The sequence below is a fragment of the Neovison vison genome, chromosome 3, assembly GCF_020171115.1.
Source record: "Neovison vison isolate M4711 chromosome 3, ASM_NN_V1, whole genome shotgun sequence".
NCBI lineage: Eukaryota > Metazoa > Chordata > Mammalia > Carnivora > Mustelidae > Neogale > Neogale vison.
Window position 1 is genome coordinate 202862400 of NC_058093.1, and position 138609 is coordinate 203001008.

At 56.3% G+C, this 138609-nt stretch overlaps 3 protein-coding genes and 1 long non-coding RNA gene across 5 annotated transcripts; 3 read left to right on the top strand and 1 right to left on the bottom strand.

Annotated features, from left to right (window-relative positions):
- Positions 1-13638: 13638 nt before the first annotated feature.
- On the top strand, positions 13639-18331 carry LOC122901984. The gene is made up of 3 exons (XR_006383721.1): positions 13639-13763; positions 14773-14893; positions 18261-18331. It is a non-coding gene; the product is annotated as an uncharacterized LOC122901984 (long non-coding RNA).
- Positions 18332-27568: 9237 nt separating this feature from the next.
- On the top strand, positions 27569-96701 carry LOC122903103 (splicing factor SWAP). Of its 2 annotated transcripts, XM_044243558.1 has the most exons (18): positions 27569-27931; positions 30512-30681; positions 31264-31395; positions 35573-35658; positions 41530-41755; positions 42680-42786; positions 43181-43313; positions 57487-57724; positions 58717-58848; positions 59836-59929; positions 60906-61074; positions 67590-67820; positions 68846-69036; positions 77422-77687; positions 84450-84575; positions 94947-95111; positions 96084-96156; positions 96367-96701. In XM_044243558.1, exons 1-18 carry the CDS (start codon positions 27714-27716, stop codon positions 96430-96432), a joined length of 2823 nt encoding a protein of 940 aa, XP_044099493.1. In that variant the 5' UTR covers positions 27569-27713; the 3' UTR covers positions 96433-96701. The 2 variants fall into 2 exon arrangements, with proteins under 2 accessions (XP_044099493.1, XP_044099494.1); XM_044243559.1 differs by lacking the exon at positions 27569-27931 and having other exon boundaries at positions 27938-30634.
- Positions 96702-99438: 2737 nt separating this feature from the next.
- Positions 99439-99892, bottom strand: LOC122901985 (guanine nucleotide-binding protein G(I)/G(S)/G(O) subunit gamma-5). The gene has a single exon (XM_044241026.1). It carries the CDS (start codon positions 99858-99860, stop codon positions 99654-99656), a length of 207 nt encoding a protein of 68 aa, XP_044096961.1. The 5' UTR covers positions 99861-99892; the 3' UTR covers positions 99439-99653.
- Positions 99893-116507: 16615 nt separating this feature from the next.
- MMP17 (matrix metallopeptidase 17) lies at positions 116508-126856 on the top strand. Its single transcript, XM_044241027.1, has 9 exons — positions 116508-116649; positions 117458-117587; positions 118031-118314; positions 118975-119151; positions 120511-120610; positions 121428-121510; positions 121629-121781; positions 125562-125819; positions 126341-126856. Exons 1-9 carry the CDS (start codon positions 116610-116612, stop codon positions 126664-126666), a joined length of 1551 nt encoding a protein of 516 aa, XP_044096962.1. The 5' UTR covers positions 116508-116609; the 3' UTR covers positions 126667-126856.
- Positions 126857-138609: the final 11753 nt, after the last annotated feature.

Below are 138609 nucleotides of genomic sequence, written 5' to 3' on the forward strand. Positions count from 1 at the left end.
GGGGCTGCTAAGCCCCTTCCCTCTAGAGGCTGTCCTTCTCCTCTTGGCTGCACAGGGGCCTCAGTCAATCTTGTCCAGGTTTGGGTATGTGAAAAGCACGAACCACCTCAGGGAACACTGTGTAGGGTTAATTATTTCATTTTACTCATAATACCTGGTACTTCTATCAATGCTCTCCGTGGTTCACACTCCTTACCTCCTTCCGCACTGCCTTGGGAAGAACCATGGTCCTGACAGGTGTGTGCCCCATCTCCAAATCTCACAGACCACAATCGTTGGCCAAACTGTCTCACATGTCTTGAGACTCAGGGACCTCTTCTGCTCAGTGACATCATAACACCAGCTCTCGGGGCTGAGACGAGGGTCAGAGAGGGTGTCAGCTGATCCGTGGTGGGCGGATTTGCCTTGCATTGCTCTTCCCTGTGGCTCTGGCCTGAGCACTGCCAGGGCTGTGGAAGAGCTTCTCCCCTCTTAGCTTCCCGCAGTCATCCAGGGCTTCTCCCCTCTTAGCTTCCCGCAGAGGTGAGCTGTTCTTCACTTGCCCAGAGTTAGGAACGTAGGTGGGATGCTTGGGCAGTGGCTCTGGTTGACTTTAACAACATCCTTTCAATCTGCTCAGGAATGGGATGTATCATTTTTCAAACCTTTCGAAACCTTGACCAGGAACCAAGGTCTTAGTAAATCTGCAACATTTGGACAACTTATAGAAGCTCATTTTTTGTCATAGTCGTGAGAAGGATCAGAAGTGTCCCTCTGGGGGCACCTGGGTGACTCACTCAGTTAAGTGTCTGGCTCAGGTCATGACCACAGGGTCATAAGATTGAGCCCTACATGGGGCTCCAGCTTCAGCACATAATCTGCTTGAGATTCTCTCCCTTACCTCCCTCTTCCTTCTCTTCTGTGCACACGTACACAGCTCTCTCTCTCTGTCTCTCTCTCCCCCTCTGAAATAAATAGGTAAATAAATAAATAAATAAATAAAATACTTCTTTTAAAAAAAAAAAAGCATGGGGCACCTGGGTGGCTCAGTTGTTAAGCCTCTGCCTTCGGCTCAGGTCATCATCCCGGGGTCCTGGGATCAAGCTCCCCATCGGGTTCCCTGCTCAGCGGGAGACCTGCTTCTCCCTCTCCCACTCCTCCTGCTTGTGTTCCCTCTCTTGCTGTGTCTCTCTGTCAAATAAATAAATATAATCTTAAAAAATAAAAAATAAATAAAATAAATTTTAAAAAAAGAAGCTGTTCCACTGAAGTCAAGCAGCTAGTAAACAGGTCTGATATCCCTATTACAAAGGATATTGGATGGAGATTGTGGAAAACACAGGAGACAAGGAAAAATGTGTAGTTGTTGAAAAAACAGACATAATCATTCGTATTTGCAGAATGTGATTATGTACACAGAAAAGGCAATTACTCAACATCACAAATCATTAGGACTTAGAGGAAAATTCAAAATACAAAAATAAAAGCTGTCTTCATGATGATCAATAACTAGAAGATTCCACAGAAAAATTAAGTTTCCCCAAACTGAGGGTTGCTGGAGGGGAGGAGAGTGGGCGTGATGGGGTGGCTGGTGATGGACATGGGGGAGGGTATGTGCTACGGTGGGTGCTGTGAATTGTCTAAGACGGATGATTCACAGACCTGTACCCCTGAAGCAGATAATACATGACATGTTAATATAAAAAAAATAAAAATAAAAATAAGGGGCGCCTGGGTGGCTCAGTGGGTTAAGCCGCTGCCTTCGACTCAGGTCATGATCTCAGGGTCCTGGGATCGAGCCCTCCATCGGGCTCTGTGCTCGGCAGGGAGCCTGCTTCCTCCTCCCTCTCTCTCTCTCTCTGCCTGCCTCTCCACTTACTTGTGATCTCCGTCTGTTGAATAAATAAATAAATAAAAATTAAAAAAAAAGTAAATTTCTCTTTATTATAGCAGCAAGACCTTTAACATAAGTGAGCAAGTCTGGTGAAAATGGGAGATTTTTACAAAGGTGCCTATAAAACAGCCCTGAAAAAAGGAAGCGAACATTTGCTGTGTTTGTAAACAGAAAGCCTCAAAATCGTATTGCTGACATTCTTCCCGTTTTAATGCATGTCTCCACTGCTATACCAATCAAAGCCTCAGTGCAAAGTTTCGAGGACATTGACAAATCAATTCTAAATTCATTTCAAAAACATGCAAGAACTGTAAAGACAAGAAGGAAAGTGGCAATTCTCTCCCAGCATTATGTATATAACAAATGCATTGCATATAAAGTAGGCACAGACATATCAATAGACAGGCAGATCAATAGAATATCAAGAAAAGTCCAGAAGCAGAGACATTAACCTACATGAGTTTAACAGACCAGAAAGGAAGTACTTTGAATCCATAGGGGAGTGATGGCAATAAACCATGTTGTCATAGTTGTCTATTACTGTGGGAAAATAAAATTAATCTTCAACCTCACCTCATTTCCCAAAGTAATTTAAAATGGATTTAAGACCTAAATATAAAACAAAACTATACAAACAATTGGGCAAAAGTATAAGAAAATGCAACCTGGAGTGACAAAAGACCTTGAACAACAGCAACAACAAAAATGTAGAAAGAGACTCTTAACTCTAGGAAACAAACTGAGGGTTGCTGGAGGGGTGTGGGGTGGGGGGCTGGGTAGCTGGTGATGGACATTAAGGGGAGCACGTGATGGAGTGAGCGCTGGGTGTGATATGCAACGGAAGAACCACTGAACTCTACCTCTGAAACTAATAATACACTTAATGTCAATTACATTGAAATTAAATTTAAAAAAATTTTTAAATGCAGCAAGGTAAAATAAAGAACACGTAAGCTTGACGACACCAACTTTTCTGACTTCTACATGACTGAAGATACAGCTGGGCGATTACCCACAAATTGGGAGAAAACATTCACACAACTTGTAACGAGGGGTTCACGTGTACGACGTGTAGTCGCCTTCACACGGTAATCCGAGAAAGATAAGCAGCGCACAGAAACTCAGAGGATAGAAGCACACAATTCACAGGACGGAGATTACAGACAGCCAGGAAACATTCAAAGTGGTTGTCTGGCTGCGAATGTGGAACCAGGGTTCTTGTATGGCGGTGGTGAGAACGTCAAGGTTGAATAACCTTTGGTGGAGAGCCATCCGGGCGTACCTATTAGAACAGAAACCACAGACGCCCTGTGGCTCACCAATTCCTCTTCTCAGAATCGACCCGGGGGAATGTTCACACGGTGGCGGGGGGGGGGGGGGATGGTGCAGAGACAGTGAGATGTAGGGAACCCACAACAATGTTGACAGAACTAACGATAGCCTGGAGGAAAAACATGGAATTAAATATCTCCAGGGATTAAGTGCAAGATTTGGTTAAATGATGACCTGTCTGGGTAGTTCTGGTTCACCCTACAGGACTGGATGGTCCTGACGGCTGTGGGTTGACCCCACCACGTGTGGAACAGTGTGGTCATAGGAGGAGGGGCACGGCGGGAGCTGCCCCACCTCACTGGGATGCCTAGAAGCTGGATCCGGGTCAGTGAGTCCTTCCAAGCAGTTACTGCCATGTGTGGACGGCTGACGCCCAGGAAAGTATTACACATCCTCCCCTGGCTGGGCCCAAGCAACGCAGCGACTTGACATCATTGTGTTTGCAGAGCCCTGAGTCCTGTGGAATTAACACTTAGGGTGCTCTGTCACACTCCACTGGGGAGTGACCAACATCTGGGCATGCACGGAGAAAGGCGGGGCATCCCATTCAATGTGGTCTCGTCCTTCCCGGTACCATCTGCACCCTGAAGGCATACGAGTCTCTGCCCACAGTGCTACAGGGGTCCTCTGCCCTCATGCAGGGGCTCCACATTTTCACATGCCCCTGCTGGAACCCAGATTCTTGCCCCTCTGAAGTTTGAGGCAGAGATTGGGGAGGATTATGGGTTCCCCTCTCTGAGCACATTTGAAATTATAATGAGCAGGCTTGGTGATGCATGGTGTGTGTTTGATAACAACAGGAGAAATTACCCCTTTCTAAGCCAGCTCTCTGCTTTCATAACACACATCGAATCAATGTCTGGAAAACAAACAGTCACCAGGTGACTCGGCAACCGTGTAGGGGTGGAGGGCACCATGGGAAGTGCTACAGTAATTAGCTGAAGGAACTGTGCAGCTCTGTCCTCAGGGGTTAACCGAAAGCTCTTCATCGTGGCCCCTGGATGCTGATGAGTCACAGGATCAAAAAGGAACCTCCCACGCGAGCCTCAGCTGGTGCCCCCCACAGGGAAAGAACACAGGAATGTCTGAGCCCCTAAAGTTTTGCATGTGAGCCTGGGGTCTGTGGACCAGCAGCATGAGCTCACAAGGAACTTAGAAATGCAGGCTCCAGGCTCTTTCCTCAACATCTTCCCCTTCTAGGTATTAGAAGCCCACCAGGATCAGGGCACCTGGTTGACCAGAAGAAAGACTTCATTTCCCAACTGAACTTCATTGCTAGTGACCAAGTGACCAGTCCTGGCCAATGCACTGTAAGCAGAGGTCATGGGAGGAACTTACGGGTCATGGCCTAAAAAGATGGAGGTGAACCCTCCCTCCCATTCCTCCTCCCTGCTGCTGGCCACATGAGGCTGGGTCAGTCTAGGGTCACCACTGCTCATGTTGGTCCAGGAAAACCAAAGGGAAAGGGGGATTTTGTGAGCTTTGGAGCAATTTAATTGCTTTATCATGTGGTGATCACTGAGCTCCCTGTGACTGGGCTTCTTCAGCTGTGACATAGGAATGATGATGGTGATGATGGTGACGGTGATGATGGTGACGATGGTGGTGATCATGGTGGTGATGATGGTGACGATGGTTGTGATGATGGTCGTGATGGTGGTGATGATGGTGATGATGGTGATGATGATGGTGACGATGATGGTGACAATGATGGTGGTGGCAATGATGGTGCTAGTGATCATGATGGGGATGATGGGATCTCTTGACAGGGAGAGGAGGAGATATGATGGAGTCACGGGAGGGCATGGAGCATAAGGTGTGCCTACTATTACTACCATAATTATTATTATCTCACACTCTTGCTGATGTGGAGCTTTCCCTCACCCAGCAGCTGTCCCTCTTGTCCTGGACACCTCTATATAAGACAGGAGCTGAGCCCCACCTCTTTTCCCAGAATCTCCTTAACAGAAGTCCACCACAGGGAGCATGAACATCCCTGGGACAAGGTGGGGACACTGGTGGGTCCCTTGACCCAGAACTGAGAACCCAACAGGCCCAGCATCCTGAGAAGACTCACTGATCTACAATCTCTGTTTCCTGGAATAGATGATGATCAGTGTATCCACAGCATTCTTGGATAAGAGCAGTCAGGAATAGACATTAGAAGAGAGGTGTTGGATCACTTTGAAATAAGCCACTGATGTGCTCACCTCCTAGGACATTTCTGTGGGGGTCGCAGGAGTTGCCACTGCCCAGGGAGGCAAAAGGACTTGAGGATGGGGTCACTGAGAACTCTTGGGACATGGGTTAGGGACATCTGGACCCTTCCAGGACCCACTCTGTGTCAAGGCCTTTGTGGGGCCCCAGGACTACAGGCCACAAACAGGGTTCCTGGAGGAGGCTGAGGAGGCTCTAGGAGTCCCCTGACCAGGCTGTCCCACCCTCTGCTAACTACTCCTCGTCCCCAACAGCCCTTTAAGTCACGGGCAATGCTGAGCCCAGGTCTGTGGATGCAGGCAAGCAGAGCAGCTGGGAGTCTCTCTGTCCAGGATGGCCCCTTCCTGCCCCATGCTCTGTCCTGGCTCTCCTGTCCCCACCATGGCCCCTCAAGGACAAATCGGAATCATCCCCAAGGCTATTCTCAGGAAAGGGCACCCTCCTCCATATTCATGGTAATCACATACGTTTTTGAAAACATCCATGAGTTAAAACATTTTGACAACCTGGAGTAATGCACATGGTGCCTAGAGAATTAAAAGAGAAACAAGAAAAATGGATGCCTTATTTCATTCTGTGTCACAAAAATGAATTTGCTGTTCAGGCTCATAAATTTGGGGAACGAATTTTTGTGGAAATATTGCGAGCTTCAGAAACGTTCTCTGCCCACACAGCTGGACACAAAATCCCAGCCCTCCTCAGACCCAGACATGCCCACTCGGTCCCCAGACGCAGGGATCTGCACCCTGTGCACTGAGTGTCCCAATGGTCCAGGTGCTGGGACACATGGAATCTGAGAGGTTTCCTGGAATCCCATGATGCCAGGAAGAGCTCGTCCCTTCTGGGAGAAGCCAGAGCAGAAAAGGTATGAAGGGTTATTCATGGATGACAGAGAGGTATCACGTTTCAGAGGAGCTGTCCAGAGAGGGACGAAGGTGGGGGCCGAGCCAGTCTTCCTTGTGAGTCCTTCCCACCCACACACACATTCCAGGCCATCCCCTGATTGGGTGAGGCCCACCCACCACAGAGGCAACCTGCTTTACTGATTCTCACTGATGTCACAACCAACCTCATCCAGAAACGCCCTCACAGAAACATTGACCACATACCTGGGACCCACAGCCCAGCTGGGCTGACATGCCAATTACTCACCAAGACCCACACTGGGGGTTGCATAAAGTACCATGTCCCATCTCTCTGCTGGGGAGCTCACTCCTCATGTGAAGCACAGGAACGCGAGTCCGGAGGATACAAGGGGCAGAGCTGTTCCTGGCTCAGGGCGTGGGCAAAGCAAGGTCCTGGCAGAGTCCTGTTCATGGGTGTCCAGGGGAGGGGCAGAGGTGAAACCACACCCTTGGGACCTCCACCCAGTGTAGACACAGGCTGGAGCTCTTGGTGGGGAGCCATGTGGATGTCTGCTCCTCCAACACCCCAGCAAGGGGTCCCTGTCCCAGTGCTGTTCTCAGCTCAGGGTGGGCTTGGGTCCTTTGTGTCCATGTAAGCCCATGGGGCTCAGGTGTGAGCCGTCGGGGGGGCTCATCCTCCTGCCACCAGGGTGGCTTCTGGCATGGCCATGTGGCCCAGCAGAGCCCATTGGACTCAGGCACTCTCCACATGGACCTGGGGCCCCTGGCCAGGTCTTGTCCCCGCCCAGGTACCTGGGAGGCTGTGGGCATCACTGCCGGCCACCACCTCCTCACCTCCAGGATTTCCCAAACTCACGACTTTAGGAAAAGTCAATTCTGCTTTCTTTTATCATGAGAATAAATATGAACTCGTTAAAGCCCATTACTAGGGTGTAGACACAATGCCCCGTTGTGGGGGGAAAGATGACAGCTGAGCATTTCTAGAATAAGCAAGCTTGTGTACAAGCAAACATCACTGTGATTTACACATCACAACATACAGAGACCATTTCCCGCTCTTGCTGTTCACAGAACAGGGAAAATGCCCCCGAAACCGGCTGTGGACGGGACCCCTACAGACTCTGCCTGAGAATTTACAATGTCATTATCACAACGGCTACCCCACACCGTGGTGCACACCGCGTGAGAATGACAGCCCTGATGCCGCCCTCATTCCGTGCGATGTGCCCACGAAATATAATCAGCTAGCTCAGCATTGCTCGCCTCGGAGAAAGTTTAATCATGTTTAAGTAGGTGTAATTAGGAAGAAATGAGAAATCCCTTCTACCCATTCCCCCTTGCCCTGATTCAGCCCCACAGCAGCACTGATCCTAACAATTAAGTCAGTAGCTCCCAGATACACTGAGAATAAAATCCAAACTCCTCCCCGTGACCTGTGGGCCAGGACACGCCTCCTCTCCCAGCTGCGGACATCCTCCTCCTCCATCCCTCCCACCACACTGGCCACTTGTGTCCCTGAGACACCGGTCTCCCTGCCTCGGGACCTTTACACAAGCTGTTCCCTCCCCCTGGAGTTCTCTTCCTGTGTGAGGACTGAGGACATTGAGTTGATGGCTCATCCTGAGCCCGCTGGGGGCTGGAACATGCGGTGCCATGATAGAAGCTGCCTGAGGCCGCATAGGTGCCTGGAAGTGACATTCCCAACTCTGTGTCATCCTGACAGGACCCCCACTCCTCCCACCTCTGTGAGCCCAGGACATGGCTCTGGGCAAAGTACAAGTAGGCCCTTCCTCAGACACATTACTGCCATCTGCCGGGAAACTGCCCTGTGAGGGCATAACTCCAGAATGACTGATGGGAACTGTACTGGCAGACTTGGGCAGTGCACAACCTGGCCAACAGCACCTGGCAGCCCTGCCTCCTCCTCCTCCTCTGCACTCCCTGACTCTTCCCTCTGACTCAGACCTCTAGTTGCCAGCAGACACTGTGTGTTCTGTGAAATAAATGTCGATCTCACCTCTTGACTAGAACGTCTAGGAGGGCTGGGGTTTGGTTGTTTTATTCAAGGCTGTGCTTCCAGGGCAGGAAACAGCGCCTGGTACAAGGTAGGGACTCAACCAACACCTGTTGAAGAAACAAATGAATGCCTGAAGGAATGAGTTCTCCTTCCTCCCTTCCCCTGTGCCCGTCCCTGGGTGGGGTCCCTGGATTGTGAGCTGCCCCCACCAGACCCAGGGACCTTGGGCACCGACCAGGGGAGCCGCTGGGCAGGCTCTCCGGTTGGCTGCTCTGTGCACTGGGAGCCGCGTCTGGGCTGGGCCGGGCCGCCAGGTGCCCAGGGTCCTCAAGCGCAGCCCGGAGGAAAGGAGCCGGATTCTCTCATTACGGAAGAATTTGAACAACCGCACAGGCGCGGAGCAGCCGCCAGTGAAAACGCAAGCTCAGAAAAACAGCGGCGGCTTCTGCAAATGAGAGGTTTGTGTTGTGCCCTGGACTTCTGAGCAGGCGTGGCTGGCAAGGGCGGTGGGGTCGCAGGCCAGTTCTCTGGGAGCCGCAAGGGCATGGGTCCCACGTGCCGGGAGCAGGTCCTGAGCTGGATCCGCACCGGCTCCCCTGGTGACTCAGAGCCTCTGGGAGCCGCACGAGAACGTCCTAGTAAAGTTTGTGCCACCGCCAGTCAGGCCGGAGCCCCAGAAGAGCAAAGGAAGGGACTGAGGCCCCAGGATCGCAGGGCCATTGGACTGGCAGGTGCAGGGGGGAGGGGTGCCGCCTCCAGTCTGCGGGCCCACGGGGTGCACAGGGTACCTCTGCTGGTATGTCCCCCTGTCCCATTCTCTCTGCCCTCCTGTGCTGTCTTTAGGGAGGTGACCTTCCCCTCCCGGTGCAAATGTCCACTCCCGTCCAGGACGCACCTGCCCTCCTCGCCTTCCTTTCCAAGTCCCAGATCCTGGAATCTCATCTGCCAGGCCTACTTGGGTGGGTCCCCATCCTGAGCCCATCCTGTGACCAGGACATGGAGCTCAGGGACTTCCCGGGTATGGGGTCCCCTCGGATCCTGGCTGCGGGCCTAGGGGTGCAGAGTTTACGTCCTGCCCACAAGCCTGAAATTGGGGGTGGGGGGTCTTCTCCCAGGGACAAAAGTGGAGGTGTGTGAGGGGGTTGGGGGAAGGAGAGGGTCAGCAAATCAGGGGATGCCTCCTGCCCCCAGCCCCAGGAGAGCAAACAGGACTCTGCATGGGGACTGAGCTGCTCCCGGCCCCATGGCTGGCAGAAAGCCTAGTAAGTGTTCACCAGGGCTGTCTGTCTGCCTATCTGTCTGCAGGGTCCCTGTCCACACCTCCTGGCTGTGTGGGCAGCAGCTGCTTCCTGTGGGGGCATTGAGGTCCTGCTTACTGACATGGAGGTGAAAATCATGTACCACTGTGTGTGCCTCTGATGGTGAGAACATCACAGAGTAAGGAGGAGCCACGGTCAGCTGCTCAGAGACAGTGACTCAACCTCTGGCCCCGGGGGAGTGGACGCATGGTGCCTGGGATGTTGTAGGGACGGCGGGGGCCCGACCCTCTGTCCCAGCTGGGCCCCCACCCCATCCTCTGGGGAGCATGTCTCTGAGGGGGTGAAGGGTAATGGTCAGCTCATTCCCACCAACCAGATGCAGGAAGCTGGGCTAGAGCAGCATCACCTGCCCTTCCCCCTATGCTTCCAGTCCAGGAAGGACCAGGAGAAAGCAGGGGCATGGGCAGGGGCAGAGGCAAGGGCAGTGCCTCGGGGCACAGAAGCTCAGGAAAGCGGGTGCACGAAGAGGATGAGGTCTCTCTACTTTCTGTGACCACCCTAGACACCCTCTGTGGGGCGATGAGGGGCATGAGCAGGTCCCCATGGGGACAGACACAGAAGTGAGCTCCCACGTCCCGGGGGGAGGGAGCGAGTAGGATGTGACCTTGCCGTGGGCAGGGAGGAGGTTAGGAGCCTGGATGCCCCAGGACGGGGATCAAGGACAGACGTAGCCAGAGTCCAGCTCTGCTGACGTCCCTCCAGGGGCACCTCACGTTCAGTTGCTGGGCGCCGGCTCCATGGGAACAGAGCCTTAGCAACCCCCCCCCATACATGTCCCCGTGGCACAGGTGGCATTCAGGAATTCAGTTTAATTTAGGAAAGGAGTCTCCTGGAGAGTCAGAGTCTAAAGCCACGTTGGACGCTGGGGCCTGAGGGTCCAGAATGGGTCATGACAGAGCAAAGTGGGTGAAATCGTGTGTGGGATGGGCAAGGAGCACAGGCCCTGAGCTCCGGCCTCCCCTGTGTGGTCATGGTGGCCTCTGTGGCGGTGCGCAGCGGCCAGGACAGAGGCGCCCTGAGCCGTGATGCGGGTTACACTCACACAGTCCCAGACCCCGGCTGCATGGGGGCCTGGGGCTCAGCACGGCGGGACCGCAGGGGCTCCTCCCACCCACAGGTCAGGGTCCTCAGTGCATGCCTCTCTCCCCCTGGCTTATTTGTGCTGTAGCCCGGCCTTCCTCCTAGACACATGGCCTGTCGTGGACAGTGTGTTGCCCGCTTTCATGATGACCCCGGGGCCTGAGGCCTTCTGGGATGGACTCACCACGTGTAAGTTGTGCTTCTGAGCCTTCGCTGCTGTACGCGAGTCACGTGCACTGCACTATCATCTCTTCTACGAGGTTGTTGGCTTATCTGGCTGAGACCAGCGCTTCTACAAACACGTGGGTTCTAGAGACCATTGAGTGGACGTGTTGGCTCTCTGACCACCTGTCCTCAGTCCAGGGTCCAGTAAGATGAACGGCAGTGCTCAAATGGGGTTGCTCTCGCTCAGCTGCGGGTGCACACGCGCGCGCACGCACACACACACACACACACTCACACTCATGCGCACATATGCACACTGTCCATGGCTGGATTCCACCAAAAAGCAAGATAGAATGACAGAAGATGAGGCCTCACCTGTGCCATGGCTCTGATCTGTTTCAGGCCCCTCTAGGACGCGGGTCCCAGACCTGTGCAGCCTCGCCCTCTGGGCCAAAGCAGGCGCAGGCTCTGGGGTCTGCTGGGGGCATGCCAGGAAGGAGGGGCTAGGGAGGGGCCTCTAGCCTGGACCAGAGTGCTCAGGCCCACAGGTGTGACAATGTCACTACCTGAGCTGTGCCCTTCGGGGGGACCTGAGGGTTCCAGGGAGACATATTGGCACCCATCACCCCACAGGGACTCAGGGTGAGCTGTGAACCTCAGAGCATGGCCACAGACACATTCCCGCCAGGCTGGAGAGCCCAGCTGGACGATCCCACACCCTCTAAGAACCCTCTTGCTCTGTGAGGCAAACCCACAGATCCAAACGCATGGCTCCAGAAAGAAGCCAGCCCCCAGCTGTATCTTCCAACACCCCTGTCTTCTGACACTCCTATTCCAGCTCTAGGAGGCAGGTCCTTCCCCCGCGCCCCAGTAGGAGCAGAGGGGAGATGGGGCTGGTGGGTATGCTCTCTGCCCCCAGGATTCACAACGCCGCAGGGGCTGTCTGGGTGTGACCCAATGCTGGGTATATTGCTGGGCGGGGCTGTCCTGTGTCCTTACTGGCGTGTGCCCTCCACTTCAGCCATCCTGGCACATAGCACACACTCAGTAAACTTGTGTCAGGGACAAGCCAAGTGTGACTCCCTCCACTTAGGGTGTGCAAAGCCCAGGGTCTCTGCCTTCTTCCAGTACCTGCCCTTGATGGCTGCAGTGCCGGGGCTCACTAGATAGACTCTCCTGAGGAGCCAGAGAGCTGGTGCAGGGACGGGGCGCAGCCGCGGGCACTGAGCACCAGGCGGCCTTCAGTAAAGGTCACTCTCCAAAGTTGGCACCTGCGGTTTTCCTTTCCCTGGGGGCTGACCCTCTGCCTCCAGTGGCTCTGGTGTATATAGGGCCCTTGCCTTTTCCTACACGTGAATGCTGTGACGTAGGTCACCCAACAATGCCCAGCGTCCCTGGCCACTGCGTTATTTGGGGTTTGGGCATGCAACCTGATGCGGACCAATCAGAGTCCCATTCGGGCAGTTGCAGGAGCTATTGGACGAGTCGGGGGTCTTTCTGGAGAGCATGCGAGGTTGGAGGGCCTGCAAGGCTGGTGAGGTCACAGCGGGAGGGGACCTTGGGCTGTCGGGGACCCATGCGGGGCCTGAGGTTGAGGCCCAAGGTGACAAGAGGGAGGGAGGGAAAGCTTCCTGATGGCGCACGGCGGGCCGGCCGCAACACGCAGTCCTTCCTTCTGCGCCGCAAATGCCCCTCACACGCCCACGGGGAGCCAGCCGGGCTGCCCCCCAAGCTCAGACCCTCAGCCTCCCGATGACTCCGGCCGTGCTTCCCGCCCCCACGAGGCGCCGCGGGAGTGGGGTCACCGAGCGCAACTCCCCCGGCATGCGTCGTGTGTCAAAAACCCAAAACCTTGGCGACTGGTAAGTAAGTAATGGTTGGGGAGACCCCACTTGGGTCCGAGCAGTGGGCGGAGCCCGGTCCGTGTGGGCGCGGCTCCGCAGACGCCCCGCCCCTTCCCGGCCCCGCCCACCCGTCGGAGGCGGTCCTGCCCCACCCCCACGCCCCCGGGAAAGGGCGGGCCAAGCTCTGGGCGGGGCTGTAAGTGACAAGTTTCTGTCCTGAAGGGGGTGGGGAGGGTCTTCCCTGGGAGGGTCCGGTGCCGCCTCGGTCCTGCTGGTGCTGACGAGAACCGAGCCCTCCGCCGCGCGCTCCCCGGGGGGAAGGGCGGTGACGACCTCGCGACACGCATTGGGGACTGGGGTCCCGCGCCCTCCCTGCAGGTGGATGCTCGCTTGCTCGAGTGGGCCGTGCCGGGTTCTGGGGCTCCCCCGCGAGGAGCCGGGACCCGCGCACCCGGGCTTCGCCATCGGGCGCCGAGCAGCGTGGACCGCCGGAGGGTCGCTGCGTGAGAACGCCAGCAGCAGCCGGAGTCCTCTGGTTTAGCCAAACGCGGCGAGCCCCTGCCCTTGAAGACGGGCATCCGGAAGGGGGTCTCCTGGCTCCTGGAAGGGAGCACTGGAACGGGGGCGCCCTCCAGGTCCTTGCTGCCTGGTGAGCGCCGAAGCCACGTTCACCTCCAGCGCACTTCAAATTGAAATGTCCCCAATTGGGGAAATATTTATTCGCAAATGATCAAGGAAATGTCACAGAAAAATCTGTTCAGTTGCGGAAAATGGCCCGGTCCTTGGCGCTGACCCCAGAAGGCAGGAGGAGAGCCGGCCCTGAGCAACGAAGCTGTTGGAGTCTCCATCCTGCCCGCTGAACCGGCAGCACTTCCTCCCCTGCCTCTCAAGTCCTGTCCTCTGGGGGGCTTCCTCCGGGCTTCCGGGAGTCCCTGCCAAGTGATGGCAAAGAGATGTGGTTTTGGAAGACGGGCCGCCGCGCTGCTGTGTCCTGTCCTGCCTCAGGAGACAGACCACAGACTAGACGGTGTTCTCGGAGGGACCTGCCAGGTTAGGGTGAAGGGGGGATCTGGGGACAGGCAGGGGATTTGGGGATGGGGGAGAGACACACCTCTAGCTGTCTCCCTCTGCCTGTGCCCAGAGAAGTACCCAGTGAGGAAACGGCCCTAGGTCCTTCCCAAGACAGCTCCTCTCTGGACATGCTGGTGACACCCAGGGCCTGCTTTTTGCCCGTGAAGTTGTCCACCCTCATGGTGAGCTAGCCCATCCCAGGCCCTGTGTCTAGGGACCATGAGGCAGCTCTGGTTAGGAGCCCACAGTTAGAGGAGGCCCCTGCGGGAGGAGTGGGGACTGCACATCTCCCAGGACCCCAGGGTGGCCCCGGGGGGCTGACAGAACCAGAGGGCATAAAGGAAAGGTGGGAGGTAGAGCCGGGACCCAGGAGGGGACCGGCAGGGAAGCCAAACCAGCCGTGTAGGGAGCTCCCGGGAGGGAAAGGTCCCAGCCCCAAATTCAGAGTGTGAGACCTAAGGCACATTGCATCTTCCATAAACTGATCTTCTACTTCACCCCATGCAGCACGCGGTATCCATGGGCTAGAGTCCTCTGTGACCCATCCTCCCCCACATTGTCATGGGGCCTTACCCCCACAAACGGCTCTCTGATCCTAATAGCACTGATGTGCCGCTTCCCTTGAACGACAGGAAGGAGGGACTCCCTGGGCATGTGTGTCCATCATTCCAGGAGGAAGAGCTAATTCCAGGGCTGGGGCAGGAAAAGGGTGAGTGGGGAGGATCCCGTGGGGCCAGAGAGGGATCCCCCATCCTGGCAGGGCTGGACGCATCCCCAAACTGACAAGATGCCCTCCCCCCATTATTTTTGCATATTAGGGTATGTTTTGTTTACTTCCTCCCCAAATTAAGTCCCATGGTTAAATAGAATGCCAGGGGGACCCAGGGCAGGGACGTGAGCCAGAGTGAGCTGCTGGCCTCAGCAGCGAAAGTCTGAGCACAAACGCGCTTACACACCTACATCTGTAACCGCACATCTTTTTCTACAGATGGTAGCACGCCTCTGGACATTTCAGATACATCTTGAGGATCTGTCCGCGTCCTGAGGCTGCAGCGCCCTCACCATGAGGAGACAGCAGAGCCCCGCTGCGCAGACGCCTCACAGTTCAGGTGGGTCCCTAACAACAGACGTTTACTTCAGCCTTTTGTTCTGACAAATAAGCCCACAATGCATGTCCTTGCACAGACATCCTTGTGCACATTAGAGCATTATTTGTAATGCATGCTTGGAATGCTCAGAGAATATTGCACAATAATTTACTTTTTTTTTTTTTTTGCACAATAATTTACTTAATGGAGCCCTATTTTTAAACATTTAGATTGTCTCCAATTTTTCCACCATTATAAACAACACTGCTATGATCATAAATCTTGGCACACACTCCTGATTACTTCCCTGGGATGAATTTCTAGAAGGAAGGCCTGGAGTGCTTTCAACCTTCAAGCTGCTTCAAGCCCATTTTGCAAGGGCTGAGTCAGGGCCGCCCAGGCTGGTGGAGCAGGCTGTGCACTGCTCAGGATGACCAGGAGGGGGCACAAGGGGGCTGAGGAGGAGCCTATGGTGCATGGGCCAGGTAGCTAGGTGTCCCCTGAAGCAGGGCCTTTTCCTTGTCTGCACAAGGGTGCTGTGGTGCCAGCAGGGCCCTGGCCGAGCTGTCAGAGGCAGAGTCTGGGTCACAGAAGCCCTGACTGAACCACCCACCTCAGGCACCAGACAGTCAGGATGTGGAGTCAGCTCCAAGGACTGTCCAGTCTCATTCATCGTCCCCGGTGAGAGGCTGTGTCATCGCTCCTGTCATACCTCATTCAGGTGACCCTGCATCGTCCCTGATGAGAGACTGTGTCATCGCTCCTGTCATGGTCCCCTGGGACTGTTCACCACCTGCAGGAACAGAGTCGCCCACCCGTCACCAGCTGACCGATGCCCGTCTGGTCCTCAGTGGATACTGTCCCCTAGATGCTCTGGTCCCTGGGCTCGGGAGCAGCCCTGTCCCTCGGGAGCCAGGCCCAGGCTTGTGCAGAGAGCCCCCCCCCCACCCTGGCTGACCTCATGGCTCAGGTGCCTCTGCCCCGGGAGTGGGCAAGCCAGCCACATGGCCTGGGGTCCCCGCACTTCACCATTTCACTGCGAAGCTGGCCCTCAGTAGTGACTGTGGTCATCGCAGAGCAGGGCCTGGCAGATGGAGACGGGCTTTGGGCAGGGTATCTTCGCAGACGATGCTCCACACCCAGGGGCTGCCCAGTCAGTAGAGACAGAGAGATAGAGACAGACGGAGAGACATAGACTGAGGGATAGAGAGAGAAATACACACAGGGACAGAGAGAGAGGAAAGGAGGGACAGAGACCGAGAGAGACACATAGACAGAGAGGGAGGGACAGAGAGAGAGACAGAGAGAAAGACAGGGAGAGAGAGGGATAGAGACAGAAACAGAAACACAGATGGAGAGACAGAAATTGACAAAAATAGAGAGACAGAGACAGAGACACAGAAATGGTGACATGAAGCCCTCGGACCATGTGAGGGCATCAGACCCTCTGAGAGGCCAGAATGAGAAGAGGGGGCCAGGGCGGGGTGGGGGGGAGGTGTCAGTGCTGGGGATGCAGTTGTGTGCTTGGGATGCAGTCTGCTGCCTGCCCCCAACACCCAACCCCTGACTCCCCGTCCAGCTTCCCAGGAGGCTTTGAGCTGCCACAGTGGCTGGAGTGGGTAGAGACCTGTGCCTCCAGCAGGTGATGACCAGGCACTGCCCCACACTCCCAGAAGACCTTGCAGCTGACCTCTCCCAGGCTACCCACAGACCCCTCAGGAGCAGTGCTAAGGAGGGGAAGGGGGAGGACTGTGTCCACGGGGACAGCTGCCCCTTGGCCCAGAACAGTGTCTGTAGGCCAGAGCCCTGGCCCAAAAGTCTAGGTAATTCTATTCTTTGAGATGAGTTTCCAAATATTTATATATTGCTTTGGATTAAAAAAAAAATCCTCTGTGGACTTTGACCCATCCCCAGCTGAACACAAAATTCAAGGAGAGAATTTACAGGTAGACATCTGTACCCCAAAACCCACCTGTGTCCGGGCCCACAAACTGGCACACCCAGCTCAGGCCTGTCAGATCCCTGAGTCCACTAATCCTCACTTCCATACTCTCCCTAAGCGTGAGGCACCAGGGGTGGGGGTGGGGGTCTTGGTGGGCTGGGTGGAGCCTGGGCATTCGGGGACATTGACCAGGGTGTGTTGGGGTGGGTTTTGTCCCAGGGTCGCCCAGCCAACCCGAAGGACCCTATGGCAGGGCCCTCAGAGAGATGAGCAGAGCCCCCCCAGCCAGCCAGCATTTCTATGCTGATCAGCCTTGGGGCTCGCGCCTGGACCGCCCCTTGCTCTTCTGCGTCTGGTTCCAGTAAACCCCGCAGGCCCTCACCAGTTGAATTTTCCGGATGCAGCCCACCCCACACCGCCCCCGCAGGCGCCCCGGCTGAGTGCCATCACCCCGCCTCTCCATCCCTTCAGCGGGAGGACAGTGGTCCTCAGTCACATCGGCCGTGGGTGGGCCACCCCTCTTCCAGGGGAGTGCATCCCGGCGAGGGTGCCCTTCTCAGTGCAGGCCCAGGGACAGGGAGAAGGACTGGGGCGCTCAGGCTCTCCCTGGGGTCTCTCCACCGGAGCCTCCACTTTGAAACGCTGTTGTGCAGGTTCAACCCCCTCAAAAGCATTCAGAATGGAGACTGCAAAGTGCTGGCCCGAGGGAAAGTGCTTTATTGGGTCTGCTTTTTCCGACTTAAAAAGGGGAGGGCACATAAAGACCAGACATTCAGCTTCCCCCAGAGCCCCTGGGCATGGGGGCAAGTGTCCTCAATTCTAGAGAGAGGTGCTCCCAATTCCCCCTTCTAGCACTGAGTGACCTCCTGAGCATCACATCTGGCCCCTGTAAGCACCTGAGTTTAATACCCGTGGTTGAGAGGAAAAGATCATTTTCAGGACTCAAAACACTCAGGTTGCCTCAGGAAGATGGAAGGACAAGGAACTGGTCCACAGCTGGGTTGCCAAAACCGTATCTGCCCCTGGTGGAAGCAAATCATGAAGTGTTGGGCTCAGTGTTTCGGGGAAAGACAGCGTGTCACTACTTTGCTTCCGTCCCTGATCTGGAGAAGAGGTTTGGCTGTGGTGTGGGCTCGGCTGAGGATGTCCCTGAAAGAGCCCTTTGAGGCCACCATTGCCACCTGGCCCTTTGCAGGTTCACTTGACAGAGAGCAAAGGTAACCTGGCAACAGCGAGAACACCTCAGTGCTGTCTACCAGTTACAGGCGGAGTCCCCCCGCCGGCGCCCCAACCCACCAGGGAAATGGTCGTGGCTCTAAATAAATTCCCCGGCCACAGCTGAGGCCATGTGCTTTCTGCGGTGGTGTGGAGCAGAGCCCCGAGCAGACATTCGCCAAGTCATCTGCACGCCGGCAGACCCTCGGTCTCACCCTATCCCCCATCCAGGTTTCCAACCTCGACACTCGCCTGTGCCACAACAACTAAAGGATGACCGTGGCGGCTGCCCTGATCGGAAACAGGGTCACCTGGGAAATGCCCGATGACATTCGATGACACTGAACCCCCTGGTCCAATCCCTGCCGTGGGCAAATGCCAGGGTAACTGCTCCCCGAAAGGCAGGCATGAGCAGGCTCACAGCAGCGCCGTCTGTAAGACCCCCCAAATGCACACCGCTCCGATGCCGGGAAACAGCACAGCAGTTAAATGAATGATGCTGTTACCACGACCGGATGCTATCCAGCAGTGAGACGGAAGAACCCGGAGAAGAACCCGATAGGAATGACTCGCAGACATTATCAGGACCAAGACGCCAGACACTACAGCATTCCGTTTATCTGCAGTGTAAAGACGGGCAAAACTCAGCTACCGTGATATAACACAGGGGACTAGTTCATTTCAAGAAGGAAGCCAATCAGTATATCCTGATATATGGAAAAATACTGTAATTTTTAAGAGATTTGAGGGGATACTTCACCAGAGAATAGACCTGCGTGGCTGACAAGTACATGGGAAGATGTTCAGGGGCCGGTCGGTGAAGCATCTGCCTTCGGCTCAGGTCATGATCCCAGGGTCCCAGCTCGAAAACCCATGTCCACTCTCTGCTCAGCAGGGAGTCTGCTTCTCCGTCTGTCCCTCGCCCTACTCGCTCTCTCTCCTGCTCTCAAGTAAATAAATAAAATTTTTTAAAAAATAGATGCTCAACCTCATTAGTCACTAGGGAAGTACAAATCCAAACCACAGCGGGGTTCACACCTGCTAAAATGGCTGACGGACAGGACGGACCACACCACGGGCTGTAGGCATGCACGTGGTACAGCATATGTGCAAGACTTTGGCGGTTCCTCGAACAGTTACATATGGGGCTACCACCATATGTGTTGATTTCCTGAGGCTGCTGTCACGAACGACCACATAGTCAGTGGCTTTAACGCAACATAAATTTATCATCTTGTAGTTCTGGAGACTGGAAGTCCAGAATAAGCCTTCAAGGGGCTCCAATCCGGGTGTGGGCGGGGCTGGTTCTGTGGGAGCCCTGGAGCAGGGTGGAATATTTTCTGCTGCTCCCTTCTAGAGGTCGCCACAGCGCCCAGCCTGCTTACGTTTTCCCGTGGTCTGCTCCCCCAATGTGCCCATGGCCACCTCCTGGTTATAAAGACCCCAGCAATCACATTGCGTGTCCCCCTGATAATCCAGGCTCTCCATCTCTAGACCTTCAACTTCATCACGCCTGCAAAGCCCCTTGGCCATCTGAGGCCTCTTCACGGTGCACGTGCATGGGCTGCTGCCCTCCGTGTCTAACCGAACAACTTGGCAGGAGTTCAAGGCAATGGAAGACACGGGACAGCTGCGATCAGGGATCCATGGACCACACGAAGGTAACCACACTTCTGTTTCTGAAGTCCCCCGGGGCACCCCAGGCCCGGGTAATGTCTGACCCAAATTTAGCCTGATGGCTCAACTGAAATGCCAGTTCGGGAATGGTGCCCGGAGTCCAGCCCGAATACCATGCCAACCGGTGAGTTAAAGTATGACCGGGAAGAATTTGGTGAGGAGTAAAACACAGTCTCCTATCTAGTCAGCGAATCGGTGCGATCGGTAAATGAAGGTGACCGAAGCCTGGAGCGTGACACAGCAGAGCTGCACGAGGCTGGCCAGCCTCGGAGTTGAGCACACGCCCCAGTGGGAACAAAGATGCTTCCCAAAGGGCTGCCCCACGACGGCCCGGAGACTCTCACACCGAAGGGACAGATTGGGGATGACATGGGCCAGAGCAGGGGGGTCAGACGGGGCTGCTTATTTAGGGGGTTGTCTTGTGGCAGTTTCTGACCCTAGCAAACAGCATGGGCCGGGGTGGGGGGTAGATCTGTGCATTTGGAGTTCACTGTATTGTTACTGCCCTCGTTTTGAAAGAGTGCTTTTTTCTTCCCAAGCTTTCGAAGCTTCTGGAAATGACACGGTGGGAAGACAGAGAAATGGTCACTAAGGGCAGAGCATGTGGTCTTTACCATCAAACCTCCCCAGCCGATGCACAGGCTACCGTCTTCGGCACAACCCGGCTTCATCTTCAGACTCGGGGGTTACAACGCCGGCTTGAGGGGTGCCTGGGGGCTCAGTCAGTTAAGCACCTGCCTTCGGCTCAGGTCATGACTCCAGGGTTCTGGGATCGAGCTCCACATTGGGCTCCCTACTTGTTGGAGAGCCTGATTCTCCCTTTCCCACTCCCCCTCCTTGTGTTCCCTCTCTCGCTGTTTCCGTCAAATAAACAAAACCAAAAACACACCGGCTTGAAGGAGGTGAGTCTGGGTTACACGGTACCCGAGACGCCGGCTATCACGGACACGATGGCAGAGCTGGGCAGACAGAGACTGAATGAGAAAACATCTTGGGACGCCTGAGTGGCTCGGTTGGTTGGACGACTGCCTTTGGCTTGGGTCATGATCCCGGAGTCCCAGGATCGAGTCCCGCATCAGGCTCCCAGCTCCATGGGGAGTCTGCTTCTCTCTCTGACCCTCTCCTCGCTCATGCTCTCTCTCACTGCCTCTCTCTCAATAAATAAATAAAAATCTTTAAAAAAATAATTAAAAAAGAAAAGAAAAGAAAACATCCTAAGAAAACCCTCCCTCTGCTGTGTCCCAGCTGCGCAGGCGTTTCAGATGTGCGCTCCCAGCTCTGAGCCTCTCAGCGACAGGGGCTGTGAGCGCCTCGCGGCCAGCGCAGAGCGCCGCCTCCACCGCGGGCAGGAGCGCAGGCTCCGGGAGGCCCCTGCCTGTCCGCAGCCTTGGACGGGCCCACGAGCTCTGCACGGCGCCTTCTTCAGGAAGAGGCTGTGAGAAAACAAAATTCAACTCGCCAAACCGTAAAGGTCTTTCTGACTTGATTCAACGGTTTGAGACTTGGGCGGCATCCAGCCAGCAGAGAGACCGGAGCTCCGAGGAGCTGAGCGACTTTCACAGGCAAATGGAGCAGGAACACGGCCATCACCGCACAGATCAGTGGGTTTCTTAGGGCACCCAGGAGACTCAGCCAGTAAAGCGTCCAACTCTCGGCTTCTGCTCAGGTCATGATCTCAGGGTCACGGGGTCGAGCCCCACGTAGGGCTCTGTGCTCCAGGCTGAGTCGGCTTGGGATCCTCTCTCTCTCTCTCTCTCCAAAATAAAAATAAACAAAAATAAAAGCAGTCTGGTTATGGCGACGTTACTCCCTTTTGGGGAAAGGCAGGGATCTAACAGGACCCGACCAGCGCTGACCAGGCGGTCCTGACGGACCGGCTGAAGAGTCCGTTTCTGGGAGGTCTGAAACTGTCATTGTCCTGGTTTGGGGACGTGAGGCTCGGCACACATGACTCCCCCCAAGGCCCACTGCTTCTTTGTAGCACAGCCTCGTGGGGACTGAGTGGGTGACACAGGTGCTCCGGGGTGAGGCAGCCACCAGTCTCTCAAACACTGCCTTGGGCCCAGTGTCCCAGGGGGCTCAGCCCCCACTTCCGCCTGGCTCCAGCCAATGGTGGCACCGCGTGGCTGTCGGAGGGCAGGAGGAGGGGGGCAGGCTGTGGGCTTTCTCCATCATCAGGTGCAGTTTCTTCCTCAGTTCCTGCCTCCAGCTCCCGCAGGGGCCCAGTCTGGGCTCCAGTGGGGGTCACTGCTGACCTACTCCTCCCTCGGAGTGTGGCGGGGGCTTGGGGCTGCCCAGCCCGGCTGTGTGCTGCTCTCCCTGGGACTTTACTATGTGCTCACTAACTTCCCTCCGTGGAACCGCCTGTTTTCCAGACCGAAACCTGACTGACAAAGCGCTGGGCGACATGCGCTCCTGTTTTCCAGCCAAGCACTTGCAGATTCACAGACCGGACGCCCCTCTGCAGTAATTATATGTTTACATGGCTTCCCCCTCCCACTTGATTACACATTGAGCGGGAATAATGTAAAACGCAGCTGCTGGGGCTGGCTGGGCCGCCCAGCACCCATTCTTTGTTAGCAAGAGAATCTTCCTTTTATTCAAGGAGACAAAGCACCTCGCTAGAAACACAGCTCTCCGCTCCATCCGGCTCCTGGAGGCCGCCGTGTCATTTGTCACGAAACAAAATTCCCAACCAAGGAGGAGTCATGGATTTTTGTTGTCATTGGGATACAAATCCGTGTTTTCTGACACACAGTGGGTATGCGGGCAAGGTGGCGTGACTGGTTCGCTTTTCATCACCCTGAACCCAAACTGGGACCCAGGGCCCATCACTCTGACTCACCGCCTTCCTCACAGGAGCCCTTCCACATGTATAAAGATCAGACCCCATTCAGCTGAACAGAGCGTAAATGCAAGACAACGGACTGTCACGAAAATCTAGACATATGGACCCATTTCCTGTGACTGTTGACTTCCAGCCTCTGCCTGTCACCGTGCATGATCTTAGGACAGGCATTCCCTCTGCCTCCCCCAGACCAGCCATGACTAGTTAGCATGCAGGGGGGGACCCCGGCCCGCTAGGTTCTTAGTCCCACAGATGAGGAACCTCCGCAGGGAGGGAAGGAGCTGCCGTCCTGCCCAAAACCCACCCTCCCTGTGAGACACCGGCTGCGTCCCCCGACACGCACTCCCCTGTGGGAACGAAAATCACATAAGCTGGTGACAACGCCCCATCACAGAACAGGAAGGCGCCTTCCAGAGAACACAAGCAGCTTCCAAGTGTTTACAGCAAGCCCCCGTAAGAAGTACGGTTGTATGTGCGTGGGTGCAGCTGAGATTAAAATATAGAAAGTAGTAACAACTTACAGCCGGGATGTCCTTTTTCCTTTTTAAAGGCGTTAGAGAAAACAGCACTTGACAGTTTTGATCACCCACACAGTGACCCCCCAGTTCGGCAACGCAAACGGGCATCTTAGGGTGACCAGGTATCCTAGGGTGACCGTCTGCCTCCCCCTCCCCCGCTGTAACGCCTGTAACTCCACTTTGCTTCTTTTTAACCTCACCAGCCACATACACACCCCTAAACACTACAGGGGGATTCCGCCTGTTTGCCTTTTATGCATGGACTCGTGCGTGTACTTCAACACTGTCTGCACTTTCCTGTCTTGCCTCCTTCATTCAAAATCATTTGCAGGGCCCATTAACGCGCGTGCCAACGGCAGCAGCCCGTCTCCCTGCGTCATACCCCATCACGTATCTCCACACCCGCAATTTACTCATCCCTTCTACTCCTGATGGACACGGGCTCTTCCCAGTGTGTGGCCACTCAATGAACGGCACCAGAAACATCTGTGTCCAGGTCTCCTGCTGTGGCTGTAGCAATAAACAAACTAAGGAAACAAATAAACAGAATAAAAATTGAATAAACCAAACAGAGGTTTTATCCACTTACACCCACGAGGGGCAGATGAAGGTGCGCATGGCCGCCTGTCCCTACCCACTCTTACTCACGTTGGGGCTTACATTTCTGGGGTCCAAATGGTATCCCATTTGCATTTCCCTGACAGAGATTAAGTTCCTTTCCATATGTTTATTGTCATTTACATGTCCTTTTTTAAAAAAGCCTCTGTTAATCTTTCACCATTATTATTATTATTATTATTATTATTTAGAGAAACACTGCACACACCAGTGCGCAGGAGGCAGAGGGAGAGACGGCATCTCAGGGAGATGCCCCGCCGAGCATGGAGCCCAGTGCAGGGCTCAATCTCATGACCCTGAAATCATGACCTGAGCTGAAACCAAGACTCGGATGCTTAACAAACTGAGCCACCCAGGTGCCCTCACCCATTTTTTAATTATTTTTCTTACTGATTCATACAAGCTCCTTACATATTCTGCACTTCTGTCAACTGTAGGTCTTCTCCCCTCTCAACAACAAAAAGTCCTAAACAAAACATTGGCAAATCAAACCCAGCAATGTATATATAGAATAAAATATCATGACCAAGTTGAGATGATCTGAAAAATTCAAGGTTACTTTAACATTAGAAAATCAATGCAGGGCGCCCGGGTGGCTCAGTGGGTTGGGCCTCTGCCTTCGGCTCAGGTCATGGTCTCAGGGTCCTGGGATTGGGCCCCACATTGGGCTCTCTGCTCTGCGGGGAGCCTGTTTCCTCTTCTCTCTGCCTGCCTCTCTGCCTACTTGTGATCCCTGGCTGTCAAATAAATAAGTAAATAAAATATTTTTTTAAAAAAAGAAAATCAACGTAATTCACTTATTAGATTAAAAGAGAAAAATCAAATAATCATCTCACTACAAAAAGGGCATTTGATAAAATTCTACCATCTTTCATTAAAATACACACACACACACACACACACACACACACCCTAATGAACTAGGAATACAAGGGAATGTTCTTCTGATAAAGGGTGGTCTCCAACAACCCCCACCCTGAGCCACACTCAACAGTAGAGGTGGTAAAACCTCCACACTGAGATCAGGAGCAGCTGAGCATGTGCGCGAAGTCCATGTGCCCTCCGTCAGAGCAGAGGCGCGCGTGCTACAAGGGGGGTTGGGTGGAGAGAGAATGGAGGAATGACTGGACGACAAAGGGTGGGGCCGGGAAGAAGCAAAGTGGGCATCAGTCACAGACCATGTGATTGTCCAGGTCAGGAATCCAAACCAAGCTACAGATAAAGAATAAGAAATAATGAAGCTGGACAAGGCAGCCAAACACACAGTGTTTTAAGACCGTCCTCTCTGCAACAAGCTATTTGCAAGTGGGACTTAAAAGGGATCGCGAGTTTGCGGAGTAAACACTAACAGAATTTTCAGCAGATGCATGCCTAGTAGATTGCAGGAGCAAACATCAAGGTGTCAGCCCTCCCCGGGCAGTCCCAGCAGCAACACGTGGAGGCTTCTGGGAAGAACTGGGCAAGCTAATTCTAAGATTCACTTGGAAATGCAGAGAACCAACGTAGGGACTTTTTCTTCGTGTTTTCATGCTGGTTATGAGCCTCTAAATGGATTCCATAGGCAGCAACGGACTGCGACCCACAGTTCAAACACCACTGAACCGGTTCAACAGCTAACCTCCTACGTCCCCCAACACACACATGCTTCAGCGTTTTTGTTTGAAAACACACTTGGGGCAGAATGGACATCCCCAGCTATCAGCGCTAAGACCTCCAGCAGCTTTCCGAAGGACAGAGTCCTGTCCTGTCCCCTCTTTACAGAGAATAGAGGCTCAGAAAGAATGGAACTCAAAATTCTAGTGGAACTGAAATCAGGGTTAGGAGTGCAACCCAGGTCTTCAAAATCCCATGCCAGGCTGGAAAAGCTACCTGCACAGGTCTGAAGGCTTCCAGAATCCCTACAGGTCAAAGGACCATAGAACTTTGGCTGGGAGCGTTGGGCCTCACCCAGCTCCCTGAACTCCAGGAAAAGCTCAAAGCAGAGCCAACATCCCACCAGACCTGCAGGCGCCTAGGGCATCCGGTGGGACTTACCGAGCAGCTGAGAAAGCTACGATATGCCCCCTCGGTGGTAGCAAGGCAGCCTTGTAGAGCCAGACAGGACCATGGCTCTGTCACGTTCATTCTCCAGCTAGAAATCCATGCTTGGCCAACTGTGTGCCAAGCCCTAGCCCAGGAACTGGGGATGCTCAGCAAAACCCACAAGACTCCTGCTCTCCTGGAGTGAATACTGGGAGGAGCTATATGTAGGATGTAATGTGAGACGGTGGTTGGTGCTCCAAGGGCAGATCAGCCCCAAGAAGGGAGGACCAGTGCAGGAAATTCTACTTAGTGTGCACACCTACAGCCAGGCTGAAAAGGGGACAGAGTTGGGACCTGGATGGGAAGCCTGGCCCAGAAAAAGCCAGAAGAGTGACACAGCCAAAAAAATCACAAGAGTAAAGGCCTGAGATAGAAACTGCTCGTGGCTCAATTTTTAAAAGCCTATTACCGTTTATATGCATTACCTTATCTCAACCTTATTAGCAGAAAGAGCTGTATTTCACCGACAAGAGATGTGGGCTGGCGGAAAGAACATCTACTTCACTGCCAGTTGAGGCACAGCTCAGAGAGTGCTCGGGGCCCCAAGAAGTGCTTCTGCACTCCAGCCGCTGGGCAGTCTGCCCTGAAGGTCTAGACTGGACTGGAAGGTGCCACTCTCCTTCAGAATACACAGGTGGGAAAACCGAGGCCCAGGAGGAACGCACTCGAGTAGCAGTCACTCCACATCCAGGTGGCTGGTCTCCTAGAACCAGGCCCTCTGTACCAATCTCCACTACTTTTTTCCCACATGAGTCCCCAGACCCTGAAGCCAGGTTACCGGGAGGGCCTTCACGGCTTGCTAAGCCCTTCAGTTTCTGCTACGGAAACATTCCCAGATGGACAGGATAAGGGTCCCGATCCCCAGGACCCAGAAGTTACCAAGGCCTCAGAAACCTGGAGTGACTGCCCTGGACAGGGCAGGGCCTGCCCCCAACCCCGGGTCTCCCCAGCCCCCAGCCTCAGAGCTCCCTGTCCCTCCAGCCTCTACTCAGAGATTCTCAGTCCCCCGACCCCAGCCCCCAGCCTCGGAGCTATCCAGCCCCCAGCCACCAGTCTCAGAGCTCCCTGGTCCCCCAGCCTCTAACCTCAGAGCTCCCCATCCCCTGAACCCCAGCCCCCAATCTCAGAGCTACCCAGCCCCCTGGCCCCCAGCCTCAGAGCTCCCCGGTCCCCCGACCCCCAGCCCCCAGGCTCAGAGCTCCCTGGCTCCCATGCCCTTGGCCTCAGGGCTCCCCGCTCCCCCCCAGCCTCTAGCCTCAGAGCTCCCCGGGCTCCCCCAGCCCCCAGCCTCTACCTTCAGAGCTCCACGGTCCCCCAGCCCCAGAGCTCCCCGAGCTTCCTAACCCTCGGGCCCTGGGCCCCCAGCCCTCCAGCCCAAGAGCTCCCCAGCCCCAGAATCTCCCGGTCCGCCAGGGCCCAGCCCTCGGGCCCAACCCATGCCCCAGCAGCAGGCACCAGGAGACCTCGCCCCGGCGCAGGGAGGGGCCGCCCCAGAGAGCCGCGCACTCGGCCTGCGCAGCCCCCGCCCTCCTTCCGCCCAGCGCCCGGCAGGCCCGATGCGGGTAGCGCGTAATCCGGCGCCGCGCTTTCGCCACTGCTCTGGACAACGGTCTGAGAAAACGAACACCACACACGCGCTATCCTTTGATCACATCAGCTCCTACCGTGGCGACGCCTCCGAATGCAAAAGGCTAGAACCAAAACACTTCCTGGCGCCTCGAACGGCCCCAAGGAGTAGCGAATCTGCGGAATCTGCTCGCCGGAAGTAGGGCTGCCCTCGCCGGAAGTTGCGCTTCCTCCATTTTGTTGCCCGCTATGGCGGCGGTGTTGAGTTTGGGGCCGGGATGCGGCGCTTTTGACTGAGGGGGTAGGCCAGGCGGAGGCATTGGGGACATCCGCGCGGCGCAGAAGAGGACCAGCCTGGACGCCGGAGACGCTGTCATGTACGGCGCGAGCGGAGGCCGTGCCAAAACCGAGAGGAAAAGCGGCGCGAAGGAGGAGGCCGGACCCGGCGGTGCCGGCGGTGGGGGGAACCGAGTGGAGCTGCTGGTCTTCGGCTATGCCTGCAAGCTGTTCCGGGATGACGAGCGGGCGCTGGCCCAGGAGCAGGGACAGCACCTCATCCCCTGGATGGGGGACCACAAGATCCTCATCGACAGGTCGGTTCCTCCCCCCATCCGCCGGTCCTCCCCTTCCCTCGCCCGCTTGATTTCGTCTGATGTTGACTTGATGGCCAGGACTAAAAAGGGGCTTTGTGGAGCCAGCGGGGATCTGGGGGACCCCCTCCTCTGTTCTAACATCCCCCAGGTTTTGGAGGGAGGGGGACGGTGAAACCTGCCCTAAGACACTGGCTGGATGGAGTTGCGCGCCGCGTGTGTCGCCGGAGGGATCGTCTCTGCTCCTGCAGCCCCTCGCGACCCCTCACCCCAGTCGCTGGTTCCGGTTGGCCACTCCGCGCGGTGGAAGCGGCCCGTGCGCTGGCCTCTCCCGATCGGCGTTCTCGTGGGGGTAGTGCGCTGCCTCCCTACTCGCGGCTCTCCCGCAGCTCCGTGTGGTGGCAGGGCAACCCCGAAATGCGCACGCGGAGGCCGCGCGGTTAGAAAACCTTTTGGATCCCGAGAGTTAGCCTTGAACCTCGTGTGCCGCCTGCGCCCTCCTTGTGCGGCGCCGGCATTTTGCCGGCATGACATTTGACTCCGCCAGCCCCCTCCTCCCCACTGGGACAGTCTGGCGGAGCTGACTTGGTTCAGACCGAGGGTGAAGGTGCCAGTCAGTTGGAAGCCGGTTGACTTGGGGCAGACACTGGCTTTGTTGTTAGAGATAGTGTTCTTAGGGCTGGTTTCACGGTCTCCTAAAACCGAAGGGTGGAACTGGGACGCAGATGTGTTTCTTTTCAAATCAAACCTGCTTTAGGTAATCGCCCTGGAGGATGTTTAGCCACTTTGGGCAGAGGGGTCCCGGGACTGGGGATTTCTAAAGATGTTTGGTTTGAAAAGGATGGCATTACATGGTGTAGGTTGTTTGCTCCCCGCCCCCCTGCCCCATATTTTCAGTCCCACTTTCCTTCTCCTCCTTGGAGTTTTGGCTTGTTGGTTTGGTTTTTTGCCGGTTTGGCAACTCTACGCCTGGGGCCCGGACTGAAAAGCTAACGATGACCAGCCATTTAACTGTGGAATAGTGTCTCCGAGTGAAGGAAGCCCGTCGTTTGATTAAAGCTGGATTCTGCAAAGCCCTGGGACATGACTGTAGGGATGACCTGTGAGCTGGCCAGAATGGACACATTCATGACCAAATAGGCCTTTTTCCATCCCTGACATTGCCGTTTGGAGTTAGATCTAGACAACAGTGACTCTGGAAGGGAGGGTTGCCGGAGCAGGTCTGGACCTGATGCTCCATGCTCTGCTCAAACATGCTGTGCCTTTAAACCTTAGTTTCTGTGATCAGTGTTGCCTGAGTTGTCAGGCAGCTTGCTTTTCCAAAGTGTTACAAAGTGTTACTTGTGATATTTATTATTAAAGCTTGGTAAGCAATGAAGTCTGAGCTCCTTATGCAGTTTTCGGTATCATTCTGTACATGATTGGAGTGAGGTCTTCCAAAACTAATGGGGAGCAAACGCTACACATGTACATGTATAATATTTTCAAATAATGATCTACATTTGTAAGTTAAGGAGGTTTACAGCAAAGTAAAAATAATTTTGAAATTTAATAAAGTGCAATACCTTGGCTACTCTGGAATTTTGGCCTTTTTTTCTTGTAAATGTCTTTTTTTTTAAATACTTTTTGGTCCGCATTACAAAAGTCAGCATTAAAAAATCAGGCAGACTTTTGTTTGTCTCTCTATGTTTGTTTTTGCAAGCCTAAATCTGAGTGTTTCTAACTCACTCGTTTATTATCTGATACTGCACATCAACAGCAGCTTCCCTGAATCTTTATGTTAAAAGCATAACAAAAAATGCCCTTCTTATTCCTAATTTGGCTACAGTGCCTGTTGGTCCATGCACATAAACATGGATGCGTCTTAACGTATGCGATTCCCTGGGGGTGTAAAGTTTAGAAGAAGATATTTATACTGCACCTGCTAATAGTTTTGCTCTGTTTCCAGTGAACCTCCTTAAACTGCACGTATATGTCACTGTTCCTATGTATGTGTGTCTCTCTATCACGTAACCCAGCACTTATTTCCTCAGCCAAGTGGCTAGGGGGCGAGCCTAGCCAAGATTTTACCTCCAATGGACGCAAGTTTCTTTGGTGAAGATCTCTCCTGAGAGTTCGGGACTAGCAGAAAGAAGCGAGGAAATTTCGACCGTTGGGTTCTTACGGATAGGTATTTATGTATTCGGTTTGTGTGAATGTAAGCTATGATATTTGACTTCTCAGAAAAAAAAATTTTCTAGTTTTTATTTTTTTGCAAATGGCATTGAATGGTTGACCAAACCATAAACGGTAAGCGCTGCCAGTGAAGTGGGCACCATTTATGCTGTTAAAGGATTGTTTACCTTTAATTATAAGCCTTATCATATTATACAAAGGAATTTAGACTTTGTTAAGATAACTTGAGTTTTAAAAGTAGGTGAGATGTGACTAGCCAAATTAAATATAAATCCAACAAAATTTTTTTATGTTTGTTTTAATATTTTTATTTCTTTGTTTTAATTGGTAAGTATATATGTGAAACATCCCACACGAATCAACCTAGACATTAACTTCTTCCCAGTGACCAGTGTGTTCATATTACAGATATGATGGGCGCGGTCACCTGCATGACCTTTCTGAGTACGATGCTGAGTATTCCACGTGGAACCGCGATTACCAGCTCTCTGAAGAGGAGGCACGAATAGATGCCCTGTGTGATGAGGAGAGGTATTTAGCCTTGCATACGGACTTGCTTGAGGAGGAGGCAAGGCAAGGTACTGCTCAAGAAAAACTTACTTAAGCAACAAACTTTTTAAAATTTTTTAAGTATTTAAAATTTACTCCCATTCATTTTTTTATACTCACTCTTTCTGATATTATCTTGACAGTACCCAGTGGATTGGAAAAACAGGAGTCTTTGCGTTCTGAGAGGACCTCAGGATAGTTTATATATAGAGAGCCACAAAGAATTTTCCCAGCTTTTGAGGGCAGACTGGGATTTGAAAAAACAAAAACCAAACTCTTTAACTGTTCTTCTTTAACAGTATCGTATAAACTAAAATTGATGTTCTTGTCTTTGCCTTAACAATCTTTAATACAGTTCTTAATCCCCAAATTTCTCAGCAGGAAGAAATTTTCCACAAAAGACGTGTATTCTGCTATCTGTGGTAAACGTGTACTGGCAAAAGTACATATTAATAGATGTGAGGTGTGAATTTGTAAAAACATTTTTGCCTCCAAAAGAGGCTGAAAAAAGTGTGTTGTATGCTTTACTGATAGCCACAACTTTAGAAATATGTATAATTTTTCTCAGTAAGTTTCCATTTTTGTTAATAAAATTCTCATTTTTATTCAAGAGGAAGAATACAAGCGATTGAGTGAAGCCCTGGCAGAGGATGGGGGCTATAACGCAGTGGGCTTCACCTACGGTAGTGACTACTATGACCCGTCCGAGCCCACAGAAGAGGAGGAACCTTCTAAACAGAGAGGTGAGGGGAGAACACTGTGCCGGGTGACGTAGCGTTGGTGGCTACGGCATACACAGTGGGAAAGTCTTCCAGGTACGGGTGAGGCCGCTGAGTACTTGTCACCTCACGGTGACGCAGGCACCATTAGCAGACTCCTTCTTGGGGTAGAACAGAGCTAGAAGCCAGAAAATTAAGTGTTCTTAGAGGTGGAAACTGATTGCAGGCTCATGTCTGCATTAGACCTCATTGCCTTTCGCAGATTTCGCTTGGACTCCGGTAACTGGAAATGACTTACTCTGGAGTCTTTGTTCCTTAACATATGAGACCCGGTGATTTGCCCTCAGGGTGTTGAGAGAGTAGAGTAGGCGGTAACTGCCCTCGAGTGAACCCCATTCCCTGTGCCCTCCACACCTGAAGTGACAGCCGGGCTCAGCAGAAGGCTGGCTGTGGAGTCGCTTGCTGCTCAGCGGGGAAGAGCCGGAAGACCCACCCCCCTGCCAGTTGGACTCAGTAGGACCTGCAGCACGTGCGCCCGTGTGGTGGTACGCAGTCATAGTGATGTGAAATGGGACACTTTAAAATCCTACTCTGCTGCTTTAACTCTAGGAACTTTGGATATTAAAAAAGAGTGCCCCAAAGTAGCTGGACTGTGAGCGCAGGAACATATACCCTGCTGCTTCGGTAGACTCTGAGAGCACCATTGTCACAGCCTTGTGCAACGATCAGACACTAACATCGATAATGACAACGTGAGCCGGAAACTGTAAGGCTGGGTCACTGTGTGCAGGACCCTGTTTAAGGGGAAGGAGAACTGTGTGGGGCACCGGCTGGCTCTGTCCATAGGGCACGTGACTGACTCTTCATCTCAGGGCCAAAAGTTCCAGCTCCACGTGGGGTATGGAGCTTAAAATAAACATAAAAACGTTAAAGGGAAGGAGAACTTTAACTTTTTGAATGTTTAACTTTATTTGAATATGTAAAATAATGAACTAGAATCACATCAACCAGGGCTTTCCTTTTAGGGCTAACACTTGGTTGTTTGGGACTTAATTGGTTTCTCCTTCAGTTGCAAACCTCCTCACAGGTCTAAAGTGGTTACGACCGCTCCATGATGCACCATGGTCTGCCCAGCCTGGTGCAGCCGCCTGGGGGCTCCTGCAGCCTTCAGTGGATGGGCCGGAGGGCGGTCTTGCATGGGTGCTTCCTTTTTGCCCTCCCCCTCCTCCTGCTCTCTGCGTTGTGTGCAGCGGTCACGGCTGTGTGGCTGTGTCCTAGGAGCTTGTGTTAAGACTTTACAGCTGTCATTGGGACTGTGATCAGTTAAAGCCTTGTTAAGGCATTTCACGCCTTCAGAAGTTAGGACGCAGTGGGAATGTTCTTACAGGTCCAGAAGTAAGCGCTCGCTCCTTTGTCCACACTTACCTCTGCTAGAGTTCCGGATAGTAGATTACGTTTTGTTGCCGAGTTGTGTGCATTACATCTGCTTTAAACACATAGTGTTTTTGATCAGAAGGAAGGAACATGCACTATATAACGTTGTACCTGAAAAATGGAAATTTATAAAAGCCAAATGTCATTTGCAAGGTCAAGTGACAATTTTTGGAACAATCCATAATACTAATTTCTTAACCTTCTCTATTAGAGCTGTGCACACTGCCACCATCGCCCCAGCCGGCAGGTTTTGTCAGAGAAGTGTCATGGGGTCACGGGCCACACTGGTTTGTTCACGCAGCGTCTGGGCAGCCTCTGTGTCTCAACTGCAGAGTCGAGTAGTTGGCCCACAGGGTGTGTGTGGCCGGAAGTGAGCTTACCGTTCGGCATTGTCCCGAAAGTTGCCAACCCCTGTTACACATGTCGGATATAGTCTCAGTATAGTTAAACTTCTCTATAATTACTGAAATTTAAGAATTTCAGTGTTATTTAGTTTGCCCTCGAAGTTACAGTATGCTTTCTCTTAAACATAAAGTTCTCTTTAGTGTTTTAAAATTTGTTTTCCTTTCTGTAGTCATACTCAGGATTTTGCCTTATATGCTGATTAAATTTTTTTGAAGATAGATTTATTTGAGAGAGAGCAGTACAGAGCATGTGCCTGAGCGGGGCGTGGTTGGGGGGGCATGGGGAGAAGGAGAATCTGGAGCCGACTCCGCCGAGTGCAGAGCCCAGCCGAGTGCAGAGCCCAGCACGGGGCCAGATCCCAGGAGCCGAGATCTGGCCTAAGCCAAAATGAAGAGCCAGCGCTCAGCGGACAGAGCCACTCAGGCGCCCTGCTGATCAGTTTTTCCAGTGAAAGTCGGGCCCATGTGAAACTTACCTCTTGGCCTTTTGTGCTTCGCTTATGCTAATGCAGGAGAACGCCGCACGTACCTGCACACAGTAGAATTCAGGTTGGTGCCCAGTGCCACTGACAAGTTCTACTTCAGTGCTGCATTATTTAAAAAAAAAAAAAAAAAAGTTGGTTTTGGTTTTGGTTTTGGTTTTGGTTTTTGGGGTTTTTCGGTGCCATCAGCAGGTCTCAATATTCCTTAATTTTCAAAGTTACTCTGTCGTGCTGGCATTCTGGGGACACTTAAAGCTTCATGCTGTAAGCCGGCGGCAGCGGCTTTGTGTCTGTGCACCATCCCCTCTTCCTCCCGCATGGCAGATTCTCCTTTTCCTGTTTTTTTCCTATCATTATCAAAGATCTTTTTTGTGAAAAAAGGGGATTTGAATTTGAATCTGAGTATTGCAACAGCTGTGTTTTGTTCTGTGCTACTGAAGCCATTTTTCTGTAAATTAAGGTGTGTGTAAGGACAGAGCAGCCCCGTGTAACCTTGTGTCCCACACAGCTCTTGATTCAGGCTCCGCTACTCCGGGAGCAGCAGCTCCAGACTCAGGGAGACTGTGAGATTTGAAGTTGCTCCTTGACATGTTGCAAACCAGGGTGTCCGGTGTCCTGCAAACACACTGGGCCATTTGGGCCCTGCTGCCGGGCTGCGGGGCTGCTGATCGCACGAAGCGATCAGGTCTGAGTGTGTCTCTAGTTCTTAGGGGAGAAGAAGGCTGCCTAAGCAGAAACCCAACGGGACGGACGGTGTTCATCCGCCCGTATCTCATCAGACTAGAATTCCCAGGTTTTTAGGTACAGTGAAGCCTGCTTATAAGCCCTCCTTGGCTTCGTAGAAGAATTAGATTTTATAGGAAACCTTCAAAATTGTTCATCTCATCAAGAAACCACATGTGGTGGAAACGTTGATTTTTTTTTTGTTTTGTTTTAAGATTATTTATTTATTTATTTATTTGCGAGAGAGGCACAGTGAGAGAAGGTCACAGGGAGAAGCAGACTCCCCATGGAGCTGGGAGCCTGATGCAAGACTCGATGCCGGGATTCTGGGACCGTGACCTGAGCTGAAGGCAGTTGCTTAACCAAATGAGCCACCCAGGCACCCTGGAAACATTGATTTTGATGAAGATTGCATGTTCAATGGTTTTTGGGGGGGAGGCAGGAAAACCTAAGTGTGTCATGAAATCCTTTATAATGTTAGCTCTGATAAGTTTTCTCTTAGGTTTTTGTACATTTCACTATGTCCTTTCAGTAGTGATCTCCTGAGAGATTGTGAGATATGCAGGTCCCCTCTGATTTAGGAGGCTCTGACAAGCAGTGTCCCGTGTGACCCACAGCGGATAGAGCTATTTGTAGATGGAAATGGGAAAGAAGCGTCTGGTTATTGATGGTAGGGAGGTGGTTTGCGTGTGTCGAGAAGTCTTGCCTGTTACTCTTAAGGGCCTTACGGCTTGATGGTGAAATCAGCCTACCATCTGGAGGTCGGGCACCTGTGCTGTGCTGTCTCCCTGTGGATCCCGCAGAAACAACTCAGAGGAGGTCTTAGTGCCAGTTAAACACACACACAGATCACAGAGCTGGGAGTGGGGAGAGCTGACCGCAGGCTGAGCGCCCGCTAAGCAGGGCGCATTATGGGGAGATGCCTGGAGCTGGGTCTCCGGGAGAGCTCCATGCCTCAGCGGCCTCATCCGGAGGGGGTTTGTGACGCCCAACGGGCACATGCGGGGCGGGAGAGGAGACGCGAGTGTCTCTAGAGGTGATGATGCGAAGGTGAGAACCAGGGAGCGCCACTCACTCGGGTCCCTCTGTTGCTTACTGTTGGTGGCTGCCTTCCTTCCTGGTCGTTGTTCTGAAGTTTTATATTTTCTTTTTATACAGAAAAAAATGAGGCTGAAAACATAGAGGAAAACGAGGAGCCTTTCGTTGCCCCCGTGGGGCTGAATGTGCCGCCTGACGTGGAGCTGGTACGTGTGCCTCCTGGCCCGGTGCTGCCTGTCGTTCCCGCTGTGGGTCAGGAGCGCTGGGCACATGGAGCCCGGCCGCAGCCCTGACGGCTCTGTAAGGTCGTGGTGCTGTCAGATCTGTGAGTCACGGACACCAGACCACACCCTGCCTCCGACCACACCCTGTCCTCCTCCGAAGAGAAAGGGAGGAATTCTAGCCCAGAGCATCAGGGACTCAAGGAGCTGGCCCTCCGCGGCCGTAGGGCTAAGCCCGCACATTTACCAGAGTGGAGGAAGCGAGTCAGGGTGAGCGGCGAGGAAGCCATCAGCCACATTCAGGCCGCAGAACTGTCTCGATCACGGCAGTGTGGCTTGTGGGGAAGTGGCTTTGTCCTGACTTTTGCCAGGGTGGCTTTGGCGGGGTCTTAAGGGAAATGCCTTTACCTTACCTTGCTGCTCTTGTGCCCAGGCTTCCTGTCCCTGGGGACGAAGGCCCAGTGGCATCTCCAGGCCACCTGGCACTCCGGAGGAAGCCTGGGCGGAACTCGTCTTGGCCTGAGTGCTCTGCAGCTTGAGCCTGGCCAAGCGGCACGGTTCACGCTCCCCTCACGCCGCTCTTCCATCTGCGTCCTGAGGGGTTCAGGCTGGGTTACGGTGGGCGCCCCTGGGGGTTTCCTACACTCCCAGCCCTGCACTGGCTGCTTTGTATCTTCTGTGTCATGTAATGCTAACGGCCCATACGCTAGCTGCTGTGCCTGGCCCCCTTCCGCAGGAGAGGACCATGGCGTGCGGGTGGAGGGCCGGGAGTGTTGCCTGGGCGCACTTCACAGAGGCGAGACGGGGGGGATGATGTAGGTGTTCCGGGTGGTTTTTCCCGTGACATTTTTGTGACTGAATTTCTAGTGGCATGGATGCAGGCCTGCCATGGTTCTGAGCCTCTGGGTGCATGGGGGGCCGAACTCTTGGTGGAAGGTTCTAGCCCCTGTTTTCACGTGTTGATGGCAAGTGGCAGAGCCTCCATCCCGGTTCCTTCCTTCATTTACACACTCATACCCTCTCCCTCCTTCGCTTTCTTAGTCTTTGTGCAAATAGGAGTGAAAATGTCTGTGGATTTTTTTTTTTTTTAAGATTTTATTTATTTGTTTGACAGAGAGAGATCACAAGTAGGCAGGCAGGCAGAGAGAGAGAGAGAGAGGAGGAAGCAGGCTCCCTGCTGAGCAGAGAGCCCATGCAGGACTCGATCCCAGGACCCTGAGATCATGACCTGAGCCGAAGGCAGCAGCTTAACCCGCTGAGCCACCCAGGCGCCCGATTTTTTTTTTTTTTTAAAGATTTTATTTATTGGGGCTCCTGAGTGGCTCAGTGGGTTAAGCCTCTGCCTTTGGCTCAGGTCATGATCTTAGGGTGCTGGAATCGAGCCCCACAGGACTCTGCTCTGCGGGGAGCCTCCTTCCCCCTCTCTCTGCCTGTCTTGCTGCCTCTTTGTGATCTCTCTCTCTGTTTCAAATAAATAAAATCTTTTAAAAAAAAATAAAAGATTTTATTTATTTATTTGACAGACAGATCACAAGTAGGCAGAGAGGCAGGCAGAGAGAGGGGGAAGCAGGCTCCCTGCTGAGCAGAGAGCCCGTTGCAGGACTCGATCCCAGGACCCTGGGATCATGACCTGAGCCGAAGGCAGAGGCTTTAACCCACTGAGCCACCCAGGCGCCCCATGTCTGTGGATTTTGCTGGCTGGAATTATCGTATTTGTTTCCCCATTTCCAGCGTTCAGTTAAAGCTGAATGTGCCAGTTGAATGTCGGCTCTCCTGAGACTTATGTTACTGGGCTTCCTGTGTGTGGTTCTGGGTTATATTCCTTCTTGTTCTGGAGTGTGCTATTTATTTTACATGAGAGACCCATTAAAAACAAGTTGCTCCCTTAGCTATATTTAATGCTGAAAGCTTTTATTTAAGGTTGACTATATGGAATTTTATTTATTTTTATGTGAAAGTTTATTTTTAAACTTTTATGCAGATTTAAACGTGGAAGTATAATAGATTTTATTGCGTTGTTTACTTTCTATTAAAGTATTTAATGGCTCTGCATTCTCAGCCAGAGTAAGCGTCCCTGAGCTGTTTAATGGTCTCCTGGAGCTAAAAATAGTCGCTACCCTTTGGAGACCAGAATAGTAATTTGCCTTCTTGAGGTTAAAGAGTTTCTTGTGATAGTATCGCAGAGCGGCCTCTCAAGTGGGACATTGTTTGATTCTGTGGAAACCACGTCTGAGCACTGTCGGGGCACTGCTGGACAGGGTCATTCCCTTCGTACTGGCGTCAGGGCTTGGGGGCAGCGGTTGGTGGTCTGTGACTCACACTGTGATGTTCGGGGGGGCGGTGTGGAAACGGGGTGCTTGCAGTGGGAGCTTCTGGCCTGTAGGAGGGGGAGAGCGGTGCTGCCTCTGTGCGTGGGGGCCCCTCTCTCGGTAAAGAAAGCAGGCACTTGAGTATTTTTGATGTTGAAACTGGGCTTTTGGAGGAGAGCCTAATGACGGGATCCGTGGGGATGTGTGAAGAGTGAGTAGTTAGAAATCGTGGCACTCAGGAGACAGATGTCGGTGGGTGTTCGAGACAGGCCGCGGCTGGTGTTGTCCTCCACGAAACCCCAGCAGCCCTCCCATCTCCACATCCCACCAGGCCCCTATAGTGACCTCACAGCTTTGTTTTAGCTTTTCCGAGCGAGTCTGTGTGTGTTTTCTTGTGTTTCTCCCTTGGTATATAGCCTGGTGTCGTTTGTCCCAGGGTTGTGTTTTCAGCCTCTGCCCCCTTCTCAGGGACCCGGATGCCCATCTTGGTCACCTCCTGAGCTCTCTGTGTGCCTGGTCCTGATTCAGGGTGTACACTGCTCCCACCTGCTCGTGCTGAGTTGTGTGCCCCCATACCTGGCGCACACCTAGAGCTCCTCTGGGAGTGGGGAGGGAAGGTTGCTCTGGTCAGCCACAGGGGCTGGAAGTGCTGCTGCCCCACAGATCCGGTCAGAAGTTCCTTCTGGGGGAAACATGCTCATCTGAACACACTTTATGAACCAGAGGAAGAACAGGGCAGGATTCAGTGTGTAATTGCCATCATGCTCAACATTTCCCCCTCTGGGGTTAAGGCCGTGCGGTGACAGTTGCCGACCGCGTGCTCTGTGCTGTGCTCCTGTCCTTAGTCCACGCAGCACAGGCACCTGGGGAGTAGATGCGCTTGGCCGCCGCGCACCGGAGACATGTTGAGGTCTAGAGGGCTCAGAGCTCTGGCCGATGGGTGTTGAGATTAGAGTGTTGTTGTCATCATAATTCAGCAGTTCTGTCACCCCAGGATAGGGGCGGGAAGCATCCTGTGGAGTTCTTGCCTTTTCTTTGGGATCTGTAAGGACTGTTCACGTGTGATGAGTGTGCCCCGAGTGCTCCGTGCCTGTGTGTTCTCCGAGCACCTTGTCTCCAACATCTATCTCCTCGCAGAATGTAGATGTGTTTGTGGAGTCACACACACCGCTAGGTCCCATTGTAGCCCCAGGATTTTGAATTTTGTTCTGGAAGTCCCTTCCCACTCCTAAGATTTTAAAAATATTTTCCTGTTTCCTGCTGTTGGCATTTATAGTTTTGTGCGGTTTTTTAAACAATTGAATTGTGACTTGATGTAGTATTTCTTTTGGGCTATGAATGAAGTGGGCATTTGATTCTTCCTTCCCTGATCACAGCAGAGGAGAGGGCCAGCCCAGCCGCTCCAGGGGCCTGTCACTGTTCACCCTGCCTTCCCTTCCCTTGCCACCCCATCCTGGTCCCTCTGCTTTTCCGGAGCTGTTAGGAGACCTGACACTGGCGTGGGCTTTCTCACCTTCTTCCATTTCCCACCGCCTACCCCACAGTTTTTAGAGCTCTGTCTGTAATCTGGGAGGAGTGAGGAGGCATGAGCCTATCTTCTTGGGCTCGGGCACCTTCTTAAACCACAGGCCTCCCTGTATAAGACAAGCATTTCCCCCTTTATCATTAGTTTTTGTAACATACCATATACGCGTGTATGTCCTTGAAATCCCACTCTGTGGAAAGGAAACTCGTGGTATAAATAGGAAAAGACCTGCGTAAGGATAATGTGACGAGGAGAGCAGACTCTTCCCACCAGGTGCGGGCACGTTACCCACTTGCTCTGGGAGCAGGCCCAGAAGTGCGCTCAGCACGGCTCTCTCTGTAGTCACCGGCGCTGTGGCCGCCTCTTTTCCCCATGCTGTTGTGTCATGAATAGGCCTCCTTTCAGGGATTTTAAACCAGCAGCTTAGTGTGGTTGGCGGAGAGCGCCTCTCCACAGAGGCCATTGTGGTTTCCTTTCAAGGTCACTGTTCTGAGTTCACTGTTAATGATCGACGTGTGCGTGGAACACAGATCCGAAGATTAATCCTGCTGTTAGCACGAGCGGTTGAAAGTCTGCCTCGGGATCCGTACTCCAGGCACAGTGGGCCTGTGACGTGGAGTCTAGTTTATTTTGGGAACAGTAAATAACTTTAATTGTAGGTACTTATCCTATTTAAGTGTGAAGGACTGTATCACTTCAGGCATTAAATTTGAGAATTAAGGCGTTTAAATTTTATGAAGGATGTGGTTCTGGAATTACGGAAAGCATCTTGAATACCTAACTGCCCATTTTTAATGAATAATTTCCCACTTTATTTGCATGTAATTTCTAAGTGTTAATCTTTTCGTTATTATTAAAAGTATTTTTGGAGTGTGGCTTTCAGCGTCTGGTCTGACGAGCTCCGTTGGTGGGTGGGAAGTGCCAAGCGTGTCATGTGGTGGAAGGAACTTCGCAGCTTGGGCAGGAAACGGGTTGGCAGGGTCTGATTCCTGGTAGTGACCTCACTTGGAGGCAGCAAGGTGGTGCCCTCTTTTCCCGCGGGTGAGACAGACGCTCCCTGTTGTGGCCAGACCGTGCCCACGTGGTGGGGTAAGTGAGGTGCAGGAGCAGTGATCACATGGGGCTTTCCTCATATGCCCAAGAGGGCTGCTTCCCAAGCTAGGAAATCTAGTCCCAGCTCAGAAGGCAAGAGGAGTGTTGTGTAGAGCCTTGAGAAACTGGGTGAATATGTACACCCTCCCTAGAAACATGCACATGCCCGTAATTTGCATACAGCTTCTGAGGGTTCACAGCCTCCAACCCCATTGCGGAACCTGTTGAATGTGGAGGTACAGTGAGTTGGTATAAAAAAGGTTGCCTCGAGGGGTACCTAGGTAGCTCAGTGAGTTAAACCTCTGCCTTTGGCTCAGGTCATGATCTCAGGGTCCTGGAATTGAGCCCCACATTGGGCTCTCTTCTCAGCGGGGAGCCTGCTTCCTTCTCTCTCTCTGCCTGCCTCTCTGCGTACTTGGGATCTCTGTCTGTCAAATAAATAAATAAAATCTTTTAAAAAAAAAGGTTGCCTCGAGTCAGTTCTGCTCAAAGCTGGAGTGGCCTGACTTGGTCTGTGAGTTTTCTCCCTGTGAGATACTGCAGAATCCAGAAACAGACCAAAGTGTCGTGGAACCATCCAGGGGCTGTTCAAATGGGGCTCTTCTGACCGAAATGGGTCTCTCTCTCTTTTTTTAATTTAAAGATTTTATTTTTCTGAGAGAAAATGCAAGTTAGGGGAGGAGCAGAAGGGGAGGAATGAGCAAACTCCCCGCTGAGTTCAGAGCCTTCCATGGGGCTCGATCCTAGGACCCTGAGATCGTAACCTGAGCTGAAGTCAAGAGTCGGCCACTTAACTGAGCCATCCGAGTGCCCCTTGAAATGTTTCTTCATGTATTTGACAGTAAAACGAGGTTTTTCTTCTGTTTTAAGTCATGTGGCCAGTGAAAAAGAGGAAAAATTGATCATGTGAATATGTATGTTTTTCCATAGCCACCAACAGCCAAGATGCACGCTATCATTGAGCGCACAGCGAATTTCGTGTGTAAACAGGGAGCACAGTTTGAAATAATGCTGAAAGCCAAGCAGGCCCGAAACTCTCAATTCGACTTTCTACGCTTTGATCACTACCTCAACCCCTACTACAAATTCATTCAGAAAGCCATGAAAGAAGGACGCTATACGGTGCCGGCAGAAAACAGAACCGAAGAGAAAAAGAGTATGTGAGACTGCGTGTCCTGTGTGGACGTGGGGCCTGTGCTGGGGATAAGCCCGCGCTGCAGGGCTTCCAGAATGTTCATGCGGCCCACCACTGTGGCGTTCATCAGACCTGCTGCTGGGGTTTAGGGTGGGGTGAAGCTCTCTTTGAGGAAATCTTAACAACGCACTAGATTCTCAATTATTTCCAGGGACAGTGAAATATAATTAAATATTGGTGCTATCAGAACACAATCATCTGGGTTGGAAATTTTTCCTCTCATTTTGGCTGTTTGACGTTTCCCAGAGAAAAGAGGAAATCTGCCTCCTGGGATGGTTCCCGCCATACACGCACACGCGGCTTTAGGCCTGAGGTTAAGTTACATGTGCACAAAAATGGAAGTTAGTTCTACTCTCCCTTTTTTATTCGTGTCTACCTTAAGCTGTTGTTTTTATCAGATATCTAAATTGGGATTTCTTACCACAAAGGCCAAGTAACTTTTGCATAATGTTTAGGGACAGCAGTCTATCTGTACATGTCTGCCGACGAAGCGGGATTTTCAGATTCATTTGTACAAACCTTGGTTACAGATCCCATTTTCTCACATCTGTTAGTTTTCTAAAGTATCTGTTGCCTTGTTCTACCTTTCATCCATCAGCACGTTTTGCCATTTTTCTAAAAAGTTAAAACACAGACTAGGGGACGTTGGACAGCTATGCTGAGTGGGCCCATGGCGCACGCCTGTCTTCGTCCCCCGCTTTCCACAGAGTGCGTCGGGCGGTCATGCAGCAGGGGCTGCTCCCCAGCGGTGCTTTCCGGGTGGAGAACTGCCACACGGTTGCCTGCAGCCCCCCACCCCCGTCTGCTTCTGAGTGTTCCTGTCGTGTATCTGTGCCCTGTCTCCCCCCACACACCAGAATCTTGAAACACGCTTTTGCTTTCCAGAGTCGGGGGTCAGCTCTGATGATGACGATGATGAAGGAGATGGGAGTTACCTGCACCCGTCTCTCTTCGCTTCCAAGAAGTGTAACCGCCTGGAGGAGCTGATGAAGGTTTCGATCTTCTGTGTTTTTTATGCCATAACAGAACTGGTGTTAGTCTAGTTTTGGGAAATCACGAAGCGGCCATTTTTTTGGTATCTTACTTTATCATCATCAAAGTCTGTTTTGCATTTTTGTTGTTTGCTTGGTGGCTCGCACTTTTATGGGTAGAGCCGTAGAAGTTTACTAGAAGGTGGAAGCCATGTGTTCCCTCGCTTCCCCTGGGACTCAGAGCAGCCACACAGAGCATGGCCACGGTCATTCGGGCTCTCTGCGTGTCCTGAAGCGCGTCCACCATGCTCCGAAACACTGTTCTGGGGTTGAGTTGAGCCTTCTTGGCCACAAAAGGGTTCCCCCTGACTCCGGGTACGGGAATGATGTGACCACACATCCTCTCTGTCTGCAGCCTTTGAAAGTGGTGGATCCGGATCACCCCCTTGCTGCGCTGGTCCGTAAAGCCCAGGCCGACAGCCCCGCTCCCACCCCCCCCTCGGCAGACGGCAGTGCGCAGCCCTCCCAGGCGGAGTACGCCGCTGACTGTGAGTACCTCGCTGTGCGCCTCCCGGCCCGTGGCCCACTGCACAGCCAACCCAGCTGGGCCGCATGACAGCCGTGCATGCAGCGCGGGGCTGGTGGAGGTGCTGGGAGCACTCGGTCCCTTGGGTCTTCGTGGGTAGCCATCCTCGGTATGTGGCCTCATCTTATCGCGCGTCCCCTAATGGTGACAGATGGCTGCTCTGTGTCCAGTGTCAGCCGTGCCTTCCAGGAAGGGTGAAGAAGAAGGGCGAGGGCAAAAAGCAGGTGTTTGGGAACTTTGCCCTTCTTTGAAGGGCGCCCTGCCCCTCCCATCCAAGAAGCCATGCCTGGTGCCTCCCTTTGACCCTCACAGACAGGATAGTGTCGTGTGGTCTCCCGGCCTGCAGTGGGGGCTGGAGTTCAACATGCCACGGCCCTAACTGAAGTCAAAAACTCTGTTATGAAGCCCAAGGAGCGTGGACACTGGTGGGCTGCGGCGCTGTCCACATGGCTGCTTTTCCTGCAAAAGACAGAGCTCGAGCTAGTGTGCGATGTACGCCTCAGCGTTCTGGCTCGTACGTTCCCTCCTGTCCAGCCTGCTTGCTGGCCTTTTGTCTTCTTAATGACCAGAAGATTATTAATGGAAGGCAAATCTTGAGGTTCTATTCAAGTAATCATTTGAAAGTATTAGAGCTCGGTCTCTCTATCCAGTCTTTTTAAAGTTACTCAGAAGTTAACAATGAACGAGGGCAGAGGCTTCAGGATGGCTGTGGGGGTTTGTGGTCTTGCACCGACAGATCCGATTGGGTGATCTATCTGTAAAGCTCGTCACAGTCAGAGGGCAAGAGGTCATCCAGAGAGTAATTCTCTTTTAAGACATGGGCTGCTCATTATTTGAGTGTCTGTCCGAAAGAGTAGCCAGAGCCCCCTGTGCCCCGTCCTGGCGCGGCCCACGGCTGTGTGTGACTGATGGGCTGAAGTGACATTTGCAGGCTTTACAGGTCAGTGACTTGAGGGAACTTAATGCGCGTATCCTGAAAGAGCCTTGTGAAGGACTGGGGGTTTTCAGTGCTCACGGCGGGGAGTGCTGTGTGGACGACAGGGCCCCATAGGTGAGTGGGAGCCAGGAGTGACCGTAGAAGTTGGCTGAGTTTAACATCCCTCGGCTTCTGCGTTCTGTTTCACAATCGTTGAACTTGTGCAAGTGAAACCCCTTGTCCGTGTGCATGCACTAGGTCTGTGGAGCTGCTGTCGAAGTGTCTGGCATGGAAGAGAGGAAATTCGGGGGCAGGGTGACCATCACCAGCTCGTCACTCTGTGTCGTGGAGCACGTGCTGTTCAGTCACGAGGGTGGTGGTGGGCAGCATGTCTGCTGCCCCCATGGCATTGGGTTGGGGGACCCCGCCATACAGCTGGCCCAGTGGCTGCTCTGTGACTTAGGCTCCCTGTGGGCTCGCAGAGCCCCACTGATGCCAGTCCCTCCTCAGACAAACAGCAGGCGCATCAGGTGCGACTCCCTGCCGGGACCCCAGCCACCCCCCGGAAGTGCTCCAGCAGGGGGCGCCAGTTAGCACCCGCCTCCTCATGCAGCGCAGCGTGAGAGGTGGGTGCCGGCAGGGTGTCTGGGACTCTGGCCGGTGCTCAGCCTCACAGCTCAGGTGTCTAACCCAAGAGCTAAACGAACAGCGTTGACAGGACCGTGGCAGCTCACAAGTGGATCGCAGCTGTGCCAGTCAGGGACCGGGTGCCAGAGTTTGCAGAGAGGCAAGACATCTAAAACGTTCAGGTGAACTTTCTGGATTTGCAGGTGTCAGCAATGAGATCATATTTTGTAAAAATGCAAGGCAGACCAAGAAAACACGTGACCCAGTGGGTGCTGCTTGTAGACATCCCCTCTTGGGCGGCAGGCGCGAGGGCAACAGGCTGTCCCAGAGCTGCTCTAGAGCCTGTGCTCAGCAGAGGTCAGGGCTGCCTAGAGGCTAGGGAGGCAGACTGAGGTGTCCGCACTGCAGGCAGCACCTTGTTACTGAAGTGAGAGCCATCCCGTCGACGTGGGGAGGCCAAAAGCTGGACAGCAGACAGTGTAGAACTGCATGCCTGAGCGCGGGCGCTCTGAAGCTGGGTTATCCCCTAGTGGGGACAACGAGAGCATCAGCCCCAGGGTCACCGCAGTGGCCATGGTCCAGGGTCCAGTGCTCGTGGGGTGAGGCAGGAGGCCTGGAAGGCTGGACACACTGATCCAGTTTCCAGGAAGAGCCCTGGCACAAGTACGTGTGAGCACCTGTACTCAAGTTTTCAAAGATGTTTGTTTTCGTCTGTAGATTCTATGATTATTTAAAAAAAAAAAAAAACATGAATATGAAAGGTTTGAGAAGGAGGTGCAGTGAAGGGATATGAGTCCGGTCAGGTAGTTCGTGAAATGTTACAGGGAAGACCTCTTGGGGCCTGACGAGGTGGTGGTTCAAACCAGCTCTGTGCTAAGAACCGGTCTAGAAGTGCTTCCTGCAGACCTGAACCATCTCGTGATGAGGACACAAGCTGGGCCATTGGCTAATCGCCTGGGACGGTGTGCCGAGCTGCCCCCCTCCGCGCTGGACGCCATGTGGTGAGGGGCGCCGGCACCCAGAGCAGAGTTTGGGTGGCGTCTGTGATATGACGGCTCGCACGCCCTGTTCTCTTCCCTGGTTCTGCACAGTCTTGTGAGCAGTTGTCCTTCCATCCATTTGCATAAATTTTAATTAAATAGTCATCACGGTAGCTTCTGTGGAAGAAATCACTTCACAGGAGAGCTCTGTTGGGCAAACAGGCCCGGACTGCCGGAGAGGAGCCTCCCGGCCCTAGGGTGCAGCGTGTCCCGTTACCGGCTTGCCCCGCACATAAACCAGGGGCGCCTTCTGAGTGTTCGTGAGCCAGAGCCCTGAGACCCACGCTCAGAAGTGGATGGGGAAGGAGATGCAGGCAGCCTGGAAGAAGGGGGTCCCCGGGGAAGAGGCCGCCTTCTACCCAGCAGCCTGGCGGCTTCCAGGCGGAGGTGCTGCATGGACAGCTCTCCGCAAAGTCAGGAGACTTCAACCAGTGAAGGATTCTGTTCTTAAAGCCAACAGATGACTAGATTCTACTAAGAGAAAAAAACTGATTGAGGAAGCAGAAGGGTCTAACACAACAACAGCTTTTATAGTCAAATGGGAGAGAAAAATGTGCAGCAGAAACACAGGCTGCCGTGTGAGTAATTCAGGGAGGTAACATGGCCACCCAGTTTTTTCCAAGGTTTCCCCTCGGCTCCCCCGAATGGCATCGTTCCTGCTGGCTCTAGAGCCCGGCCCGCGGGGAGTGCGAGCCAGGGTCGCTGTCACACCAGACCGCAGCGCACGTGTGCAGGATGCCAGACGGTCGTGGGCCCTGGGCGGCACGCACAAACACGAGAAGTGTAAGCCTTGGGGTCTAGTAAGGGTTTCTGTGCCGTTGAAAGTGTTATTTGACATTCGTGAGCTTGAAGTCCTTCGTGATGGCAGAAGTCACAGAGAAGCCATGCTGGGGGGACCTGCGCCGCGGTGGGAGCGAGTGCTGGTGAGCTGGCGGCCTCTGTCTGCCTGGGACACGCACGGGAGGAAGGGGCTACGGGAGTGTCCTCGCAAGCCAGATTTCTAGTGCTGGTGGGAGACTGACATGCCCCGTGTGCCCTTGGGAGAGGATGTCCTCTGGAGAGGACGGAGGGGACCCAGTCCATGCACAGGGGCGGGGCCGGGGGTGGAGCAGGTGTAGAAGGAGAGAAGCGCCTCCAGCAGGTCAGCTGACCTGTAGGAGTGGGGCTCCGTGGAGACCTGCTGCATCACCAGCTGGGCTGTGCCTCTGGGACTGTGTTGGTGACTGTCCCCTTCCCAGAAAAAGCACAAGGATGGGTGGGATGATTCTGTGAGACTACCCCAGCACCCCGAGGGGCTCTTGCAGGCCTGTGTTGTTAACATGAAGTCTGAGCACTGTCTGTCAGCTCTTCCCGCAGGAGCCTGGGGCCCACGGGGCCCATCAGAGCAGAAGTCACCAAGCTTTTCCCATTCTTCCTATTAGCCCATGATTAAGAATCCCCTCAGGCCATTACTTGGGATTGACTTCTTTCCAGCGAGAGATGTTCCTGGTTAGAGGCATCCTTGGAAGAAAATCGTCTGTTTTTATTTGGAAAGAATTTTTTTAAAAAGATCCTTAAATAGAGACGTGTAAAACTAACAATTCGCTTGTATTAGCTTGACAGTCATTCTCTGTTATTTGGTTCTCTCCTGCTATTTAGCTGTAAATCTTTGCTGAAGAGGGTCGTAAATACAGTTAATTATGCAGGAAACAGGGATACTGAAATATTGCCCACTGGTGTTGCATGCAGTTTTTTAAAAATAAAATGCCAACCCAGTTTTTTTCATGTTTCATTCTATAAATAGTTGAAGTGAAATGAAACCGTGTTGTGTGGCTAGACTAGATATTTTCTTGTTTCTGCTGTTTTTTTAAAGTGTGATTTTGCTGGGGTTGTTCATAGCATTTCTTTTTTCCTGCAAAATCATGACCTTGAAGTGCTTTGTTTACCTTCGAAACCCTTTTTTTAAAAAAATGCCTATATTGTAAGTGAAGGGAAATGGAAGGAAGAAAGTAAAGATCTTACCCAGGATTCCACCACCCAGAAATAGACATTTTTACCATGAGGGAGCGTCCCTGACGCAGTGGGAGACACTGATGTGGGAGGGGGAAGCCCCCAGCCGGGGCGCCAAGATGAGCTCCGTGCCAAGCAGGGATTAGAAGTTTGGACGTCCAGAGAGAAATACCTGTGTTAAAGTGGAAGTGAGCTTCTTAAATTTTACTCGAATTTAGCAGAAGACCCTATAGTCAAAAATCAGAGGGAAGTGGTTGCTGAAGATAAAAGCTTCTTCCGTACATCAAGAATTTTGTTCTGGGGCACCTGGGTGGCTCAGTGGGTTAAGCCGCTGCCTTCGGCTCAGGTCATGATTTCAGGGTCCTGGGATCAAGTCCCGCATCGGGCTCTCTGCTCTTCAGGGAGCCTGCTTCCTCCTCTCTCTCTCTCTGCCTGCCTCTCTGCCTACTTGTGATCTCTCTCTGTCAAATAAATAAATAAAATCTTTAATAAAAAAAAAAAGTTTAAAGAATTTTGTTCTGGAGATTACAGGAACATTTAAAGAGACTGAGTTTGTAGATTTTTTTAAAAGCTCTGTTTTTATCTTAGATGTCCTTAATTAACTGTGAAACTGGAGGGAATTAAAATACTCCTAAATCCCTTCCCTTTCCACCCCCAGCTCCGGATTTTCAGGGAGTGGTGTTTGTGTTCTGCTGTGAGAGCGGGAACCATGCCGCTGCTCGCTCTGCAGCCCTTTCCCTGGCCGGCTGGCCTCCCTCCTGAGGGCTGGGCTTCCGCCGGGGTGTCTCTGCACATTCAGGCCTCGCGGGCCCATGTCGTGAGGGTGTTGTTCATGTGTTCTCACGTGCCCAAGAAGTGCCCCTGCCCTGGTGCAGACAGGAAAGCTGGTCGGGGTGTACAGTTCTCAGGGAGCGTCTCCCTTCCCCACTTTGTAAGCTAGCATCCAGCCTGGTCTTTCCTGGCCCAGCCGGCTGCCGCCACCGACCAGTCATGTGGAGTTGTTAGCTGCTTGGCTGTCACGCGTTGCCCCCGGCCGCCATTCTCGGAGCTTGATCACGTTGCTGAGCGCCGTGGCGGAGAGAACCGTACGCAGTCCCATTGCCTGGAGCCCAGGAGCGCTGCCAAGAGGGGCTCTGGACTTGGACGTTGCTGGGAAGAGGAAGGGGCCGGCCGCTCCCCCACCTCGCCGCCAGGGGCCTAGCATGCTCTGGCTGGATGCCTGGTGACCTGGCGCACACTTCCCCATTGTCCTGGAGAGAGATTTGGAGATTCGGTTCTGGGTCCTGGAGGCTGTTTTCCATTGAGTCTCTTTGATGGGTCCGTCCATCTCTGTCCGTCTCCTTCCATGTCGGTGACCAGTTTTCTTGCTCACACCTCTTCTGTCCATTGCAGTTTAAATGTGTTGGTTCTGGAAAGGTGTGGTTTGGGGCCTCCCATTATCGCAGTGCAACAGTTCGGTCTGCAGACTTGCTGGGAGGGTCCCCATGTCACGTTTTGGGTCCTGCGGGTCCCCAGTCTCTGTGGGCCGAGCACTGGCAGGAGGGCGAGGGGACGTGGCTGGGCTGCAGCAGACCGGGGTCATGGGTGCCCGGACTTAAATTCCAGAGAACGTTTGTGTCTTGAAACATTCTGTTTTGTTTTCAGCGGCTGAAATGCAGAACCATCGTGCGTTCTCCTGGGCTGCGCGGAAGCAGGCTGCAAGCCCAGTTACCCAGCCCCACCCGGGCCCTGTCTGGCTCGGGCGGCTCGCTTCCCTTTCCTTTGTGCTCTGTGGAATTCTCTCTCACCAGATTCATCTGCGGCTCCAAAAACTCCGAGCTTGCTTGCGTGCTGTTTTCGTCCAGACTGGTGGTCACTGCCGGGCTATTGGGGCCACACAGCTCTGCACCCATTCCTGGTTGAGTCCTGCCCACGCCAGCAGCTCTGTCTGAGCCTTTTACCTGACGCTGTGGCGCTTCCTTGACACCGTTCCCGCCGCCTCCGAGACCCCTTGTCTTCCTTTCCAAGTGCAGCCTTCTCCGGAAAGCCTGTCTTGCCCCCAAGCGGGTGTGGAGCAGCTGAGCCCCAAGTCGGCAGGCCATCCCCACAGGTCTGTAGGCGCCTCTGCCTGCGGTTCAGGTCCCGCGCTTGGGCTGCTCCTTCTCTTCGCCCAGAACGCTCTAGAGCCTGTTTCGATGTAACAGGCTGCAAACCCAATACAGTATTGAAAACTCAAAACTTGCTGTATGAGGGTCCCTGATGAAGGCTTCATGTAGTGGGTGGAGACAAGAAGCTTTCTAGAAGAAGGTGTTATTTGCCAGAAAGAGAGTGATTACTTTCAAGCACTGGCGGAACATCCCTGAGTCCTGTATTCATAGGGCGAAACTGACGGGTTTGGGTGGTTTTCCAGCTGAACAGACGACATTCTTTGTCATTGCAGCAGCCGTTCAGATTTTCAGTCTAAGGCTTTGGTGACTGAGACAAGTCTCCTTTTGTTTTGTTTTTTTTAAAAAACATTTTATTTATTTGACAGAACACAAGCAGGCAGAGAGAGTGAGGGAAAAGCAGGCTCCCCGCTGAGCCAGGAGCCTCGTGGAGGACTCGATCCCAGGACCCGGGGATCTTGACCTGAGCCAAAGGCAGACACTTAACCCACTGAGCCGCCCAGGCACCTGTTAAAGATTTTTTTTTTTTTTTTTTTTTTTAGATTTTATTTATTTATTTATTTATTTGACAGAGATCCCAAGTAGGCAGAGAGAGAGGAGGAAGCAGACTCCCCACTGAGCAGAGAGCCCGATAAGGGACTCAATCCCAGGACCTTGGGATCATGACCTGAGCCGAAGGCAGAGGCTTTAACCCACTGAGCCACCCAGGCGCCCTAAGAAGAGGTAGTGTTGTAGAGTTTTATGTTACATGGTGAGATCACCATGAAAATTACTTACTCTGATCCTGGTCTGTCAGCTCTTAACTACCAGGGAGGGCCAGGGAGGGTCGTGATCCTGCTGTGCCCACCCCCAGGGCCTGTGCAGTCACTTCTGTTACCCAGTGGCTCCCCCTCACCTCCCTGCCCTGCGCCCTGAAGTCTGGCTTTAGCTTGAATGTGAAGTAGGGTAAAGGCACCTCATTTGTGATCTGGGAAATTGTCTGCAGTGTTGCACGTTTGTGTGTTTACAGGATGACTGTGAACCCAACTTGGAGATCAGACCCCCGAGTGTTTGCGAATATGCCTCCCATCCTTCCCCAGAATCCACCCATGTCTCAGGAACCCCTGAACGTGTGGTCACAGAAGGGAAGGGAATACAGAGAAACCCAGATAACGGCGGGCCTGAGGACAGTTGTTACTCCTGTGTCTTTTTCCCATATGTTTGAATATACTTTTGAGGTTATTAACCGCTGAGGTTAGAAGATTCCAAAAGTGTGACTTTTGGAAAACAGAAACAAATATTCCAGTTTGTGGAGGGGAGGGAGGTGTAGCTAGCGTGAACGAAGCTGCCAGGTGGGAGGCCTGCAGGCCGGGTCCGGCACTGCCTGGGCATGTGCGACCAATCTTTTCAGCCTGCTTTGAACCCCAGTTAAGTGAAATGTCATTCTTTGCGAAAAGACTGTCATTCTTCCCATTTGTACACCTGTATGCCCCCAAAAACCACTCAGGTATTTTTATTATATTTGGAATTTCATCAATTAAAAGATGTGTGGGACTTTTTTTTATTCTCTGAGTATATCATGCCCCCAGTTTTGCCTCTTGGTCCACAAGGAATAATATATTTACTGTCTGGCTCTTTGTAGGAAACATTTGCCAACTCCTGCTCTATCCCAGAATTAGTGAGAGACCTTACTTGAATATAAATGTCTTCATTTTATTGACTTCTTTTTATATGAAAATCCTACACAGCAAAGACCAGTTTTGGCAAAATTCAGCTCTCAAGTATGTTGTTTGTATTCTTGGGAAACATTCTCACATCCTGTTGATACAGATCTGTGTCTGTAGCCCCCGCTTTCTGTCTTTTTGCCGTCGCCCCTGGGCTGGGCAGCAGACATCTTGAATCCACAGCTTCCGTAGCAGGACCCCCGACTTGCCCTCACACCCCCACTTTAGGCCAGAGCAGTGGGCACCTGCGAGTCTTCTAGTCCCTCACACCCACGTGTAATCACATTATATGCCCTTGGGGACCTCCTTCAGGATCTTCCCCCCCAAGTCTGGCGCTCCTCACCAGGTCCACTCATGGTCTCAGCCACTGTCAGCAGCCTCATCTGCCGCAGCCCCCGGTCCTCGTGCTGCCTTCCTACAGCCCACGCAGCCAGTGTGATCCTGAAGGTGAACCCCGTGTCATTATCTCTTTACTGAGAACCTCCTTGTGATTTCCCATCCCAATTAGATTCCAGAAACTCCCCTCCACTGCCCCCCCAGTCTGCTCTTCCTGATCCTGAAATGTGCCTTTGACCACAAATCTGACCACAGGGCCTTTGCACGGGCTCCTCCTTGGCCTGAAACACTGTCCTCTCAGGTCAGACCTCCCCTGGCTGTGCTGACAGTCTTCCCCAATTCACGTCCTCACAGGGTTTCATGTTGTCTTGGCCATTCTCAGAGTCTGAGCTTACTTTGTTTCTCATCTGATTTCCTTTATAGCCTCACTTGAAGCAGCAGGAGGGCAGGACTGGTCTGTCGTGGATATTGCGGGGCCTCCAGCCCCTAGACTCCTCCCTCCTGCGAGGACGTATTTAGTAATGGTGGCTGGGTGGACACACACAGTAATACCTTGAAGAGGAGTAGGAATAAGGCTGTTTCTGGGCCTCCTCCCTGGAGTTCAGGGGGCGGCGGAAAGTCAGAAGCTCGTTATCTCTCTGATTGTAATTAAGATATTTTTAAAATTATTTGAGTCCAAGTAATACACTTTGAAGTCATGTAACAAATGCTTTTTATGAGAACTATTTGTCGAACCCCCACCCTTGTTTCACAGTATTTACTTTCAGCCATTTGTCTTTGCGTTCTTAGTGGTTACCCTGTGCCCCTCAGTCACGGGTCCGTACTGCTGGTTAGATTTTCTCTGTTATCTTCCTGCTGGTACGGGTGGTAATTGAGTTCATTTGTGCTCCGCTCACTCCCCAGATTTTACTTACCTTAAGTGTTTCGTTTCTGGTTACTTGTGACTTGAACTGATAGATTAAATCGCTACTTTATAATTGAAATTCACAGAAGGATTCAGAAATGGCTTACTCATCAGTCTCCTCCCCTGACTCCTCTGTAAGTTTGGGGCCTGTCTTTATGGCCCCAGCTGTCAGGTGCTGGAAGCCGTTCGCCCAGACAGAGCTGCTGTGACTGCCCGGCCCGGCATCCGCGGGGCCGCCGGGTGGTGGGCTGCCTCTCCCGGCACATCGTCATTTCAGACGCAGCGGGTGACCTGCAGGCGCTCTTGGAGTGGTGTGCGCTCCGGTCTGTTGCGGGTCGTGCTTGGCGTTCCGGGGACACCCACGGCTGTTTGCTGAGCCCCTTTGCCCCCGCGCCCATGTGAAGGGTCTGTGCTTGCAGCCTGCAGCCTGCTGTTCTCTGGTTTCTCGCCGATGGCCCGGGTCACTGTCTGAGCTTCCTGGGGTGCGGGAATGCCTTACTCCTGCACTCTTGGAGCTCGTGCTCCAGTGGTGTACACGGGAAGGGGTACGTGGGAGCAGAGATATTTTAGTCCTCAAGTGTGTGAAGGTGCCCTCATTTTGCTCTCGCATGTGGTAGTTTGAACAGGCCTAGAACCGTGGTTGGATACTGTCCCTCCAGCTTTGGAAGATTTAGGCCTCCGTGTCGTAGGGGCCTTTGGTGCTGCCGAGAAGCCTCCCGCCATCCCACGTCTCATCCTTGTGCACGTAACTCATGGTCACTGAGCAGATGGGCACTGTGCTTGCGCCCTGCTGGGATTGGCAGTGAACAAGGTTCTTCTACCATGGAAAATCGTGGAGGCGGAGTGCCCGAGAGCAAGTCACCGTGCTGGTGGATGTCGTTGGGGAGGCTCTCCAAGCCAGAGGCCTGGGGAGAGTGGAATGGAAGAGCAGTGGGACAGGAGGCAGGGAATGTGGCTTAGGCCCGGGTGGGAGAGAGGGGAGGGTTTCGGGGTTGGGGGGTGCCGCTTTGTCTGGTGCAGGCAGTGCTCCTGGAGCTTTAGAGCAGGGGCCTGGGGGGGCAGGGAGCAAGTGGTGCAGCTGACCCTCCAGCAGGAGGCACTGCCTGAGAGAGTGGCTGTGCCGGGAGGAGGCAGGGATCCAGATCTGGACCTGAGTGAATTGTTTATCAGACGTCCCAGTGGGGGTGTGGAGTGGGCGGTTAATGTTCAAGGCAGCCCAGAGCTAGAGGTAGGAATTCTGGAATCCTCAAGCACACAGAGGGTTTAAAGCCACCGAACTCACCAGGAAGGTCCCCAGGGTGCATGGGGAGGACCGTCTACAGGACCTGGACTTTGACGGGTGAGACAGTTCAGTCCAGGCCCTGGGGCCGCTGGGCACGCTCCAGCCTCCCAGCTTCTGTGTGAGTCGGGTGGGTTGGTTCCACGGCACTCGGTGAAGCCGTTTCCGTGCTCAGGGCACACGCATGCTGTTGGTCTTCCCTGGACTGGCTCTCAGACTGATTCATGTGGAAGGGCTTGCTCACCAGCCCTGCCCCCCGAGCCCTTTCAACGCCAGGGTTCTCTTCTGGGTGTCAAATGAATATGAGATGAAGAGCACATAAAGTATCAGAAAATTGACTCTGATTTTTGCGGGAAGCCAGTTGACTAGAAGAGCTTTGGAAGGGAATTAGGTGTGTTGCTCTGCCCCCCGCCCCGCGTTAGGATGCCCCGTCCATCTCCGAGCAGCCGCGGTCTGGGAAGGAGGGGCTCCCGAATGTGCCTTACGCTCTGAAGCAGCTGGATTTGTTTTCTGGCAGCTGTGTCTGCCCTTAGGAGATGTAGGTGCCCATGCAAACTTCTCTCTTGGATTCATTTGGAGTAGGCATTTGTGGCACCCCGGATGCTGATCAGGCCATCCGCATCCAACTTCCTGTAAAGCCCACCCACCTCCCGGAAATTCGATGTAGAGTGTGGAGAGCAGCGAGCCTGGGGAGGTGTGTGATGTCCCTGAAGCCCGGTGCAGGAGAGCACGGCTGCGGCTGTTCGGAACTCCACACCCCACCATGACGACATGACGGGGAGCCTAAGGGAGCGTGGTGTTGGAGCACCAGGCCTCTGGCTGCCCTGCCTGTGGTGTGGTCCAGCAATTCTCAAAACTGGGTGTTGGTGACCGTCTCTGAGTTGGGGGGGAAGGCCTGTGTACAAAAAAACCACGTGCTCTGACGGCCGTTTTCAGGGGTCTGTAGCGTCGTCGAGCCCTGGTCTTCCAAAAGCCTCTGTATCATCTAGTGAGGCCGCGTGTGCACATAAACAGAGCATCTGGGAAGGCTCCCAGCGTGGCTGTCCGCTGGCTGTGCTCACGAAATGCTGGGCGAGTGCCTGCCGTGTTCCGGGGCTGTGCCTGCTGCCTGCCGCTACCTTGCAGTGCCCCCTGGAGTCAGCCTGGGGAGGCAGGAGGGGCCGTGTCCCGTGGAGGACACTGTAGGATGTCCCGGTCTCAGAGGGGAGGGAGCAAGGCACTCTTCTCGGGAGTGGGATCCAGTGGTGGTAGGACAGGGGAGGCTCGTGTGTCGGGCTGTGGGTCACCATCACCGTCACACCCAGGCCCCAGAGCTGGGGGGAAAGGACAGAAAGGACCCTCTCCCTGAGGCGTTTCGTCCCTGACAATCCTCAAAGTGAGGATCCAGCTGAAAGGGGACCCGTTACACCCGTGTGGCACCTGCATCCCGCGCCAGAAGGCCTGCTGGCCAGCGAGCCACCCCGCGTCTCACTAGGCAGCGGTGCGGGCTGGCTGGTAGCATTATTTTTAGGTAAACGGAGATCGTCAAGCTCCTGTCTGCCTTTGCCGTGATGGAGACTCTGCTGGAAGGCTCACTGCATGGCTCTCGAGAGGGTAGAGACTGGCTGCACAGGTGGCTGGGGACACCGGCTCAGCGGGACCCCCTGTTGTGGTCCTCTGCGGACCAGGCCAGGACGCAGCAGGTTTGGGCGTGCTCTCATCTTCCCGCCTCTTCGTAAGCTCCAAGGTGCTCTGAGAGCTTCCGCTCTATCTCAGCCAGCATCTCCCCGGGTTCTGAGCATGGGTCCCTGAGCAAGTCTGCCGGCCTGCCAGGAGCAGTTTTTAACCCTGGTTAAATCTGACATGGTGGAGGGTTCAAGAAAGTCCTCTGGACTGATGGCTAGCCTGCGTGTAAGTACTGCCAGAGGCATGAGGCTGTTTTGAAAACCATTTGCTGATTTCTGTGAACACGAAGAATGCCTCACCTACACTGGTAGTCAAAACTTGTAAACTGCTGTTGCCCGGCAGAGCACCCGTCACTGGGAATGGGGGTCGAAGTGTCTGCTGTTGATAAATGCTCTTATTAAAAGTGAATTCATTGGGCGCCTGGGAGGCTCAGTTGGTTGAGCGACTGCCTTCAGCTCAGGTCATGATCCCGGATTTCCAGGATCTAGTCCCGAGTCGGGCTCCCAGCTCCTTGGGGAGTCTGCTTCTCCCTCTGACCTTCTCTCTCATGCTCTTTGTCACTCATTTTCTCTCAATAAAAAATAAAAATCTTTAAAAAAAAAAAACCGAATTCATTGAAAATCAAAATAAAATTATTTTTAAGGTTTTGGGTTTTTTTTTGTTTTGTTTTTTTGTTTGTTTGTTTGTTTTGGAGAGGGATTGAGAGTACAAGAGAACACAAGCATGGGGAGCGGCAGGCAGAGGGAGAAGCAGACTTGCCACTGAGCAGGGAGCCCAATGTGAGACTTGATCTCAGGACCCTGGGATCATGACCTGAACCGAAGGCAGACGTTAAACAACTGAGCCACCCGGGCGCCCTCAAAATGAAATCTCTAATTGGAAAGATCTTTTCCCCGTTCTGCAATGAAAAGGAAATTAAATCTTGGTGTAGTTGGAACCATTTGCGTATCTGTAACAGGATTAGAAATAAAATTCTTAATTAGATCATTGAATCTTCTGTGATTTAGCTCGTTTTCCAAAAAAATTTTTCCAAAAAGTGAATAAGCTGATAGGACTTTTAATTATTGAAACAGTTGGCTGCTTCCCTACAGATAATTGCACATGGGCCCAAAATACGTAGGAAACTGCCATGCGTCACTGTCTGCGATGGCAGGGTGCCCAGCGACCTGTGTCCGTGGGGTGTGGTAGGCCCACTGCTGTGTATCTGGGGGGTGGGGCGGGTATGGTCATGAGCACAGACGGCGCCACAGACATGGGAGAGAAGCGCAGCTCCCCCGGAATAACCAAGAAAGGAGCCCAGCGCTCAGCCGCATGAGCTCATCGGCCTGGTCGGCACCTGCTGCTGGAGGGGGGCTTCTCATCGGCACGTTCACTGCCCCTTCGCTGTCTCGTGTCCCCAGGCATGTGTCCTAGCATTCCCTGCTTCCTCCAAATCGCGTGTCCCCTGGACTGCCTGCCTTGCATTAGAGAAACCTCTAGAACACGGTGCGGTTGCTGACGGCCGGAGTGACGTTGCACCTGTCTTCCCACAGCGACCGTGGCCGCCATGTACTACAGCTACTACATGCTGCCCGACGGCACTTACTGCCTGGCGCCACCCCCGCCGGGGGTCGACGTGGCCACTTACTACAGCACCCTGCCTGCCGGCGTGGCCGTGCCCAGCTCCACCGGGGTGACGACCACCGCCCCGCCGCCCCCCGGGACCACACCCCCACCCCCCCCAACCACAGCAGAGACGAGTAGCGGCGTGACCTCCACCATCACCACAAGGTAGGCCCATTTCTGCCCGTCGCCTGGCACTTCTGGGCTCTTGGTTTGGGGTCTTCAATCTGGGTCTCTTGTAGGGTCTCTGTCGCCTGAGGGTTTAAGTGTCCAAATACCAGAGTTACGGAGTTAATAGTGCAGCGGAAATCAGCATGACGTAAACACTTAGAAAATTGACTCCTAGTGACCCCACATCACCCCCAACTCTCACATCCTCAGCACCCCACCGCCCCCCATAACTTCTGGGTCCTTAACACCCATGCTGCTCTGAACCCCCCGCAGCTGGCCTTTCTGATGTTACCATCTCAGCTGGGCAGAACTTCATAAAGTCAGGCGGAAGGGACACTGCGGTTATGTGCGGGAAATAAAGTTGACAGAAGTGACTCCCACAAGCCGTAGGCAGGTGGGTGCTGGCGGCCGGGCCAGCTGGGCATTGAACACAAGCAGAGCAGACCGGGGCCTGGGACCCTGCACCTGTCTCATGCCGCGTCCAGGGTCTGCAGAATGGGGGAGTGCACTGTGGGCGCTGTGTCAGGGCCTGGGTGCCTGTGGTTGAAATTGGACCGAACACTCGGGTGTTTCTGCAAGGACTTCCCTTCTGATCGTGCTGAGAAAGGGGGCATGAACGGGCGTGTTGAAGTGCATGTCCTCTGTTTTAACGTGAGAAAGACTCCGCGCGTGACTTATTCTTGGTTGCTTCTAAGAGTTGGCTTATCACTGCAGGGAAACGTTAGGGGCAAAAATGAACCTGTTTTCGTGGTTTTAAATCTTATTTTCCACAAAACCCCACTTTTATCATTGGCAAATGATACTTTGGTCTCTTTTCAAGGAACTGACTTTGTGGTTGAAGTTGTGCTCAGAGCCTCTGTTGTGTGTACGTGTGTGTGCGCGTGCGCATGTGTCCCTGGACGCTGAGAGCCCCCCACACCGCACTGGTTGGCCAGCTGGTGGTCTCGGGGGGTCCCTGTGCATGAGTGTGACGAAGCTCTTCTCCGCAGTGCACTTGCCCCCGTGGCGGCCATCATCCCCCCGCCCCCCGACATTCAGCCCGTGATCGACAAGCTGGCAGAGTACGTGGCTCGCAACGGCCTCAAGTTCGAGACCAGCGTTCGTGCCAAGAACGACCAGAGGTGAGGGGCGGAGCGCAGGGGCGGATGCGGGCACACAGCGCCTTACGTAGCTTGTTTTTAGTCTAGCTACGTGAATCCTTTCTTTAATGTTTTAATCCTCACGTGTTTACATAAATACGTCTTAAAATCACCTTGCTGAATTACTTATAGCTGTGTGGTGGGTTTTTGGTTGTTTTGTCTTGTTTTTTAAATAAGAATGTTGGGGGCGCCTGGGTGGCTCAGTGGGTTAAAGCCTCTGCCTTCGGCTCAGGTCATGATCCCAGGGTCCTGGGATCGAGCCCCGCATCGGGCTCTCTGCTCCGTGGGGAGCCTGCTTCCTCCTCTCTCTGCCTGCCTCTCTGCTTACCTGTGATTTCTCTCTGTCAAATAAGTAAATAAAATCTTTAAAAAAAAAAAAAAAAGAATGTTGAAGCTACCTAAAACAGGCTGGAGTTCCTGCTTTTCGAGAATCTGCCATTTAGGGGGTGGGGACTGGTGAAGTAGGTGTCGGGGAGGAAGGAGGGCACCTGTGGTGATGAGCGCCGGGTAGGTATGGAGGTGTTCGGTCACTACTCCCGGCACCTGAAACAAACGTCACACTGTACGGTAACCAAGTGAAGGAAAATAAAAACTGAAAAAGTACATATACAAGGTAGAAAAATGCCAGGTTAAAAAAAGACGCGATTTATAAAGAAACACAAAACCAAGAACCAGGGAAAAGAGTCTGCCATTTAATCAAACAACATTCCATGCCTTGGGTGGAAGCCGTCAGCACAGGGTTGCACTTACATGTCATCCCGTGACCACAGACAAGCATCGGACCTCCTGTACGTCTGTCTCCCATGTCCAAGAAGTGGGTAGGATCTGGCCATCCTACTGTGCACGGCTGTTGCCATAACTGGCTCGAGTTAGTCGTTGGAGAGTATGTGACGGCATCTGCTCACAGTGAGCCATTGGTAGGTGCCCTGCGTGTCCACATGGCTGACTTGTCCTTGTCTTTGTTCCTAGGTTCGAGTTCCTGCAGCCGTGGCACCAGTATAACGCCTACTACGAGTTCAAGAAGCAGTTCTTCCTCCAGAAGGAAGGGGGCGACAGCGCACAGGTACCCGTCTGCCGGGGTAGGGGGGTGGTGCAGGTTCCCATCTGCGGGGGCCGGGAAGGCCAGGGGCGCGCAGGTTCCCGTCTGAAGGGGCCGGGGAGACCGGAAGCCTCTGTGTCGCTGCTGCACAGATGCGGGAATAGTTTGTACTTATTCTCAGGATGTAGCGAAGGGCTCTCTGGCCGCACTCTGTCTGGGAGGGTCGTGCTCAGCATGTGCAGTCTCTAGCTTTTCCTGCCTCTCAGAATGGAAGCCTGTGTTTGGCATCCCTAGAAAACTTTGACCCCGGGCAGTCTATGGATGATCAGCGTGTTCTAAACAAAGAATCCTGGCTCTTGAAGCATGTAATGTTTTGGTTGGCTGTTATTTTTAACAGCTCTTGGTGGAGGCCATGTTCCCTATTTCTTTTGCGTTAAGCGACCGTCCATAGGTAAACTATAAGCATGTGGGCTCCTGGCCGAGTGCTGTGCGGCACTGTCCATGGTGGGGCCTTTATCCTTGGGGGCAGCTGGCCGTGCCGCTGCGTCCCCCTGTGGGACCCTGAGGCCCGCTGGATGCCGCTCCCCCTGTCCTTGTGTGCTCTGCTCCCCCAGTTCCATGGACGCCCTGGCATTTTGCTCAGACCTGTTTGGGTACCTGATGTAGGCCTTGCTTCTTGTCAGTGGCTTTCTTCAAGCTTTTCTCTGTAATTGCTCCGACTGAGCAAAAACGACTCATGTGTAGCCGATGTGCACTGCCTGGGGTCTGAAAGCCTTCTCGGACACCTGTCTCCAAGGAAGAGGCAGTACGCCTTGGCCCCCAGCACAGCATTAGAGCTTTGAGAGGCAGTCCATCCTTTGCAGGGAAAACCTCCTTGTGCTCCCCTTTGTGTTGTTTTGTAGCAGAAGGTAGCAAGTCTGAGTTTCAGAATGGAGTCTGTCTGTCTGACTAACCCCGGGCTTCTCTGATGGCGCCGTTGATTGCCACATTTCATCTCTAGGCTGCGTCCGCAACGGAAGAGGCTCCTGCAGAATCTGCTCCTGAGAAGCCGAGCGACGGCGGGGAGGAGGGTGTGTGTGAGGACTCGGCCGACGCAGGAAGAGGCGGCCCCCCGGGGAAGAAGGAGGCGTCGTCCAGTAAGACGGTGGCGGATGGGAAGCTGGTCAAAGGTAGGTCGCTGCCAGTCCCACCCTCGCAGACGAGAGGTCGTGGTGGGGGCCAGGGGAGGGGGTGAGGGGGTCGCCACTCCTGGGAGGTCACTGACATAGATCCCCTGCCTCGCAGCACTTTCCCCGGCTGGGGCATGGGGCCATGTGGATAGGGGCTCAGCCGAGGCGTAGCTTTGTCCTCGGTCTGTTCTGGCAAGTTTAATGGAAAGGTTCAGCATAGTTCCCGGATGTTTGGCTCCTGCTCGGACTCCCGCAGCCACACTCACGTGCGGACTCTGGTACCAGTGCGTTTAGTTGATTCTGGGTCCCGAGGCTGATTCCAGGCACCCTCCGCTACCTCCGCTTCAGCGGCTCTTATATTCTCAGCAGGAGTTTTCCACCTGCTCGGACAGCAGGAGTTTTCACCTGCTCGGACAGACGAGCACAGAAGGAGCCAGTGCACTAGGACGGGGTTGCAGAAGCCGCGCACATGCACCAGCAGGAGGCTCAGTTTGGGTCAAATGTAGGACGCTGCAGTGAGTCCCGCCTGGCGGGGACTAGAGAGGCTGCAGAGTACCAGGCACCCCAGGGCAGGGCCGCGGTCCCCGGCAGAGGCTGCACGGCTGGAGCTGCAGGCAGGCGCACACAGGAGGCGAGGTCGGAGTGGAGGGTGGGTCCTGGGGGAGCGGCTTGCACAGCAGCCACAGCCAGCTCGTGGGGACCCAGGACTTGGGTCGTCTCAAGTGCCACGTCAGAGGAGTGAGTGCAAGTGGGTGACTGTGGGTACCCCGGGGGAGGAATCACCTGGAGTGCCGATGGGGCTGGGGCCAGCTACAGAGTGTAGGAGAAGGTGGGGTGGGGGGAGGGGCGAGCTGTGGGGGCAGAGGGTCGCAGGACTGCAGGAAGGCTGGTGCTTTGCCTCCGGCTGCCGTGTTGGGTGGGGGGCGGGGGTGATCCGGAGTAGCCAGCCTGGCCCGCACGGACGGCTGACCGGGGAAACTCAGTATATCTGAGCCTCTCCTCGCACGAGTTAGCTAAGCACACGTGTTGAGTTGCTCACCCTTCCCAGCCACCTGCAGACTCTCGCTGAAATAACAAAGGAACGTAATAGAGAATAAAATCATTCTTGCCTCAGAAGTGGGGGAAGGTATTCACTGGTCAGTGTACCTGGAATTTACTTCACAGAGAAGAGAAGAACACCTTGGGACTCCGTGGTGGTGACCCCCAGGCTGTCGCAGCCTCTGCCAGCCAGAGAGGCGGTGGGTGGGAGGCCAGACCAGCGGGGAACGCGGTGGCAGGTGGCTTGCCCCTCAGCCACGGCTGCCCCCACACCACCACGACCACACGGCCCGCGCCTGGGACAGTGCGGCTTGGAGCCGCAGAGCCCACAGGTGCCAGGGAGGCAGCGGGACTGAGCACCAGGGCCTGGCGCCGCCGGTAGCCTCACACCTGTGGGAACGGCCAGGAAACAGCCTCCGGATGGTACAATGTGATGAAAGCCTCAGGAGCACAGTGGATGCAAAGACGGGCTGAAGATGTTCTCAGATTCACAGGGGAGGAGACGGAGGTGGCAGAGAAGAATCCGGAGGAAGAAAGGGGCAGGTTGTCCCCAGACAGAAAAAAGGACAAGAAGAATCCAGAGGGAGAAAGGGGCAGGTTGTCCCCAGGCAGAGAAAAGGACGATTGGCCCATCACACCCACATCTTCTGCAGCAAGGAGAGCCGATAACGGGGTGTCTGGAATTCTGAACGGAAAGTCTTCCGGGTGCTCCTGAGCTCAGAGACTCTTAACAGATGCGTCAGCATTTCCGGAATAGTGAGTCAGAGTCAGTGCTGCTGATGAGAATGATGAGAATGTTTCTTTTTCTTCTTTTTCTTCTTCTTTTTTTTTAAGATACTTTTAAGTCCTCTTTACACCCAATGTGCAGCTTGAACTCAGGAGCCAGAGATCGAGTCGCACGCTCCACTAACTGAGCTGGCCGGGCACCCCCTATGAGAATATTTATCAAAAAAATATCAAATGCAGCAAAAATGTCAAACAAAAATTTACATAGCTTTGTATGCTTATGTTGGTAAAGAAAACCTCTGACAGCCATTCAGCTCAAACCTAGAAAAACTGGGTGGCTCAGTCAGCTAACCGTCTGCCTTCTGCTCGGGTCATGATCTCAGGGTCCTAGGATTGAGCCCCACTTTGGGCTCCCTGCTCATGGGGGAGCCTGCCTCTCCTTCTGCCTCTGCCCGTCCCCCTGTTTGTGTGCTTGCTTTGAAAAATAAATGAAGTCTTAAACGAAAAAACAACCCAGAAGGAAAGCATTAAGTGCATCTGAGGAACGCGGCGGTGGGGGTTGCAGTGCGTGTCAGCAGGGACCAGCGAGGATGTAGGGAAAGGCTGGTGAAGCGTGCCATTTTGCCGGCGGATACACAGCAGACAACGGGTGAAGAAAAGCACATTTTCGAAGTGCACGTAAATCATACATGTAACCCTAAATTTGAATGAATTTGAAAATAACTGAAAAAATGGTCTAGGAAAGTATTAATCTTTGCTATCGTGTCAAGAAGAGGCAGGTGTGATGGACGTACGGTCTGGAAGAATTTCGGGGACGGCACCAGTCCACAACGTCCCAGAACACAGGCAGCTGGCAGGACCGCATCAGGTCAGGTTTGCTCCCGCAAGAAAGAGGAGCCTGGCCTCCCAAGGAGTGGGAATGCAGGGCAGCCTGGGGCCAGATGGGGCCTGGGAGCAGTCCATGGGCGCTGCCCTGGGTGGGAGCCCACAAGCCTGGCCACGGCAGCTGATCCCTGGTCGGCACAGGTATGTCCTGGGGTGTGGCTGGTGCGCTCCAGTGCGACTGACTGATGGCTAGAAGTCCGGTCCCCCGTTACAGAAAACAAGTAAATACAGATTATGTATTTAAATGTAAAAAAAAAAATCACAAAGGGGCGCCTGGTTGGCGCAGTTGCCAACTTGGTTTTGGCTCAGGTCATGATCTCACGGGTCAGGGGCTGTGCTGCGGACACAGTCTGCTTGTCTCTCTGCCTCTGTTCCTCCCACTGCTCCTGCACACACTGTCTCTCTTTAATATAAAATACTTTTAAAAATAGAAACACGAAGATAGAAGAAAATAAAGGCAGTTTCTTTTTCATAATCTAAGAGTTAGAATAGACTTTCTAGAAATTGAAGCCATAAATCCTAAGGAAGGTAAGGAGGTCTGATGAGGGCAGGACCTGAAAGAAATTAAATGACAAATGTCAAAATATTGGTGACGGTTCACATGGCCGGAGAAGGGGCATTGTACACACTGGGAAGAGCTCAGTGACCAGTGAGGAAAGACAGCGTGGCAAAGAAGTAGACCGAGGACTTGGCAGATCGCTCACCAAAGAAGAGAAAACGATGGTCAGGAGATACATTTTTAAATTTTTAAAGGGTATCTGCATTAACAAGATGCTGCGTTTTGCCTCTCAAATCAGTCAAGTTATGCATAATGCTCCTCGAGGGAGAGGCTCAGGGCAGCAGGAGCCCGCGCCGTCTTTGCAAGCGCACATGGGCGCAGCTCCTAGAACGGCCCCGTGCTCAGGCCTGACACCTGCGGCTCGGCCGGCGCCCCAACCGAGTGCTCCTTGCGGGGCTCGTGGGCTCTTAGAAAAACCCTCGGACGTAGTCGTGGGAAACTGTGAAATACATTGGAACGTCCAGACCAAGAAATGAAACTCCGGTTTTTAAAAATGATCTCTGCTGCCACGGGAACATGGCACAGTGTGGTTCCCCGAGTGGAGCGGGCTGCAACGCTCAAGTGTGGCCCCAGGCATGCCTGCGTGTCTGTGCCACGGCTGATCTTTTGTTTTGTCCATCTGTGGTGTCAGATTTCCGTAGAGAACGCAGTCCATTCGAAGGCTGACATTGGTAACGAGGCTTGGTCCCTCACCTGCGGGGGCGCACCTGTGCAGGATGAAGGCCTGGGGACTGTGTGTGCCGCACACGCACTGACCGAGCTCCCCGGCCCGGCTCCGAGCCACCTTGGCCCCACGGCCTGCAGCCCAGGGTGAGCAGGCTGTGGATACACGGTGCGAAACCTGAAGAGTTGTGGAAGAGAGAGGCCAGGCGGGCGTCTGTGAGCTGAGGCTGGAGGAGGAAGCAGCAGCCACGCGGAGGTGGGGGAAGGGAGGCTGTGCCAGTGGAGGCAGGGCCAGAGCTGCTGCATCCTTGCAGCAGAGGGAGCCGGGCTAGGTTCCCTACGTGAAGGAAGGGTTTCCGGTCCCCTGCTCCCTGGCTCAGCTCCCTGGGAAAGTTACTTGGCCTTTGTAGTCTCGGTTCCCTGCCTATAAGCAGGAAGCCCAGCAGTATCCCGGACGGGGCTGCACATTCGTTAGGTGAGGCCCGGGGTTGGCCCCTTGCCCCATGCCTTTGCTGACTTGCTTCAGCATCTGCGTCAGTAACGGGCTCTGGCCTTGCATTTCACACGCATACGTGCCGGGGTCCGTACACGTTAGCATAGGAAGTGTTCCAGAAGCGGGTATTTTAAAATACGGCATTTGTTGAGGGCTGGTTTATTCAGTCTGGGGAAGAGATGTTTTGAGAATTGTTAAAGTTATCTTGGGATGTGCTGCTGTAGCCCCAAGTCCATGAGCAATTTTGATTGACATTTAAGTGACTATTTTGCCTTTTAAGGTCTCTTGGCCGTATGTTGTTAAGGAGATCATATTACTATAGGTGGTAAAGAGTAATATTAAACTTGTTTTCTCACAGAAAATGTCAGGGTGTATAGATGCAGCGTGCCATGATGAGCGCAGCACCGCAGTCTCCCCGCTGCCTTCCCGAGTCCCCGACATCGTAGCCTGTCACCCGTAGATGATTTAGCGTGTCTGTGGAAGAGGGGATTGTGTAACAGTCCTGTGGTTAATGTGGGCTCCCCTAATGAACCTTCGTCTTCGTGGCCCCTGTGCAGGGTGTGTTGTGCATGGGGACAGGCAGTGCGCTGCGGATTTTCCGGGGGACTCACCAGCTGTGCCTTTCGCAGCACGTGGCATGTGACTGTGCTCTAGCCCGAGGCAGTTGTGGACAAAATGTGGTTATGTGGCAGACCTAGGGTGCTTATGTGCTGCAAAGCTTCCGCAGTATAGAGCCGCAGAGTGCGGATGGTGGGGCCCTCGGGGGCCAGCTGGGCCCCCTCCCTGCTGACCCACAGACACAGCCCTTCCGGAGCCTGCCAGGATTCACAATGGAAAGTTTCAGGTGCATCCGGAAGGTGAGCATACCTTCCCGGATCTGCTTCCTGCATTCTCTGAGTCAGCGGTGTGTGCTGCATTTTAAAGTTTGCCTTTGCAGGGGCACCTGGATGGCTCAGTGGGTTAAGCCTCTGCCTTCAGCAAAGATCACGATCTCAGGGTCCTGGGATCGAGTCCCACATCGGGCTCTCTGCTCAGCAGGGAGCCTGCTTTCCGCTCTCTCTCCACCTGCCTGCCTGCCTGTCTGCCTACTTATGATCTCTGTCGAATGACTAAATAAAATCTTTTTTTTTTTTTTTTTAATTTCCCTTTGCTGTGGTTTACTTGAATGTCTTTCATTAGGTAATGATTCATGGGGTGTTTTTTTGTTTGTTTGTTTTTAAAGATTTATTTATTTATTTGACAGGCAGAGATCACAAGCAGGCAGAGAGGCAGGCAGAGAGAGAGGAGGAAGCAGGCTCCCTGCTGAGCAGAGAGCCCAATGCAGGGCTCGATCCCAGGACCCTGGGATCATGACCTGAGCTGAAGGCAGAGGCTTTAACCCACTGAGCCACCCAGGCGCCCCTGATTCATGGTTTTTAAGAGTGAAGTAACGCAGTACAGTCAGGCAGGAGTCGTTTAAAATCCCCTTCACCCTAGTGTCCGAAGGGGCCAGGGACCGCGAGGGAGTGCTTCGTGGATGGGGACAGGGAAGATTATTTCCTTTTGGGCCTTTGTATTTCTCTTAGTAAAATTTGTAGATATTCTTGGGGAGAACATGGCACCACCTGACATTTTGTGGCGGCCGTAGAGTAGTCAGACATCATGTCTTACACGAAGCAGGGGCGTGTTAAAGTGTTTGCTGAATGAGGCACCGGGCCCAGTAACTTTTGCTTTGTAACAAGAGGCTACGTTATAAAGTGGGGTTTTTTAGAAGTACCTTTCCGTAGTTGAGTCGCATCCTGTGCCTGTTTGTCCTGTACAGAGTCAGCCATATGCTGAGTCTGGGAAAGGAAGGAAAACCCTGAGAGCAACTGACCCTTTATAGATGCGGTGATTCTGACTCACCCTTGGTGCCTGCGTCCGAGCACCCCATGGGCCAGCCCAGTCCCCCCGCATGCAGCGTGCATTCCAGCGGCCGTCCATTCCAGCGGCCGTCTCTGACCATGCAGGCGCTGCCCGCAGCCCTAGAACCTCCCTCCATGTAAGAAGTGGCTCCACTCGGGACGCTACCCCGCTGGCCGATGCGCTTGTGGATAGTGGGGCCCCTGCGGGTTTCTGCTCTATGCTTCCAGATACCTAAAAGTCTATCACCGTTTTCACTTTTCTCAATAGCTTCATTTGCTCCGATAAGCTTTGCAATCAAGGCCAAAGAAAATGATCTACTTCCCTTGGAAAAAAATCGTGTTAAGCTAGATGATGACAGTGATGATGATGAAGAAGGCAAAGAAGGCCAAGAAAGTTCTAGTAGTGCTACGAACACTAACCCAGCAGTTACCCCGCCCTGTGTAGTGGTTGAGGAAAAGCGGCCACAGCTGACCCAGGAGGAGCTAGAAGCGAAGCAAGGTTTGTCCATATGTTTTCAACTTCTTGAAGGAAAAAGTACGTAAACACAAGCTTAACCCGCTCAGCCCGCAGGACAGAGACTGCCAGCTGGGACCTCCAGCCTTCAGACCCCAGAACCACGGGGGTCCAGTGGGGGTGTTGTACACAAGGAAAGTTCTTGGTTAGAGCAGTGAGCACTGCTCTTCACTAAGCGGCAGACACAGCGCTCCGGCAGCGTGTTTCCAGAGTCTGCCCAGAGTGCTTTCGTGGGGGCAGGGGGCCTGTGCGCTCTGACCACAGCCCTGGGCTGAACTCTCGGCCTGTGCTCCCTGCTCAGACCCTGTACCAGACAAGGAGATGCCCTGCCGTGAGCCCATCCGACCCTTCAAGGTGACGCGGGCCCCAGCCAGGCCACCAGCTGCTCCAGCACCACCAGTGGCGTTGGTGCGGGTGCCCCCCTGCCTCCCACCCGCCCCCAGAACACACCGTGCTCTGCACTCACATAGTTAATGCCGGCGTCAGCTTCTGGCTCTGCTCTCCGGGTGTGCTCTGCTCTCCGGGTGTACGCTGCGCGCACAGGTGAAGCCACATTCGTAGGAGGATGCCTCACTCAGACCTGGCCTGGTCCAAGTCCCCGTCCCTCGGCAGGCTCGGCTCTGTGCGTGTGCATCTGATTTCGCACCAACTGCCATAAACCGAGCCGTGTGTTGGGAGTAAACCTTGTAACGCGGCATCCCTGGCCGGGGTGAGTGGCATTCTGAGGTTTCCCTGATCCCCACTGTCCCTGCTGTGCAGTCCCATCAACTTTGTGGCTTTGATTCTGAAGGTGAAACGTTAGAAATACTAATAATAAGCGTTTTGAACTAAGTTTCTCAAAATTCAATTTGCCTGATTCATCTGTCTAGAAATTTGGGTTATGTTAATCTTTTAGAAAACTGCATTGTATTTCATGACCCTTTCACTGCCTGTGAAAATCAAAATAGCGAGATGTTTGTAAAAGATCACATGTTGTAAACATTTGCTTTCTTCTGTGTTTATTCCTTAAGCAAAGCAAAAGCTGGAGGACCGGCTCGCGGCCGCGGCCAGAGAGAAGCTGGCCCAGGCATCTAAGGAGTCGAAGGAGAAGCAGCTTCAAGCAGAACGTAAAAGGAAAGCAGCTTTATTTTTACAGACCTTAAAAAATCCTCTGCCAGAAGCAGAAGTCGGAAAAGTTGAGGAAAATCCTTTCAGTGTGGAGGTGAGTTGAAGTTCACATCAGCATTTCGGGCAGAAGTGGGTGAGTGTTTGGCCTCCCGCCCCGGGGGGCCCGGAGCTTGTGGCCGAAGCTCCCACCAGAACCCCCACGGCAGGTGCCAGGTGCGGTCACAGAGACTTGGGCCTCTCTCCCCAGCTGGGAACTTTTGCTCTCTCGAGCACATGAGGCCGCCGGGGGCTTCCCTGAGAGGGACGTGCGTCCACCTGGGGACACACTTGGCTGGAACAGTGACTGCTTGGGTTCATGTCAACATCAGCACTTGAATTCGAAAGCAAACTCAGATGTGGTCACGGCCATGACCGGCCCTCCACGCTTCCTCCACCCCACCCCACCCCACCCCGGGCTCGGGCCAGCGCTTCCCATGGTCCCCAGCCTGTCTTGGAGAGGCCTTTCCCGGTGACAGAGAAGGTGCCCTGTGCTCTTGATCACCCAAACGTCTCTGAGAATCTAGGGCCATGACTCCAGATGGATTTTGGCCGCAGGTAACCGCTGGGTATATTTGTTTTCCGAGGAAAACCTTACGGTGAGTTCCCGGCTCCTGCCTCCTGCTGCTGGCCAAGCCCGCTGCCTCCGTCAGGAGTCAGTGTGGGGCTCGGTCAGGGAGAGACAGAGGCCGACATGCCTCCGCTGGGACGATTGCAGCTCGCGGGGGCCGGGGAGCTGGAACTCGCCCGGCGGGGGGCTCAGAGCGGGCTGTGCGCACGTCCTGTGGTCCACTGCCGTGTGAGTGCGGAGTAGATGGCGTAGTTTGTGGACATCTGCATGTGGGGCTGTTGGAGCCGATTTTGTCAGGTGGTCACAGCTGTGCTTCCTGACAGCACTGTGCTTGAGTGAAAACTTGGTCACAGCCAGAATTGCTCCGCGTCAGTGTGCCGTGTTCCCCAGTCTGCCTTGTGGCCTCCTCCCGGCAGCAGAATTCCTCCCTATAAATGCAAGATAAGCTTCAACTCGGGGTTTTTTCCTGTTTATCCATGCACGGCGAGTCCCACCTTTCTTGTTTTCGAGCATGTGTTCTGAATCATTATACGTGGAAATGAGTGTTGATGGTTCTTGTTTAAATCACTGGGTCATTCCCCTTGCAGACCTAGTGGGAGAGATTGTAGCTCCTACGCTATTTCAACAAAAATGTAACAGTAGTAGCAGATGGTAGTAAACGTCTTTAATTGCTTTGAAACAAAAATAATTATGTTGGCAGTTGTCATAAGTGAGATTCAACGTGAAAGTGTAGCCGGAAGCAGCTTCTGGAGACGGGTCAGCCTGCCTTCGTGGGCTGCGATGTGCACACGTCACTCGCTGCTGCTGGCACAACGGTCCCCTACCGGCCCGGGTATGGACCTCTGGCGTGCAGCCCCCAGGTCTGTGTGAGCCGCCGTGCGCAGGGCAGCTGGGGATGTCCTCGGAGGGTTTGGCTCGAGACCCCGCAGGGCTTTACGGCAGCTCATCTGCTTCGACTTCCACCATAGCACCACGTGCACGTGACACAGACCGTTCACGTGCAAGGGCAAGGCACTGAGGGGAACACACGCTTCCCTTCCCATGTGTTCCTGTTTCATAATTCGTGAGGAAGTACTAAGTTCTTATTCACTGTAGTTTTTATTGTGTAAAATTACCATACCTACAGGGCGCCTGGGTGGCTCAGTGGGTTAAGCCACTGCCTTCGGCTCAGGTCATGATCTCAGGGTCCTGGGATCGAGTCCCGCATGGGGCTCTCTGCTCAGCAGGGAGCCTGCTTCCTCCTCTCTCTCTCTGCCTGCCTCTCTGCCTACTTGTGATCTCTGTCTGTCAAATAAATAAATAAGATTAAAAAAAAAAAATTACCATACCTACAACTGGTCACCTTAATCCTTTCCGAGCACGCCATTCTGCGGCACTGAGTACACTTCTGTCACGTGCCGCCATCCCCACCCTCCACGGTCAGGACCCTGGTACAGTCCCAAAGGAGACTGCCCCGTGCACCGCTGGCTGGGGGCCACTGGCACCCATGCCATCCGTCTCTGTCAGCCTGGCTGCCCTCGGGGCCTCGTGGAGGTGGGGTATTGGTGCTTCCAGGACCAGCTTGGGTCACCTGTCATGATGGCGGTTTTTAAGCTGAATCATAACCCATTTTATGTGAATGCTGTGTTTTAGTGCTTATGTATTCTCCCATCCATGTATTCTCAAGGGAGAACGATCTGTTTCTACATGTAGATTTAAATGTCACAGTCTGGAGGGCCCTGGTGGCTCAGTCGTTAAGCATCTGCCTTCGGCTCAGGTCATGATCCCAGGGTCCTAGGATCAAGCCTCACATCAGGCTCCCTGCCTAGTGGGAAGTCTGCTGCTCTCTCTGCCACCTCCCATGCTTCTGTTCCCTCCCTCGCTGTATTTCTCTTTCTGTCTGTTAAATAAATTAATAACGAGGGTGCCTGGGTGGCTCAGTGGGTTAAGCCGCTGCCTTCGGCTCAGGTCATGATCTCAGGGTCCTGGGATCGAGTCCCGCATGGGGCTCTCTGCTCAGCAGGGAGCCTGCTTCCTCCTCTCTCTCTCTCTGCCTGCCTCTTTGCCTACTTGTGCTCTCTCTCTGTCAAATAAGTAAATAAAATCTTTTTTTAAATTAATTAATTAATTAATAACGATTGTTTAAAATTTAAATAAATAAATGTCTCAGTCCTAGAACCGCAGCCTGTGCGTTACGGTGCGTGCCGGGCTTTTCACCCTGCAGAGCTCTTCCCTGTGTCCGTCGGGCTTGTGCCTGTGCGTGTTTATCGGGTGAGCGCCTGCTGCCAGCCCATAAGCTGCCCCAGCCTTGGGCGGATGTGCAGCTGGCCCGGTCTTAGCACTGTGACCGTGCTCCCGTGTCCCGCGCACTCACTCCAGTGAGTGGAGCCATAGCATGGGCCCCTGACCTTGGAAATGGCTCCTAAATCTCAGGCCCCTGAGACAATTGTGGCGGGTTTTGTCTCTCTCCGGCGGCTGTGAAAATACCCGAGTGGGTGCTGGCTGTCCGCGGGCTCTGGTGGCTGTCAGTCTTGACCGGTGGAAAGATGGCATCTGTTCCGTTAGCTCATATACGTTAGCTGTCCTGACACGAGTGACTTCCTAGGGGCTCCTGGTGTCCTGGCCCCTGCCGCCCGAGGGCCGCCTCCATAGCCTGTCCACGTGTTCTCCTGGCTGCCAACCTCTCGCTGGGGATGGCTTTTCATCAGTTTCCCTGATGGTTTTCCTCTTTGTGCGCCATGGCCTGGCTGCCTTGGAATTTAGTTTCAGGAGCGTATAGCTAGACACGGTGCATGTCGCCAGGTCCCTCACCTTCCCACTCACTGTAGAGGCCTCCTGGAGTACACGCTCGCTCCATCCCCCCGCTGACCTGCGCGTCAGAAGGGGGGGGTCTTCTGTGACCGGGTACAATCTCACGTTATAGAGCAGGATTATCGCGCGGACAGATGGGGCAGTATGTTGTGGAGCAGTCTGTAAGGCACAGAAAAGCACATACGTGAGTCCTTGGCAATTCACGTACGTGGCTCATTTTGGGGTGTGCGCTTGGTTCAGAATGAAGAGAAACCAGATCCTAAATCTGAGCCCCTTTGCATTGTCACGTGATCATTTGTGCAGTAACAGCCCGTTTCAGGACACCTTCAGATGCTAGCAGTTTGTTCAAGGTAATGGTCCTGCCGAGTTTGTGGGGCTGGCAAGCGACTGCAGGGACGCGAGAATAAAAACCAGCCTCTGTTGGTTGAGCCTCTGTTGTATTCAAGGCGCCAGCGCACCTCGGAAGATGAATGGGGAGCCTGTTTCTTACCCGGTGACGGCACAGTCGCATCTGTCCCCCAGGGTGGTCCTGGAGGGCAGCCAAGCAGATGAGTGTGTGGATGTGCCTGGGCCTCCGGGAGGTGGAGATGGTGTCTTGGCCGGGCTTGAGGAGCCTTGGTCCTGTGAGAGGTGACCACGTAGGGAGGGTCGTCTGGGGCCAGGGATGCACACGGGCGGGAGGTGGGTACCGCTGTCTGAGGCAGCAGCGATCAGCACCGCCCCGGGGTCTGCAGGAGCAGGTGCGGGCAGGGTGGCCTGCTCGGCCGCTGTCTGCCAGAATCAGAGGGACGCGGACCAGGGAGAGCGCTTCCACGGGAAGAGTGTGCGCTGGCTGCTGTGTCGGCGGGAGGGCCGGTGGGAGCCTTGTGCGGGCCAGTGAGTGACCGGGTGACCAGCGCCCACGCAGCAGAACACTCAGAGAACAGTGTGGGCGCTCAGCTCCGGCTGTTGGATTGCGTGGGAGGGGGCTGCGCGGGACATGTGACTGGCGGGAAGGAAATGGAGATTCAAACATGGTTTACTTATTTTTTTTTTTTAAGATTTTATTTATCTGGCAGAGAGCGCACGCACGAGCTGGGGGAGCAGCAGGCAGAGCGAGGAGTAGACTCCCCCTGAGCAGGGGGCCTGAAGCGGGGCTTGATGCCAGGACCCCGGGATCATGACCTGAGCCGAAGGCAGGGGCTTCACCGACAGCCGCCAGGCACCCCGAGACGGGCAGCTGCAGAGGACGTGTTTCAGTCTGCAGCATCAGAATCACCGTCGCACCTTGCGACCTGTGTGGGGATCCCCCACTCTGACAGCTGACGTGGCCTCCCTTCCCAGGGGAGGTCATGTCTCCAAGTACCTGCTCGTCTGCTTCTGGGCAGTTCGTTTCCCCGCGGCGGGACGTGATAGTTGTTGGGTTCGTGCCAGCGTGTTGGCAAGTTCTTCTTTGTGATCAGAGGACGGGCTAGTGTCATTTCCCAGTGTCCTAAACTGGGGGCACTAAGGTTTCCCAGAGTCCCTCCTTGAATGCTCCCAGTGCCACTCAGACCTGCCCCTGCGCTCCCCTCCCCCCTTCCAGTTTGTGCTTCGCCCGTTGTTGCTGGAATAGTGACCTTCCAGCCCAGGAAGGCAACTCTGCTCGTTCGCTGCCTTCCCATCGGCCTGTCCTTGATTGTGGCGGCAGAGGGCGCCGTCAGAACCCAGAGTGGGGCGTGGGGAGCTGCGGGAGTCTGTCTTCCAGGCTGCTGGTACGTGCCATTCGAGCAGGCGAGGTGGTGGAGACTCTGGTTAAGGCAGAAACAGCATTTGTGTGCAGGGGTGTTTTCAAGGTGTGCACTGTCCTACATGGTAACCGCTAGCCGCCTGGAGTCATTGAAATTTAACTTGATAAAGATTAAATGGGGGTGCCTGGGTGGCCCAGTCACTGAAGCACCTACCTTTGGCTCAGGTCACTATCTGGGCCCCGTGCCAGACTCCCCGCTCCAGAGGGGCTGGTGCTCCCTCTGCCCCTGCTGTCCCCGCCACTCGCACTCTTCTCTGGCTCTCTTTCTCTTGGTCTCTTTCAAATAAGTGGATAAAACCTTTTTTAAAAATTAAGTCAAATTCTGGGGCACTTGGGTGGCTCAGTGGGTTAAGCCTCTGCCTTTGGCTCAGATCATGTTCCCAGGGTCCTAGGATCGAGCCCTGCATCGGGCTCTGTGCTCTGCGGAGAGCCTGTTTCCTCCTTTCTCTCTCTGCCTGCCTCTCTGCTTACTTGTGATCTCTCTGTCAAATAAATAAATAAAATCTTAAAAAAAAGTAAAATTTTAAAAAAAATTAAGTAAAATTCAGAATCCAGGTCCCTAGCCACACTGGCCGCACGTGGCCAATAGCTGACTGCCGTGCACAGGCCACGGCTTCCATTGTTGCGGCCGAGCACAGAGGATACGGCTGGCCGGCTGTTGAGTCTATCTTCTAGTGGTTTGAAAATCCAGCTTGCTGCGCAGTCAGGCTCTGATGGCACAGGATCAGGAACCGACCCCACTGCCCCCACATGGCTCAACAAAACCAGTAGAGAGCGGCGCTCGTGTTCTGAGGTGGGAGCATGGTACAGCCCCCTCGGAGATCAAGGATTCACCTCCAGGCACAGCGTCCCCTGGCCAGCTGCGTTCTCAGCCCTGACTCACCTCATCGCCCACTCAGACCTGAATCCTGGACAGCTTGACTGGGCTCCTGTGCTTCTCCCTCCGCATGGCATAGTGACCAGGGAGTTGGAATGTACTGGTCTGTCCCCTGCTCAGGTAGTGTGTGTGTCCTCTGGAATTCATGGATTGAGGGGGCAAGAAGGGCCATTGCCCACACAGGCAGGATTTGCTCATGTAGGGGAGCAGGTGTCTACTGCACTTGTCCAAACATTTTGGTTACACTTTCTGAAAGAGTTTTATGGCCCAAGTCGTTATTGTGCGTCCTCAAGAAACTTCCCTTGGGGGCGCCTGGGTGGCTCAGTGGGTTAAGCCGCTGCCTTCGGCTCAGGTCATGATCTCAGGGTCCTGGGATCGAGTCCCACATCCGGCTCTCTGCTCAGCAGGGAGCCTGCTTCCTCCTCTCTCTCTCTGCCTGCCTCTCTGCCTACTTGTAATCTCTCTCTGTCAAATAAATAAATAAAATCTTTAAAAAAATAAAAAAATAAAAATAAAAAATAAATAAAAAAAAAAAAAAGAAACTTCCCTTGGTGTCCCTTGAATTTCCCTGGCCTGTCTCACGGTGTAGCAGGAATCCCTCCAGGGTAGCTGAGAGGCCAGTGATGCACACCTGTCCCTTAGCAAGTGATGGGACAACCCTAAGTGGCCTTCGGGTACCCTACCCTTGTGTTTGCACAGCCAGAGCCTCGGGCCTGTGCCTAGAGCACCAGAAACACGTCCCCCCGCCCCTGCTGTCCTGTCAGTGTGGAACGGGCATGGCCTGAAAACCTCCAGGTGGCGTGTCTCTGAGCTTGGTGCCAGCACCTGCTCATAGGTAGGGGCGGGGTGGGGGGCACAGCCTGTATGAGACTGTGACCGAGCCTGCCCTTCTCCTGCCCTGGCATGTCGACTGGGCTGTGGGCCAGTCTGGGTGTCTCTGCCTCCCGAGTGTGCAGGGCGGCTCCGCTTCAGAAGCGACAGCTCAGGCCCCGGCAGCAGGTGGGGACGAGGCCGAGGCGGGTGTGTGGCTTTAGTTGGAAGCGCTGTCCCCTTATCCAGTGGGCCTTGTCCACGTGGACCACAAGGACCCAAGGAGAGGACAGGAGCAGTTGTGGGATTCCGTGGGCCCTACCCCGCAGACGCTCCCATCCCTCAGGCTCAGCACCCGCCTCGCGCTGTCCCCGGAGCATCCCAGCTGGGTCCTCGGATGCCCCCGATGTTCTAATACAGAGTCACGGGGTGTCCCCCCAGTCTGTGTGGTGTTCAGTTAGAGCACATCAAGGATCTTTCTCGGGGACAGGGGCAGGCAGCACGTGAGCTGGGGTTCAGGTTCGGGTTTGGGTCGGTTTGGGGTTTGTTCTGTTTTATGTCTATGAACTTGGATATTTTACACTATGATGCAGACCATTAGTGGACGTAGGATTACCACCTTATTTTTAAAGGCTGAGCACTGTTTCACTGTCCAGCTGCACCACATGGGACCAGTGCCCTCGAGGGTCGTTTGCATGGTTTGCAGGTCGTGGTTGTTCCAGAGTGGTGTGGCATGGGACCTTGGGCGTGCAGCGTGTACACTTGACTCTTCAGAAGGAATTGCTAGAACTGACATTGCCCTGGATGACGGTTGCAGCTGACGGGCTCCCTTGTCTTCATCCACCTGTGGACCTTCCCGCCATGGGGCCTCGGGGTGCGTCACCTCCGTGTGTTCCGCATGGGTGCAGGGGTTTATGGTGAACAGTGTGTTGAGTGCAGGACCACGCTGGATCAGCACGTGCCAACCGGCTTGTGCCCACGGGGCTACCTGGGTGATGACTGCCGTGAGAACCGTGTTTTCCTGCTGGTCCTGAGGCATGACTGGTGCACGCACCGTGCATGTGAGGTCCGCAGCGTGATCACCTAGGTGTGTGTGACATGATGGCCACGAGGGTTTACTTAACATCCATCAACTCAGGCACAGGAAGGAAAGAAGGAAGATTTTTTTCTTTTGACAGAGTTCTTAAAATCAAAGAGGAACCTCTTAGTTCAGGTCTTCCTTCAAAAATTACTTTCAGATTGGTTTAGAGATTCATAAAAGCCCGATGCTGGAGGTCTGAGAATCTCTCAGTCAGTGGAAGGTCGCGGTGATTTATGAAAGCACAGGCACGGCTCTTTGCCGACCTCTGTGTCCTTGCTGCCACGTTCCCTTGATGAGGTCGAGTGCCGCCGGCTGGGGCTGGTGAACGAGCAGAGGCTGGGGAAACTGTCGCGTATACTCCTGGCGTCTGCCACTTCCCCGGAGACCTGGGCGATGTTTTAGAGCCATAGAAAAAGACGTGCTCCTTTCTGAGAGGTGTTGGTGCGTTAAATGGTATGAGGGCCCCAACATTGAAATTTTATGTGTGCACGTTTTGAAATGTCCTACTTTTCCTCTTAACATCCCAATGTTTGCTTCTGTCCCCAGGAAGCCAGTTCTGTGCCCTGTCCGCTACTGGCTGGAGGCAGACCTCTGCCCACTTCAGACATTAAGCCCCCGGAAGGGCCTTCCAGCAAAAGTAAGGACCCGCCAAGGGAAGAGGAGAAGGAGAGGAAGAAGAAAAAGCACAAAAAGCGGTCTCGCACAAGGTCGCGCTCCCCCAAGTACCACTCGTCCTCCAAATCCAGGCCCAGGTCCCACTCGAAAGCAAAGCACTGTCTCCCCAGTGCCTATCGGACGGCACGCCGTTCCAGGTGGGTGTGCAGGGCGCCCGTGGCGCGGGACTGCCGTGGGTGCTGGGTCCTCCTTCCCCAGAGCCACAGGGCCAGCAGGGGTGAGCACAGACCTCCTGACGGCTCACCTGCAGGTCCAGCTTGCAAACCCCAATGACATCTTTCCAGGTTCTCTCGGAGTTTGATTTCTAAAGCTACAGCCAGGATTTTTAAGAACAGATCTATATAAGTTTTAGCGGGTTTGTTCAGTATGTAAAACTCACAGGGGTGGGGTGTCTCGTTTTGTCCGTGTGGCCTTTCCTGTGCTAATTGCCCGCATGCATGCTGTGACAGGCTCGGCGCGGCTCCTGCCCCACGTCCACGCGGGCAGCACCTCTGTCTTCCCTCCGTCCATTTACCCTTCTGCCCGCCTACAAGAGGCGCCCTTAACCGCTGGGTGTGAGAGCAGGTGAAGACTCGAGGCCGCAGGTACAACCGCGGCCCTTAAAGGGTCACAGAATTCACTGCCCAGTGAGTTTTGTCTGAAACAACTGCAGCAGGTTCAAAACCTCTGCCTTTAAACCCTGCATCACGGCCTGTTGCTCGGCATCGAGTGGATCCGCTGGCTTCCTCTCCGGCACGGTGCACGGCCTGCGGGGACCGCGTCTGTCCTCTGCAGCTGATGCGTGTCTGCCTCCTTTTCTGGAAAGCGCGCGCCCAGCGCGTCCTGTCTCAGACGCACCCGCCTCTCTGAGTACGTCCCTGTTTCTAGTCGCAGCAGACCTCGAAGGCCTGACAAGTGTGGCAGCAGTGAAATCGGATTTTCTCCACGTAAACACGTTTGCTCCTCGGCTCTGTGCAATTCTGGTTGTTCTTCAGAAGTTCCATCTCGACACACACCCCCCACATACACACTACGTGCACACCCAGACACACACCCATGCACCTTGCTGTCCTTTCATTAGATGAACAACTTTGCTGATAGAATTTCAATTTTTGGAAGCTCCCTGGAATTTGTAGGTAAATACCAAAATGTTTTAAAGTTTCTTTTTGAGAGAATTTCTTAAATGGTACTGTGTAGTGGACATAAGTCCCGTCATCCCACACCAGCCCTCTGAGTAGTGGTGTGCCGGGTAAATTCTGGCCCACTGTCCTTCAACGCCCGGCTTTAACAAGGGCGACCGTGAGGCGCCCCTGAGCTCTTGTCTGGGGGACTGGCAACGATGAAACTCGTCCCGTTCGCAGTGCGAGCCGAGAGCTGTGCTCTGATCCCGAGTGTTCAGCACTGAGAGCACCAAGTGTAGCCCATCCCCAGCTGTGGGGGCGGGGGTAGCCGCCAGCATCTCCCCCGCTTGTTCTCATCACAGCTGCAGTGCTTGTCTGACTCTCAGAGTTGTGAGTTTTAGGTTTTATGTGCTTTTTAATTGACCATAATAGAGTAAGGCATTTTATATGTCATTTAATACTTTTTTTAAGGTTTTATTCATTTGAGAGAGAAAGAGCACACGAGAGGGAGCATGAGCAGGGGAGGGGCAGAGGGAGAGGGAGAAGCAGGCTCCCCACTGAGCAGGGAGCCCGATGCGGGACTCAATCCCAGGACCCTGGGATCATGACCTGAGCCGAAGGTAGACACTTAATTGACTGAGCCACCCAGGTGCCCCTATTTTAATACTTTTTAAATAATTGTTTTTGGTTTTTATTTTTTGAGAGAGGGAAAGGAGGAGCAGAAGGAGAGGGAAAGAGAATCCCAAGCAGGCTCCACACCCAGCGCAGAGCCCAACATGGGGCTCCGTCTCGCAGCCCCCAGACCGTGACCTCAGCTGACTGAGCCACCCAGGCGCCCTAAATCATTGTTTTAGAAAAGATTCAGAGTTACATACTTTGATCTGAATATATTTTATATTTTTCTGAATGTTCAGTGCTGACAAGTGCAAGAAGCAAAATCCTAATTCTTAGTGTGCAACCTTGAGTTATAAGAAAAGAGTTAAAAATTTTCTGCTTTTGAGTTCTGCGATGGCAGAGTGCCAGCTTCACCTTAATTTGACCTACAGTTAAAATTACCTGTCACCAGAGCTGATTTTTTCATGACTCAAGCTGTTCTAGTTCTGGGGGCCGAGTGTCTCCATGCTCCTTCCGACTAACTGTGGGTACATGGGCTGACCTCTCCGTCCACTGAGGCAGCCAGACCCTCCGGCCTCTGATTGGCAGTTCATAGGATACCAGGGCAAAGTGCACTTCATTATAAAATCAAAATTATTTCGTGACACAAAGCCCTCCAAGTGTTTGGTAATCCGTGATGTTTTGCCTTGAAAAATCAACGATGCTTTTTGAAGCCAGACCCCACCAAGCTCGGGGCTGCAGGAGAGACCAGCTGTCCGTCGGCCCCGGGGACGCTCAGAGGAGATGAGACTCACGCCAGTCTCCGGGGGAGTCCTGCCTGGGCTCACGGCTCACGTCTGCTTCGTGTGGGAATGCCGCATGTGTCCCCCGGGCAGTCACCCCTGCTCCCAGTCCAGGCTCTGCCGGCTCAGATGACCCCAGTGGGTTTACACTGCAGCAGATTTATACCAGGAGACACTGGTGTTCTCAGTAATTGAATCTGGATGTGTGAAAAATACTTTAGTTTTTAACCAAATCTTGAAGTTGCTAAAGACAATGTCATCATTGTTAACTGTCTTTTCAGATAGCGCTACCCTTTACAGTAAGGGACCTGTCAGACTGTTCCTGGGCCTGACGCACAACTTCATTATTTTGTGTTATTTTTTATAAACTTTTATTTTTTTTAATTTGTCTGACAGAGAGACATCACCAGTAGGCAGAGAGGCAGGCAGAGGGGGATGGGAAGCAGGCTCCCTGCTGAGCAGAGAGCCCAATGTGGGGCTCGATCCCAGGACCCCAAGATCACAACCCGAGCCAAAGGCAGAGGCTCAACCCACTGAGCCACCCAGGCGCCCAACAACTTGATTATTTCAGAAAGACTCCTGCCACCTCCAAGTAATAGGCATATTTATTTGTCAGTATTTGTACTTGCAGAGTTCTGTGCTTGAAATGTATTTTCTTTGACATACTGAATTACTGAAGTGCTTTGTAAGGCGTAGAAGGTTAGGGTTAGAGGCCCTTTCCTAGCCCCCGTGATCTCCGTGTGAAGATAAGTGGCGTTCGCATGCCTGCGGTCCGAGTACGCAGCTCGTTGAAGCTGTAGGTGGCCCTGGGTCTCCAGAGGCAGCCGAGCCATAGAGTAATCTTGAGCTTCAGAAATCAGTATGTTGCTTCTTGGAAAGTAGAGCGATTACCGCATAGTGCTTAGTGTGTTTTAAATCAGCATTCATTGAAATGTAAGATTTTTTTTCCTCCTCTTTTTTTTGTGAGGATTTATTTATTAGAGAGAAAGCATACGCAGGTGTGGAGGGGCAGAGGGGAGGGAGCGAAACCAGCAAACTACACACTCGGCCAGAGCCCAACACGGGGCTCAATCCCACGACCCTGAGACCAGGACCTGAGAAAAAATAAAGAGTCAGAGGCTCGGGGCACCTGGGTGGCTCAGTGAGTTAAAGCCTCTGCCTTCGGCTCAGGTCATGATCCCAGGGTGCTGGGATCGAGCCCTGCATCAGGCTCTCTGCTCAGCGGGGAGCCTGCTTCCTCCTCTCTCTCTGCCTGCCTCTCTGCCTACTTGTGATCTCTCTGTCCAATAAATGGATCAAATCTTTAAAAAAAAAAAAAAGAGTCAGAGGCTCCACCGACCGAGGCACCCAGATGCCCCTCTCTGTGCTTTCTGCTTCTGTCTCACCAGGTTCTCTGCCGTAAATGGAACAAAGTAGTACTCAGGTCATTAGTGTATTGCCTAAAAATTGAGCTTTGATAGTTAGGTGTTGTTAAAATCTTGTAAGACTCTAAAGCTTAAAATGAAGCTTACTTGAAGAACGCTAGAGAAGATCACCTTCGGCCTTTGTTCCATCGGCTCGTCAGTCAGTATTTAAGGGGCGGCCGAATGGGGGCAGTTTCCGGGTAGAACTCTGTGCCCCCAGTATTGGGGGCAGCATCCACACAGTCCCCAGATCCCTCCACACTTAGGCTTGGGGACGAGCTAGGGAGTAGAATGACGTTTTCTTTTCTTTTCTTTTTAAGATCTTTTTTTATTTATTTGACACAGAGATCGTAATTAGGCAGAGGCAAGCAGGGAGAGAGTGGGAGGCAGGTTTCCTGCTGAGCAGAGAGCCCTATGCGGGGCTTGATCCCAGGACACTGGGATCATGACCTGAGCCAAAGGCAGAGGCTTAACCATCTGAGCCACCCAGGTGCCCCTAGAAGCATGTTTTCTGAGTCAGAGTTAATATTTGGAAACATCTTACGCCAGCAAAATTGGGGTAATGATGGTCATTCATACAAGCTCCTTATCTGCACAGGGTTCGCAAGAGGTGGCGCTCAGTGCTTAGCGTGCGGGTGAGGGCCAGGGGTTCCCCGTTCTGTGGAGCTGACCCTAACCCAGCAGATGCCTGGGGGCTCTCTGCATCCGCAGCGATGCAGGGACAGCTGGCCCCTCTGGGGCGGAGGGCGGAGGGTGGGGTGTGGTCAGCTGTGGGAGCTCTTGGCTGCTCAGGCCAGCGAGCACTGGACCCTGCTGCCCCAGGCCCGCCAGGAGCTGCTCCGGAGCGGTGGAGGCACCGGGGCAGGGGTGCTCTCAGTGGTTAAACGCAGGAGGAAAGAAGCTTTTTGCAAACAGCACTGTCATTCAGGTGAAGAGCCACGTTCCGCCACTATCTGAAAGCAGACTGCTATTTATGAGCCGCAAGAAAAAGTGTCTGAGCCCCGTCGTGCGGGTTATTTACTTATAAAACAGAGCTCCTGTTTCTGGCGTTGTTGTGATACCAGTATTAACGGCCTCATTAACAGAATTAAAACATCAGTGCTTCTTTCATTAACATAAAAGCTAAGGGGGCTTAGGGGGCTCAGTGGGTTAAAGCCTCTGCCTTCTGCTCAGGTCGTGGTCCCGGAGTCCTGGGATCGAGCCCCGCATCGGGCTCTGCTCAATGGGGAGCCTGATCCCACCTCCCCTCTGCCTGCCTCTCTGCCCACTTGTGATCGCTGTCAAATAAATAAATAAAATCTAAAAATAAAGAAATAAAACCTAAGTATCATCTGACGAAGCTTACTGCCCTTGGTACTGAGCGGGCTACTTGCCCAGATGACTCCACATCTACTGGGAACAGCCCCTTCCCCTCAGAGACCTGGAACGGTCACTGCAGAGTGGTATTGCATGAGAGTTAGGAATCCACAGGCACTAAAAACTAATGCACGTTTCCTGATTATCAAGTGTATCGTTCTCCGTGTGAGCATTCCACGGGTGTAGAGGTCTGATTACGCAGAGCTTTCTCTGGGGCTCTGGTCCCACCCCAGCTGGCACCCTGAATTCTCAGTGCAAAGTGTGTGCCTTCATGTCGCGGGCGGCAGCCTCCCCGGGGCCCCCAAGCCCAGAGCGCGGCAGGGCCACTCGCCTAGCGGAAGCAGCGACCACAGCAGCTGTCGGCAGCTCCTCTCCCCGGCTCCTGGAGCTCTTTGGAGGGGAAACCCGGTAAAATGTCGAGGTGTCTGATGGACCTCACCCTCGTAGTTTGTAAATATTGGGAAAGGTCTGGAAGAAAAGCCGTCAACACCATTTTGTAAGCCAGAACACGGTGGTGCTGGAGAAGACGAAGCCGATGACGGTTTACCTGGGGTTGTTCACGGCCGATCTTCCAGGAGTGACGCAGGGTTCTCTCTGGGACGCAGGAGCCGGGACCGTGATGATAAGTTGATGTTTGGAACAACGGTGTGTGTTTGGGGGGGGGGGGTTGTAATTAAAATGATTCTGTCTGGAATCCTTTATGGCAAAATCAAACTGCTCTTTATATTATTTTTGAATGGGTTGTCATAGAAACAGAATGAAAAGAAATTGGTTTTTTGTCCAGATTTCTGCTTACTCTTTGTTTTCTTAAAACAGTAATTTCACTGAATGAACAAAAAAGGAGAATCCTAAACGTGTCATTACAGGACCCTCCTCGGAGGGCCTTGACCCCCGGTGGATGAGGGTCTAGAGTCGGTGCTCCGAGCACTGGTTGCCTTGAGTAGGCGAGGTCACTGCCCAGATAGAGCGAATGTCTCTCCAGGAACCTGAGAAGGAAGAATGAGATATTTTAAAGGATGGTTTTAATCCAAGGCATCTCCCAAATGTAAATTATCTTGAGAGGCGTGTGCTGGGAGTTGAACTGCTGTGGCCGGCTCAGCATTCACGCCGCGAGGCCGTGCAGTGGGTGTGAACAAGAGAGGGTTTGAAGTAGTGGCTCTGGTTCGTTTGCTTTCTTCTTGCTGCCAGTGTTCAGAACCAATAGAAACAGCTCGCCTGAATATCAGCGCTTTTCCTTGTGTCATTTGGATCGAGGGGTCTGTGAGCTGAAAATGGTTGAGGGCAGGAAAACGCAGAGGCAGAAGGAAAACCGCAGGCCTGAGTTGGCCGTCAGTCACCCGGTCAGCCCTGGAATCGGGCAGCATTGGTGCTGCGGGCCGTTCGGACCAGCCTCGCGCGTGCTGTGCCCTGGTTATGTTGGGCAGCAGTGTGCGGAGTGTTGTGGGCTAGGATCAGAGCTTGGACTCTGTTCTGTGTCTGTGGAGTAGTGAGGCTGGGGAGGGGGCCACTACTGTGCCCCCGAGAAGCACAGAGGCAGCACCTGTCAGGCATCTGCAGACCCAGATGAGGCCCATCACTGCCTCAGCATGGATGTGATCGCCTGCCACTCACACGGACTAAAACTCCTCTGTTCCTCTGCCCAGGTCACGATCCCGGTCCCCTCGGAGAAGAGCACACTCTCCTGAGAGACGGAGGGAAGAAAGGAGTGTCCCCACTGCCTACCGGATGAGTAACAGTCCAGGCGTCAGCAGGAAGCGGACCCGGTCCAGGTAGGCGACTGAGTCCATAGATGCAGTCTGTGCTGCCGGGAATGCGAACATGTGTCCGGAGGGCTGGCACAAGCCGGGGGGACATCCCTCGCAGACACTCAGCCCCTAGCAGCTCTTCTGTTCCTCCTGGAGCTGACTGCAGAGGGAGCTCTGTGTCCCTGGGGTCGGGGTGGCATCGGGCAGTGCCCAGCACCAATCCCCAGGGTCTAGGTACCTCGCTGGACCCGCACACACAGATAAAAGGAGAGAAGTTCGAGTCCCAAGTGAGTCCCTGCCACTCCCGGGCTAGCAGGTGCTGTGGGCAGGACCACAGGGTCCTCCCGGGCTGAGAGCAGAGAGAGCTCCACCCTTCGCCCCCTTGACAGCTGTCACGGTTGCGGGATGCTAGAGAGACCGGCTGCCGTGTCTCGGTGGGCCTCTCAGCCAGGATGCCTGGCCCCCGGCCTCTGACTCCAGACCACCAGCGTCCCCAGCCCCTCCAGTGAGAGAGCACCACCACGTCACAGCACAGAAAGTCCCGGCACCCCGCCCCCGTGACGGGACACGTCTGGGCCGTGTGGGCCCATCTGGGGCCTGCTGGCGCACCTGCCGAGCATGGTGATGGACGGGGCCGCCACCGGGTGTCTCCGTCTCAGCCATAGGGCATCGTCTCGCATGGGGGCTGCCGCCCCCGGCCTCCCATCGCTCATTGTTCCTTGCTGCCTGAAGGGAGGAGCTCTCGTTTCTCGTGTCATTGCATGGGAGCATGCCCGGGCCCTGGCTCGGGTAGCTGGCAAGGAGCGTCGCTCTCCCCATGACAGACCGGCCCAGAGGAGGTGGGGGCAGGGGGCTGTGCGCCTCTTTCCTCCGGTTTCGTGACTGCTTCCACGTGTGTGTGAGTTGGGACACTCGGGGTTTCCAAGCCTCCCAGACGACACACCTGAATGACAGGTGTCAGGGGCCCAGCCCTCCCCAAGTCCTGCCTGTCTGCGGAGGACGCAGGTCGAGCAGCCTCGGAGGCCCCCTTGCAGCGGGGCTCATCATGGCTGCAGCTCTGGAAAGATGTTCCTAACGGGGAAGCGGGCCTGCAGTGTGCTCGCTGGCGAAGTGTGATCTTTCTCTGGAAGCGGCGAAGTCCGCGCTGGGGCACAGGCGGCAGAGCCGGCAGATGGGCTCGCCGCGCAGGCCAAGTGCGCTCCGCCCGGGCCCTGCTCCCACGTGAGGTGCCTGCCCTGGCCCGGACCGCGTGACAGGCTCCAGGTCCACTTCCCGTTGTACTCTTTGCCCTCGTCACTGTTGAACATTTGAAATTCATTGTCACCTCCCGTGTCTGTAAAGGGCATGATCTAAAATTAATTCCTGCAACAAAAGATCTCTCCCCACAGAAGCATTCTGGCTTTGGCCTCAAATTAACCTTTGCGTTCAAGGAGCCGTCTCAAGAGAAGGCAGCGGTTCTGTCAGGAATCGTGAGAACTTGTGTGATCACTGGAGCTTTAATGAGTTGTGCGAAGCGAGTGAAGGCTCTGCCGACCTCAGAGCCGCGCTCCCTGCCCGATCGGGTGGGATTCCCCCGAGCGCCTGACCCTGGGCGGTGGGAGGCTGTGCCGGGTCCAGTGGGGCCAGGAGAGGGCACGTGCGCAGCCGCGGGTCCAGGCCCTTGATCCCAGCAGTCACCGCTCCCCCGCAGCCTTCCACGCAGAGCGGGGTGAGGCTGCTCCTTTTCCCGTGGTGGCGGGGGGCCCGTTCACCCCCCGAGTTGAAGGATCATCTCTACAAGCTGATCTCTGAGTGCCCCTGTCGCTGACTTCTTGTTTCATAATTTTTTTGGTTTATTAGATAGTTTTACACTCACCATTGAAAACAGTGCAGGGAGCGTGCGTGTGCGCGTGTCAGCCCGACTGAGCAGGATCAGCGTGGTTCCATCGGCCGCCTCTCCTTCCCTCCCGACCTCTCCTGCCCCTGCCTGTGTGTCCCATGACTTGGACTTGTCTTACTGTGTGACCGTGGCTGGGTTCGTGGGAGACATTTTGGCAGGAGCACCACAAAAGTGACATGTCACTTCCTTTGTGTCACACCAGCTGCCTGTCCCACTGTCCGTGACGCTGCAGCCCCACACAGGTCATCAGGCGATGGCACGGAGATGCCACGCGAACACCCCACTGGCCTTCGCGTTCACTGACACAAAACTGGTTCGCACAGTGGTCACGGCCAAGTGGTGCCTTTCAGATTCTGTCTTCTTCTCTACAGAAGACACACACCCCTCACTTTTGTGTCATTGTGGACTTCGGGTTTGGGGTTTTGTGTTTTTGTCGGTGCTGCGCGAATCCATCGCCAGTGTTGCTCTGACGGCAACATCCATCCCACATGTGGCCCCATGGTTCTTAAAGCACTTTGTTGCTTTTTGGCCCCAAATATTCCAGGCCTTGCCAGTGCTTTCCCTGCCCCGGCATGGGGGTCCGCTGTTTGTCCAAGGATCCTTGGTTCCTTGTACTGAGCTTTTGAAGATCAAGTTCTACTCTTTTTTTAAAGAGTAGAGCTTATGCGAATGGCCACATGGTACCACGGCACACCTCGCAGGGTCCCCGTCCTCTTATTAGATTGAACAGTACGTGGTTGCTCGGGCTGGTTGGCCAAGGACTGCTTTCGCTTAGCACCGCACCGGGCACATCCGTGAGCATCGAGTGACCCCCGCTGTGGCAGGCTCTTACACGCTACGTGTTGCCCATCCACAGTAGACTTCGTCAGCAAAGCCTGTGTGTCTTCATTCCCTGGGGCAGGATTGCAAAGGAAAGGGAATTAAAAGCCAGGAGAGGACATAAGGCAGAACCTTAAAATTGCTTGAAGAGGGGCGCCTGGGTGGTTCAGGGGGTTGAGACTCTGCCTTCGGATCAGGTCATGATCTCAGGTCTTGGGGTCAAACCCTGCATCAGGCTCCCTGCTCCTCAGGGAGCCTGCTTCCTCCTCTCCCTCTGTCCCTCCCCCTGCTCATTCTCTCTCTCTCTGTCTCTCTCTCTCAGGTAAATAAATGAAATCTTTATTTTAAAAAGGGTGGGCGCCTGGGTGGCTCAGTGGGTTGAGCCACTGCCTTCAGCTCAGGTCATGGTCTCAGGGTCCTGGGATTAAGTCCCGCATTGGGCTCTCTGCTCAGCAGGAGCCTGCTTCCTCCTCTCTCTCTGCCTCCCTCTCTGCCTGCTTGTGATCTCTGTCTGTCAAATAAATAAATGGAATCTTTAAAAAAAAAAAAAAGTGGGGAAGGAGAGGGAAAAGTGAATGGACAACAGAAAACAAGAGGAACGTAGGCTCAGCACAGCCCTTGCAAACCCGTGTGTTGAGTGCCGGGAGACGAAGAATAATGACAGGGCAGAGGGTTTAGACTGCGCTGCAACAAAACCGAATGCTAAGCTGCTTGCAGAGAGGTTTTCAGTGTGCACGTAGGTTAAAATGAAAAGACGGGGAGAGAGAAGCATGCCGTGCTCTGAGCAGAAGGGCGGGTGGCCGCACCGACGGGAGGTGCTGCAGAGGGGGCAGCCTCATGCCCACGGGCTCCTCTGGCTTGGCCCCCGCAGGAGCACTTTCAGATGTTCGCAGCAGGGCGCCTGGATGGCGCAGTCTGCCGAGCTTCCGACTCTTGATTTCAGCTCAGGTCCTCATCTCTCAGGGTTGTGAGATGGAGCCCCGTGGCGGTCTCCATGCCGGGCGTGGAGTCTGCTTAAGATTCTCTCTCTCGGGGCGCCTGGGTGGCTCAGTGGGTTAAATCCTCCACCTTCGGCTCAGGTCATGGCCCTGCATCAGGCTCTCTGCTCAGCAGGGAGCCTGCTTCCTCCTCCCTCTCTCTGCCTGCCTCTCTGCCTGCTTGTGATCTCTGTCTGTCAAATAAAGAAAGAAAGAAGGAAGGGCGCCTGGGTGGCTTAGTGGTTAAAGCCTCTGCCTTCAGCTCGGGTCATGATCCTGGGGTCTTGGGATCGAGCCCTGCATCTGGCTCTCTGCTTGTCGGGGAACCTGCTTCCTCCTCTCTCTCTGTCTGCCTGCCTCTCTGCCTACTTGTGATCTCTATCTGTCAAATGAATAAATAAAATCTTTAAAAAAAAAAAAAAAAGAAAGAAAGAAAATCTTCAAAAAAAAAAAAAAAAGATTCTCTCTCTCCCTCTGCCCTGCCCAACTTGTGTGTGCGCACTCTCTCATGTTCTCTTTCTCTCAAAAAAACTAAGTAAAAGAGGCACCTGTGTGGTTCAGTTAAGCCTCTGCCTTCAGCTCAGGTCATGATCTCAGGGTCCTGGGGTCCAGTCTCTAATCGGGCTCCGTGCTCCGCGGGGAGCCTGCTTCTCCCCTGCCTGCTCTGCCTGCGCTCCCCCAACGTGCTCTCTTGCTCGCTTGCTCTGACACATGAATAAGACAGAATAGTAAGAAGAAGAAATAAAATACTTGAAGTAACACTGAGAGAATTGGGGACAGGCAGACAACCAGACCGTGCAGATATGGAAACCGTACACAGCCGCTCGCTACCTCGTCCACTGTGCTGTTGCAGAAGGCTCTGGAAGTCCCCAGAGACTCAGGTGGCGCAGACTGTGTTCCCTTACCATGTGGCAGCAAGTCTAAAAATCTATAAAAAGATACCTGGAAAATCCCCAAATATTGGGAAGTTAATACATTTTTAAATTACCCGTAGGTCAAAGACAAAATCACGAGGGAAAAAAGAAAATATTTTTAAATGATAGTGAAAATGTTACAGCCAAATCTGTGGGCTCATTTGGCTAGAAGGAAGTGAGTAGCTTTAAATGTTTGTATCAGGGGGCAAAAAAAAAAAGGTCTAAGAATAATGATCTAATCTTCTGTCTTAAGAAGCTAGAACAATAAATAAAATCTTCAAAAAAAAAAAAAAAAGAACCTAGAAAAATAAATTAAACCCAAAGTAGGTAGAAGCAAAGAAATTATAAAGGTAAGATCAGAAATCAAGAAAATAGGGGCACCTGGGTGGCTCAGTGGGTTAAAGCCTCTGCCTTCGGCTCAGGTCATGATCCTAGGGTCCTGAGATCAAGCCCCACATCAGGCTCTCTGCTCAGCAGGGAGCCTGCTTCCCTCTCTCTCTCTGCCTGCCTCTCTGCCTACTTGTGATCTCTGTCTGCCAAATACATAAATAAAAACTTTAAAAAAAAAGAAAGAAATCAGGAAAATAGAAAAATGTATATCTTAAAATTTGTGTAGAACAAAAGATCCCTATTAGTCAAAGCAATCAGAAAAAAACAAAACGAAACAAAGTTGATGGCATCACAATTCCAGACTTCAAGCTCTATCACAAAGCTGTCATCATCGAGACGGCATGGTGCTGGCCCAAAAACAGACACATAGATCCATGGAACAGAACAGAGAGCCCAGAAATGGACCCTCAACTCTATGGTCAACTAATCTCCAACAAAGCAGGAAAGAATGTCCAGTGGAAAAGGGACAGTCTCTTCAATAAATGGTGCTGGGACAGCTACGTGCAAAAGAATGAAACTGGACCATGTCCTTACACCACACACAAGAACAGACTCAGAATGGATGAAAGACCTCAGTGTGAGACAGGAAGCCATCTAAATCCCAGAGGAGAATACAGGCAGCAACCTCTGTGACCTCAGCCTTAGCAACATCTTCCTAGAAACATCACCAAAAGCAAGGGAAACAAAGGCAAAAATGAGCTATTGGGACTTCATCAAGATCAAAAGCTTTTGCACAGCAAAGAAAAAAGTCGACAAAGCCAAAAGACAACCAACAGAATGGGAGAAGATATTTGCAAATGACGTATCAGATAAAGGGCTAGTATCTAAAATCTGTCAAGAACTGATATAATTCAACACCTTCCCCCCCCCAAAAAATAATCCAATTTAAAACTGGGCAGAAGGTTACCATGGTGGCTTGGTTAAGCATCTGACTCTCTCTCTCTTTCCTTTTTTATTTTTTAAGCATCTGACTCTTGATCTCAGCTCAGGTCTTAATGTCTTCTTGACCTCAAGGTCATGAGTTCAAGCCAGATCAGAACCACAGTGAGATCGCACCTCACACCTGTCACAGTGGCCAAAACTAACACAACAGGAGACGAATGGCAAGGATGCAGAGCAAGGGGAACCGTCCTGCACTACTGGTGGGAACGCGCGCTGGTGCAGCCACTCTGGAAACCAGCATGGAGGGTCCTCAAGATGTTAAATAGAGGGCGCCTGGGTGGCTCAGTGGGTTAAGCCACTGCCTTCGGCTCAGGTCATGATCTCAGGGTCCTGGGATCGAGTCCCGCATCGGGCTCTCTGCTCAGCAGGGAGCCTGCTTCCCTCTCTCTCTCTCTGCCTGCCTCTCCGTCTACTTGTGATTTCTCTCTGTCAAATAAATAAATAAAATTGTTTAAAAAAAAAAAAGATGTTAGGGACGCCTGGGTGGCTCAGTTGGTTGGACGACTGCCTTCGGCTCAGGGCGTGATCCTGGAGTCCCGGGATCGAGTCCCACATCGGGCTCCCAGCTCCATGGGGAGTCTGCTTCGCTCTCTGACCTTCTCCTCACTCATGCTCTCTCTCACTGTCTCTCTCTCTCAAATAAATAAATAAAATTAAAAAAAAAAAAAGATGTTAAATAGAGAGAATATTACAATCGGGCCATCTCATTATTGGGTATTTACCCAGAGAACATTAAAATCCTGACGAGATGACGCGTGCGCCCGTGTTTATTGCAGCAGTGTTTGCATCCGCTGAACGAGAAGAAGCTGCTCCTGCCAGCCGATGAGTGGATGAAGAAGGCGCGGTCTGTACCGGGGAATGTTGCATGGCCGTGAAAGAGGAATGAGCTCTTGCCATTTGCAGTGACATGGGTGGGGCTACAGGGTGTTGTGCTGAGCGGCATAAGTCAGAGCAAGATGACTGCCACAGGATTTTACTTGTCTGTGGAATTGCAGAAACGAGCAGACCCACAGTGCAGAGAACAAGCGGGATGCCGCCGCCAGGGCCCAGGAGGTCGTGGGCTGGAGGCGTCCTGGGGACAGAAGGCCCAGCACAGGGAGTCCGGTCAGAGTTGTTGGTGACAGGGCGGCTGCACGTGGGAGCACAGTGTCACACACTTGCGTGGGGGCTGGAAAACAGCGTAACGCTGTGTGTCCTCTGTACGTGGCCTCTTTTAAGGAGAGGAGGGGAGAGAGTAGGAAACAGACTAACGGTGAAACTGAGCAATGGTTCTTTGAAAATGGTCAGGGGCACCTGGGTGGCTCAGTGGGTTAAAGCCTCTGCCTTCAGCTCAGGTCATGATCTCAGGGTTCTGGGATTGAGCCCCGCATTGGGCTCTCTGCTCAGTGGGGAGCCTGCTTCCCTTCCTCTCTCTCTCTGCCTGCCTCTCTGCCTGCTTGTATTCTCTGTCTGTCAAATAAATAAATAAATAAATCTTTTTTAAGAGAAGAAAATGGTCAAAAACCAATGTCTTCCTTTAGGTTGGTCAAGAATGAAAGAGCCTACAGACGTTTAAAGGAGAATATGGAAATTTGTTTCTAGTTAGTTTGGCAGCTTGGGTGAAATGGACAAATTCCTGAAAGATACAAGTGACCGCGCTGTCACCAGAAGAAATAAAAAATCTAAATAACCATGTCTGCCAAAGAATTTATGTACCATTTAAAACCACCGGACTCCAGGCCCAGATGGTTTCCGTCATTAAATTCTAACAAGTGTTCAAGGGCGAGGAGACACCAGTTTATAGACCATCTTGAAAGAGCACAGGGAACACTTGGCAGCTTACAGTGCGAGGCTCCATGGCAGGGGCTCCTGCAGACCTAGGCCAGCGTGTGTCAGGAGGGGCGTGCACATGTGCAGAGGGGCGTGTGTGTTCACAGACCAAAATGCTCAGGGACAGAGGTGGAGAGACCTACGGGGCATCTGCAGTCTGCACCCAGCAGCGTAGTGCAAGGAGATGCGCCCTGACCGAGTGGGTCTGTCTGAGGACTGCGAGGTGCGTTACTGTCCACCGGCGACCCTGGTAAGTCACTGTTCAGAGTCAGGGAGGGAAGTCCCAGGACGTCCGAGCAGAGCCAAGAGAGCTGTCGGACACACGCTTCACCGTTCACTAAAACGAAAACGAGGAGGGGCGCCTGGGTGGCTCAGGTGGTTAAGCATCTACCTTCAACTCAGGTCATGATCCCGGAGGCCTGAGATGGAGCCTTGCTTCGGGCTCCCTGCCCCATGGGAGCCTGCTTCTCCTCCCTGCTTGTGCTCTCTCCTGCTATCTATGTCACTGTTTCTCCCTCAAATAAATAAATAAAATCTCTTTAAAAAAAAAAAAAAAAAGAAAGGAAGGAAGAAAGAAAACAAGGAGACACAGCCCTGAGCAAAGGGAGTCGGAGGAAGCATCTGGGGGGGATTGGGGCGTGCTGGCCGCCCCCAGGACCAGCAGCCGGCCGCCGAGACAGCGGGGAACACAGCGGAAAGGCAGGAGGACTGGAAAGGAAGTGTTTCCTTCTGTGATGCAGCCTGGAGCAGGGGAGAAGGTGACCATAGCCATACCCACGTCGACTTCTCTATACCGAAGGCTGCCAACATTTTCGAGAAATCTAAGAACCGGAAGTACACAGAGAGCCCGTGTTTGTGGATGGAAGGTCGGCGTCCCTCAGGTTTCTTCTCCCTGAACTGACCTGTCCACGCCGTGCTGCCCCGGCAGGACTGCGCGGGCGGACGGGATGCTCGTGTGCACAGGGGGACCTGGAGTGGGCGCCGCAGTCTCGCAGAAGGGCAGGCTTGGGGGGCGCTCCCTGCCCGCTCCCGGGGAGGCCGCGAGCTGATGCCCTGAAGCAGCAGGGACGCCAGCAAGTTGGGACGAGCGCTGTGCCCTGGACCTCTCCCGCGGCCGGCTGTCCCGGCTGTCTGAAGGGAGGGCGGCACGGTCTGCAGGCACACAGCTGAGCTCAGGGAGGGTCCTGCACTCCTGGAAGGTCTCCGCCAGCCGAGAAGCCCGCCTAGAGGGAGGAGCGTGCTCGCAGCGTGTGTCTCTGCCAAGGGCCTGTGTCCGTTAGAAGCAACCTAACCGAGGAGCCGATGGTGACCAGAGTTCATGAAACAGTCCATGGACGCGGCCTCCAGATTTGGCCTCCAAAGAGCTGCCGAGCACGCTGGCCTCGTTCAGGTTTGGTGCGGGGGTGCTGCAGCGGGGACCGGCGATGGGGTCGTGGGGCTCTGGGAGCAGCGGGCCGCTTCCTCGGACACCAAGCACTGGCCCCACTGCCCCGCGGTCCTTCCCGCCGCTCACCCGCCAGGAACATTCGTCCTCGGGAGGACCTGATCTGTCATCGCCACAGCGGGCAGCAGTGCCCACATCTGTGCCCGGGAGAGAGCACAGTCATGGCAGCAGGTCGCACGCTCCTCGGCGCGCCGGAGTGTCCGACGGCTTCCTCAGTGTGCACACATGTCTCTGCGCGAGAGCACAGGGGGAGCCTGGGGGCAGCGCGCACGGGCATGTGGACAGGCCGTGGGGTCCCCAGGTGTGGAAGGGTCTGGGAGCCGCTGTGCCTTTCAGGGGCGCCGAGCAGAGTGGGCCATGTGGGCTGGCCCTGGACGTCGAGCTCGTGAAGACACGCAGGTGCCTACCGTCAGGAGTCCCATCACCCACAGGACCCACGTGGGCACACGGGAGGGTCTCACGACGGCACTGACTGCACATAGACTCTCCATCAAGTACTTGGTCGCCTCTTGGTCACTTGTCTGTCAAGTGTGAGGGGGCACAGTTTCCAAACAGCAGTGACCATCGTTTCCAGAGGAAACAGAGAGGCCAAGAGCAAGGAGGCCCGGTACCCATCTGGACCTCCCATATATGTTCTTTTTCCTCCTGAAATGTTCTCTGGGGAGTCACGGGAGGGTCACAGGGCAGTGTGCGCACTGGAGCTTTGCCGGCTGGAGCATGGGGAGCAGGCTGCGTCTGCAAGGGGACGAGGGACGGAGGGCCCTGGAGGGGGATGTGGGCTGAGTCACCTGCTGGGCGAGCAGGGTCGGGCCCTGCAGTCCCAGGGAGCGCAGGTCAGGGCGCAGGAGCAGCTGTCCGCGCGGCCCCGGCTGTGATCCTCCCCATGTTGTGCGAGGAGTCGTCCTTGCGTCTGCCTACAGGCAGGCGGCGTGAACAACACTTGGTGACTCTTCTTCAGTTTTTTAAATGTAGATAAAGTGCTGACCGTGTTTCAAACCCCATAGGCCTCTTGAAATGGGGGACAGGCCTCCTACAGGGGAGGGAGAGGGGCTTCCTTCCTTCCGTGTGTGTGACTTGCTGCATCTGTCAGTTGCGAGCTAAGTAAAACGTGCACAGCTTTCAAAAGGAGTTAGCCGACCCCACCAGCTGGCCCTTGGAAGACGCTCGAAACCGATCCTCCGGAGTCTGCTGTGTCTTTGTCTGAAGCCACTTTCCTTGCAGAAGCCCCCACGAGAAGAAGAAGAAGAGGCGCTCACGGTCCCGGACCGAGTCCAAGGCTGGGTCCCAGTCGGCATCCCCGAGCAAGCAGGCCACACGCCGGCACACGGCCCATTCGGCCAGCATCTCTCCCGTGGAGAGTCGGGGCTCCAGCCAGGAGCGCTCCAGGTAAGCCCATCCTGAGCCCAGCCCGGGCTCCCCGCACGCGGCTGCTCAGAACTGGGCTCAGGCCTCGGGAGTGGCAGTCCCCGGGGTGGGCCGGCCACCCCCCATGTGCTGGGTAGAGGCCTCCCCACTATCTGATCGACTGGGAAATGGTGCCTGGTGTGACCACAGCTGTTCTGAAACCACCGACAATGGCGCCTTTGTCCTCAGCAAGGGCCGCCTGGGGCGGGCGTGGCCCCAGCTGCAGAGCCCTGCATGATCCCGGAGATGGCAGGCATGGGGGTCGGTGGTGAGTGGGACCCAGCCCAGTCCCCCCACTCATCCCAGGCCACAGGAGTCGGGATGAACACCAGAGTCCACAGCTGACGTCACGTGAGCAGCCTGCTGGTGGCACGGGTGTACGTGTCCTCGATGCCGTGGCCGTCAGGAAGCATTTGCTAGAATGCCCCTGCTGCCCGCCCACCCAGAGCTGGGCAGGGGCTCCGGAGCTGGTGGCTCGGGAGTGGGGCTCCGTCATTGTCGGTTACGGACCCACTGCCTTCGTCCATGTGGGTCGCGGGCCCCGAAACTAGAGACCGGGTTCGTAGGAAGCAGGCATACAGCCAGCTCCCAGGGTGGGTCGCGACCTGAGACGTGGCTCTGCAGGTGCAGGTCGAGGAGTGTGTGTGGCGGCCACCGAGGCCAGAGTCGGGCACACGACCTGGAGCACGTACCCCACGGGGTCACCAGTTCGAGCGCCTCCAGCTTCCGGCACTTCTGTCCTGTTCTCGTCACTACCTGTGGCTCACAGGGTGTTCACGGGAAATGCTCTCGGAATTAGGCTGCAGTTTACAAAAAATTTCAAACATCTGTAACGTGAAACGTGAACGCAAAATACGTATTTATAACATTGGCATCTTTAAACACGCTAGTAACAGTTAATGACAGCACGTCTAAGTGTTTTTCAAGTCTGTGATCTCTCTCTGTTCACATTAGGGGAGTTTCTCAGGAAAAAGATGGCCAGATCTCCTCGGCAATTGTCTCCTCTGTGCAGAGCAAAATAACTCAGGTAAAGTGGCACCCCCCTTCTCTGGGAGGCTGGCTTTCCCTCGGCGCCCCCATCTCGCCCCCACCGGTGGGCCCTGACTGACACTGGAGTGCTGCGGCGTCCCCAACCAGCCTGTCCCACCGACGTGTTTTTGGGGCGCTCCTGTACCCACTGTCCGCATGCCGGGTCTGAGCGGGAAGCCACAGGGACCCCGTGCATTTCTCCATGCAGGATCTCATGGCCAAAGTGAGGGCGATGCTCGCTGCTTCCAAGAACATGCAGACCAGTGCCTCCTGAGACATGGGCATCGCGCTGACCCAGTGCCCGGGCTGCGGGGGCTGGAGAGCCAGGACGCTTCCGTGCGCACAGACCCGTCCCACGCCGTCCGCATTCTCCCCCAGGACTCCCCTGGGCAGTTGGTGGTTTTTGTAAATTAATTTTTGATGACATTTTCAGTTTAAGATTTTTGACCAGCAGTCTCTTACCTGTATATTTGTAAATAATATCATGTTTCTGTGAAAATGTATTATCAAATAAAATGGGAGGAAAACACCTTTTCTAGCTAGCGACTGTGGGGCGGTTTCTTCCTTGTTTGGCTGTGAGTGTGTTTTCACCATTTGTCATCTGTCCTGGGTCTCCCGTCGGGTCCTGACAGAGGCGGCGGCCTGGCGGCGATGGGCAGACACATCCCAGCCCGTGCGGCAGGAGGAGCAGGCGCCTGCAATCCCTCCTGAGCCACCCCCACGTCCTCTCGGAGACCACGCATCTTCACCCGAGCCCTGCGCAGCTCAGCCCCCCGGTTCCTGGCGCTGGGCAGGCATCCCCCTCGGGCAGGAAAGTGCAGACTCGCTGTCTTGCCCAGAGTCTCGGGCACTGTGGGTGCCAGCAGGCCGGGTCACGTGGGAGACACTGTTCCTGGTCTGATTTTAGTCAAAACACCAAACACAAAGGCTTACCGGCAGTGGCCCGAGGTTCGGACCAGCGTTGCCGCGGTCTGCTGCCCATACATGCGCCCCACCCATCTGTGGCCCAGTCCCCGGGGTTCCGCCTGCTTGCCCGGAGCTCCTTCTGCCCCAGATGGTCGGGAGGGGCTGGCAGTGGGTCTTTGGGGGCCCCCATCCCGGGGGATGGGTGCAGAGCAGAGGAAGAAGCCCCCACCCAGGGGGTGTCTGTCCAGATGTGTGCGCCCACTGGCCAGCGTCTGGACACACACCGCTCAGTCTCACATACTGCTCCGGGCTCCATCTTCTGAGCCTTCCAGATGCACCACGGTGGCTCACAGGGACAGCCCCTGCCCCATCTCGTCTCATCAGTCCTGCTGCTGTGCCCCGCTGGAATGCGCCAGGAGTCAGCCTGAGGCCTGCCGGCGGCTTTACCCGCAGAGTGGGTCCCTGGCTGTGCGAGGTCGCAGCTTTGAGTTCGATGGGAACACGTGCTGTCCGGAAGACTCTTCCCCAACCTGTCTGCGTGCCCTTGTGCTCCCTCCCCAGGGCGGTGTGGCCTCAGACGCTGTCTCTGATGTGTCATTTCTTCATCGGGGTGACGTGGAGCAGCTTCTCTCAGAAACATCCACTTGCGTTTTCTCCTGCCGAGCAGACCCTGTGCCTGGGCCATCCATCTCTCAGCATCTGCCTGCGTCCCGGCGCTCCAAGTGTCCTGCTGAGTCCTTCCTGCACCGTTTATTTAAATAATTTTTTTCTGATTTGTCCCTTGTTTTCGGTTGCAGGTCCCTTGTTTCTGTGCAGACATTGCTTATATGGTAGCTGTTCGTTTTTCTCGTGGCCTCGGGCAGGCCCTTGCTTTGTTTCCCGTTCCTTGTCCACAGGCGCCGTTTACAGGGGCTGTGTTCAGCGGTGTCGTTTCCCCTTGAAGGAGCCGGAAGCGAGTGTGGATGGGGAGGGAGTTGCTGGGGCCCACACAGCAGGACAGCCGCGGCGCTCAGCATGGGCCCCGTGTCCCCAGTGGTGCCCGCGGTCGGACCCCATCTGACCCAGAGTGTGGGAGTGCACTGGGGATACCCTGGCTTTGCGTAGACGCTTGCAGCGTGCCCTAGAGAGCCCACCAGACAGGCACGAGCCGTGGGGATTGTGCTTGGGGGCCGCCACACAAGGGGACATGCGGAGAGCCCCCACACACAGGCTTCCTGGCCCCTCCCAGGTCCCGTGCTGAGCCTCCATGGGGTGTTGGCTGCAAGGCGGGTCCCAGGACATGGGCTGTGTGGTGGGATGCATCTGACATTCTGCCACCGCTGAGCCCGCGTGCCAGCTCCAGGCGGTCGTGCTCTGTGGGATGGGAGAGGTAGCCACAGCACCCCTGCCCTCCCGGTCTGTGCCCCCCGCCCAACACACTGCCCTCCTGCTCCACACGGGACGGCTTCCACACAGTCCGCCCAGAGGACACTGCCATCGGCTTTGGGTCAAGAGTTTTTTCTGTTTAGAAAGATTGTCTCATGATGAATTTGCGGTATTTTTACTGGATTTTTAAAAATACTTTATTTATTTGACAGAGGTCACAAGCAGCAGAGAGGCAGGCAGAGAGAGAGGAGGAAGCAGGCTCCCTGCTGAGCAGAGAGCCCCAATGCAGGGCTCGATCCCAGGACTGACCCTGAGAACATGACCTGAGCCGAAGGCAGAGGCTCAACCCACTGAGCCACCCAGGCGCCCTTTACTGGATTTATTTTTAAGGCTCTTAAAAATGGGCCAGTAAAATTGTTCTCCAAAACCTCCTGCTGCCTGTTTGCAGCACGGCCCGATGCTCCGGCAGATTTCCGGAACAGTCCGGAGCTGCTGGGAGGGCCCCTGACGGAGCAGCACGGAGCCGGCGGGCGGTGGGAAGGACCCGGAACACGGGCGCTCCAGCAGGCGCTTTCCAGCAGCACTGGGGGGTTGGCGTGAGCGACCCGTTCACCTTGGTGCACTCTCCCCGTGCCCCTGCACAGACACAGGCAGACCTGCTCTTGGCTGCCCAGCCCCTCCTGCGCCGTCCTCACACCCCAGGGGGCGCGTCACCCGCCAGCCTCCTCCCTGGCTGGGGTGACCGTTGCCTTGGAGCGATTTTGTATCTGACCGTGAACCTGTCCCGTGGCGTCTTCTTTTTTATTTTTTTTTTTAAGATTTTATTTATTTGTCAGAGACAGGGAGAGAGAGCGAGCACAAGCAGACAGAGAGGCAGGCAGAGGCAGAGGGAGAAGCAGGCTCCCTGCCAAACAAGGATCCCGATGTGGGACTCGATCCCAGGATGCTGGGATCATGACCTGAGCCGAAGGCAGCCGCTTAACCCACTGAGCCACCCAGGCGTCCCTGGTGGTGTCTTTTTTTTTTTTTTTTTACCCTTATGAAATAGAAATTTATGAGAATTCAGAGAGGTAGATGTTAAGGACTGACAAAAGTAAAAATTTATATAGTATGGCACATGTTACAGGGATAAGCTTTTTGTACAGGCTTCAAATTTAGTTCTCCTTTGAATAGTCACTGGTTCATGAAAAGTGGTCTAGAAAACCATCCCAAAGATTCATTTTACTACAAAAAGGAACAGACTTTCTGTGGTCTGAATGGGTTCGTACTTGAAGACACACCAGTTAGCAGGGGGTCGTGTTGGGCATTCTGCAGACAGAATTGTTTCAGATCTGCAGCTGCCTGGGAAACCTTCACGCGGTTGAGCCCGGCTTCCAGCCGGAGCTGTTGAACCACTTTCTTCATAGCGGCAACGCTGGAGGAACCAGACATGGCGCTCTCAGGAGTGGGGCAGATTTTCGTGCGTGCGTGGATCTGTCCGTTTGTGGGTCCGCGAGGCCAGAAGGTGGGGCAGCGCGGCAGGGTGACCGGTGGTGTCTTCTTAATGAACGTTGCGGCACAGCTGTCGACGTGCATGAGAGCGAGGGCCACCCAGCACAGCGCTCTGCGGTGGGCCTGACCCAGCGTGGCCCACGCGTCGCGATGTGGGGGCTGGAGTGGGCCGCAGCCTGCAGATCACCTTCCCTTCTGCCCGTCCCCCACCGGCGGCATCTTCAGTCCTGTGGGCTCGAGCCCAGTGCCGCAGGACCTCCTGCAAGGCACCCCGAGCGCCCCAGTGGTTCCCGGCCCAGGGGACGGGCAGCCGTGCGAGCCCATGGATCCCAGGAGCGGCAGTGCTTCTTGGGCTTTTCCAAGGGTCAGGATCCAAGCTCTGGCCCAGGCTTTCGGGGGGCGCGGCACAGCACAGCCCGCAGGCGGGAGTGGACAAAACCCGTGGGGACAGGCCAGCCCCCCCCAGGACATTGGGCGCTGCTGTCCAAAGAAGGTGGGAAGGACGCAGGCTTCCAAGAACCAGCGGTTCACCCCGTCATCCAAGAAACCAGAAGGTCTCCACAAGCTGCTCAGCCTTCACAGGACGTGCAGGGCAGACGGCCGACACCGTCTCTCTGTCTTAAGCAGTACGTGAGGTTGGCGTCAGGTGGGCTGAGCAGAGAAGGCGAGCGAGGGGGCGTCTCTTGAGGCGCTGACACAGGGATGGCAACCTGCTAGAGGTAACGCGGTCCGCAGGGGTCTGGGGGCACTGCGGGCTTCTGGGCTGCTGGTGCAAAGGTCCTGAGGTAGTAATGTGCCTGAGTGACAGGGAGAAGCAGAAGGGCGGGGGATCCAGCCAGTTTAGGGGAGAGGGTGGGGATGAGTAGCCTGGCCAGGACCCGCAGACCAGACGAGGAGCTGCGATCTGTCTCCTGAGTGCAAGGGGACGCCCCTGACAGGTGAGGCAGAGGGCCCCATCCCTGCTCACGTACGGAAGGCGGCCTTGACTGCGACTAAGCAGGGCAAGGTGTGTGCAGGGGCAGGTAGGAGGTGTGACAGTGTCCAGGCCACCGTCCCAAACCGCAGGACCCCACTGTCTCAGCTCTGGGGTTTGAGGTCCTCATGCGGGCTACACGGTGGCTCCCACTGGATGCTCTGGGGGAGATGCCCCCTTGGTTGCTCCCTCCGCTCCCCCTTCTCAGGACATAGTCCTGGACTCGGGACTCCCCTACCCCACCCCCCGCGCCGGGGAAGCCGGACGGTCCCCTCTTGGGATCCTTAAGTGTGCTTCCATCTGCAGCGCCCTTTTCCCAGATCAGCTCACGTTCTCAGGTTGGGGCGGACGTAAATCTGGGGGAACACCGTTTGCCACACTTCAGGGGCTCTAAAGGAAACCCCGAGACCCCAGAGTAGTTGCTGTCGCTCCCAGGAGCACTGGGCTGAGCAGGGTGTGGGGAGAGAGTCGCCCCGCGCTGCCGTGCTCCTCCAGGCGCCAGTTAGGAAGCGCCTGTCGCGTGGGCCTTGTCTCCCGGCCCCTAGACGACACCCCCAGACGCGTCTCCCTGGTCCCCAGATGACACCCCCCGAGCCCATCTCCCCACCAGCACGGTGTTCACTGGACGCTCGTCCTGTTGCGTGCCCTCAGTGGAACAGCGGTTATCTGTGTCGCCCACAAGCTGGAAACCAAAGGCGCACCCTAAAGCAGCGCGTCCTGGCTGGCCGCAGCACTCTTGCTTCTGGAAGTCGTTCGACATCCCCGCGCCACTCAGACCTGACAGCCCACAGAAACTTGGCTTGGGCGCCTGGGTGGCTCAGTGGGTTAAGCCGCTGCCTTCGGCTCAGGTCATGATCTCAGGGTCCTGGGATCGAGTCCCGCATCGGGCTCTCTGCTCAGCAGGGAGCCTGCTTCCTCCTCTCTCTCTCTGCCTGCCTCTCTGCCTACTTGTGATCTCTCTCTGTCAAATAAATAAATAAAATCTTTAAAAAAAAAAAAAAGAAACTTGGCTTTTTGCAGCTCGCCAAGGTGCAGCTCATGCAGCGGGGTCCTGAGTGCAGGAGTCACGGGATAGGGACATGGCAGCTCTGGGGCCTGGAGCCACCCTGACAACTCCTTCCCTGGGGGTGAGCGCACCTGCATGGCATCAGCGTCCGTCCCCCGCTGTTGGATTCCAGAACATTCCACCTCCCCCAGAAGAGCAGTCGCTCCCCACCCATCCCCCAACGTCTGGTGACCCGTCTGTCGGCTGTGGACATGTCACATTGGCCCAACCCACGGTGGGTGCACCCCCTCCCGGGGGGCCATCCACAGGCCGGTGCTGCTTGCGCTCTGCGGGCCTGAACGACCAGCAGAGACCCTCCCACTCTGTAGCTCCACGGTTCTTTTTAAATTGGGGGACGCTCGGTTCCCCCCAGCGGACGGTGGCTGCAAGGACCCACCCAATGGGGTCCAGGCCGTGGGGAGGAGAGGTCGGCCTGATGCAAAGAGGGACTGTGGAGCTCCTGGGGGACACGACCTGGGCACGGGGACCAGCCCCGGGGCAGAGGTGTGGCAGGGCGTGAGGAGCCGGCTGTGTCTCCAAGCACAGCGAGACACCAACGGGGACCCTGACTCCCACGGCCACCTCACCCGAGCCCTCCGCGCCGGACCCCACTCCCTGACCTCACACCCGCCCTCTGGGCTGAACTGGCCCCCACTCTGACCCCTGTACCACGGCATGTGACTGCATGCGCAGGGGGACAGGTGACGTGTGGTCCCCCAGGCCGGCCCACAGGACTGAGTCCCCGCGGAGAGAAGAGCAGGGCGCAGACACGCACCGCACCGCGCAGGATCCCTGAGGACGGGAGCCATGACAGTGCCTGCAGCCCTGGGGTGTGCCAGGGAGAGGCCAGCCCACCGCTGGGGACGGAAGCTGTGCCGCGCCTGGACAGGGGCCCTGCACCTCCGGACAGTGAGAAGCACACACACAAATAGGGGGCTGGTACAGCCAGAGGCCGGTGAGGTCGTCCCCATGGTGGCGGTGTCACGGAGCTGCTCTCACCAGCCCTGAGGGCCCCCTTGCCCCTCCAGCCCCTGGCTCAGCGCCCGAGCCCAGAGCAAAGATGGGGGTGGAAGGTCTGGGACCGCCCTGGTCCTCCCAATCCTGTCCCCTCCGCTGCCCCTTCCCCGCCCTTCCCCCACTTGCCCTCTCTTTTTCCTCCCCTCACCTCCCCCTTCCTTCTCCCCCCTCCTCTTCTCTTCCTTCGCTCTTTTCCCCCTCTGCCTCCCCCTTCCTCCCTCCCGCTCCTCTTCTCCCCTGCTCCCCCTCCCCTCTCTCCCTCCCCCCAACCCCTGCCAGGAAATGTCTTGCTTGAGTGGGCAGAGGGACCCAGCAAAGCCGGCTCCGAAGTCATCACATGAGTCCTCGGGCCCATCTGCTCGTGAAAGCGGCCACAAAGGCGTGCTCTGTCTAGAGAGGAGGGCAGTGCCTCCCTGGGACTAGAGTCACAGTTTCAGGATATATTTTGATTTTTTTTTTTTAAGGTCTATTTGTTGGGACGCCTGGGTGGCTCAATCAGTTGGGCGTCTGCCTTTGGCTCAGGTCATGATCCCCGGGATTCTGGGGTGAGCCCCGCGTCCAGCCCGGTGTTGAGTTTCCCACTCGGTTTCCTGCCCCTCCCCCACTCGCTCCTTCCCTCCTTCTCTCTCCCTCCCTCCCTCCCTTTCTCATGTGCTGTCTCTCTCTCAAATAAAAAAATGAAATCTTTAAAAGAAAAAAAAGATCTATTAAATAGAAGGTGCATGCCAGTGCATGCTTGTGCGAGAGCGGCTAGGGTAGGGGATACAGAGGGAGAGCGGAAATCAGGGGTCCACGCCTAACCGATGGAGCCCCCCAAGTGCCCCTTACGGACATGTTTTAACATCGCCTCCCCCTCTGATCCCACTGCCCGGCCTCCACCCCCTTGGCTCCTCTGACACAGAGGCTGCCCCAAGGACTGGGCACGGGCTCAGTGCCTCAGCTGAGCTGACCATCCATGTCCTGTTGCTGTCCTGCCCGTCCCCACTGCCACCCTGTTCGACAAGTAAGGGTTCTCGTGGCCACTGTGGCACCGAGCACACGCTCACTGGCATAGACACAGTCGGGCTCTCACGGCCCCGAGGCCAGCAGACGGAGCTCAGCTTTGCCGGAGTGGAAGCAGGTGCCCGCGGGGCTCTGGGGCTACTGGCCATCAGGGACGCCCGCATCCCCAGCTGCTGACTCACTCTGGCCACTGCTTCCTTTGTCCCGTGACCTGCTGCCTCCTGTAAGTCCCCTGGTCAGGACACTGGGCCACCAGACCCTCCAGGACAGTCGCATCCCAAGATCCTTGACTTGATCACTGGACTTTGCAGCCAGTTTGGCCACATGAGGGACCGCACTCTGGGATCCTGGGGGTTGGGACATGGCATCTGTGTTCCGCACTTTGCCTGCGTGATTCGTGTCCCCACACAAGGGCAGGGTCTCAAGGCCCAGCCCCAGCGCCCTGCTAGAGTGAAGGCAGGGGCCCTGCCTAAGGGCGCCACCTACCCTGGAAGCCCCGGTCTTGGAGGAGAGCCCCTCCTTGAGTAAGTCTGCCTTTTGCATCCAACACACGTAGTTAACACTTCTCTTGTTCTCACTTTACTGATTTTCAGTTACACAAGCAAACCAGAAATAGCTGCTCCCGGTAGGAGGGTAAAGCAGGCTGAGAAGCTGAAGGCCTTGCCCCGCCCCCAGCCTTGTGCCCAGGGTCCTCCCCCGTCCCTCCAGCAGATCCCAGGCGGAGGATCCCAGGGACAGAGAACCCGCCCGGGGTGTTAGGAACGGGCAGGGCAAAAGGAGCCCCTGAAAGGTGGCGTCCCTGTAGGGGGCAGGTCACATGCGAGGGCCTGGGGCATCTCCCAGCGCCACTCCTGGGCCTGACACTCAGGGCCCAGGACAGAGAGTGGCAGGGGCAGCGCCCAGTGGAGGACATGGGTAGAACGCGGGCCTGAGGCTGCTCCCTGCCCTCCTGCCTGGAGTCCTCACCGCACGCTGGAGTGGGTTCTCTCCAGAACTTTCCCTCTCACACACACAGAGCCCAGGAAAGCTGCAGCTTCCATCCGTCCAGCTCAGCAAGCCCAAGCCGCCATCCCAGGGCTGTCCCTCCTTGCAGGACGTGGGCTGTGGGGGCAGCCCTGAACCAGTCGTGTGGCCCGGAGATGGTAGGGAGGGATGGGGCCATCCTGGCTTCTATGCTCCAGGTGGCTGGGGTCTGCGTCCCAAACCCCTGGGCGGACAGGGGCCAAAGGGAATTTTCTTTTTTTTTTTTTTTTTTTTAAGATTTTATTTATTTATTTGACAGAGAGAGATTACAAGTAGGCAGAGAGGCAGGCAGAGAGAGAGGAGGAAGCAGGCTCCCTGCTGAGCAGAGAGCCTGATGCGGGACTCGATCCCAGGACCCTGAGATCATGACCTGAGCCGAAGGCAGCGGCTTAACCCACTGAGCCACCCAGGCGCCCCCCAAAGGGAATTTTCTAAAGGAAATTGGAGATGCTGACACCAGAGAAAGGGAGATGCATGGCAGACGAGGCTGGATCAAGAGCTTGGAAGGATTATATCATTATATGTGCTTGTTGTTTTGTGGTTTTTTTCCCGACTTCTTTTCCCACGGTTGGTTTTTTTTTTGTTTTGTTTTGTTTTTTTTCACTTAACAAGGTGTGTGGGTGGCCCCGCTGGGGCACCCCCATCTAGTCCTTTCTTTCTGACTTCCAGGTAGTTCTGTCTTCTGGGTGTGTCTGTCCGGGGCACCTCCTGGGTCTTAGAAGAGGAGCCTGCTTCTCTCGCGGGACACACCCCCGCGCCAGCCATCACAGATCACAGGGCAATGCCCTCAGCCACGTCCTGGGCCATAGCTGGCACAAGCGACCCAACACGCTGTCCTGCTTTAGTGGGTCAGCCCTGCATGGACATGCGGGCAGCTTCTGATGGCGAACTAGTACATCCTGCCTTTGCCTTCTCGTGCAAAGATAGGAGTGTTTCTCTAGGGCAGACACCAAGAATGCTAGCCATAGAAAATGTACTTTTTAAATTTTAATAGCTGTTCCCTGATGGCCTTCCAGTAAGTCTGTACCCCACCCCCACCCCATGGCCCCAAAGTCTCCACTTCCCACACCCTGGGTGCACAATGATCTATCACTTTTCCAACATCACCCATCTGACAGTGAAAAGTGGCTGTTCATCGGTGCTTGGATTCTGTTCATGTTCAAACGCCAGAATTCAGTGGCAGCCTCAAAGAGGGAGCAGCAACTGGGGTGGCGTGGCCCCCGCCATGAAGTGACACCCCCCCAATTGTGTCCTAGCCCAGCTTCCTCAGATCTCGCCTAGGTCGCCAGCCACCGTCTAGACCCCCCTAAGGTCCACACTTATGTTTGTGCTCCTGAGGCCACGGTCACAGCTACCTCTCCTCACACCAACTGGAATGAGCCCCCACCCTGCCCCAGCATCCTGCTCCAGACCCTCAAATGCAGGAAGAACCCTTACACAACGGTAGACTGCTCCAGCCTCCCTTTCTGAGCTCCTTGATCCAGCCCTGCCTGCTGTCCATCTTTCTTAATCTGACTGCAGCACCTCCAGTTTCCTTTAGAAACCCCCTCCTTCCCATGGGCTACACCGGCAGGTCAGCTCATTTCCATCACCCGGCCACATGGCTGACTCAGGGACAAACACACAATCCACATCATCCGTGAGAGATGGCCCTGGGTCTGTGGCTTGTGGGTCTGTGTGGCTGGGCTTACACATTGGCAAGGATGTTGGCTGAAGCTGCCTGGCATCATCTTGGCTGCCGTTCAGAGAAACCTTGCCCGAGAATGAAGCCAATGCAGAAATGGAGGGAGGAGCTGAGTTCTGATCTGGTCCTTGTGCAACCTGATTCAGCCTTGCCTGCCCTCCGTGTGCTCCGGGCTGTCCCAGCCAAATAAACCCCTAAATTTTCTTTCCTTGACTAGAACCAGTTTGAGCTGGGCTCCGCCACTGGCAACCAGGTTGCCCCGATGCACATGAGCAAAATTTGAGGATGTGCCGGTGAAGGGTCAGTGTGTGCAAGGCTGCCCGTCTGCAAGGGGTCTCAGACCGTCAGTACAGAGCTGTTCCGAAGCAGGTGCAGAGTCTCCTTGCTCCGAAAGGGGCCACTGAGGCTCTAAGAGTAACCGGGAGGGATGGTGAGGGGGGGATCCTGCCTAGAAACCAGCCCTCGCCACACACCCCCAGACTGGGGGGTGGGGATCCAGCGAAAGTGCCTGGGCCTCAGTTTCCCTCACCTAGGGCCTCAATTTGACAGCAGCAGCGGGGACCAGAGGGTGAAGGGGCCGTGGCTGGGAAGCCGTTGTAGACGAGCAGGATGAGAAATCTCACTCAGGTGTGGGGACGTTTGCATCTGAACTCTGAATCTCGGAGCATTCCCCCCCCCCGCCCTGCAAATTACTTAATTTCTCTGGACCTCAGTTTCCTTGTCTGAAACATGGGAATAACCGTTCCCATCACACAGGATGCTGTGAGAAGCCAATGAGATGATAAAGGCGCCAGGCTGGACATGTGCCCCGCGCAGTCTGAGCTCCAGTAAACGTCAGCATTCCCATCCTCCCCCTAGCCCAGACCCCAGAAGACTCGCGCTCCGACAGCGCCCCGCCCCGCCCCCATGGTCGCCCCCTCCCAGCAGTCACCCCTTTCTTTCGCGGCTCAAGGGCTCCACCAGGCGTCTGCAGGGCGTGCTGCGACTGCCGCTTGGGGTGCCCAACCGTGACTGTGAATCCGGGCTCCGGGTCTGGGTCCGGGTCCACGGAACGAGAGGGTGGGCGAGGAGACCGGGTCAGCCCCCGGGGAGCGCCCCGTCGGCCCACCGCCCGCAGCCCCGAGACCGTCTAGGGACACTCGGAAATCTCCTGCCTTCCGGCCGCTGCAGCCCCAATCCCCGGTGCATGCGCGAGGCATGGGGCGCGGGTGGGGTCCGAACACCAGCGCGGGACGCGGGGCCTTTAAGGCGGTGGGCGGGGCGAGCGCTAACGGTGGTAATTAGCATATATTAGCATGCCCCGCCCCGCCGCTGGGAGGCGGTGCACCGGGCTCGGGCGGGCCGGGAGCGGCGCGCAGCAGAGCGGGGCGCACGGGCGCGGGGTGCAGGGGCGCAGAGCAGCGGAGCGGGGCGCAGTGGCGCGGGGAGCCGGACGCAGGGGCGCGGGGAGCCGGGCGTAGCGGGGCGCAGGAGCGCGGGGACCTGCACTGCCGCGCCGACGGCCCCGCGAGCGGGATGGGGAGCCGCGCTGCCCCCGGGCCCGGCCCGTCGCCCCCCCGGCCCCGGCTCCCGCCGCTGCCGTTGCTGCTGCTCGCGCTGGCGGCCAGCGGGACCTGGGGCGCGCCCGCGACCCGCGCGGAGGACCTCAGCTTCGGAGTGGTGAGTGCGCGGCTGGCGTACGGGGTCCCGCGGTTGGGGAGGACCCCGCCCGTGCCCCTCGGCTCCTGCCGGAGCTCGGGAAGCCCTGGACCCATTTCCTAGGCGGAAAGCTGAGGCCGGGGCGCTGGCTGAGCGGCTGACGCGCGCGCACCCGGGGCTGGGAAAGGGGCGCCGCGTGCCTTCCCGGCTCCTTGCGCTCGCCGCGCGCGGCAGCCGCCGGAGGCAGCGGAGGTTGAGGCTCCTGGCCCGAGCCTTTGTGCGCGGCTTGGAGCGGCCCCGAAGGGGGACCCCAGGCGAGTAGGACAGCCGTCGCAGCCGCCGGAGGCAGTGCGCCCCGCGTGCGTTCCCAGTGGGAGTGGCGGGGGGGAGGGGTGCGCACCCACCACCCAGGAAAGGTCGGGGCTGCGGAGTGTGGGCGTCCCGGAAAGCCGGTGGCTCTCGAGTTTGCTCGCTATAGGGTGTTGGGGAGCAAGAGAAGCGGCCCCCTGCCCCGGCTGGGCATGAATCTTGGCCCTGTTCCCTGTACCCTTCCGCCTCCAGGGCGGCCAGCCTTGCTCGGCCGCCCCCTGGCCCCGTCTGAGCTTGATGGGATCCCCCTTCCATTCCAGGCTCTGATGCGGCCCCACCGCCGTCCCCAGCGCCCCCTCCCGTAACACCGGCTGTCTCCCTGCCTTGGGAACCTTCCTGTCTCCCTGCCTTGGGAACCGTCCTGGGGGCGGCGGCAGTGACCTCTTCCCGCACCCCTCCCCCAGTCAGACCCCTCTGGACCCGGAGGATTGAGCTCAGACTTTATGGGTCGCCGTCCCCAGGTTCGAGAGGCCAGGGAGGGCGCGAGGGGCCGCTGGATCCGAACAATTTCTTCTGGGGCTCCCGCCCCTGCTGCTGCCCTCGCTCTGCCGAGACGCTGGGATGCAACCCGGGGCCACGGCCACCCCCCACCCCGCACAAGGCCCGCAGCGGTGTCCTGAGGGGTGCTGGCCGGACCCCTCTCCCAGCGTCGTGGGCACTTGCAGGCTGCAGGCGGGGTTCAGGCAGGCGGGGGCATTTGGATGGGGGCTGTTGGGAGTCATCCGCAGCTCCGTCGTAGACTTGGCAGGACTTGGCCACAGGTTCTGGCTGAGAAACAGGCTGGGGACACCCCCGCCCAGCTGGCCAAGTGCTCCAAGCCATCTGGGAGGGCACAGCCACGGTCCCTGCAGACAGCATCCAGATGCCTGAGGGACCCCATACTGGGCTTCCTCCCAGCCAAACTGCCCTGAAGTTGGTGTGCCTCAGTTCACGCTCTCTGGGCTCCTTTGTAGCTGGGGGCTTCCTGGACCCACTCCTGGAGCGCTTGATCAGGGGGGCAGTGGGTCTCGGGGTCCTCTTTCCCGCCCAGAAGGGCCCTGCTCCGGAGGCTAATGAGGACCCACCTCCATCCCCCATCAGTCAGGGGACGCTAGTGCCTGCCGGGCCAAGTTCATTTCTCGGATCCCCTGCAGTTCTCAAGTATTTCTCTGCCTGCCGAGAGACAGCGGGTAGGCACACTCCTCCCAGCCCTGCCTGGGCACCTCCTCGTCTCCCTCCCTGGGCTCCCCAGAGCTTCCAGGGGGATGGGGGCCAGGCAGTCCTGGGCCGAACTCTGGGGGGTGCACTGAGGGGTGGGGGGATAGGGCTCCTCAGCCTGGAGCCCCAGAGACATCAGGGCCCCCGGCATCTGGCCCTGTGGGGAAACAGCAGAGGGAAACAGCGGAGGCCCCCCACCCAGGGGAGGCAGGACTGTCCCTCCTGGTGTGGCCTTGCCTGCCCGCCTCCAGCCCCCGTTTGTGGGTGGAGGGCGGCCTCTGGCGGCCTTCTGGGGAATGACAGCTCAGAGCCCGAGACCCAGAGGTGCAGGAAGTCTGGGAGGCAGGATTTATGGGGAGGAGGGGGCTCCTTCCCGTCCACTCCGTAGACCAGCCCCCACCCCCCGCCCCGCCCCGGGCCCACTGACTCTGCACATTCAGATCTGGGGCTGCCAGGGAGGAGAAGGGCCTCTTTGTCAGTAGTGTGACCAGCTTCTGCCCGAGGTGAGCCCAGCGGGTCTGGAGCCCTGGCTGGTGTCCGGGAGAGGCCGGCCTGCCCAGCACCCCCCTGGCGTTAGTAGGAGGACAAAGACCCGGATTGAGTCCTGCTGTGCCCAGCTGGGGCCTTCAAGCACAGGACAGAGGAGTGCGCTGTGCTCCCTGGGGCTGTCCACTTGGAGTCCTACTGGGTCCCAGCTTTTCACTGTTTAATTTCTGGGAAGGTGGTAGCATAGCACAATACTCGGGCCACACGGAAGGGCCCGCGGGACAAATCCCATCTTCCCTGCCCTCCCTCTCTTCCTGAGAATCCTTCTGGAGGTGGACTGGGCCCTCAAAAGGACATGGGGACCTGGGGCCCTAATCTTTGTGGGTGATGGGCCGCTGCCCGCTGGGCTGCTGCCCGCTGCTCCACGCCGGCTGTTTTCCCTTGGAAGCCCATTCGGTGCTGGGATGTCTGGGGCTGCCCGTGCTCGGGGCTCAGCCCCTCTCGCTTCATCCGGACGTTCACACCCTGCAGCCAGCCCTGGGCACAGACATGCAGGCCGCCGCTGCTACTCTGCCAAGCCAGCAGCAGTGCTGGGAGCACTTGGCATCTGCAACCTGCTGATGAGTGGGACCTGGGCCTGAAGGGGGTGGGGCGGGGGGGCAGTGTGAAGGGGACGTCCTGTGTGTTGGCAGTCCCCTAGAGTTTCTGCTCAGCTTTCTGCTTGTAGCCACAAATTTCCCAGGGCCCCGAACCACACAGCATCTTGGCGGAGCTTGTGGTTGCTGAGTTCTGGGGTAGGTGGCCGGTGTGTGGCTGAGAATGGCCAGGAAGGGGCAAGACCCTCCCATGGCCCAGGAGGCCCCAGGAGGCCCCGCGGGGATGGGCAGGATGAGGCTGGACAGTGGCAACGCTGGTCGCCAGCCAGGACCTCAGAGCGAGTGTGAGCCCCGTGTCCCCCTCCTGGCCCAGGGGCTGATTGCAGCAGGGGTGACGGTCACTCCAGTAGGGACCAGTGGCCGGTCACCACTGGTAGGGACCAGTGGCCTCTGGGTCCCTACTCCTCGGTTTCGGCACCCAGGGGTGCCTGTGGGCCCTGCACCATCGGGATTGAGGTCACAGACCTGGCTTGGAACGGGGACTGTCCCTAGCACACCTCAGCGACAGACACCTAGGCCTGGGCCAGACTGCACTCACCCCCAGGGCAGAGAGCTAGCCTGCTTTTGTCCTGAGCCTTGGAGAGGGAAAGCTCCTGCCAGCACCCCTGTGGGAGGTTGAATTTAAATGTGAGGGACCTAAGACCCCCACCCCAACCCTCCCAAGCACCGCCCCCCCCAGGCATGCTGTCCTCCGGAGTCCTTGCCCCTCACTGTCTTTGGGGCTTCAGGCAGGTCTGAAAGAAGTCTTTGTGGGGCTTTTGTCCTTCAAGCCAGTATCCTGTGGGCAGGGCTGTGCCCTGGGGATGTGGACCAGCTGGCCTGGGGACTTAGGACGTGTTTCTTCTGATGCGGGCCCTTGACACAGGGGGTCTGGACCCAGCCCAGGGGCCCCAGGCTCCTGTCTGTGAGCCGGGGCGGCTGAGATGTTCTGGTGAGGCCTCTGCAGTCCTGTCCACCGCGCTGGCAGGGAGTAAGCGGCCTGCGTGTTGGCGATGGGGGTGGTGGAGTGAAGGCTACACAGGATTTGGGGCTTGGCAGGGGGTTTGACACCTTCCAGGGGTGTGCGCCTTCCAGGGGTGTGCACACTCTTGCCTGTCGGTGGTGGTGTGAGTTTCTAGTGAGATGCTCTGGGTGTAGGGTCTGTGCTTTGCTCACAGAGGATGAGGCATCTGCTCCCCATAAGCTGAGAGCAGTGTCCCCCGCGCACCGTCCAGCTCTCAGGAGGGGCAGAACAGAGTGGTCTGGAGGACTCACAGCCCGACTTCCCCACTAGCAGACTCAGGTCCCACTCCTTCCTGGTGGCCAGCTTCTGTAATCTGCCTCCCTCCTATAATCCACAGAACTCCCTTCTCTGTGGAACTTCCCAGGTTGCTTCCTGCCTCAGGGCCTTTGCATCTGCCATGCCCACCTCCCTGAACTTTTGTAGGGTTTGTCACCTGACCAGCTCCTCATCTTCCAGGTCTCAGCCTGCTGTCAGGCTGCCAGACACATCTTCCCTGGCCGCCATTTAATTAGTGCCTGCACCCTGTCACGTCCCCTCCTAGCACAGAGGTTATGGGAATAGGCTCTGAGGCCAGACCCCCGGGCTCCAGTCCCAGCCCTGCCCCGTGCTGCGAGGTGACTGTGGGTGCGTGTCCTAATCTCTCTAGACTCTGTGTCGCCATCTGTAAAATGGGGATAATGGTGCCCGCCTCACTAGATTCATTTAGCAAGTCCTCACGTAGTGTCTGCTGTGCACCAGGCATGGACTGGACACGGCAGGCGATGTGCCCCGGCCTCGCGGAGCTCTGCCCTGAGGGGCGTCACAAGCACTGAGCGGTTGTTCTCGGTGACTGCTGGCTGATGGGATCACTTCTGCTACAGATGGTCACACACGACACGTCCCAGTCCGGTGTCACTGTTGCTGTTTGCTTGCTCCCCGTTATTGTGTCCTAGGACACTGTCTGGGCCTGGAGCCCTATCTGCAGGGTGGACTCTCCACGGCCCTCACTGTCCCCAGGGTGCCCGGCCCCACCCGCGCCCAGCCTGGGAGAGACAGATGGCGGGACAGGGAACAGGGGGCTGTCGGGGGGGGTACCTAGGAGCATCCCCACGGGGAAGACACTGGGATTGACACTGGGGCTTGCGTCCCCGCCAGCCTCCCGCCATCAGCTCCCAGAGGAGGACAAGCACCGGGGTTCCCGTCTGAGGACCTCTCGGGTTATTCCCCTTCAGGATCTGTAACGGCCCCCGTGGCAAAACAAGCCAGACAGGGACAGCGCCAGACCACCTCTCCGGGCTCTGCTGCTGGCTGGACATGTGACGGGGGTGGGGGCGCACACCTCTCGGGGGCTGAGTGGAGGTGATGGGCACGCTGCCCCCCAATGGGTGCCAAGTGGAGGTGTGCCAGGCGGGCAGTGAGCTGGCACTGTGTGGGTTCCGGCCGGGCTCTGCTCTGCATCCTCTGAGTGTTGGGGGCCTGAGGGTGCTCCGAAGCCACTGCCTGCCAGCCCCATGGCTCCTGAGCCACACTGTGGTGGGGAGGGGGTTTGGCATCTGCACACAGCGCGGCCCCAAGGCAGCCTCTGAGCCTGGGTTCCATCATCTGAGCAGAGCTGCAAATGCTAACGACACCTGCTCTTTGTGCCCCGCCCCCCAGAGGCTGGGGGTCCAGCTGGAGATGGGCCGTGCAGGGGAAGGGCCCACGGGTCAGCCATCCATGGCCCAGCCATCCACGGCCATGGTCCCTGGCACACCTACAGGCTCCCAGGCCCGGCTCCAGGGGATCATGGTCTCCTGGTCACCACAGGCTTTATAAAGGCCCCACCTGTGACCTGTGTGTGGGGACGACAGCGGCCACATGGTGGGCCAGTGGGGAGGACCACACGAGACCTTGCACACAGTAAGCACTTCTTGTTTGTGGGCTTGGTGAGTCACAAGACAGCACGGGCACTGGGGCTGGGCTTTCCTGGTGCCCACCTGCTGGGGCTTCCCTGAGACTCTGAAGAGTGGGGAGGGCAGTTAGACCCGTTGGCAATGTAGCTGGATGCCTGGTATTAACTGTGATGAGCACACAGGGAAAGATTAAAAGCCCAGAGGCCTGGGGCCGCGTGGGCAAACCGGGAAAGGCCGGCCTGATGTACTTCCCCGTGTCCTGCCAGGGCCTGGCACCAGGCACCATGACCCCAGCCTCAGTTTCCCCGTCTGGGTAACGGCTCAGCTCAGGGGTCCCTAGGCGGAGGCAGAGCTCGTCTCGTTGGCTGTTGGGGATCCTCCCGGCTGGGGCAGCAGCTGCAGAGTTGGGGCACCCCTGCTTCTCTCTTCCCCTCCTCTTTCCCTTCTGTCCCCACGGCCTTCTGGAAGGTTCACCTCCGCTGCTGCAGCCTGGTTGCCCTGGAGACGCTGTCGCCGTGGCGACGGCGCAGGGAGGGCGGGGTGGGCGCAGAGGGAGGGGCCGCCTGGGCGTGCACCCCGAGGGCTCGGTGGCGACTGGGGGGTGCCGGGACGCCCGGGGGTGGGGTGGGGACGGGATCCTGCGGCGGGTGCCCGCGAGGAGGAGGCAGGAGCAGCCTCTCGCCCCTGCTGCAACCCCCCCCCCGCCACTCCCACCCGAGAACCGGTGCAGCGCGCTGGCCCGGCGGCCCGCGTAACGCCCCCGCCGCTCGCACCCGTTAGTTTCCCCCGCCTCAAAATGTAGCGCTGCTGCCCCCGGGGGGAGAAAAAGGAAGCGGGGCCATTTGGGAATTTGCCAGGCTCCTCCCCAGACGGAGGTGAGCTGGCAGGTCGAGGGAGCCGGGTCTTAGCCGCCCCCTCTCCCCGAGGACCCCTTATTGCCTCTGCAGGGGCCACTGAGCCTCCCCGCCACATAGGGCTTTCGGGTTCCAGACACTTGGGCCTCCACCGTGGAACTGGCCTGGGCAGGGACCCCACGGGCTGGCAGGCCCAGTGCCATCCCCCTGGCCACCCGAGGGCGCAACGGCCACCAGCGTCCCCCCACACCCACCAGGGACTTATCCTGCTCTCAGATTCCTCCTTAGGATCTCCTCTGGCCAGCTGGTGGGGTGCTCCCACCCTCCCACCCTGCACTGTCCAGGAATGGACCCAGAAGCCTCGCCCCCAGGACCGCAGGGGCCTCTAGGGGCCCCAGGGAGGAGACAGCTGGGGCTTCAGGGGGGACTGCTCTGTGATGCTGATGTCGTCAGGAGGACCCACGGAGGGGGGAAGTGGGAAGTGTGATTGAGGACACGGTCACCCCCAGCCCTTGCCTGCGGGTGGGGGCTCCCTGGCCAGCCCCTCAGGTTCGGCCCCATCTCAGGGCCCTGCACTACGGGGGTGCCGCAGGCTGCAGTGTTCCCAGGGCTGGGGCAAGTGGGGGTGGACACTGACCTTGGAGGCAGCCAGCCCTGTCCAGGGCCGTGCCTGCACTCAGCTGCCCCTTCTTCTGCAAGTTAACCTGGGCTGGCCACTCGGACTGGCGGCTAAAGCCTGCTTTTCAGCATTGGCAAATGTTTCAAAACTGCCTGAAGTGCTCTTGGCTTCTCTAAGCCCAAAAATGGGAGTCTCCTGCCAGACTTCCCTGGAGACCCCGGGAATGGGGTACCAGGACTCCTTCCTGAGCCCCAAAGAACTCTCGTGGGTGGGGGATGTGGAGCCTCTCAATGCAGAGACCCAGCTCTTACCTTGACCCACAGGCCAGCCAGCCGGGGCAGGGCGGTGGGGGGCGGGGGCGGTCCTTCTCTCTCACGCCTCAGCCCCAGCCTGTCAGAAGCAGCTGGCCTGGGCGGGGGAAGGCACCCGCTGGGATGGTCCCTTCCCCAGTGAGGAGGGTGGGGGCTGCTCATGACCAGATTCTTAAACATATTTTTTTTAATTTTTTTTAAGATTTTTAATTTATTTATTTGACAGAGAGAGATCACAAGTAGGTGGAGAGGCAGGCAGAGAGAGAGAGAGGAGGAAGCAGGCTCCCTGCTGAGCAGAGAGCCCAATGCGGGACTCGATCCCAGGACCCCGAGATCATGACCTGAGCCGAAGGCAGCGGCTTAACCCACTGAGCCACCCAGGTGCCCCATGACCAGATTCTTAAAGCCGAAGTCTGAGCCTACTACCCTTAGTGTGGGTTTCAGACCTCGGGTCCTAGATTGTTGCCTCCCAAGGCGGCTCTAGGCCTGAATTTGGCACTTGCCACATGTAATAACCTTTTTATAATTTCACTTTCTCAAGTGTGCCCTGGGTATGTTCTGGCTCAGGAGAAGTGAGGTGGGATGGGCTGCCATGGACAGTCGTACAGGTGGTGCACTGCATAAGCTCAACCCTTCTAAGGGGCATCAAGTCTATTAAGATGTTTTTCCAGCATCTGTCCATAAAGTAACTTAAAGAGTGGGCATGAGGTACCCTGTGGGCTAATGGGGGGCCGGGGCCGGTGGTGATCAGGGTGGGAAGAGGCCTACCCCTCACCTCAAGTGCAGGCAGCTCTTCTTGTGGGACTGAGCCCGCCACCTCCACGCCTCACTCTGTTCTCTGCTCTTAGGAGTGGCTGAGCAGGTTCGGCTACCTGCCCCCTGCAGACCCCACAACAGGGCAGCTGCAGACACAGGAGGAGCTGACCAAGGCCATCGCGGCCATGCAGCGGTTCGGAGGTCTGGAGGCCACCGGCATCCTGGGTCAGTCCTCCAGTGGTGGTGGGAGATGGGGTTTCCCCTGACTGCCCCCTGGGCCCACCCTGGCTACCCCTTGGGACCCTTGGCCCTCTCCAGCCTGCCTGTGGAGAGTGGGATTAGGGCTGGGCCCGCTGTCCCTGGGGACATGGATTCCCCAGCATGCTCACCACCACCAGCACGCTCATGTGGGTGCAGTGTGGGGAGAGTGTGAGCCAGCTGTGCCCAGACCCATCTGCATGCCGTCCAGCAAGGTCTCACATGCTTGAGCCCATGGGGGCCTAGGGGGCCAGCTGTCGGGGTGCGATCTGCCCGACCACAGTCCCAGTTGATTCTTGTCCCGTGCAAGTGGCAGATCTGTGCAGCCCAAACTTGCAGCTTTCCACGGGAAACCAGAAATCTGGGCTGTTTATGTGAGCACACCAGTTTTTACATGTTGGCAACAAATCCCTGGCTTGGAGAGCCCCTTCCATGGGCGGAGGGAGCGCCTCTGTGCCCAGGCCTCAGAGGAGGCGTGAATGTCCGTGTCACAGCAGAGCTGGTCAGGTGCGTGTGCTCTGAGCCACCGGGAGCATCAGCCTGTGGGATGCAGGTTGGGGCTGTGCTGCCTCCCACGGCCAGGGTCCCGCGGCGACCCCTCCGATGGGTTTGGGCACTGCCGTGGTTAGTAAATGCTTTGCGTGGCCCCTGTCCTGGTGGTGGACATTCCCCCGACGGTGAGGCCTGGCACACTGGAGTCCTGGGTAGGGCATGGGGAAGAGGGCCTGAGCCTGGTGCCAGCTCCAGGGGACCTGACCTCCAGCTGCCCCTGCAGACGAGGCTACCCTGGCGCTGATGAAGACCCCGCGGTGTTCCCTCCCCGACCTCCCGGCCGCAGCACCAGCGCGAAGGAGGCGCCAGGCTCCAGCTCCGACCACGTGGAACAGACGGAGTTTGTCCTGGAGGTGGGTGAGCTGTGCCTGCCGGACCCTCTGGGGCCCAGTGTCAGAGGTTGGCGCCTGTGAGCCAGGCTTCATGCACGGGGGTGGGGGGTGTCCTCAGTTCCGGAGGCTGGAAGCCGGAGGTCCGGGGGTTGCGGGGCTGGCTCCTTCCGAGGCTCCATGGCGGGCCGGTGGGGGAACCGCCCCCAGCATCTCTGCTGGGTGCTACTGGCCGTGTCCGACCCACCGTGGCCTTCTCCCTGGACCCTGCATCCCCCGCCGTGTCCTCTGACTCACCCCATGCAGGAGACCTCGTCTCACTCTTAACTCCAACCACAAAAGCCTGTTTCCCAACAAAGCCTGGGTGGGCAGCCCTGGGGAAGGATGTGGGCACCCCCATCGGCCCGGGGTGGGGACAGGGCCTGCACCTGGTGGACAGACCTCGGTCCCTGACCCCACTCCCCCAGGGTCCGCACGTTCCCACGGGACTCGCCCCTGGGCCGCGACACGGTGCGCGCACTCATGCACTACGCCCTCAAAGTCTGGAGCGACATCACGCCCCTCAACTTCCACGAGGTGGCAGGCAGCGCGGCGGACATCCAGATCGACTTCTCCACGGCTGACCACAACGATGCCTACCCCTTCGACGGCCCCGGCGGCACCGTGGCCCACGCCTTCTTCCCCGGAGACCACCACGCCGCGGGGGACGCCCACTTTGACGATGACGAACCCTGGGCCTTCCGCTCCTCAGGTATGTCAGGCTGAGGCTGAGTCCCATGGACCCCGCGGGTTAGAGGCCCAGGGGAGGAAGAGCCCCCACGGCCCAGAGCGGCATGTGACTGTCCCGCGCAGGGAGGCCAGCCTCCACCCGCCGTCCAGATGTCCGGCTGATGTTGGGCTCACAGGCGTGGCTCGAGGTGTCTCCCCCTTGATGGGCTGAGTGGGCTGGTCCTTACCCTGGTCCCAGCTTCCAAGAGGCGGCGGAAGCTTGCAAGCCTCTGGGGGCCTTCACGCGCTCGTCCCCTCGCTCCCTGAGCCCCACTGGCCCTGGAACAGGCTCCCAGGCCCAAGGTGGGCAAAGGGGCGGAGTCCCGTGGCCCAGGGCACGGATATGCGCCCAGAGATGGGGTCCGCTGTGGGGTCAGTCCACACTCTGGCCTGGGGGGAGCCAGTCCCAGCCTGAGGAACCCGCAAGGACCCCACAGCGCCTGTGGGTCGTTTGCATGGCGGGAGCTCAGGCCCAAGAAGCCCTTGTAGACCCACGGAGGGCCTCGGCATGAACCAGGACAGTGAACCCCTCACATCACACCCCCCCATGGGTGCCCCTAGCCTCTGCACGAGCTTGTCCTATCCTTGTGGCTCAGCCTGGCTGGCCGTGCCTCCGCTGACCCACTGCTCCCCGTGTTCCCAGATACCCAACAGATGGACCTGTTCGCGGTGGCTGTCCACGAGTTTGGCCACGCCATCGGGCTGAGCCACGTGGCGGCCACAAGCTCCATCATGCAGCCCTACTACCAGGGCCCAGTGGGCGACCCTCTGCACTACCGCCTCCCCTATGAGGACAGGGTACGGGTCTGGCAACTGTATGGTGAGTCCTCCCCCAGAGTCAGCCACGAGAGTCCCCAGGGATGGGGACGGAAAGGCAAGGGACCCCAGTGCACAGAAGGCCCTAGGAGGAAGGCATTTTCCGTCTTGTCTGTTCGCGCGAGCTCAACGTCTACACTCTGAGTGGCGCACGTTAGCTGCACCCCCGTGCGTGTGGGGTGAGGAAACGGCCTGTCGCCGGGCTCCCTGGATGCAGGGCCTGCAGTCCTGCTAACAGAGCTCGCCCCGGAGCCTCTGAGCCCCGGGCGAGGTCCCGGGCCAGCCCCCAGACAGCTGTCGGCGGAGACCACGGCGGGCACAGACGGCACCCCAGGCCTGTGCAGACCACACGTGTGCCTGGCGGCGCCCTGTCTTCACAGCTATAAGGGAGCACCAGCCACCCCCACTTAGAGATGGGAGGCCGGGTGGCCTGTGGCACCCGACAGAGCCTGCCTTGGGGACCTGCTCTGCTGCGGACGCGTCAGGAACTGGCACGGGAGGAGGCCCCAGCCTGCCAGCCTGGGCCAGATGGGTCTCCCATCCCTGTGTGCGGCTTTGGTCTCCCTGCCCCGACCCCAGTGTGCCCCCGCGCCCCCGCACCATGGCCAGACCCTGCTCCCCTTCCTGCTCATGGCAGCCCCTCCCCCACTGCCGCGAGCTCCCCAGCGCCCTCCACCCTCTGTAGCCTCTGGGCTTCCCCTACGAGAGTAAAAGGTACCCCATTAACCAGTCAGGGTATACAGGTCGGTGGCCTTTACCACTGACCATTTGCCCATTTTCCACTTCTGCCTGGTTCTGGAACATTCCTTATCACCCCTGTTCCCCCCTCCCCCACCCGGCCGCACCGACCTCCTCTCTGTGTGCACGGCCATGGACTTCTCACACAAATGGAACGCACCTGTGTGGCCTTTTGTGTCGGCTTCTCTCCGTGAGCGCCCTCTTCTCCCGGCTGCCAGCCACCCGCCCACGTCCCATGCCACCGCTTCCTTCCCTCGGTAGCTAAGCGTCCTCTGTCCACTCGAGCTGGTGGACACACGGGGCGTTTCCCCCGTTTTGGCTGCTGTGCTCATTCACAGACATGTTTCGGTTGGAACCCCTGTGTTTGGCTCTTTGGGTTCTCTCCCCATGAAGGGGTCGGGGAGGCAACCTCATTCTGCACCCAAGAAGGGGCCTGGGGGGATAGAGGTCAAGGAGCATTCCTGGGGACCCGCATGTCTCCTACTCATGCCGCAACGCTCTGCGTCCTGCGCACGTGTCGGGCCTGCCACCCAGCGGCCGAGGTTTTGTCCAGGGGTCCCGGGGAGCGGGTGGGGTTTGCAGGGAGGCGGACTCCCAGGTTTAATGCGTCCCCCTGTCCCCACAGGCGTGCGGGAGTCTGTGTCCCCCACGGCGCAGCCAGACACCCTGGAGCCCGAGGAGCCTCCACTCCTGCCCGAGCCCCCCGACAATCGGTCCAACTCCCCGTAAGCCGTGGGCCCCTGGTCTGCACACCATGGCTGGCACCACCCCTGACTGTGGCTCAGAACCTCCCGGCTCTTCTGAGAAAACCACAGCTCTGGGGGCCGCGTCCCTTTCCTTAAACCCCAGATAGCAGAGGGGCACCTGTTCACCCTGACCCTGGGCAACAGAGGTGGTGAACCTCTCACCTTTACCCCAGATATGCACCCTGTAATGCTCCCCGATGCCCCCCTCCCTCCGCACTCTGGACGCCGGGAAAGGGGTGCAGGCTGTGGGTTTTGGGTTATTAAGTGTAGTTGACACACAAAGCTCCCTTTAATTCCCTTTTCTGTCTTGACACACACCATCGTCCTGCACCTCCGAGCCCGCAGGCAGTGATGTGGGGGCTCTTTCCAGGGTTTTGTAAAGCCCAACTCCTCAGAGCAGCTCAGGAAGGGGGTTCCTGCCAGCCGGCCTGGGTCTGTGCCCCCAGCCCCCACATCCCCTCCCCCCTGCCCCCCCTCCGCCCCCGCCCCAGTACCCCGTTTCCCCTACCCATACCCCTTCTCTCTTTCCAGCCCTTACCCACCTCCCTCTTCCCTAGCCACCCCCCTACTCTTGTCCTAGCCCTCCCCTCTCTCTGCACCACCCCTCCCTTCTCCCCTTCTCTGCCCCAGCCCCCACCTCTCCCTTTCTTACCCCCTCCCCCTTCCCTCTCCCCTTCTCTGCCCCCAGCCCCAGCATCCCCTTCTCCCCCACCCACCTCTCTCTCCCCCAGCCACCCTTCCCACTGCCCCTCCCCCAAGCCCCTTCCCCAGGCCCCCTGGCTCTCTCTGCCCCCAGGCCCAGGAAGGACGTGCCCCACCGCTGCAGTACGGACTTCGATGCTGTGGCCCAGATCCGCGGGGAGGCCTTTTTCTTCAAAGGTAACCACCACCAGGTCAGGCGCCCAGTGAGTGGCTGACCAATGGAAGGGTGGGCCCCTCAGGTGTAGACGCGGGGGGTGGGTGGGTCTGCAGCCCCACACCCTCTCTGTCCCCACAGGAAAGTACTTCTGGCGATTGACACGGGATGGGCACCTGGTGTCGCTGCGGCCCGCGCAGATGCACCGGTTCTGGCGGGGTCTGCCGCCGCGCCTGGACAGTGTGGACGCCGTGTATGAGCGTGCCAGCGACCACAAGATCGTCTTCTTCAAAGGTGGGCGGACCCCCACCCGGCGCTCTGCCCGCAGGGCTGCTGGGGCCTGGGCCATGCCCCGGGAGCCCTGCGGTTTGCTCGGGGTGGAGACAGCTCACCCACGGGCACAAGGCCTGAGTGTATTTACTGAGCACCTACTGTGTCCTCACACGCTGGTGGCCATGGCTGCTGCTGGGTGTGCAACACAGGCAGGGGTCCCCCCTCGTGCCCGCAGCAGGCGATTGGCACCTGCACGTGATGAGGGAGTTAGGGTCAGGGAGAGCTGAGGGAACAGCATTCAGGTAGAGGGAATGGCCAATGCAAAGGCAAGAACCATCCTGCTGGGCACCCAGATTCCCAAGGAGGGGGTGAGGCCAGAGTGGGGTGCGGGAGCCCAGAAGTGCAGGTGTGCACCCACGGGGAGGGAGCTGGTTTTGTTCTCTGCACGTGGGAGCCCCAGCCAGGCCCCACACCTTCCAGGGCTCCTCGTGGTGTGGTTGTGGATGCGTCTGCTGCCAGCTGGGTGTTGTCCCCCTCACGCCTCACGCCTCCCTGGGCACAGGGTTCCTTGGGCTGAACTGGGGAGGCACTGCCTGCTCTTGGGGCGTGGACTGGATGCAAGGCCCGCGGCAGGAGTCCCACGGGTGTGTGGGCACCTCGGGCAGGGCGCCTCGCCGTCACACATGTGCTGCCCTGTGCGCTGTGCTCTGGGGTGAGCCACCCCACTTCCCCGGGCGGAAGCCACACTCCTGCCCTGACCCAGACTGTCCAGCCCAGCTCTGTGCAGGCTCCAGAGGCTGACCCCTCCCCACCCGGGGACCCCCGGAGCCACATGCTGTGGGCCCCCTGACTGGCAGAATCTCTGCCTCCTGGTCCTGCACCCCAAGGCCACGGCAGGGAGGTAGGAGCTACAGGAGACGGTCTCCTAAATCGGGGTTATTTCTCAACATTTGAACATCGGGAGACCCCCGCGGCACCAGCATCCAGCTCTCAGACGGTGTGGCCTCCTGGGGCCTGAGCTGAGTACAGGCCAGCGGGGCAGATGGAGCCGGTCAGCCGCGTGCCCCCTGCCCTTCCCGTGCCCACGTCCCACCGAGCGGGGAGAGGAGCCGCGAAGGCCCGAGGCCCCAGGCCCGGTGCTGGCAGGACTGGTTCCTTCTGAGGCTGCGTGGGAGACTGTCCCTCGCCACCTGGCCCTGCCTGTGTCCCTCCGGGCTCTGTCCCTCTGTATGTCTCACTGCGTCCTCTCTGACAAGGACACCAGTCAGCGGATGTGAGGACCCCTTGACTCCGGCGTGACTTCACTTCTAACTCATTTCACCTGCAAAGACCCCGTTCCTCCGTGAGTCTGATGCCGAGGTCCAAGTGGGCATGCGTTTGGGGAGCCCTGTCAACCCGCCGCAGCAGCTCTTCGCGCCCGAACGGGGGACCTGTCTCTCTGAGGAGGTAGCAGATACTCCGCACGTTTCTCGCGCTCCTGCCCGTCACCTGCCAACGCCTGGTTGGGGCTGGGCAGCTGTCAGCCGTGAGCTGTTGGGGTGGTCGGTCCATCCCCTCCGGCTCCCGTGGGTCCGGTCCCCGTGTGCGGGGCGACTCGGGAGCCAGGCTCCGGGGGGCTCCCTGTCGATGGCCCCTGTTATTTCAACCTTCAGGAAGAGCAAAGCCAGACAAAGGGGACACGCCGCCTGCAATGCCGTTGGCGCTGCCTGTTGGCCTCCCTGGATGGGGCCCCGCCACTCAGAGCGTGTGGCGCGCGTGGGGGGCCGCGGGGCGCGCCTGCTGCCTCCCTCCTCCGGGCGGACAGCAGCTGCTGCGCGCTTGGCTGTCCCTTGGCTCACGGCTCCGGCGGGAGCTGGGAGGTGGCTCCACCGCGCAGCGCGGTGATCTTGGACTTCCGGGAACGTTGCAGAAACAGCCCGTGAAGGCCACGTGCCCTTCATCCAGCTTCGCCCCCATGTTCACATTTTACTCTGTTTGCTTCCTTTCCTTCCTACGGATGGTTCCGGGCCTGTGTTTTCCTGAATCGGTGGGAGGGAGCGGCCAACACCGGGACCCTTTACGAGCGTCTGCCTGCCCCCAGGCGCCTCCGTGGCGTCCAGACCGTTTCCCCCCTCCCCGGGCAGGTCACCCGGCAGTTTCTCCTGAGTGACTTTTGCTCTCGCACGTTTCCACAGGAGCCTCGAGGACAGATGTGTCCTAGGCCACCCCGTCCGCAGTGGGGGCCGTCCAGCAGCGTCCACTGCGCCCACCCCGGCAAACGCACCCTCCAGGTTCAGCCCTCCCTCGTCCCGTGTCTCCTGCCCTTTGCGTTGTGGGCACAGCTGCCCTCCGCCCCCCTCAGCTGTAGGGGAGCTGTGGGGGGGGGGTCTGCTTCAGGCGCCCCCTCCCCACTCAGGCAATCCAGTTGTCTCCTGTCTCTGGCTGAGGATTTTTTTAAATTATGCTTTTAACTGTGGTCAAAAAAAAAAAAAAAAAAAAAAAGAAGCACCTAAAACTTTATCATCTTAACATGTCCATGTGCCCCTTCCCACGGTGTGCAGCCACCACCGTCCACCTCCAGGACGCTTCCGTCTTCCCAGGAAACACCGGCCCCCACCCCGCCCCCACCCCCGGTGTCCACCCTTTTCAAGGTGATCTATTGTGTGGTCGGGCCACCTAGTGTGTGTCCACTGCCCACCCGCGGACGCTGGGGGTGCTGCCCCCTCTCGGCACCTGTGAGGGATGCTGCTGGAACGAAGGTGCCCGTGGACCGCCTGAGACCCGCTGCGGACTCTTCCCGTATCTACCGGGAAGCGGGATTGCTGGAGGCTCTGTGTGGAATATTTTGGGGACCGTCCAGACCGTTTTCCCAGCGGAGTTACGTTCCAGCAGGGCGCGTTTTCTCCACATCCTCCCCACGCTAATCCTCACATCTCTAATTAGTGACCTCAGGCATCGACCCATGTTGCCTTTTGACCATTTCAGCATCTTCCTTGGGGAAATGTCTAGTCTAATCCTTTGTCTGGCAAAAGGTTTTTACCTGTGTTCTTCCCTGCCCTCCCCCTGCTCCCCGCTCCTCTCCTGTGTATTGAAGAGCCGCTCATCACCAGGCCAGAGGGGAGAACTTGACGGGCAGAACAACGTAGTAATATTTCCCAAGCACAGTCAAGGATGTGCCCCCCACAAATACCCTAAACTGTTTCTTTTTTTTATTTTTTTTAAAGATTTTATTTATTTATTTGACAGACAGAGATCACAAGTAGGCAGAGAGGCAGGCAGAGAGAGAGGGAAGCAGGCTCCCCGCTGAGCAGAGAGCCCGATGCGGGGCTCGATCCCAGGACCCTGAGACCATGACCTGAGCTGAAGGCAGAGGCTTTAACCCACTGAGCCCAGGCACCCCTAAACCGTTTCTTTTTAATTTGACATATGGAATGCAAGTTCTTGGTGATTTCTAAACGTCTCGCTTCTGTGTGAACGCGGACAGAGGTGAACCGCATGTCCGCGTCAGGCCCTGACCAGTGGCCTTCCTGTCTCTGCCCACAAAGACGACAACGCCCCGCTGGGTCAGAGCCCCCCGGCCTCCGGGGGTCGGGCCATCTGTCCCCTGTCTGTGGAGCGGGTGCCTCATCAGCACCCGGGTCCCCAGGCTGCCGGCAGGTGGGCCGACCCCGTGCCGGGCACAGAGCAGGTGCTCAGTAAATACACCGGGGCAAGGTGGGGCTGGCGATGGCACGGGGCTGGCGACAAGGAGAGGGACGGCTGGAGCCTGCGCCCCGCGGGGTGGGCCGAGCTCTGGCCCACGGCGCTCTCTCTCACCCCCAGGAGACAGATACTGGGTATTTAAGGACAATAACGTAGAGGAAGGATACCCACGGCCCGTCTCAGACTTCGGCCTCCCGCCGGGCGGCGTCGACGCTGCCTTCGCCTGGGCCCACAATGACAAGACTTATTTCTTTAAGGACGAGCTGTACTGGCGCTTCGATGAGCACACGCGGCGCATGGACCCCGGCCACCCCGCCCGGAGCCCCCCGTGGAGGGGCATCCCCCGCACCCTCGACGATGCCATGCGCTGGTCTGACGGTGAGCCCCACGCAGCCTCCATCTCCCCACTGGCGGAACGGGGATCAGGGCAGACTCGTTGGAAGCCGGCTCGTGCACCTGTGTGCCCCAGGGCCTTTGCACCTGCCCCGCACCCTGCAGACACAGCCCGGTCACCTGCTTCAAGCCCGTGTGGTGCAGCCCCACCTGGCAGAGGGGAGAACACATCTCCCCTGCACAGGGGCTGCTGATGGGGCCAGATGCTTCCTTTCTGTTTTCAACGCTCTGTCTCCAACAACTGGAGCGGCCTGGCACATAGTAGGCCCTCAATACACATCCCGTAAGAGAGCGAGCATTCTCTCGTCTGTCCCCCTGCCTCCTGACGGGTGCCCCCGGCTCTCCCTGGGAGGCCCAGGCTGGGCTGCCCGCAGACAGCCACCAAGGCTGAGACAGACCATCATGGAAGACGCCTCTCCCCCATCTCCCCGCTGGCCTGTGCTCGGCTCCCTCGGCCTCACCCCTGCGTGCCACGGTGCCACCGCTCACAGTCTCTTCTCCCCCAGGTGCTGCTTACTTCTTCCGCGGCAAGGAGTACTGGAAGGTGCTGGATGGTGAGCTGGAGGCCGCCCCCGGGTACCCGCAGTCCACGGCGCGGGACTGGCTGGTCTGCAGAGACCCGCATGCGGACGCGGAGGCAGCGGGCGGAGAGGCCAGGGCCCACGCCCAGCCGGGACAGCACGGCCAGAGCCGCGCTGAGGACGCCTTCGAGGTCTGCTCCTGCACCTCGGCCGCCTCTTCTCCCACAGGGGCCTCGGGCCCACTGCTGGCCGCCTCGCTGCTGCTGCCCCCGAGCGCCCTGTGGACAGCAGCCAGGGCCCTGGCACTCTGACCACCGCCAGCCTGCGAGAGGGCAGAGGGGCCACGGCTGGGGTCTCTCCGAACATGGGCGATGCCCCCACCCCTCCAGTGCCCGGACCAAGAGTTCCTGCAGCGCCACACGTGGCCTTGGGGCTCCAGCCTGGCGGAGAAGGACGCACTGCGGACTCCCAGCAGAGACCACCGGGTCGCACCCCCGACACCCCGCGTGTTGCGAAGAGGCCAGCAGAGGGCGCTGCCCCTCAGGCGCTCGGCCAGCACGGGGGCTGACTGCCGGCTGTTGAGCTGGGGAAACTCGGCAAGGCAAGGCCGGCCAGGCCAGGCTAGGGACGGGAGCCTGCCGCTGCACCGCCAGGACGCAGTGATGAGCCCGGGGACGCGGGGCGGGGACGGGCGTTGGGTGGGCCTGGGGACCTCCGCCTACGCAGAGCCAAGCTGCAGCCGTCGCCAGCACCAACCAACCTGGTCTGGCGCCCCGACTGCGGCAGCTGGTGCTTCCACCCACCCCTGGGGGGGCTCTTGTCCACCCCTGACTCCTGTTCCTGTGGGCCTGCAGCTGCCTCCAACCCACACGTGAGCCCCCAGGATGGGGCGGAGGTCGGCCCACTTCTTGACACATTTCAGACAAACATGACCTCTCCCTGCTTCCTCCTGGCTCAGCCTCAGCTCCCTGATGCCCTGCAGGCAGGAGCTGCAGGGTGAATGTCCTCGGGGCAGGAGGGGCCATGCAGACTTGCCCCAGACCCTTCTGCCCTTGGGAGGGACCAGGGCTTCCAGGAAGAGGCCTGTGCCGTGCCCATTTCCTCGCTGGGGCTCACTGACCCCTTCCTATCCAGCACCTCCCGATCCCCATCCCTCGGTCCTCACACCCATTTCCCAGGCAGGGGAGTTGAGGCTCAGTCCTGGGACAGGAGCCTGCTTCCCCCGCAGGCAGGTCTCAGAGCCGGGGGCTCGGGCGTGTGTGCCCCGGGCTCGCTGATGAGGCCCCTCCCTGTGCGCTTGCTGCTCTGCGGGGACGTGCAGAACGAGACCGTGCCTGTTCTCGGGATGGCAGTGGGACACCGGCTGCCAAAACCAGGGAGCCACCCAGCAGGAAGTGCAGGGAGGCGGCTGGGTGGCTAGTCTGGGAACCGCCCTCTCACCTGGAGAGGCAGGGAGAGGTGCACCCCAAAGTCAGGAGAGAAGGCCTGGGGGGATGGGTGTGGCTGGCTTACCCCCAGCTGCTCCTCCCTTCCTAACCCAGGCCTGCCCCCCACCTCTCCCCCAGGTGTTGGGACTCGCCCCTTCCCCAGAGAGGGGTGGTGACCCCTCTGATTCCAGAGGCACCCACAGGCCTGAGGGTGGGTGCACAGAGGGCCTGCCAGGCCCTGTTAGAGCGAGCACCCCAGACACTGGCATGCCCGGGACCTGGTAGAATGCAGATTCCCAGCCCTGCTCCCCACGATCAGAGCACAGTGGGTGCACCTGCCACGTGTGTTAACCCCCAGCTGGGTGACGCTCTGCTCTCCTGGGGGTCCGGAAAGCCTGAGCAGGATGGGCAGAAGCAAAGGGAGGAGCCGGTTATGTGGTCAGATGGAAGAGGCTGGCCAGGGAAGGAAGGTGCAAATGTCTAGGGTATAGGGGGACCCAGGAGGGCAGGGCCAGCCCATGGGGGTTCCCTCCCTGCAAAGGAGGGGCTTGTCCAATCCCGCACCCCCCCTTGCAGCCGCTGACTTCAGGGAGGGGCAGAAACGTTCATACTTCACCACCTGCCGCCCCATGTCCCACCCCTACCTGACACCCAGAGAGCAGAGCCAGGGCCACAGCCCACCCTGGACGCGGAGGCGCAGCCACCCCTGCCCTGCGGGTGGGGCGCTCCAGCGGGGTCCCACTTTCCTCCTGCAGCTTTGTGGGGGCCCACCTTGGGCCCACCTTGTGCTGTTGGGGCAATAGCCCAGAGAGGGTCTCCAAGTCCCCAGGGTGCACAGCCGGCACGGAGCAGGGGTCTTAATGCGGGCTGTGCTCCTAGCCCTGGGTTAAAGACAACTGCTCTTCACACTTCCCCACCCCTTCCGTGCTGCGTGAAGAAGTAAACAGCAGGAATGTCCCAGAATGATGCTGCCCACACAGTCTTTCAATTTTAGGTGAGTCACCATTTAGGCACCCAGACATTTTGTGTGGAATTAGGGATTTTTCAGCCAGTCTTTACCCCAGCTGTGCTGGTTCTGCGCAGGGAAGCCATGGCCCCCCAGGGGACCAGCAGCCCTGTGACAGGCCCGAGACCCCTCTGAGAAAGGCCAGAGGGCAGGCACCACAGCGGCGCGGACAAAGACCCCCCTCGTCCCACATGCCAGGCCCAGGTGCTGGCCGGCCTCCGTGTGCGTGGGTGGCAAGTTCACAAAACACACCTGCACAGGTGACTTCAGGGTCCAGAACACAGCAGTTCTGGCCGCACAACCCCCTACCCTCAGCAGGTGGGGAAACGGAGGCACAGGCACAGCTTGGCTCAGGCGGTGTGGCAAGTGTCACAGACAGGCCCAAATAGCCAACACCGCTCTAGAGGCGGGAATTGGCCGGTGACAGGTGTTGGTGACTTCTGTCCCGCGCATCCTGGCTCACGGACGTCATATTCTCGCTGTGTCTGTGGGGAAAGAGCAGGTCCTGAGCTCTGCGCAAGGACACTGGTCCACAGGGGGTCCACCTCTGGGCCCTCATCTAATCTCACCACCCAGAGGATCCTGCCTCCAAATGCCGTTCCTCTGGGGGCGGGGTGCCCACCGGAAAACTCCGGGGGGACACAGACATTCTGTGGACACACGTGGGAGCGTGGGCCGCAAGGCCAGACTCCGACCTTGGCCACGCTGCGCCCTCTCCTGCCACCTCCCTGGAAGCAGGCTGTGGGGCTCGGGGGGCTCCTCACCCCAAAGAAGAGTACGATCTTACTGACCTGGTCCTGTTCTGCACTTTACAAATACACACTCATCTGGATCCTCTTCATGTCGTGCGGGGAGGGCATATGGTCGCGTCTCCCTTGGGGAGGGGCTGCGAGCTGCCTGGGCTGGGCTCTGGGTGAGGGGCCCGGGAGTGGAACCCAGGGGACCATGCTTGGAGCTAATCCACGTGGCTCTGTCTGGTGGGTGAATGTGGGGGCGGCCATCGGATGTGCTTGGGCAGTCCGCCCCACCCTGGGGGCCGAACCAGCAGCCCCAGACCGCCGTGTGCCTGCAGTGGGGAACTGGGCCCTTGCCGGCTCTGCTGTCCCTCCCTGAGCCTACGAAGGGCGACAGGAACCTGGTGCGTCTGCGGGGTTGAGAGGGAGGCACGGCACACAGACCCTGGGACCCACTGCCCTCTCTCCACGGGCATCTGCCAGATGCCGTGACCGGTCGCCATATCTTAGGGCTTATAGCAGCAACAGGACTCCTGTCCTGTGTCCGGACGTCTCTGGGCTCCACAGAACATTCTGCCCTGGCAGCTGTCCAGACTTGCAGCCGGGCAGTGGCTGAGCCCGGGGGCCAGTGGTGCCAGCTGCCAAGGGCCCTCCACGGGCCTCGGGTCCTCATATGGCGGCAGGTGGGGGGACCGCATCACTGCTGTGACCTTGTCTCCGAGGTCAGGTGGGCTCGCTCCTGCTGAGGTCTCGGGCCGCCCTGAGCCACAGGATGGGGACAGATCCCACCTCTCCAGGTGACCTGAGTGTCCGTCCACATTCCACAAAAAGCACACGAGACTCGAGGTCTTGTGGTGGGCAGCTTGGAAAATCCAACAGCTCCCACTGCATAAGGGAGACCCCAGGGCCCCGAGCTGCTGTGAACGTGGACTTCCAAACACGTTTTTGCTGAGAGCCCACTTTCAGGTGTCTGGGGTGTGGACGCAGGAGGAGCCAGAGGGGACCTGTCATGCAGTGACCCCCTTATCCCCCCTCCAGGCTGGGGCAGAGGAGCCCCAGGAGTGAGACATTAACAGTACAAGTCTGGACCCAGCGGTCGGGCCATGGTCAGAGCAAAGCAGTTTCCAGGATGGAGCTGGCGGGGAAGGGGGGCAGCCTGGGCAGCAGGGGGGGTCGGCCGTCCCATACGCGGCCCGAAACAGAGCTCGTCCACACCACGGTGAATGAGAAAAGCATGTGCGACACCCTCCCCGTGCTATTGCTAAAAGACGGTCAAAACAGGGAAAATCATGACTCACAGAGCTATAAAAACCAAGAGGTGTTAAAGATTTTGCTCAAGGAGGGAACCAGGCAGATGTTAGGAAGTTGAGAGAAAAATTGAAAGACACCCATACGGAGGAGAAGTACTGAGACAGAGAAGTGAATGGGAGAAAAATCTGGGTTTTCCCGTGGGATTGGAGGGGAGAGTGCGGAAGCCCGATGGACAAGGAAGAATTTGCTCATCTGTCCGTTACGTAGCTTGCGGAGAATTTTCTAAGACAGCTTGCTGGCTCAGGAAATGGGGGTGGGTACTGGCACAGGTGCGCCATGGGAACCCCCAGGGCAGCCTCCGGACTCCCCGGATGGCTCCTCTCCTGGGCGGGCCACCGCAGGCCCCAAGTCTCAGGAGGATTCTAGCCATCAGCTAGTTGGGTCTGGGTCTCTCATCCACCACCCTCTCCGCGGCGGAGAGGCATTTAATCCATTTAGGATGATGGATCTGCGGGGACTCTGATGGGATTGTAACCCAACTTGGCACACTGGCTGCCGGCCGGGAGGACCTGGCGGAGAGGCGCTGTCTCCCTCTCCCTCTGTCTTCCCCGCTGTCTGTCCTCCTGCCTGTCTCCATTGTTTCAACGTGGATCTGCTTTGATTCTTCTTTCTCTAGGAACTTTTCCTGGTCACCCTCTGACCTCCACACACACCTTACAGTCGCAAAAGTCTATTTTAAGCCGAAAACTTATGTCCAGCCACACACGAAACCCGTCTGCTTAAGCTTCTGTCCCACACACACGTTTTACCGTATTTTGGTCACGGTCTGTATCTCTTCCTACTGTGTGTATTTTAACATATTTATTAGTCATTGTTATTTTTAATACTGCGTGGATAGCTTCTGTACTAGGATCCAAAGGGGCTTACCGCGGCCGTTGCCATCATCGGGATCGCCTGTGTATAGAGTCACCCGCATGGGTGAGCTTCTCACTTTCTTGGACTATTGTGTTGTCTTGTCCTACACGGTGACGCCAGTTTTATAAAGCTCACAAGCAAGCAGACCTGGAAAATACATCCAGTTAGACACCCAGACAAACCCATATGGGTCCGTATCCCCCTATGTGCCCGCATTGCTTTGCAAACCCCGGGGAATGGGTGCCCCTGATGGAGAGGGTGCTCTCTGAAAGGGGCCGGACAGTGAGCTCTGTGTGACCCGCTTCTATCAAGTTCAAGACCAGCAGGGCTCCCGCTCCGGCAGGAAGTGCAGGGTTGGGCGGGGGGACGGCGGGGGTCTCCCAACAGCTTCTGAGGTCTGGGAAAACCCTGTGTCTTGAGGGACGCCTGGGTGGCTCAGTTGGTTGGACAACTGCCTTCGGCTCAGGTCATGATCCTGGAGTCCTGGGATCGAGTCCCGCATCGGGCTCCTGGCTCCACGGGGAGTCTGCTTCTCAAATAAATAAATAAAATCTAAAAAAAAAAACAAAAAAACAAAAAAAAAACCCTGTGTCTTGAGCAGAGTGATGTAAAAATTATCCTTAAGATGAGAGCACTTAAACGCGTGTTGGGGTCGCCGGGTTGACAGTCACAACAAAGGAAGGGCAGACACGAAACAGAGGCCGCTGCCACCTCCAGCTGAGAGGCTGAGACTGCAGGATGCCCCCTCCCCAGCGGTTTCAAGGTTGTGCGGTGTCCTGCTGTGCTTTCTGTGTGCATTGAATCGTAAGAAAAAGTTAACATACAGGAGTGCACAATAACACTAGGTATTCTTAACTTTCTCTCGTGCAGGATCTTTCCTTTTTCGTGAAGATTTACGGGCTCGAGAGAAGTGGGATGCACAGCACGTGGGTTCCGTGATTGGCCGCATTTTGCCACGTTGTTTCACTTATTTCTGTCTTTGCCAAAGGTGTTTTCGAGTAAAATACAGACATCAGGACGTGTTACCCCTCAGTACTCGGTTTATCTCGTGAAGAGTAAAGACATTTTCCTACCAGAGGACAACCTCATTGTCTCAGCTCTTGAGATGAGGGCAAGTGCCCTGATGTCCTGTGACTCCCACCCACCATCAAATCTGCCCCCTTCATCCCTTCAGACGTCTTCAGGGTCCATCTGTCCAACCCAGGACCCGGTCCAGGACCACGGGATAGGTTTGTAAATCTTTGAATCCATCACGGCCCCCTATTTCCTGCCCACCTTTGCCCCGATGACAGCTGGGCCCCTGGCTCGGGTGGGAGGTGGGAGTGTGGACGTGGACGGAGTCCCCTGAGGCGGCCGGGCCCAGCGGCAGAGGAGAGTGAGCCCGCAGGAGGGCCCAGGGGAGGAGCTGGGGCCGGCGTGGGCGGGGCCTCGAGGCCACGGGAGGCAGGTGAGGCGGGGTGGGGCAGGCGGCAGGGCAGGGCCGGGAGGCGCTGAGTGAACACGTCAGGCCAGACGCAGGGGTTGGAGGGCCGCCTGACTCTGTGAATCACCCGTCGGGTATGCGCGTGCGTGTGTGGGGCGCTTAGGCTCCCCTCCGGGACCGCAGACAGAGGATGACTCCCCGCTGGTCCATCAGGACGGGCCAGGTGACCTGCGGTTACAAGCAGCTCCCCAAGCTCAGCCACTCAAATCCGTGCAGGTTTGTATCTTGGTCCCACTACCTGCTCCCTGCCGGGGAGGGGGCGGGGGCTTGCTGCGCCCGGTCCCCCATGAGCATTTGGGAGCCCTTAGAGCTCCGTTCCAGAGGCAGAAAGCATTGCTCCCGCTGACGACCTGTCAGCCAGAACCGATGACGGGCCTCGAAGCCCCAGAAGGCGGGAGGTCGGTGAGTACCCGGCCCCAGGAGCTGGGACAGTGGAGGCACACTCAGAGATCAGGGCCTGCTTGTACCCAGGAGAAAGCAATTTTTAAAAAAGGATAAAAGTAGGTTGCCTAAGGTGTCACACCTGGTTCTTGGGAAGCAGGGAGGGTTGGTCCCGAGGAGGACAGGTATGGTGGGTGTGGCTGTCCCGACCTGAGCTCCTGCCCCGCACACCTGCATGAGAGCTTTTCCCTGCTGTGTCAGAAGGCTGGAATCTGGCTCTGGACGCTTGGCTTGCGATCCTGGAGGCCCCTGAGTCCCTGGAGAGGCCATGCTGTTGGAGATGTGGGCCCTGGACCAGGGCCTCGTGGCCTCTGCCCGAGCCCTGGCTCTGCCCAGTGCCGGGGTGGGGGGGTGTCTTTTCATCTCCCCCAGCCTCCATTTTGTCCCCTGAGTCAGATGTCCTGAGCCATCTCTGTGCCCCTACAGCCAGACCTGTGAATGGCAGGCCAGGCTCAGGTTCCTGGAGGCTGGTCCCTTCTCCTGGGTTTGGCCAATGGAAGGTCCGCGGCTGGCGGAGCCCCTAGACCCTACTTCTGCTGGCTCCCAGCTCTGAGTTCTACAACCAGGGTTCCTGCCGCCTCCCCACCCCTGGCCCCTCAGCTCCAGCCCTTCCCCACAGGCCGTGCAAGGCCCCAGCTCCCTGCATGTAGCCTCCTCACTAATGTCCTGGGCAGCTCTTTGGAGCAGGACTGTTTCCCATCAGAAAGCTGATGGATACAGGGGACTCGTAATGCTGTCCATGGGGTCTGGGAGCTGAGACAGGGCCCGTGCCTGAGACCATTCACACAAGCGTCCCCTGAGGGCTCCGTGGGTCCAGCTGCCAGTTTATGTCCTGGGGGAGTCCCTTAGGTCTTGGAGTTCTCATTCGGGGACAGAGACAGACCATACACCATAATAAGTGAAACAGAAGTTTTGTTAGACGGTGAAGGTCATTCTCCAAAGTGATGTCCCCAAGAACCACAGGCACTGAAGGAAAAAAGTCCGGGCACTAACATTTTCCATATGGCCAAAGGTGGGGAAAAAACCCAATACCCGTCAACTGACAGTTAAAGAAAGCAAGGGTGTAACGCGGGGTGAAGCTGGTTTGGTACCATGTAGACTAGCCCGGTAGACATCACATGGTGCCAGATAAGCCAGCGTCTGCCGAATGATGGGCAAACCCGAAGAAGGAAGCTTTCTGGCTGTGTGGCGTGGGGAGCGCGGTGCTGTCGTGGGGATGGGGGTTCCCCCACTGCGACGAGACCGATCGGGAATGAGCAGAGGTGATGCCTGCAGAACCCTGAATTTACCCCCAAACCCCTGAATGCGATGTTTTTAAATTGTGAATTGGATGGTATATGAGTTATAGATTTTTTTTTTTTTAACCTTAAAGAAAACGGAGCACAGCCTCATCTGCCTGCCTCCAGACAGGGCGCGTCAGAAGCCTCTGGGGGCGTCCGCGGGAAGTATGGGCAGCACCTGCCCCCGGTGGGTTAACTTCTGAGCTCCGCACGTACCAGCAGGAGACCCTGGGCCACACCGGCCTTTGCTTTCTCACCTCGCAAATGGGGAGGGTGGCAGGAACCCCACTTACACCAGAGCCCCAGAGCCCTCCCCTAGCCCCTCAGACCCCTCCCCCCGTTTCCCTGGGGACTTGGAGGGACGGTTCGCAGGGCTCGAGACCACCCGCTCCATTGCGGGATGTGCTCATCACTCCAAAGTAAAGCCCTGGGCCCCTTTGCTGTAGCTCTGCGCTGGCCTCCTCCTCCTCCGGGCCCTGGCAACCAGCAACCTGCCTGTTTCCACAGTTTCCTGTCCTGGATACGCCGCAGAAATGGACCGTGCCCACGCGACCTTTGACTCTCTGTGGCTGGAGGCGGCCAGTGCGGGGGAGAGTACACATGAGCATCCACACGGTTGTACAAGTTGTCTTCTAGAAGATTCTAACTGAACTCCTAGCTGCCTGCGTGCCTCTTGATTTGCAGGACGTTGTCATCATCAGGCTGGACTGATTTCATTTATACTTTGAAAATCCATGAATTCAGCAGCCCAGTCCAGAGCCAGAGAGTATAAATGGCAGCTCCCAGCACTTCTGTGCCCCCCACCCTCCTTACTGCCCCCTCCCCCTCTCGGTGGACCCAGGGCGCTGCAGCACAGAGCAGGGGCATGAGAAGGAAGGGGCCAGCTCACACCAGGCAGGAGGGAGCCTCAGCCTCACCCCGGAGACACACCTGGGTGGCAGCAAGGAGTAGAGGAAGGACAGCTTTGTCCATTGGGACAGTTCTGGAGCTGGGGTCCAGGGCGTGGAGGAAGCCCAGACCCTGGCTCCTGGCCTTTCCCTGTCCAAGCCGTGTGGTGACTCAGGCCGCCAGGGTGGTTCTGCATGCCTTGAGGATGTCCTGCAAGGCTCGTGACTCTCTATCCTCCATCGGCGGAGTGGCTGTCCTCGGAGTCAGGCTGAGTCACCCACCGGCAGGGTGCAAACACCGGGGCGCCCGCGAAGGCCTTCTGCAGGCACCAGTCCTGGTCTCCTTTGGGAGCTGCTGAAGGACACGGACGGGAACCCTCTGCGCCTGGAGGGTGCCAGATGGCACTTGGAGTCCCTGGGCCCGGCAGCAGCTCCCTCCTTTCCCCCCCAGGCCCCCTCTGGGGGACGTTGGCACCAGACGTGCCCCTGAGGCCGGGCAGCGCGGCGGTGCCCCTGTGCGGGGTGGGAGGCCGTTCCCTCCTCGCCCCTGCCACCCACCACCCTGCTTCCCGTCTCCGGATTTGCCCTGTCGGGATATCTCAGGTTCCTGGAATGCACCAAGGTGTGGCCCTTGGGATATGGTTTCTCTGGCTTCCCAGGAGGCCTTCCAGGTTCCTGCGCACACTCTGTGGGTCAGTGCACCCCCTCAAAGCGAGCTGCACAGGGTGTAATTCAGTCATGATGAAAGGCACAAGTTCGCTGCAGGTTTTTTTTTTTTTTTTTTAATTTATTTGTGAGAGACGGGCAGCAGGAGCGCGCAGCAGAAGAAGAGACACTCCAGCGGACTCCCCGCTGAGCAGGGAGCCGGATGCGGGGCTTGATCCCAGCACCCTGGTATCATGGCCCAGAGCTGACACCGGACACCTCGTCGACTCAGCCCCCTAATCCCCCAGTTCAGTGCGTTTCGACAACTGTGTGAAGCCAAGTGTCCAGCTCCACCCCGGTCAGCCCGGGACGCTTCCGTCACCCCCAGAGGGCCCCGCTCTTTTCCCACGGGCCCTCCCACCCCTGAGCACGAGCTGGGTTCTGACACCAGCACCGGGAGCCACGGAGCCTCCCAGCCACCAGCCAGCCGGGAAGCCGCCCTCCGCAGGGGCCTTTGTGTCACCGCGCAGTGGCTGGTCCACACGGCTGCTGGCCCAGACCTCTGTCCAGTCCTTCCGGTTGCTGAGAAGTCGTCCTGCAATTTGTTTCTTCTTTGCCGCTAAGGGACGTGGGTTCCCAGTTCTGGGCCCTCAGCTCTCCCAATCATTTTCCTCTTGGGACTTCCTGGGAGTACCCAGGCTGGGGGATTGCTAGGTTGTCACCGAAGTTGACGAAGTTGATGTGTTGAATTACTCTGCCTAGGGGGGCAGGTGTTGGGTTGAAAGTGGCCCAGAGCCTCCTTGGAAGCCCTCAGGCTGTCACTCTCCTCCTGTTTAGACAGTTCAAGAGGCAAATTCCCATCCCACCCCCTCCCAACGCTTAGAGACAATACTGGCTCCAGGGGCAGAGTTTGGGGTGGGGGGAGGGCAGTTCCTTTGCTTAAACAAAGTCTGAAGGCCTCATGGCGCCTGGGTGGCTCAGTTGGTTAAGTGGCTGCCTTCAGCTCATTTCTTGTTCAGGGGCCTGGGATCGAGCCCTGCATTGGGCTCTCTGCTCAGCGGAGAGCCTGCTTCTCTCTCTCTCTTCTGCCTGCCTCTCTGCTTACTTGTGCTATCTCTCTGTCAATTAAATAAATAAAACCTTAAAAAAAAAAAAAAAAAGTCTGAAGGCCTGAACGCCAGCCTGTGCTCTGAGAAGCTTTGCCTAAATGCCTCTGGAGGAAGACAAAGAGCCTTCCAGAATGAGCTCAGGGGCTGACAGGAGCTTGGGCCCCAGGGGCAGGGAGGTGCCCTGTCCTTTTGGAGGAAAGAAGCTGGCTCTGGTATATTGTTCTCCTAATTCTCTCCCGGACCTCGCCCATCTTCCAGGGAGGTAGCTAAGTGCCCCCCAACCCTACGCGCAACGGGAGGGGTGGGGGTCAGGGCCAGAGCAGGGGTCTTTGCAGTTCCCAAGCCCACCTTCCTGCCCGCAGGCTTCAGTCCCATCTGACAAGCAGACCCACCCCAGCTGTTGTGGTCACGGGGATGGGCAGGAACTGAGTGGAGCTCCTGGGGCTTTGCTTGGACCCACCATCGCTGTTGGGGAGAATGACCCACAGCTGGTAAGGAAGGGCGGTGACCTGCTATTTCATCGTCGTGTCCCACAGGGTCCTTGACCAGGCCCATCCGAGGATGGTTTAGAAATTCAAGGCGAGGTGGGCCCACGGCTTCCATGAAGCCAGGTGGAAACATGGCTCCACAGGCCACCCAGACCCCCGGCTCCTCCTCTCTGCAGCTGCAGCTCTAAACCAGCCGCCTCGAGAAAAGGGGAACGCTGTTGGGTTTCGTCTAGAATGTATAAAGAACCACAGCTCCAACAACCTGATTAGAAACTGGCCGAAGGCTCAAGCAGGCGTGTCTCCCGGGAAGACAGAGGCCCCACGCACAGGGGAAGACGCTCAGCATTGCCAGTCACCAGGGAAATGCAAATCAACACCACGGGAGAAGCCGCTTCACACCCACTCGCCTATTTTTAAAAAAATCCGAGAATCACAAGTGTTGGTGGGGACGTGGAGAACCTGGAACCCTCTTGCCCTGCTGGAGGGAAAGCAAACTGGGGCAGCCGCTCTGGAAGACAGCGAGGAGCTCCCTCAACCGGTTAAAAATAGGGCTCCTGTATGAGCCAACAATCCCACAGCTGGGGGTAC

Excerpts from the sequence above, each read along its gene's own strand:
- LOC122901985 (XM_044241026.1), bottom strand. The coding sequence starts at position 99,860 with ATGTCTGGTTCCTCCAGCGTTGCCGCTATGAAGAAAGTGGTTCAACAG.
- MMP17 (XM_044241027.1), top strand. The coding sequence starts at position 116,610 with ATGCAGCGGTTCGGAGGTCTGGAGGCCACCGGCATCCTGG. Across the intron at positions 121,511-121,628 it reads GGAGGCCTTTTTCTTCAAAG|GAAAGTACTTCTGGCGATTG; the intron begins GTAACCACCACC and ends CTGTCCCCACAG. Across the intron at positions 125,820-126,340 it reads TGCCATGCGCTGGTCTGACG|GTGCTGCTTACTTCTTCCGC; the intron begins GTGAGCCCCACG and ends CTTCTCCCCCAG.
- LOC122903103 (XM_044243558.1), top strand. The coding sequence starts at position 27,714 with ATGTACGGCGCGAGCGGAGGCCGTGCCAAAACCGAGAGGAAAAGCGGC. Across the intron at positions 57,725-58,716 it reads ACCTCCACCATCACCACAAG|TGCACTTGCCCCCGTGGCGG; the intron begins GTAGGCCCATTT and ends TCTTCTCCGCAG. Across the intron at positions 84,576-94,946 it reads AGGAAGCGGACCCGGTCCAG|AAGCCCCCACGAGAAGAAGA; the intron begins GTAGGCGACTGA and ends CTTTCCTTGCAG.